The sequence below is a fragment of the Oncorhynchus gorbuscha genome, linkage group LG08 (genome assembly GCF_021184085.1).
Source record: "Oncorhynchus gorbuscha isolate QuinsamMale2020 ecotype Even-year linkage group LG08, OgorEven_v1.0, whole genome shotgun sequence".
Classification (NCBI taxonomy): Eukaryota; Metazoa; Chordata; class Actinopteri; order Salmoniformes; family Salmonidae; genus Oncorhynchus; species Oncorhynchus gorbuscha.
In genome coordinates, this window is record NC_060180.1 from 53,413,710 (window position 1) to 53,530,683 (window position 116,974).

At 42.8% G+C, this 116,974-nt stretch overlaps 3 protein-coding genes and 1 long non-coding RNA gene across 9 annotated transcripts; 1 reads left to right on the forward strand and 3 right to left on the reverse strand.

Annotated features, from left to right (window-relative positions):
- Positions 1-12,252: 12,252 nt before the first annotated feature.
- Positions 12,253-85,605, reverse strand: LOC124041818 (contactin-associated protein-like 2). Its single transcript, XM_046359869.1, has 25 exons — positions 85,353-85,605; positions 66,852-66,962; positions 64,454-64,647; positions 63,058-63,205; positions 61,660-61,863; positions 61,046-61,230; positions 57,997-58,140; positions 56,512-56,770; positions 56,077-56,226; positions 55,441-55,603; positions 48,784-48,890; positions 48,412-48,531; positions 47,913-48,028; positions 47,489-47,573; positions 44,653-44,809; positions 44,331-44,458; positions 44,075-44,245; positions 23,898-24,116; positions 23,366-23,602; positions 22,948-23,178; positions 22,411-22,544; positions 20,861-20,954; positions 16,720-16,950; positions 15,309-15,383; positions 12,253-15,047 (listed from the first exon to the last, which is right to left on the reverse strand). The coding sequence occupies exons 1-25, from the start codon at positions 85,432-85,434 to the stop codon at positions 14,848-14,850; spliced, it is 3,945 nt and encodes a 1,314-aa protein (XP_046215825.1). The 5' UTR covers positions 85,435-85,605; the 3' UTR covers positions 12,253-14,847.
- Positions 85,606-92,158: 6,553 nt separating this feature from the next.
- Positions 92,159-95,741, reverse strand: LOC124040928 (protein transport protein Sec61 subunit gamma-like). Its single transcript, XM_046358044.1, has 4 exons — positions 95,593-95,741; positions 95,064-95,175; positions 93,625-93,727; positions 92,159-92,308 (listed from the first exon to the last, which is right to left on the reverse strand). Exons 2-4 carry the CDS (start codon positions 95,155-95,157, stop codon positions 92,299-92,301), a joined length of 207 nt encoding a protein of 68 aa, XP_046214000.1. The 5' UTR covers positions 95,158-95,175; positions 95,593-95,741; the 3' UTR covers positions 92,159-92,298.
- Positions 95,742-98,943: 3,202 nt separating this feature from the next.
- Positions 98,944-106,742, forward strand: LOC124040930 (probable G-protein coupled receptor 141). Of its 6 annotated transcripts, none has more exons than XM_046358045.1 (5): positions 98,944-98,989; positions 99,283-99,392; positions 104,716-104,886; positions 105,132-105,213; positions 105,317-106,742. In XM_046358045.1, the coding sequence occupies exon 5, from the start codon at positions 105,339-105,341 to the stop codon at positions 106,224-106,226; it is 888 nt and encodes a 295-aa protein (XP_046214001.1). In that variant the 5' UTR covers positions 98,944-98,989; positions 99,283-99,392; positions 104,716-104,886; positions 105,132-105,213; positions 105,317-105,338; the 3' UTR covers positions 106,227-106,742. The 6 variants fall into 6 exon arrangements, with proteins under 6 accessions (XP_046214001.1, XP_046214003.1, XP_046214004.1 ...); XM_046358047.1 differs by having other exon boundaries at positions 104,716-104,816; XM_046358048.1 differs by having other exon boundaries at positions 104,716-104,761.
- Positions 106,743-108,179: 1,437 nt separating this feature from the next.
- On the reverse strand, positions 108,180-111,834 carry LOC124040931. Its single transcript, XR_006839827.1, has 3 exons — positions 111,553-111,834; positions 110,309-110,486; positions 108,180-109,887 (listed from the first exon to the last, which is right to left on the reverse strand). It is a non-coding gene; the product is annotated as an uncharacterized LOC124040931 (long non-coding RNA).
- Between the last annotated feature and the right edge of the window lie 5,140 nt (positions 111,835-116,974).

Sequence of the window (116,974 nt, forward strand, 5' to 3'; positions counted from 1 at the left end):
TTTCCTCTCCCTCTTCTTTCCCTGACCTTCCGAAACCATTTAAATACCTTTCAAAAACAGTTCCATCCTTCTGCATACCCAATTTGAAACTGATTTGAAAAGACCCCATCCAAATTAAATCCCACAGTATCAACACCACTCACCCTTATTCATAACCAGTAAATGGTGTGTGCGTGCTGGTGTATGTGTGTGTTAATAGACCAATTTCCAATCAAAACATTTAATATCTGTTTCACCTTAGATTGTTCCTGTTAACCATTCTAAATATAATATGTTTCCTGTTGCAAATGTAGTCAATTTCTCAGCTGAAGAAATCCGTGATATTTGATCCTAGGCATCAAATAAAAAGTTGTTTTAGACATGGTCACCTATGTCTCCCTTAATTAACATACACACTGTATTGGACACCCATTTTTCCTGGAAGCAAGAATTCTATTCAAGACCCATTAGAGAATAGAGTTTTTCATTAAGTGGAATTGACCCCATTTTAAAATAAACAATCCCAGAGCCCCTTTCCAGTAATCCTATCAGTTTAACCTGTTGCATTAGTTTAGTAAAATACAAAACTGTTGTGTAACAGAATCAACCTGCTTTTCTGTTAAAAAAAAGGCTCTGTGAGGGCGAAACATTTCCTAGCGACAACAGTCCTTGCAGTGCTTCTGCTGTGAATTCTTGGAGACCCAAAAACTTATCGGTTGCAGATATAATTATGTCCAGCTTCTTGGGCTTCTTAGACCCTTGTGCTGTACAATAAATCACTGTGGCTGTAAATGCCCCAAAATCCACTTTCTTCAGATTGAGTGTATCCAGATCTCTCGATTGACTTAAAACACTAGCAACTGGTTACAATGCATCCACTGCCATATCCTCAACACTGTTGCCTTTTGCCCCTTCAACATAGGAGATCTGCTGCACAGCCCTGATCCTTGACACCTTGACCTTCACCCTAACTAGGCACTCAAGGAAGTCCGTAGTATGATCCCCACCACAGTTGCAACAATTTCAATTGACAGATTCTTCAATACTATACTTCTCCCTTCTGCAAACATTTGACACGTGACCATATCCTTCACAATTCCAACACTGTAATGGTTTGGACACAGATGTTCTCACGGCATACCTCACATATCCAAACTTCACGTATTCAGGTAGTCTCCTCAAACAACAATAATATCACGGATCAGGCGATGTGCACTGACCACTCTTGGGATTTTCTGAGTACAGTACCAGTCAAAAGTTTGGACACACCTACTCATTCAAGGGTTTTTCTTTATTTTCCTATTTTCTACATTGTAGAATAATAGTAAAGACATCAACACTATGAAATAACACATATGGAATCATGTGGTAACCAGAAAAGTGTTAAACAAATCCAAATATATTTGATATGTGAGATTCTTCAAAGTAGCCACCCTTTGCCTTGATGACAGTCATCATAATAAGAGGTATGAGAAACTTTCTTTGACAGTTTTGGATTATTGTTGCTTGGTTTTATAGTTAGGTAACTCCAGTGAATTTGAGCAGGAAGCTAATGTATTATAAAATGATAATGTGTTTCCATTATGTGGAGTAGTGTCCGGTAATACAAGCAGAATGAAATAAGTATTGCCTGCCAAGCTTATAAGACAGCACCAACTTTTTGAAGGTTCTACATTTGTTAAGTAATGTTTAAAATATATATATATTTTAAAAATGTACCCCCATTTTTGCTCATCTCCCAGACAATCACTGGTATGGTTGATTAGCTGTCCTAAGTCAAATATTGAGAAAAGTGCATTTAAGTGGGACCATCCTACTACTCTTCAAACCATCCCATCCTACTACTATTCTCAAATCACCATATTTTCCTACTCTCATCACCAATGGGAACCATCAACACGGCTGGCAAACCACTTCCAAGGAGCATCTTCCAGAGTGAACAACAGTAAGAAGATGGGAAAGGGGGGACCCCTTTTGGACAATCAGAGCCTTACAAGCCTGCTGCTGAAAGGCCAACCCAACACTCTTCCTAAAGAAGGCTTGTTCCGACAGAGATAAACAGCACTCACACATAAATACATTCATGATTTCTTACTTCAAACGGGCGGCTGTTCATGTGCAAAGTATATGATTACTGTGAGAATAGTTCTAAAGATGTATCAACAATGTATCTCTCTCTACCCCACCCATCTTCATTTTCTGTGTAACAAGCCGCCATATGTTGTCAGTCCGTTTGAGACATTTTTCTCATGTATTAAGTGTGTATGTTATCCTGTTTTGACCTGGCGAAGATTTGTTTTGGATTGAAAAGTTGTCTTGTTTTATGCTGTTTTATTATTTTGTTAACTAGTGTCATGACGTTGGCCTGGCGGGTAGGTTTATGACCGTCATAAATACCGCTTCCCCCCTGTTTCCTCTCTCTACCCTACTTATGTGACATTTGAAAACCCCTTGGTTAACATAGAGATTCTGGGAACATCAGAAGGTGGGGGGAAATGAACTATATTCTGGTAATCCGACCAACTGAACATATGTGGTGGTACTTAATGAATATGATATCAGTTCGGTTGTCATCTGAGACATTCTCATCAATGATAAGATAACATAAACTCTACAGTGGAAAGTCTGCACATTGTAGTTATCGGATTCACATGGAATTGTTATTCAATTTAAATGTTTGAATATAAAATGATTGGTGAAGAGATTAAATGTAATTTTAGCTTCCAAAAGAGAGATTTGGGTTTTCATAAGATTAGGACTCTGCTCAATCAGTGGCCCGCCCCTGTGAAGGGACATGGGTTATGCAACTTTTGAAACACACCCTCCTCTCCTTTCCTATATAAAGCCTTGACGACAATATAACCTCCGGTTCCAAGTACGTGAGGTCTGCAGCCTCTGCGTTAAAAGGACTAACATGTCAACTACAGAACTAAGCCAACCTCAGCGTGAACTTTGGTTGCGAATGATATGAACGTTGAACTCTTATTCACTACAGAAGTGATACCTCCTAGCCGTTGAGTTAGCAACAGGAACAGGCTAGGAAAGAACAGACAGAGTATCCCGTCTACCACTCAACGACGTTACTACAACGTTTCCAATTGACCACCAGAGACATTCTTCAAAGGACTCGGTTTGGCAACACAGACTTCCATCTACCACCAACCTACCGAAGCGCAGCTCAGAGTAAATATTTATTGCATTTTCCTTTTCCAAATGGGCGGTAATTCAGAATGCATACGATACTGTATTTACGATAGCACAGCTTCTCCCTTTTTCCCACAGACTTCCCGCTCTTTCACTCAAACCCAGCCCCTTTTCTTTTGTGTAACCAGCTGTCATATCAGTTAGGACGTTTTCCTTTATGACGTAATTTGTAATCAAGGTATGATTTATTCTTTGTATATGTAATTCTGTGTGATTAGTTAGGTATTAAGTAAATAAATAATTAAAGCCAATTTTGCATTGCTGATTCAACTTGTTAGCCAGGGTTCGTGAAGATAACCAAGAATTTATAACTTTCAGATGAGACTGAATTAAGGTGACGATTAATATGGACTGCTATTGATGTAAAATATTACTAGGTCTTTAAGAGTTTATTCGGAAGATAACAGCTGTATAAATATTCTCTCGTGGTGCCTCGACTCTCTAGTTAATTACATTTACATGATTAGCTCAATCAGGTAATAATAATTACGGAGAAAGGATTTTATAGAATAGCATGTCATATCACTTAATCCGGCGTAGCCAAAGACACGACACTAGTAAAGAAATAATTAAAACAATTTGTGTAGTACTGAATCATAAGTGAGGCTGGGGTTTTTGCAGATGCATGAGTTTACGACTATTCAGAATGATGATATGATGAGGTTATGATTTAATACGTTGACTGTTTTATGGATGTGATAAGTAAAGGAGATGGTAACTCTTCAAACAACCGCTCTCGTGGTGCCCCAAATTCCTAATGAGTTCATTGTTACATGATTCATTTAAATCGGGTAACAATTAAACATATTTAGTTGATTCGATAAATAACAATCATAAAATTAATGAAAGTAAAGTCACGATAAAAGGTATCAGTGCTCAATGAGTACATTGGCCATGCTATCAAATCAGAATAACTTCTGCCGAGTTCAAAACAACTGGAAACTCGGCAGTGGGAAATCTCAACTGGGAACTCTGAAAACAATAAGCTCCAACAGGTAAAATACATTTTGAACGGTCATCTAACTAGGAATTCCAAGCCGGGAACTCAGGCCTCTTTCTAGAGCTCTGCCCGAAGATCGCTGACGTCATGATTCAACCTGTTTTTTTCCCCACAGAGTTCCCAGTTGCCTTGAAAGCAAAATTTGCTCACAGGAAGGACGGCGGAGCCACCTTCCTGTTCAAGTGAGCACAACACAACAATGGTGAATCCAAAAATGTATTGTATGCTGCTGTATAAATTATCTCATGTAATTAGCTCGGTAACCATGTTTGCTAGTGGCAGTCTCTTCCCATTAAAATATTTGTTTTTAGCAAAAAGTTCAGTAATAGACCCATGTAATTCCAGGTGATATTGCGAGGGTTGTTTTGTTTGCGCAAGCGCTGTCTGTGCGTCGGTATATTGTCTATAAAAGTGGATCCTCGTGATTGTATTTTCCTTCCTTTTTAGACCATATTGGCATAAAAAATACTTGAAATGGTAGGCTAACCATGTCTCTCTCGATCGGAGTCTGAATGTCTGTTGTTGTCCATTTTGAAAGTTCTGAACGAATAGGCCTACCTCATCACAGCTCGTTTCCTTGCACTTACTTATACTTAGAGCTATGTGTTAACTTCTTCGAGATAGGGGGCGCTCTTTTAATTTTTGGATAAAAACATTCCCGTTTTAAACAAGATATTTTGTCACAAAAAGATGCTCGACTATGCATGTAATTGACAGCTTTTGAAAGAAAAACCTCTGACGTTTCCAAAACTGCAAAGATATTATCTGTGAGTTCCACAGAACTCATGCTACAGGTGAAACCAAGATGAAATTTCATACAGGAAATGCCCCAGATTCTGAAGGCGCTGTGTTCCAATGTCTCCTTATATGGCTGTGAATGCGCCAGGAATGAGCCTGCACTTTCTGCCGTTTCCCCAAGGTGTCTGCAGCATTGTGACGTATTTGTAGGCATATCATTGGAAGATTGACCATAAGAGACTACATTTACCAGGTGTCCGCCCGGTGTCCTGCGTCAAAATTATTGCGTAATCTCTAGGTCCATGCGCGTTCCATTTCTTCAGAGGAGAAACTAAACTGCCAATAATGATTTATCATCGATAGATATGTGAAAAACACCTTGAGGATTGATTCTAAATAATGTTTGCCATGTTTCTGTCGATATTATGGAGTTAATTTGGAAAAAAGTTTGCGTTGTAATGACTTAATTTTCGGGGTTTTTCTTACCTAAACGTGATGAACAAAACGGAGCGATTTGTCTACACAAATAATATTTTTGGAAAAACTGAACATTTGCTATCTAACTGAGAGTCTCCTCATTGAAAACATCTGAAGTTCTTCAAAGGTAAATTATTTTATTTGAATGCTTTTCTTGTTTTTGTGAAAATGTTGCATGCTGAATGCCAGGCTTAATGCTATGCTAGGCTATCAATACTCTTACACAAATGCTTGTTTAGCTATGGTTCAAAAGCACATTTTGAATATCTGAGATGACAGTGTTGTTAACAAAAGGCTAAGCTTGAGAGCTAATATATTTATTTCATTTCATTTGCGATTTTCATGAATAGTTAACGTTGCGTTATGCTAATCATCTTGCGGAGAGAATTACACTCCTGGATACAGGTTTTTTTCGTAGCCAAACGTGATGAACAAAACGGAGCAATTTGACCTACACAAATAATATTTTTGGAAAAACTGAACATTTGCTATCTAACTGAGAGTCTCCTCATTGAAAACATCTGAAGTTCTTCAAAGGTAAATTATTTTATTTGAATGCTTTTCTTGTTTTTGTGAAAATGTTGCATGCTGAATGCCAGGCTTAATGCTATGCTAGGCTATCAATACTGTTACACAAATGCTTGTTTAGCTATGGTTCAAAAGCATATTTTGAAAATCTGAGATGACAGTGTTGTTAACAAAAGGCTAAGCTTAAGAGCTAATATATTTATTTTATTTCATTTGCGATTTTCATGAATAGTTAACGTTGCGTTATGCTAATGAGCTTGAGGCTGTATTCACGATCCCGGATCCGGGATGGCTAGAATCAAGAGGTTAATGATATAAGAACAAACATTATGAATTTACTGAACATAAATGTAATAATGTTTGTGTATGGTTCAAAAGTCAAAACTTATATTGGCTTTTGTTATTATTGAAGGACAATGAGGTTCTTATCGACTTACACAAATCCACAAGGAGTCAGTAGAAACCACATTTGTTTAAGCAAGTCAGCCATATCCGCTATGGTTTTCAGTAAATGAGGCTGAATGAAGTATTTCACTGCCAGATGAGGCTCCGCTGATAGACAGTTGTAGTGGTGGTAAGAATACACTCCATGGTGCTGAAGGAAAGCTCCACTGTTAGGACAGCTTTATGTAGGCCCTAACCGTTTGTGGGCACCATTTGTCACCGTTATAGTGCAATTAATGTATTGTTTTGTCGTGGCTTTGCTGGCATGCATAAAACTAAAATTGGGAGTTTGCCCCACCAAAATTTACATGCTAAAATAGCCACTGTTTAGAATAGTGCCAAAGTTGTATTTCAACTGTAAAGGTTTAGCACAACAGAACCAGTTACTTCAGTTGTATCTGTTCATCAATGAACTCGAGAAAAAGTCATCAAGAGCAGGGCAGGCCAGGGCCCAGGATTGGGGCAGCCTATCCATTGCCGCGTGTAATACAGTGTAGCCTAGTTTACACCATCCCAGCAGCGCAAAAACACGGGAAGGAAGTATATTTTCTTAGAACTATAACTTTGCCCTGTGCTTCTCCAAGCATGGTCTTCATATAGGCTATGGATCATTGGATTGAGACCACACTAGGCACACTTGATATTGCTCACCCAGCAGAGAATAAGGGATGAGGGGCAGCTACAGGTTCCCAGAGATATAATAAGCAACTAATTCTCAAACACTGAGCAATATGACATTAAATCTATTACAGATTACATGACCCTCCTCTGGACTAAAATTTTTTTAAACCCTCCCCCTGACTGAAATTGAAAAAGCATGACCCACCCCCATTTCCTCCAGGGTAGCAATTGTATACATTTCTACCGCCCCCTGACTGAAATTGAAAAAGCATGACCCACCCCCATTTCCTCCGGGGTAGCAATTGTATACATTTCTACCGCTCCCTAATCATATCACTTAATAATTTTGTTTCCAAAAGAGGGGTTTCATATTTTGCCTTAACACTGAGCTTGGATGTCAATATGGTAAAACATATTTAAACAAAAGCACTGGTTTAATTCAAACCCAGACAGAGAAGCCCATACCTCTTGCCAAATGCAGTGTCTGGCAGGGGTCTACATAAGGATTTGGTGATAATGACATACAGGTGTGTGAACAGCTAGAATTCAGGTGATTGGGATCTGGAGAGTGAGCTGCTGCATTCAGGGGATCTACGTGTTTTAGGGTGTGAGTTGGAAGCAGACGTTACATTACCCCTCCCTCTACGAGTGGCTCTTGACGGCCTAGGAAGCTGAGCAGGGGACCTCCCCCGGGGACGTGGAGCTGGGCAGTCAGGACGGTTACGGTGGAAAGCCAGAATCATGTCTGGGTCGAGGAAGTCCTAGGCGGGGATCCAGGACCGTTCTTCGGGTCCGTACCCTTCCCAATCCACCAGGTAGTGGATGCAACCACCCAGGCGCTTGGAGTCAAGGAAGGCTCAGACGGAATAAGACATTGCACCGCTGACGTCAAACGGAGGGGGTGCGCCGAGGTGTGCCACAGGAGGATGGAGAGTGTTGCACCTCATAGTCTTGAGAAGGGACACATGGAAGGATGAGGAGATCCGGTAATGGTGGGGCAACTGGAGATGGTAGGTGACAGGATTGATGTGGTGTGTTATTTTGAAGGGACCAATGAACCGGGACTGAACCTTTTGCAGGGGTCAAGAAGCTGGATGTCCCAACTAGAGAGCCACACACATTGCCCAGGGTGGAAGAGTGGAGTAGATCAGCGACACCGGTCAGCGAACCGTTTTTGGGAGAGGGAAGCTTGATGGAGGTGCCGATGTGCGGTCTCCCAAACCTGCGCGCTCCGTCGAAACCACTCATCGACGGCAGGCACAGTTCCGGGCTCTGTCTCCCATGGGAACACAGGGGTTGGTATCTGAGCACACACTGAAAAGGAGCAAAGGAGCACCAGAGAGTTCTGTGTGTATTCAGCCCAGGCTAGATAGCGAATCCACTCGTGTGGTTGGTGGGTGCAGTGTTGGCGAAGGTACTTCCCTATTTCCTGATTCAGGCGTTCCGTATGCCCGTTGGTTTAGGGATGGTATCCGCAGGATAGGCTGATGGAGACCTCCAGTCGGTCACAGAAGGCTTGCCACACCCTGGAGACGAACTGGGGTCCCCGATCTGAAACGATGTCTTCCGGGATCCCATACAGACGAAACACCTGTTGAAACATGCACTCTGCCATTTCCATAGCATTAGGTAGATGCGGAAGGGGGATAAGTTGGAACATCTTGGAGAACCGATCCACCACAACTAAAATAGTCATGAAGCCTGAAGGGTCCAGCAGATCCTTGAGGAAATCCATGGCGTTGTGGGACCATGGTCTGTGTGGTGTAGGTAAAGGCTCAAGCTTACTAGTAGGTAGTTGGAAAGGGCTCTCTGTCCAAGCACAAACAGGACAGGAAAGAATGTAATCTCGGACATCGGCTGTTAGGGATGACTACCAGAACTTTCGTGTCAGTAGCTCCATGGTCCGGGGGATTCTGGGATGGCTAGAACTCAGCGAGGTATGGCACCACTGCATTAGTTGGTGTCTGACGGACAGTCTTGCCTGCAGGGGTTTCGGAGGTGCTGGTTTGTGGCGTAGGGCCTCTTGGACAGCTGCTTGGATTTTCCGCTGTATGGGTCCCATGACACAAGACGGAGGCAGGGTGGCCTCGGGAGCTGGGTTAGAGGAAGGGGCATCAAATAGACGTGATAAGGAATCAGCCTTCACATTTTTCTTGCCGGGAAGATAGGTGACAGTGAAGTTGAATCTGGTGAAGAAGAGTGCCCAGCGATCATGTCTGGGGTTGAGCCTCTTAGCACTTATTAAGTACTCCAAATTGCGGTGGTCGAAAAGGACACGGAATGGGTGATGAGCTCCCTCTAACCAGTGGCACCACTCTTTGACAGCCAGTTTAATGGCGAGGCGCTTTCAGTTCCCGACGTCATAGTTCCTCTCAGCGGGTGACAGTTTCTTGGAAAAGAAGCCACATGAGTGTAATTTGGAAGGTGTCCCGACACACTGAGAGAGAACTGCTCCCACACCGAACCTCGGATGCATCCACCTCCAGAACAAAAGGAAGGGTAAGATCTGGCTACCTAAGGATGGTGCGGATGTGAAGAGGCGCTTCAAGGTCTCAGAAGCAGTAAGGGCGGTGTCGGTCCATTGGAGGGTACAGGTATTTTGACTGGTGAGAGCTGAGAGAGGAGCGGTTGTGCTGCTGCAGTTTCAGATGAACGGGCGGAAGTAGTTGGAGAATCCTAAGAAATGTTCCTTTACGGTGGTAGGTTTGGGCCAGTTAAGCACGGCCATGACATTGCCTTCATCCATGTTTTTTAAATGTGTGTATTTTTTTTTACCCAATTTCGTGGTATACAATTGTTAGTAGTTACTGTCTCATTGCTACAACTCCCGTATGGACTCGGGAGAGGCGAAGGCCGATAGCCACGCGTCCCCCGAAATACAACCGAACCTAGCTGCACTGCTTCTTAACACAGCACGCATCCAACCCGGAAGCCAGCCGCGCCAATGTGTCGGAGGAAACACTGTACACCTTGCAACCTGATCAGCGCGCACTGCGCCCAGCCCGCCACAAGAGTCGCTAGTGCGCGATGAGACAAGGATTTCCCTGCCGGCCAAACCCTCCCTAACCCAGATGACGCTAGGCCAATTGTGCACCGCCCCATGGGCCTCCCGGTCACGGCCGGCTGCGACAGAGCCTGGGCTCGAACTCAGACTCTCTGGTGGCACAGCTAGCACGCAGATCACTGCGCCACGTGGGAGGCCCGCCTTCATCCATGTTGACCCTTGCTGGTGTCAGCACGAACCCTAGGAAGGTTACCATAGTAACGTGAAAGGCGCTCTTCTCAGCCTTGACAAAAAGAGGTTGGTCCTGTAGCTGTTGGAGGACCTGTTGCACATGCTGTACGTGTTCTGCAAGGGAGTGAGAGTAGATCAAGATATCGTCAATATACACAATGAGATCATGATCATGTCCTGGAAAACTTCATTCGTGAAGGACTGGAAGACTGCGGGAGCATTGGTGAGACCGTAGGGCATAACCAGGTATTTGTAGTGACCCCTAGCGGTGATGAATGCCGTCTTCCACTCATCCCCACTTCAAATACGGACCGGGTTGTAAGCACTACGTAGGTCCAGTTTGGAGTAGATGGTAGACTGTCCAACTTGTTCTATTTTCCCCCAAAATTAAACTGGATCCAGCCAAAGACGTGGATGGATGGATGAATCCCATGTCGAGAGCCTCTTCTATATAGGTGTCCATAGCCTCATTCTCTGGGATGGACAAGGGGTAGATCCGACCCTTAGGGGGCGATAGCCCAGGAAAGAGGTCGATTGCGCAGTCCTCCAGGCGATGAGGGGGCAGAATGGATGCCTTTTTCTTGCTGAAGACACTCAGGAACTAGGCATATACAGTTGGGATGTGGGTTGGAATGGCAGACTCTGATCCTTCTATAGAGGTGGCTCAACATGGTAGACTGAAGCAGTGCTTAAACAGACGGGAGACCATGACAGCAGCCCCCCTTGCCACCAGGAGATGGCAGGGTCATGAAGGCTTAGCCAGGGGTGACCGAAGATGATGGGGTCTTTAGGTGAAGACAACACCATTAACTGAATGACCACAGAGTGAAGGAGGCCAATCAGAAGGGTGATACTTTCGGGTCATGTGTCACACCCTTGTCAAAGTATTTTGTGTTTATCTTCATTTTTTTGGTCAGGCCAGGGTGTGGCATGGGTTTTTGTATGCGGTGTGTATGTATTGGGATTGTAGCTTAGTGGGGTGTTCTAGTTAAGTCTATGGCTGTCTGAAGTGGTTCTCAATCAGAGGCAGGTGTTTATCGTTGTCTCTGATTGGGAACCATATTTAGGCAGCCATATTCTTTGTGTGTTTCGTGGGTGATTGTCCTTAGTGTCCTTGTTCCTATCTGTGGTAGTTTACACAAGTATAGGCTGTTTCAGTTTTCGTTACGTTCATTACGTTCGTTGTTTTGTAGTGTTTATAATTGATTCGTGTTTTACGTTTGTTTATTAAACATGGATCGCAATCTACATGCTGCATTTTGGTCCGACTCTCCTTCTCACCTAGAAAACCGTTACATCATGCTAGTCACAAGACCAGTTCCGAGAGGTTGTCCATTCAGCGCATTCATTCTAAAGGGAGGATTAACAGGGATTAGTTTGACCCTTAACTGTTGTGCCAATTGTTCGTCAATGAAATGTCCTGCAGCCCCCGAGTCCACTAGTCCCTCCACAAACTGAGTGAACTCATTAACAGAAAGAAGTGCTGGGATCCCAAACTGCCTTTTGGTAATGTTCAAAAATATAGAGGTGCTTACCCAGGCGGAAGTGGAGGGGTTGTGGTTAGTCTCTCCACAATATAGGCACAGGTTTTCACGTAACCTCCGGTGTCTCTCGGCAGGCGTGAGGGGAGCGCGGCCGAGTTGCATGGGTTCGGGGCTATTGGACCGTGGTGGATGAGAGAAGGGCGTGGAAGACTCGCAGGCCATGGCCGACTGTATAGGTCTGCGGTCGCCAATGGATATGGACATCCGGTCTGAATACTTATGTAAATAAGGTATTTCTGTTTTTTTATTTTTAATAGATTTACAAACATTTCTAAAAACCTGTTTTTGCTTTGTCATTATGGTGTATTGTGTGTAGATTGACGAGGAAAACATTTATTTAATCCATTTTAGAATAAAGCTGTAACACAAAAAAATCTAGAAAAAGTGAAGGGGTGTGAATACTTTCTGAAAGCACTGTAGGTGTCGGGAGAGGGTGCATGTTCTGATAGGGAGGCAACTGATGAAAAACCAATTACACTCTGTATGGCAAGGCTTGTTTAATGTTTTATATTAAGACAAAATCACATTACATATGCAATCTCAGGCCTGACATACAATACTGAACTAAAATAACACAAAATTAAGTTGTAAAATCTTTCATTTTGGGGAACATGATCTCAAGCCACTGTAAAAGACTTTCAACAATGTATGTTTTTCACACAGAATATCAAAAAGAAAACTGCCATATAATTATAATTGCAATGAAATAAATGTAAATATATTATAAAAAATACTTTTGCACGTCATCCCTCAGATAAGAAATGTACAAAATATTTCCAAAGAATTAATGTAAAATAAATTGCACTGCAATGTGGTACTGTTTTTAGTTTTAATTGTCATGCTGCTAATGAAAAGAAAAACAATAATGGAATTTGAAATCCGATGCCAATCATTCATTTGACAAAAGTGGTAAACCAACATAACAAAAAAAATCTCCATAATATCAATATGCTATATTATGCTTTATTATATCCTATGCTATAATATTATATATTACATTGTGAACTGTGACGTGTTAGATATTCTAATGAAATGTAAGATCATGCTTTCTCATAAAGTGTTGCTCTACAGTAAATGGATGTCCTCTGATCATTTTGGTTTATAGAATATTAAAGTATATTGTGTTTCAGTTGCAACTTGACTATTAGCACACACAGTGATGAACAACCAATGTTTTGCTCCTCTTAATAACAATAAACCAAAATGTACCATTGTGAGATGTAGACAGGGATTTACATGTTGATTGATTCAAAACAATAGCCTACATGACAAAATAGCAACACAAAAAATGTGAAGAAATTACCTAATAATAACAGCTTTGCTTATGTGTTCAGTGGTGCAATTTAAGGGATTTCATCATCCAATTCAGATTGCTGTGGGCATGTGGGATACATTCTGTTTGCAGATGCTGTTACAGCCTTCAACAGTAACAGCTAATCATTTTATGTTCATTTCAGAGGTTTTCACGACAGTCTCTCATGCTGTCTACATTCCCCTTAGCTCTCCTAATCCTCCAGTTCTTCTCTTCAGCACACACTGTGTTGTCTGTGTAATGCTACTCTGAATTAATCACAGCAATTCCCAAACCACATGATGTGAATATGAGAATCTTAACATGGGGAAAGGCTGACATAATCTTGTTGGCACTTGTAACATAAAAACATTTCATATTGTGGGTTATTCTGACTTACTGGGTGACTTACTGGGTGAAAATGGTTATCTTATGAATAAGGAAATAAAATGGTTAGACATAAAACATACAGCCCCACTGTACTCAAATAAACAAATCAAATAACACCCATAGAACACAGGAGGTTGGTGGCACCTTAATAATTGGGGAGGACAGGCTCCTGGTAATGGCTCGAGCGGAATAATTGGAATTGTATCAAATACATGTGTTGCCTCATGCAGCCTCCTGTGCTACAGAACTATACACATTGATACCAACAAAGGCATAGAAGTTCAGGCATTAGTTAAGCGTGTGTATAGTGTATCACTGCCCATGGAGCTGAAGTTAAGCCACGTTCTGTCCTTTTCCTTTTAGCATATAGCCACCATCATAAATACATCCCTATTGGCCATACAGTATTTATTTTGTTCAATATTCAGGGTACAGTCAGTGTACCCAGAAGGAAATAGTCCAAAAATGAAAGCAGAGTGGCTGAATCTTGAAGGCACATTGGATATTGTCATTACTATAAGTAATATGCTGCTTGTTTGTACAATAAACCTTTTCATGACAATATCATAGCACTTCCCTCTCAAAAGTCACAATGTTGCCAAATGTGAACCTGTCATATCATGCCAATTTTTTTTTTTACAAGAAGAGCCATCATCATATGTATCAAGACCGGGGAAACAGATTAAGCATGCTGAATAATTTGGCCCCCCAAAAAAATTATCTGCAAGATAAAAGACACATTTGTGAGGAAATACCAGTGCTACTGTGTGGAATGGTGCAATGAAGGGATGCCATAGTTGTGTAGCATGCCATTGTATTCTACACATAATAAGGACTGCAGTGCAATCAAACCAATACATTACAATGCAATACAATCAAATGTCAGTGACATAAACCTTAATGTGTTTTTCAATCTGTGCAGGGAGAGCATTTTGTCTCTAAGCAACTCACTTGGTACTCATTTGGCAGCAAAGGAACTAGAAGTGTACATTATGTGCTTGACCCATTAAATGCAGGCATAAACATCTCTACAATCAAAGCTAAAAACATTAAGACATCAACAGTAATGAAAAAAATAAATATAAAAAGTGATATTGTTTTTTAAATTTTTAATTCTCAGTCCAGGTGATGCTGTAGTTGTAATAATGGCTCTATGTGAATGACTGATATCATGTTGCCAAAACTCCTCCAACTCCTCACTCAATGTAAATACATTATAGACAAGCCAGCCAATGCACACATCTAGTCCATGGGGAAATCTTCCTATGCCCCATTTACACATTATTCATTCATCATCCTCATCATCATCCTCATCAAAGAAAGCCTTGTCCTCACACAGCGAAGTGTGAAGAGCAATGGGCACACCACTGACCAGTACCAAAATGTGAATGTCTGATTAAATGAACCATTCCTTCTTGCTCTCATCAATGGTTTCTGTAAAGGCTGGGTCATTGACAATGATGGCTGCATCGGCACAATCCGCAGACTCCGCCCCTTTGGCCTCATTGGTGTGGTAGGAGCCCTTGTGACGGAACATATGGCGAATCAGGAACACCAGGGTGCAGAGGATGGTAAAGATGACCACAGCAATGATACCTACAAGTATAAAGGACATTATGAGGTACATGACAATGTGTTATTTTGAAAAATCGATTACTGGATTTGGCCCTTTTCTATTTATTTTCCTTTTTTATATATTGAATACTGCATTGTTGAGGAAGAGCGTGCAAGTAAGCATTTCACTGTACTGTTTGCACCTGCTGTATCCTGTGCACGTGAGAAATACACTTTGATAAGGGCTGTAAGTAACCTCAAAAACCCTGTATAGTAGGTGAGTTGATTACTGCCCCTATTCACCTCCGATAATTGCAGCGTTCCGATCAACTCCATCCCGGCTAACTCTTTCCTCGTTGAATGGGAATACAGCACCAGCTGAAAAAGGAAAAAAAACGGATCAACCACAAAATAACCAAACAATGCTAAAAAAAATGTAAATGCTATGACACATTTTTTACAGAGACAGAATATGTCAATTGTAAACTGGCACACTTTGACATCCGATTATTTAAAAAAACAGGACAAGCCATAAATATAGCATGCAGTATATGCACAGTGTGAGTCATGGGGGGAAGTAGGCGTGGGCTGAGTTAAGAGGGGCTGTCTGCTCTTTTCATCTGACATCTCTGTGGGCACTCTAGTCCATTTGAGTGGATTCTGCAGAATATGTGCAAATCTCTCATCACATATCACCGCCCCCAAAATACACACACACACACACACACACACACACACACACACACACACACACACACACACACACACACACACACACACACACACACACACACACACACACACACACACACACACACACACACACACACACACACACACACACACACACACACACACACACACACACACAGTGGAGCAGGGATCACAGATACCTCTTACAGGGAGCTGATCTGTTTGCCTTTGGAGCACTATGCAAGGCTCAGATCAAATGATACAAAGATTATTCCTCTTATTTTCATGTTTTTCATCCAAAGCTCTCTTAGTAAAAGTCAGAATATCAATAGTGTAACAATCTATAACTAGTCCCATTAGGCCTAGCTGTGGGACAATTGAAATTGTTTATATTAATCCTTACTAAAGCAGTACCACTAAAAAGATTCATCTGATTTATTGAAACCTCATATGCCTCCATAGGTTAAACATACAAATAGTCACTTAGAGTGCCTGAGGGATAACATTTCATACAGAGCAGAGCAGGCATGAGATAGATATTGTGTTCCCAGTAATGGAGAGATTAAGAGAAGAGGGTGAGTGGCTGGGCAGCAATAGATCTCATGTGTCCGGAAAGCTCATTCCTTTGTGTCCAGAGAACACACCCAGGATCAATACACTGACCCAGTGATAACCATCCTGTAGACCTATCCACAGGAGCTAAACAGCACAGCACATGGGTTTAAATGGTTCAATAGCTGAAGAAGAAAAGTACCACTATTAAATATCATGCCTTGAAGTTTTAATTAAATGTCAAATCTCTTTGGAGGACTGAGTGGACTGCTGGTGCTGCTAGTTGACCACCGACAATATATCTACTGTAAAGGACTACTTTTAAAATGCAGTATTCAAGATGATGGTATCGAGATGTAAATAAACACGACAATTCAATAGAATAGAATAAAATCCCATGATAGGAATAAATGGTTCCATTGGTGGGACAATTAAAGGGGATAGATAGAAACACAGTGATTTACTGTACCTGAGTCCAGGTGCCAGGGGTCATTGGCAGCAGCCATGGGTGAGATGGTGAGAGGAGACGCCCCGCAGTTGGACTCCACTAGAATGCCCTGGGTGGTCACTGGGGCGACGATGCCAGACCTCAGTGCTGCCTTCAGAGGGGCGATGTTGTTGAACTGAACTCTGGACAGACAGCCAACGAACCCTGGGGTGTTGTACTTCTCTATGAGGACTGGGTCAATCTGGCCAGTTTCTGATTAAAACAAAGAAAAAAGAAAAACCATCACAGTACTTCTAGATTAGATAGGAGTTCTTCTTGGAGCTGCTGACTGATGCTGCCTGACCACTTAATACTAGTCTACCACCACGATGCACTACTACTCAGCACAACAGCGTAAGCCTCCCCAGTTTGATTTATGTTCACTTGAACCTAGTGTCTGGTTGGTGATACTGTATTCCATGTCCCTAGCTTCCACCAGTCAGGCAACTACTGCAGAGACTCCTACTGCAGATATGTTATACTCCAGGGAAAACAGAGTATCCAATTCTTTTGCAATATTTTATTCTCCAAGGCAGATAAAGAAGAGTAATTTCACGGTTACATGTAAGAAGGATGTTTCATATGCCCCCAAGTTGAAAAGACAAACACATCCTGTTTGGAACATTAGCCAATGCATTATCTCTACTTTTCAGAAAACACATTGCAATATCTACAGAAAAAAGTATTCACCATCTTAGGCTACAGTGACAAGAATTGTTAAAAACAACATAGGCCTACCTTGCATGAAAAGGAAATGACAAAAAATAGAAATATATCTGAAACAAAGAGTTGCAACAACAACACAAGGTCAAGGTTTACCATAAGGGTCCCCAACACCTACAGATTTACAGTTTAGTTACAGGTAGGTTGTTATTGAAAACACTATGCCACCTCAAGTTTGTCAAATACAGAAGAGTATTACCTGGTTGCCCTGTTGTCCTCCCTGAATGAAGTGGCGCTAACTCTGAGTCTGCCCCCACGGCGCAGCCCCTCTATCCAGAGGAAAAGTCCTTGTCTTATACAGTGCTACCACTGCCCACTGTATGCCTGTCTATGAGACATGCTTGTCTGTCTACCTGTATGTTCGTCTGTCTGCCAGGAACATTTAATTCTGTATCTGCCCTACTGCCTTTCTGCCTGCTAGTAGTCTGTTTATCTTCTTGCCAATATGTCTATCAATCTCTCTGTCTGTCTTCCTGTGTGGATTACCTGTCTGTATGCCAACCTGTCTGTGTATCTGCCAGGGTGTCTATGTGCCTGAAGCCTTGGTTAGCCAGCGAGCTCTGAATGTGAATGCACCCTAAATGGTTCAGCCCAGCTCCTTTCCCTTCCTTCTCTTCTCTTCCTTACAGCCAGACCAGGCAGGGAAAACATGATGATGTCATGGATCAGTGAGCTAATACATTCACAAACGGAACGAGGCTCGGAGAAAACCTGGATGTGAGTAAAGGATTACAGGATGGGGATCAGGACCGGGCTTTTGTGCTCCCTCCCTCCCTCAGGATGATGTCAGAGATTGTTGTTAATTTATTAATCGAGTGCAGCAGCAAAGCACTCTGGGAAGTTGTAAGGCTTTACCAGCCAGGCACAATGGGGCATTCTACTGTTCTCAGAATAGGATCAGTGTACTGGTGTCTGACTCCTGCTAACACGGTGCTGCTCCCTCCCTTAGCATAAATCAAACACGCCATGCCATGCGCACATCATTTTATTCTGTTTTCTATTCTACCTTCCTCTATACTGATGAGCTGTGTGCTGCAGTGGTGTGGTTCTTGATGGCCCTATAATCCACACTTTTTTACCCTGAGTTTATCTGAGTGGTGTGGGTGTACTATAGTAGGTGTACTATATCAGTTAGCAGTGGCGATTTTAGCCTGTAAATCTTGGTGGAGCACACTCCATTTTTTTTAGATGCATGACAGCAAAGCCACTACACAACGCTAAACAATACATGAATTGCACTATAACAATGACAAATGGTGCCCACAAACTGTTAGGGCCTACATAAAGCTGTCCCTATACCTGGCTATCAGTGGAGCCTTATTTGGCAGCGGAACAGTTAACTCAGCCTCATTTACTGCCTTTTTATATGGCTGACTTGCTTAAACATGTGGTTTCTACTGACAATTGAGATGTACAAACTATGGCATAAGGGAACGATGAGCGGATAAGAGGAAATCCGTCATTTCGATTAAGATATTAATGAGCGAGCTAAGACAGACGATATGACTATTCAGCACTTTTGAAATGTACAACGACATAATTCAGAACAGTGAGACGTTCTTACAGTATTCTCCCTGTACACCAGATCAGAAAGGTAGGATAAATAAAGGGGGCATGTAAGTAGGCAATGAAAGCTCTTACAATATTTGATGATGACATTTCTCTAAAACAGGCCATAGGCTACATGTGTACCTCCAAGTCAGAACAGTTGGCTAAGGTATTATGGGGAAAGGGACCAAATTATTAGGGTGAGGTTACTAACAGCTTACTACACAAAATAGGGTTAGTATTACTTTGTTAGCTACATATCTCCCTGGCATATTACCTAATTTATGCAGAAGCATACAATACATTTTTGGCCTCTCCGTTGTTGTGCTGTGCTCACTTCAACAGGAGTCCTTCTTGTGAGCAAAATGTGTTATGAAACTTCTCTTGATTTCTGGTGCTTTCAAGACAACTGGGAACTGAAAGAAAAATGGTTGAATCATGACGTCCGTGATTTTCAGGTCGGAGCTCTCAAAAGAGTCCTAATTTCCAGACTTGGAATTTTTTGTTGGATGACCGTTCAAAGCCGTTCAATTTTCCCAGTTGGAGCTCGTTTTATTCAAAGTTCCAAGATTTCACAGTTCGGAGTTTCCAGTTGTTTTGAATGCGGCAGAAGTCATGTTGGATTGTCAGCATGGCCAATTAATTCCCATGGTGTTAGATGGGAATGTTTATCCTTTTAAGCTTGGAAAAGAGACCCTTAAACCCAGACTTGGACCACACACCCTCTCCACCGAATAGCAGGCAGGGGAAGAAAAATAGTGATTGCTTTGCAACGCTTGCAGCTAGCAACTGATTCCTTCCAAACCACTCATTGTTGAATTTGCGATCTCCAACTTGTTGTGTAATGTTTATGTCCAATGGCCAATGATCACAGATACGTTTTATCTATCATTTCTCTTCATATGACAAAGACTGAAAATTGTTTGCCAGTAGATTGGCGACATAATTCATGAAGATGACTGCTTGTCTGGCTTGCTAGCTAGGATTTTGAAAGTATGTTGTTGACATGATCAGTCCAATCAAAGCTACGGTAGATATAACGTAATTTGACATAATTTTATCTGTGGCCAATAACCTTGAGCCTTCTTGAATGGGCACTTCTAATGTAAATCTATGGAAGCACCCAAGGGGGGCTTGAATGTAGTGTCCCCATGAGTGACAGAACACTGAGCCAATCCCGGCAGAACTAGAGAAGATTACCAACCCCTACGCTCTATATTTTCCGCTGGCTGCCCTTCCACCACAGAAAACACTGAGCTAGGCTGAAACACCTGCATTTTGGAGCTGCCTTACTCAAGATAGCAAAAAAGAGACAATGTTCTTATGCAGCTAAATCTTTTTTTTTTTACATTGTTTTTAAACTGATATGTGACACGTATTTATGCCAAAATAACATGCAAAACAGGCACTGCCCCACTTGCCCTGAATGATGGGTCGCCACTGTCAGTCAGACAAAGACAAAGGAAAGGCCTAGACAAGGCCTATTGTAACATTGCTCAATATGGGCACTCAGATGGATGTACATGTCTTTGTATCAACAAAGCAAGATTTTTCTGTCAAGGCAACATCACCATTACCAGATATATTGATGCCCTCTTTCCATATATTAATACACCTGGACTAAACAAGATCAATCACTCAGTCATGGATGGGCAACAAAAAATCTGGTTTAGTGTTTTTTCAGAAACACACAGAACCAGAGTCCTGATTTAATCACTCTTCGACAAATTCAAAGAGATCAATGCAAGTAACTCTGACTTCCGTGTAAATAATACATTGATTCCACGCATGATACACAGCATTCCTTATATTTACACTCCAGTAGGAATACATGGATTATATCTACACTTACCAAAGACTTTGCCCAGGAATATAGTTTTAACCAGGTTGAACTTGGTGTCAGAGCCAGCAGGCAGAGTGTAGCTGACTGGGGGGTAATGGTCCAACTGGAAAAGAACATCACGATATGGTCATCAATCATGTTATATTACAGTCAGTTATAAACCCAACAGCCGGCTTTTTTATTTTTGTTAATTACTACCACCTAGTGGTGTATTTTAAACAGCATATGCCTGGAAATCCAAACTGATGCCAGTGTATCATGCATTATCAAAATCCGATAAACAAACAGAAATAACCTGTGCTAAAAAGCATAATGCACTATAAACCACTTCCACAGGAAAGATGGGTCTAGTGTGTTGCAAAAAGCCTAATGCAGTCTGAGAGGACACAGAACAAATATGTATTTTGGATTTAATGGTATCAGCAAATCCCTCTCACCGAGAAGGGTGTCCTCCCTTCCTGATGGCAGAGCACTAGTGTTCTACCTTTGAACTGCTTTATGAAAAGTGCTATATCTATAGTCTGTGTATCTATCAAACTGAATCAAGGCTGTAACATAACAAAATGTGGAAAAAGTCAAGGGGTCTGAATACTTTCCGAATGCACTGTAGGAGAGGTGCAAGCCAGCAGATGAGGAAATTTGGCCAGGATGGAATAAATTACATAAGAAAACCTCAAAAAGAGCAAATGTAAAGTAGCGGTGAAAAAAGCACTACACTCTTTGAAAAATACTTGCTATTTAAAACCTAAAAGGGTACTTTGGCTAGCCCCATAGGATAACCCTTTGAATAACCCCCTTTGGTGTCATGTTCTGACCATAGTTCTTTTGTGTTTTCTTTGTTTTAGTGTTGGTCAGGACGTGAGCTGAGTGGGCATTCTATGTTGTGTGTCTAGTTTTCCCGTTTCTATGTTTGGCCTGATATGGTTCTCAATCAGAGGCAGGTGTTAGTCATTGTCTCTGATTGGGAACCATATTTAGGTTGGGTTTTTATGGGTGGTTGTCTTCTGTCTTCGTGAGTCTGCACCAGACAGAACTGTTTTTTTTCCTTCACATTTGTTGTTTTGTATTTTGTAGTGTTCACGTTTATCGTCTTTATTAAACATGATGAACACTAACCACACTGCGCTTTGGTACTCTCCTTCGTCCACAGAAGAAAGCCGTTACATTTGGTTCCAAGTAGAACCCTTTTGGGATCCGTGTTGGACCCTTAGCACCCCCACGGGTACGCCAAATAAAAATCTGATTCATATTTTTAAAAGTCTAATTTAGTCTAATTGAGTGGTCTCTCACTGAGAGTGGTCCCAACCTGGGACTCAAGTGGAGCATTAGAGTCCTACCTTTCAACTGCTTGATGATTTTTTTTTAAGCTAAAACTACATCATTGTTAAGATTTTTACCTGCAGCCTAAAGTAGTCAGAGGGAAAATACATTTCAGGACATTGGCAAATCCCACTGTGTGATAGATCACCCTTTGTGGTAGTGGAATACTAGGGTCATCCTGGAGCTGCAGCTGAAAAGTGCTCCATAGATAGATAAAGCAACGTCCTCATTATTATCACCTGCAGCCGTATGTTCCTCTCCTGCCTGGAGATGTTGATGTGGTGGGGCTGCCCGTTGGCCATGTTGCGCTGGTCCAGGTCGATGGTGAACGGCTCCCTCAGGCCTCCCAGGCTGTAGCGGATCTGAAGTGTTCCTGACAGAGGGAGATGGAATGCCCAGTCAGTCCCAATGTGTCTTAATCATATTCTTATAGTTGTCCACCCATTATCTCACAGGCTTTGAAACATGGTTAGAGTGTCAAACTCAAGTGGCAATTGTATTTTAAATTAAGCTCTACATTGCTAAAATACTAAATTGACCATCACTCTCTCTTTCTGCTGTTTCAGTTATTCATGCATCTGCCTAGAACCATGCCCAACCTGTGTGTTGCACTATTTAATTAGCTATTGAGCTAATTCCCTGTACATTCTGTGGTTCTTTGCTGGCTAAAGCATTAACTTCACCTTCCAAGCCTTTCAAACCCTTTAAACGGATGGCCAGTATTGCTCTCACATTCTCTCAAGCATTTTAAACCCTTTGAGCAGTTGCCCTCTCACCATTGTGTCTGAGCACCACAGCCAGGTAGTCCTGGGTCCTGGAGCTGATGTAGACCAGGATGCTGGGGGTGTTGGAGGTGCTGAAGCTGAACACCAGCTCCTCCTGTGTAAGGTTGCCCTCCGTGGGCAGCAGGGGAGACAGGCTCTTCACATCCCTGATGGCTGGAAGGCCCCCCTCGGGAAGGAAGTCGTAACGAACGAGTGTTCCACTCTCGAAGTAGCCACCCACGTCTAATACACACATTAGACACAAGGCAGCAATGCAAAATATCAGCAGACGTTTGAGAAATTGACAAGCGAATTGATATTAGCCTCCCAAAAGTAAAGGGTAAAGTTAGAGTTGTAACATTGTGAAGTTGAAATAAAACGAAAACATTTAGAGTTACCATTCTCTCACATGGCTGTGACTATATTTTACCTTCAGTGCAGAATGGCCCGTCATACGCCGTCAAGGTGCAGTCGCATGAGTAACCGTTGTATTTCTCCATGCACTGGCCACCGTTTCTGCAGTGCTGCCCATAGCTGGTGCAGTGGCCAGAGCAGCCAGGCTTCACCCCCGGGGTGACCTTCGCCCTCTCCTCTAGGTCAAGGGTCACACCGTTCATCTTCAGGGCACGGATACATCCTAGAAAGCCCCTCTGGCCACCCGATGCACCTGAAGGATAACGTTTATGACAAAAAGTCTCATTAGACATTTTGGTTTACAACAACTTTGATACCAAGTACACTTCTGATAAAAAAATTGTAAACTCAAGTTTTTTAAAACTTGTTAGTTGTTGACTTGACATCCTAATAGCTTTTGACATTGTTTCTGTGTGTAAACTGTGTGGGCCTGTATAAGTCGGGTCCAAACACCATGAGCTGAGCACCAGTTGTCTTACAAACATAGACATATAAACCTGATCATCATTACCCTATGTGGTGGGAGGCAGGAAGGAAGGATGTCTTACCGACATAGAGTTGGCTGTAAAGCTCCAGGCGAGTGTGACCCTGTGGGGGTGCAGGGCGAACCTCCTTGAACTGCCCATCCAGCTGCAGCACAGCCTCCTTCACGTTGCGCTCAGCCACCACCCTGTGCCACTGGTCATCATTAAGAGGAGTGGATGACCTCACACTCAGCTCCACCAGACCGTTGCCCACATCAAAGGAAAAGGACACCACCGTGGCAGCTGGGCAGGAGAGGACAGAGCGGAAGGCATCAGAAACGGTTTTGGGTGAGTCTGATAAACAGGCTTTAGATCTTCAGAAGTGGAAAGGTTTAGTCTCTGCCTTATGAGCCAGTGGGGACAAAGGGGATACGTACGCTTTGGGTGAGAAACAGCTGAATTATGAGGTGGAAATCTGTCAAGGAGGTCGTTTATGAAGCAAAGATTAAGCTGGGGCCTATGAGAGACCTTGGTCTGTTTGGGAGTGGTTAAAAACTTAACAAGCATTTTTAGGGAAACTGAACTTCCACTTCAAGGTTATTATAGTTTTGTGTTTTTATATTCGTTTTTATTTCTATTAGTTTTAAGATTTGTATTTGATTTTCAGTTTAGTTTCAGTAAGTTTTCAGATCTACTTGCTAGGTTTTATTTAGTTTAAGTTTTAGAAAAATTAATATTTCATGTTTATATTACCAATATGGAAAAAAACTATATTTCAATATATTTAATGTCACGTAAAATATATTACAAATACATATAGATACATTTGCATGTAATGCCTGACAATACTCCAGAAATGCATTGCTATGACATCTAGTCTACACAGGGTGGCCAAAGTGGTTCCTAATTTGACTTATTTTTTAAATTTTTGACCCCTTTTCCGTGATATCCAATTGGCAGTTACAGTCTTATCCCATCGCTGCAACTCCCCTACGGACTCAGGAGAGGCAAAGGTCAAGAGCCATGTGTCGTCCGAAACACGAAGCCAGCCACCCCAATGTTTCAGAGGACACACCATCCAGTTGGCACCCAGAATCAGCTTGCAGGCACATGGCCCACCACAAAACCATGTATTTCTGTTCTTGTTCCCAAGAAAGCTAAGGTAACTGAACTAAATGACTATCGCCCGTGGCACTCACTTCAGTCATCATGAAGTGCTTTGAGAGACTAGTCAAGGATCATATCACCTCCACCTTACCTGATACCCTAGATCACACCAATCGGTCCACATATGATGCAATCGCCATCACACTGCACACTGACCTATCCCATCTGGGCAATAGAAATACCTATATAAGAATGCTGTTCATTGACTACAGCTCAGCATTCAACACCATAGTACCCTCTCCGAACTCATCATTAACCTTGAGATCCTGGGTCTCGACCCCACCCTGTGCAACTGGGTCCTGGACTTCCTGACGGGCCGCCCCAGGTGGTGAAGGTAGGAAACAACATCTCCACTCCGCTGATTCTCAACATTGGGGCCTCACAAGGGTGCGTGCTCAGCCCCCTCCTGCACTCCCTGTTCACCCATGACTGCGTGGCCATGCATGCCTCCAACTCAATCATCAAATTTGCAGACGACACTACAGTGGTAGGTTTGATTACCAACAATGACGAGAGAGCCTACAGGGAGGAGGTGAGGGCCCTCGGAGTGTGGTGTCAGGAAAATAACCTCTCACTCAATGTCAGCAAAACAAATGAGATGATCATGGACTTCAAGAAACAGCAAAGGGAGCACCCCCTTATCCACATTGACGGGACAGCAGTGGAGAAGCTGGAAAGATTTAAGTTCCTCTGTGTTCATATCACAGACAAACTGAAATGGTCCACGCACACAGACAGTGTGGTGAAGAAGGCGCAACAGTGCCTCATCAACCACAGGAGGGTGAAAAAATGTGGCTTGTCACCAAAAACACTCACTAGCTTTTACAGGTGCACAATTGAGAGCATCCTGTCGGGCTGTATCATCGCCTGGTACGGCAACTGCACCGCCCACAACCGCAGAGCTCTCCAGAGGGTGGTGCGATCTACACAACGCATCACCGGGGGCAAACTACCTGCCCTCCAGGACACCTACAACACCCGATGTCACAGGCAGGCAAAAAAAGAGGACAATAACCACCCGAGCCACTACCTTTTCACCCCGCTTCGATCCAGAAGGCGAGGTCAGTACAGACGCATCAAAGCTGGGACAGAGATTGAAAAACAGCTTTTATCTCAAGGCCATCAGATTTTTCAACAGCCACCACTTGCACAGAAAGGTGGCAGGCTACCTACAGACCTGATATGATTGACCACTTTAATAAATGGAACACTTGTCACTTTAATAATGCCTCTTTAAGAATGTTTACATATCTCGCATTACTCATTTCATACAGCTGAAGTCAGAAGTTTACATACACCTTAGCCAAATACATTTAAACTCAGTTTTTCACAATTCCTGACATTTAATCCTTGTAGAAATTCCCTGTCTTAGGTCAGTTAGGATCACCACTTTATTTTAAGAATGTGAAATGTTGTCATGTTTTGTCTTATATTGTCTTGTCATTTTGCTTTCCCTTCTGTTCGTTTTCCCCCTGCTGGTCTTATTAGGTTCGTTCCCTTTTTTCTCTCTCACTCCCTCTCTCTCTTCTCTCTATCGTTCCGTCCCTGCTCCCAGCTGTTCCTATTCCCCTACTCAATCATCTAATCTTTTCACACCTGTTCCGTATCTTGCCCTCTGATTAGAGTCCCTATTTCTCCCCTTGTCTTCCGTTTCTGTCCTGTTGGATCCTTGTATATTGTTCGCCGTGCTGTGTCTTTGTCTCGCCCTGTCGTGTCTTGTTTCCCTCAGATGCTGCGTGTGAGCAGGTGTCTGAGTCTGCTACGGTCGGTGCCTTCCCGAGGCAACCTACAGTTTATGGTCGAGTCTCCAGTCTGTCCTCGTCACTACGAGTGGAATTAGTTTTTTATGTTTTGTTTTCTGCTCTGATTTGTCTAGGAGTATTGCCTATTTCCTTTACTGGAATAAAGACTCTGTTTTCGCCAAGTCACTTTTGGGTCCTCATTCACCTGCATAACAAATGTCAGAATAATAGTAGAGAGAATGATTTATTTCAGCTTTTATTTCTTTCATCACATTCCCAGTGGGTCAGAAATGTACATACAGTCAATTGCTATTTGGTAACATTGCCTTTAAATGGTTTTACTTTGTTCAAACGTTTCGGGTAGCCTTCCACAAGCTTCCCATAATAAGTAAGAATTTTGGCCCATTCCTCCTGACAGAGCTGGTGTAACTGAGTCAGGTTCGTAGGCCTCCTTGCTCGCACACGCTTTTTCAGTTCTGCCCACAAATTTTCTATGGGATTGAGGTCAGGATTTTGTGATGGCCACTCCAATACATTGACTTTGTTGTCCTTAAGCCATTTTGCCACAACTTTGGAAGTATGCTTGGGTTCAATGTCCATTTGGAAGACCCATTTGCGACCAAGCTTTAACTTCCTGACTGATGTCTTGAGATTTTGCTTCAATATATCCACATAATTCTCCTCCTCATGATGCCACCTAGTTTGTGAAGTGCACCAGTCCCTCCTGCAGCAAAGCACCCCGACAACATGATGCTGCCACACACGTGCTTCACGGTTGGGATGCTGTTCTTCGGCTTGCAAGCCTCCCCTTTTACTCCAAACACAACGATGGTCATTATGGCCAAACAGTTTCATCAGACCAGAGGACATTTCTCCAAAAGTTCGATCTTTGTACCCATGTACAGTTGCAAACCGTAGTCTGGAGTTTTTATGGTGGTTTTGGAGTAGTGGCTTCTTCCTTGCTGAGCAGCCTTTCAAGTTATGTCGATATAAGAGTCATTTTACTGTGGATATAGATACTTTTGTAACTGTGTCCTCCAGCATCTTCACAAGGTGTTATGCGGGTGAATGAGGACCCAAAAGCGACTTGGCGAAAACAGAGTCTTTATTCCAGTAAAGGAAATAGGCAATACTCCTGGACAATCAGAGCAGAAAACAAAACATAACAAACTTAATTCCACTCGTAGTGACGAGGACAGACTGGAGACTCAACCATTAACTGTAGGTTGCCTCGGGAAGGCACCGACCGTAGCAGACTCAGACACCTGCTCACACGCTGCATCAGAGGGAAACAAGACACGACAGGGCGAGACAGAGACACAGCACGGCGAACATCATACAAGGATCCGACAGGACAGAAGTGGAAAACAAGGGGAGAAATAGGGACTCTAATCAGAAGACAAAATAGGGAACAGGTGTAAAAAGACTAAATGAGTGAGTTAGGAGAATGAGGAACAGCTGGGAGCAGGAACGGAACGATAGAGAGAGGAGAGAGAGGGAGGGGGAGAGAGAGGGATAGAAAAAGGGAACGAACCTAATAAGACCAGCAGGGGGAAACGAACAGAAGGGAAAGCATAATGACAAGACAATATATGACAAAACATGACAGTACCCCCCCACTCACCGAGCGCCTCCTGGCGCACTCGAGGAGGAACACTGGTGGCAACGGAGGAAATCATAGATCACAAACGGTCCAGCACGTCCCGAGAAAGAACCCAACTCCTCTCCTCAGGACCGTAACGGAAAACGATAAAAAGGGAAACTAGGGTACTACTCTAAAAAAAATGAGACACGGGTAGAGAACTGAAAGCTTTAGAGCAAACAGGACCAAACAGGCCAGGAGAGTAACAACTAGGGACAGACTGAGACACAGCAAGGGCAGGAACAAGAACAGGAGAGTGCGGTGGCAGGGAACAGACTGAGACCCAGCAAGACCAGGAGCAGAAGCAGAAAAAAAATTACCAGACTTCTTCTGCGCGCAGTCCGAACACGCAGCCACGAAACGGCGCGTGTCACGCTCCTGAGTAGGCCACCAAAACCGCTGGCGAATAGAAGCAAGCGTACCCCGAACGCCGGGATGACCAGCTAACTTGGCAGAGTGAGCCCACTGAAGAACAGCCAGACGAGTAGAAACAGGAACGAAAAGAAGGTTACTAGGACAAGCGCGCGGCGACGCAGTGTGCGTGAGTGCTTGCTTAACCTGTCTTTCAATTCCCCAGACTGTCAACCCGACAACACGCCCATAAGGAAGAATCCCCTCGGGATCAGTAGAAGCCACAGAAGAACTAAAGAGACGGGATAAGGCATCAGGCTTGGTGTTCTTACTACCCGGACGGTAAGAAATCACAAACTCGAAACGAGCGAAAAACAACGCCCAACGAGCTTGACGTGCATTAAGTCGTTTGGCAGAACGGATGTACTCAAGGTTCCTTTGGTCAGTCCAAACGACAAAAGGAACGGTCGCCCCCTCCAACCACTGTCGCCATTTGCCTAGGGCTAAATGGATGGCGAGCAGTTCACGGTTAGCCACATCATAGTTACGTTCCGACGGTGACAGGCGATGAGAAAAATACGCGCAAGGGTGGACCCCATCGTCAGTATCGGAGCGCTGGGACAGAATGGCTCCCACGCCCACTCCCGACGCGTCAACCTCGACAATAAACTGTTTAGTGACGTCAGGTGCAACACGGATAGGAGCGGATGCAAAACGCTTCTTGAGGAGATCAGAACAACAATCATACGACCGGTGAGGAGGAAGGGAGTTGGTTCTGGACCGACTGAAGACCGTGCGCAGACCATGATATTCCTCCGGCACTCCTGTCAAATCACCAGGTTCCTCCTGTGAAGAGGGAGCAGAACAAACAGGAGGAATAGCAGACATTAAACACTTCACATGACAAGAAACGTGCCAGGAAAAGATAGAATTACTAGACCAATCAAAAGAAGGATTATGACACACTAGCCAGGGATGACCCAAAACAACAGGTGTAAAAGGTGAACGAAAAATCAAAAAAGAAATGGTCTCACTATGGTTACCAGATACAGTGAGGGTTAAAGGTAGTGTTTCACATAATATACTGGGGAGAGGACTACCATCCAAGGCGAACATGACCGTGGGCTCCCCTAACTGTCTGAGAGGAATGTCATGTTCCCGAGCCCAGGCTTCGTCCATAAAACAGCCCTCCGCCCCAGAGTCTATTAATGCACTGCAGGAAGCTGCCGATCCGGTCCAGCGTAGATGGACCGGTAAGGTAGTACAGGTACTTGACGGAGAGGACCGTCTAGTAGCGCTTATCAGTCGCCCTCCGCCTACTGATGAGCTCTGGCCTTTAACTGGACATGAAATGACAAAATGACCAGCGGAACCGCAATAGAGACAGAGGCGGTTGGTGATTCTCCGTTCCCTCTCCTTAGTCGAAATGCGAATACCCCCCAGCTGCATGGGCTCAACGCCAGAGTCAGTGGGGAAAGATGGTAGTGTCGGAGAGAGGGAGACACAGTTAACGCGAGCTCTCTTCTATGAGCTCGGTGACGAAGATCTACCCGTCGTTCAATGCGAATAGCGAGTTCAATCAAAGAATCCACGCTGGATGGAACCTCCCGAGAGAGAATCTCATCCTTAACCTTAGCGTGGAGTCCCTCCAGAAAACGAGCGAGCAACGCCGGCTCGTTCCAGTTACTGGAGGCAGCAAGAGTGCGAAACTCTATAGAGTAATCCGTTATGGATCGATTACCTTGACATAGGGAAGACAGGGACCAGGAAGCTTCTTTCCCAAAAACTGAACGATCAAAAACCCTTATCATCTCCTCTTTAAAGTTCAGATAATTGTTAGTACACTCAGCGCTTGCCTCCCAGATAGTTGTGCCCCACTGCCGAGCCCGACCAGTAAGGAGTGATATGACGTAGGCAATCCGAGCTCTCTCTCTTGAGTATGTGTTGGGTTGGAGAGAGAACACTATATCACACTGGGTGAGAAAGGAGCGGCACTCAGTGGGCTGCCCAGAATAACATGGTGGGTTATTAACCCTAGGTTCCGGAGGCTCGGAAGACCCGGAAGTAGCTGGTGGCACGAGACGAAGACTCTGATACTGTCCTGAGAGGTCGGAGACCTGAGCGGCCAGGGTCTCAACGGCATGCCGAGCAGCAGACAATTCCTGCTCGTGTCTGCCGAGCATCGCTCCCTGGAACTCGAGAGTAGAGTAGAGAGAATCCATAGTCGCTGGGTCCATTCTTGGTCGGATCCTTCTGTTATGCGGGTGAATGAGGACCCAAAAGCGACTTGGCGAAAACAGAGTCTTTATTCCAGTAAAGGAAATAGGCAATACTCCTGGACAATCAGAGCAGAAAACAAAACATAACAAACTTAATTCCACTCGTAGTGACGAGGACAGACTGGAGACTCGACCATTAACTGTAGGTTGCCTCGGGAAGGCACCGACCGTAGCAGACTCAGACACCTGCTCACACGCTGCATCAGAGGGAAACAAGACACGACAGGGCGAGACAGAGACACAGCACGGCGAACATCATACAAGGATCCGACAGGACAGAAGTGGAAAACAAGGGGAGAAATAGGGACTCTAATCAGAAGACAAAATAGGGAACAGGTGTAAAAAAGACTAAATGAGTGAGTTAGGAGAATGAGGAACAGCTGGGAGCAGGAATGGAACGATAGAGAGAGGAGAGAGAGGGAGGGGGGAGAGAGAGGGATAGAAAAAGGGAACGAACCTAATAAGACCAGCAGGGGGAAACGAACAGAAGGGAAAGCATAATGACAAGACAATATATGACAAAACATGACACAAGGTCCTCGCAAGGCTGCAGGCCCAGACGGCATCCCCAGCCGCGCCCTCCGAGCATGCGCAGACCAGCTGGCCGGTGTGTTTACGGACATATTCAATCAATCCCTATACCAGTCTGCTGTTCCCACATGCTTCAAGAGGGCCACCATTGTTCCTGTTCCCAAGAAAGCTAAGGTAACTGAGCTAAACGACTACCGCCCCGTAGCACTCACTTCCGTCATCATGAAGTGCTTTGAGAGACTAGTCAAGGACCATATCACCTCCACCCTACCTGACACCCTAGACCCACTCCAATTTGCTTACCGCCCAAATAGGTCCACAGACGATGCAATCTCAACCACACTGCACACTGCCCTAACCCACCTGGACAAGAGGAATACCTATGTGAGAATGCTGTTCATCGACTACAGCTCGGCATTCAACACCATAGTACCCTCCAAGCTCGTCATCAAGCTCGAGACCCTGGGTCTCGACCCCGCCCTGTGCAACTGGGTACTGGACTTCCTGACGGGCCGCCCCCAGGTGGTGAGGGTAGGCAACAACATCTCCTCCCCGCTGATCCTCAACACGGGGGCCCCACAAGGGTGCGTTCTGAGCCCTCTCCTGTACTCCCTGTTCACCCACGACTGCGTGGCCACGCACGCCTCCAACTCAATCATCAAGTTTGCGGACGACACAACAGTGGTAGGCTTGATTACCAACAACGACGAGACGGCCTACAGGGAGGAGGTGAGGGCCCTTGGAGTGTGGTGTCAGGAAAATAACCTCACACTCAACGTCAACAAAACTAAGGAGATGATTGTGGACTTCAGGAAACAGCAGAGGGAACACCCCCTATCCACATCGATGGAACAGTAGTGGAGAGGGTAGCTAGTTTTAAGTTCCTCGGCATACACATCACAGACAAACTGAATTGGTCCACTCACACTGACAGCGTCGTGAAGAAGGCGCAGCAGCGCCTATTCAACCTCAGGAGGCTGAAGAAATTCGGCTTGTCACCAAAAGCACTCACAAACTTCTACAGATGCACAATCGAGAGCATCCTGGCGGGCTGTATCACCGCCTGGTACGGCAACTGCTCCGCCATCAACCGTAAGGCTCTCCAGAGGGTAGTGAGGACTGCACAACGCATCACCGGGGGCAAACTACCTGCCCTCCAGGACACCTACACCACCCGTTGTTACAGGAAGGCCATAAAGATCATCAAGGACATCAACCACCCGAACCACTGCCTGTTCACCCCGCTATCATCCAGAAGGCGAGGTCAGTACAGGTGCATCAAAGCTGGGACCGAGAGACTGAAAAACAGCTTCTATCTCAAGGCCATCAGACTGTTAAATAGCCACCACTAACATTGAGTGGCTGCTGCCAACACACTGTCATTGACACTGACCCAACTCCAGCCATTTTAATAATGGGAATTGATGGGAAATGATGTAAATATATCACTAGCCACTTTAAACAATGCTACCTTATATAATGTTACTTACCCTACATTATTCATCTCATATGCATATGTATATACTGTACTCTACAACATCGACTGCATCCTTATGTAACACATGTATCACTAGCCACTTTAACTATGCCACTTTGTTTACTTTGTCTACACACTCATCTCATATGTATATACTGTACTCGATACCATCTACTGTATGCTGCTCTGTACCATCACTCATTCATATATCCTTATGTACATGTTCCTTATCCCCTTACACTGTGTATAAGACAGTAGTTTTGGAATTGTTAGTTAGATTACTTGTTGGTTATCACTGCATTGTCGGAACTAGAAGCACAAGCATTTCGCTACACTCGCATTAACATCTGCTAACCATGTGTATGTGACAAATAAAATTTGATTTGATTTGATTTGATGTTGTTCTGGGATTGATTTACACTTTTTGCACCAAAGTACGTTCATCTCTAGGAGACAGACCGCGCCTTCTTCCTGAGCGGTATGACGGCATCGTGGTCCCATGGTGTTTATACTTGCGTACAATTATTTTTTCACCTGTCCTCATTATTGTCTCCAGCCTCTCCAGGTGTCACTTGTTTTCCCCAGTGTATTTATCCCTGTGTTTCCTGTCTCTCTGTGCCAGTTCGTCTTGTATGTTTCCAAGTCTACCAGCGGGTTTTCCCGTTCTCCTTCTGTTTGCATTCACCTTTTTCCTAGTCCTCCCTGTTTTGAACCTCGCCTGTTTCTCGACTTTGTACCCGCCTGCCTGACCATTCTGCCTGCCTTGAACACGAGCTTGTCTGCCACTCAGTACCTCCTGGACTCTGATCTGGTTTTGACCTTTTTGCCTGTCTACGACCATTCTCTTGCCTACCCCTTTGGAGTAATAAACATTGTAAGACTCCAACCATCTGCATCTGGGTCTCGCCTTGTGCCTTGATAGTACGAACTGGCCATGACAGATCTAGCAGACTTGGACCAGCTCTGCCACGCTGTCTCCCTGCACGGAGTCACCATTAGGAGACATGAGGAGTTGGTACAGGTCCTTTTGGAAGGGCTCATTTCCTTGACGGAATTTCCTTGACGGAATGCCATGACCATGGGTTAAAGGCTATTATGAAGCAAATCAGGTAGTTAGCCCAGAGGCTGCCTGCCATCTCTGAAAAACCCCAGTCACACAGTAATTTTTCCCCTATCTGTGGTGAGATTGTACAGCCTATCCCGGCTCCCCGAGAACCCCGCTTACCACCTCCAGAGCGAAATTCGGGGAATCATTTCTGAGTGCTTGCTTGTTTTTGAGCTACAGCCATCTCTGTTTCCTTCAGACAGATGGCGTATATTATTACGCTAATGTCGGGAAGGGGGCTTTCCTGGGCTTCGTGGCAGAAGTGAGAAAGGTATTTGAATCTCTGGTTTCCGGGAGAAAGGCGGCCAGTAAACTGCTCGTCTTACGTCAAAACTCCCGTAGTGTGGCAGACTATGCAGTGGACTTTTGCACGTTGGCCGCTGAGAGTGCCTGGAATCCGGAGTCTCTTTTCGATACTCTTCTGCACGGATTATCTGAGGAGGTTAAGGATGAGCTAGCTTCTAGGGAACTGCCTGTGGACCTCGACTCCCTTATCGCCTTTACCTAAGGGAACACAAGAGTGAGAGGAGGTCTGGTCTCGGGCACACTCATGCACCCGATATGGCGCGTTCATCTATGGAATCCGGAAGTTTCCGAAGGCAGCTCTTCCGTGCTTTTACACCTGCATTGTTTGCTGTTTGGGGTTTTAGGCTGGGTTTCTGTACAGCACTTTGAGATATCAGCTCTTTAAATACATTTGATTTGATTTGAGGAGGTCAATCCGGACCCCTCGCATCAATTTGTGGTGGAAGTGGATGCTTTGGATGTTGGAGTGGGGGCCATCCTGTCCCAGCGATCTGCCCAGGACCAGAAGCTTCATTCATGTGCCTTCCTGTCCCATCGTCTCAATCCTGCTGAAAGGAACTATAATGTTGGCAACCGAGAACTCCTGGCTGTGAAGATGGCATTAGAAGAGTGGAGGCACTGGCTGGAAGGAGCAGAACAGCCATTCTTGGTCTGGACCGACCATACAAACCTGGAAAATCTCCGTACAACCAAGCGCCTCACCTCCAGGCAGGCCCGGTGGGCCTTCCTATTCAACAGATTTAACTTCACCATCTCCTACCGCCCAGGGTCAAAGAATGTGAAGCTTGACGCCCTCTTCCCCCTATACAGTTCCTCTGCCACACCCTCGACCTCTGTAAACATTCTCCCTACCTTATGCCTTGTCGCCACTGTGGATTGGGGTATTGAGAATCTGGTCTGTGAGGCACAACACTCCCAGCCTGGATGTGAAGGAGACCCGGCTAACCGGCCGGTTAGCTGTTTGTCTCTAATCCAGTCCGGTCCCGGGTCCTGGAATGAGCTCATTCCTCCAGGCTGTCCTGTCATCCAGGGTCCGGTTGTACACTATCCTTCCTTCGACAACATTTCTGGTGGCCCACAATGGTCCCTGACGTCTCTTCCTTCGTCACCGCATGCACTGTGTGTGCTCAAAACAAGACTCCACGGCAAGCTCATTCTGGCCTCCTGCAGCCACTACCGGTTTCTCATCGTCCCTGGTCTTATATCTCTGGATTTTGTCACTGGCCCCCCTCCGTCTGATGGCAACACTGTCATTCTGACGGTAGTCGACCGGTTCTCCAAGGCTGCCCATTTCATTCCTCTCCCCAAACTACCTTCTGCCAAGCAGACAGCCCAGCTTATTGTGCAGCATGTCTTCCAGATCCATGGACTCCCGGTAGACATGGTCTCCAATTGGGGTTCTCGTCTCAGTTCTGGAAGGCATTCTGCACCCTTATAGGGTCGTTGGCCAGCCTGTCATCCGGATTCCATCCCCAAACTAACGGTCAGTCGGAGCGAGCAAACCAAGACCTGGAGACCACCTTAACCTCTTCAACCTACGGGGGCGCTATGTCATTATTGGATTAAAAAATGTGCCCGTTTTAAGCGCAATATTTTGTCATGAAAAGATGCTCGACTATGTATATAATTGGCAGCTTTGGAAAGAAAACACTCTGACGTTTTCAAAACTGCAAAGATATTATCTGTGAGTGCCACAGAACTCATGCTACAGGCGAAACCAAGATGAAACCTCAAACAGGAAATGAGCAGAATTTTTGAGGCTCTGTTTCCCATCGTCTCTTTATATGGCTGTGAATGTGCCATGAATGAACCTAAGCTCTCTGCCGTTCGTCCAAGATGTCTGCAGCATTGTGACGTATTTGTAGGCATATCATTGGAAGATTGATCATAAGAGACTACATTTACCAGGGGTCCGCCCGGTGTCCTGTGTCGAAATTATTGCGTAATCTCTAGGTCCATGCGCGTTCCATTTCTTCAGAAGAGAAAGTAAACTGCCACGATGGATTTATCGTCGATAGATATGTGAAAAACACCTTGAGGATTGATTCTAAACATCGGTTTGCCATGTTTCTGTCGATATTATGGAGTTAATTTGGAAAAAAGTTAGCGTATTAATGACCTAATTTTCGTTTTTTTTTTCTTACCCAAACGTGATGGAGAAAACGGAGCGATTTGTCAACACAAATAATATTTTTGTAAAAACTGAACATTTGCAATCTAACTGAGAGAGAGACATACCCCAAGCGACTTACAGCTGTAATCGCAGCAAAAGGTGGCGCTACAAAGTATTAACTTAAGGGGGCTGAATAATTTCGCACGCCCAATTTTTCATTTTTTGATTTGTTAAAAAAGTTTGAAATATCCAATAAATGTTGTTCCACTTCATGATTGTGTCCCACTTGTTGTTGATTGTTCACAAAACAATACAGTTATATCTTTATGTTTGAAGCCTGAAATGTGGCAAAAGGTTGCAAAGTTCAAGGGGGCCGAAATACTTTCGCAAGGCACTGTACCTCTCGTGTCTGAGCCATTGAATTGCGACTCCACTTTGTCTCTGTACTGACGCTTAGCTTGTTTGATTGCCTTGCGGAGGGAATAGCTACACTGTTTGTATTCGGTCATGTTTCCAGTCACCTTGCCCTGATTTAAAGCAGTGGTTCGCGCTTTCAGTTTTGCGTGAATTCTGCCATCAATCCACGGTTTCTGGTTGGGGAATGTTTTAATAGAGGCTGTGGGTACAACATCACCGATGCACTTGTTAATAAACTCGCACACCGAATCAGCGTATTCGTCAATTTTGTTGTTTGCCGCAATGCGGAACATATCCAAGTCCACGTGATCGAAGTAATCTTGAAGCGTGGAATCCGATTGGTCAGACCATCGTTGAACAGACCTAAGCACGGTAGCTTCCTGTTTTAATTTCTGTCTATAGGCAGGGAGCAACAAAATGGAGTCGTGGTCAGCTTTTCCGAAGGGAGGGCGGGGGAGGTCCTTAAATGCGTCGCGGAAGTTAGAATAACAGTGGTCTAGGGTTTTGCCAGCCCTGGTAGCACAATCGATATGCTGATAGAATTTGGGGAGCCTTGTTTTCAGATTAGCCATGTTAAAGTCGCCGGCTACAATAAATGCAGCCTCAGGATATGTGGTTTCCAGTTTACATAGACTGGACATTGGCGAGTAGTATGCTTGGGAGCGGTGCGCAATGTGTCTGTCTAAGGAGCCTGACCAGAACACGCTCCGTCTGCCCCTTCTTCTACGGCGTCGTTGTTTTGGGTCACCGGCTTGGATCTGATCCATTGTCCTGGGTGGTAGGCCAAACAGAGGATCCGCTTTGGGAAAGTCGTATTCCTGGTCGTAATGTTGGTGAGTTGATGTTGCTCTTATATCCAATAGTTCCTCCCTACTGTATGTAATAAAACCTAAGATTACCTGGGGTAACAATGTAAAATATCCTGCATAGTTTCCTGGGAACGCGAAGCGAGGCGGCCATCTCTGTTATTGTCCTGAACTTCTCTCTTACACGGAACCCAAACCGACTGTGTGCGTACGCCATTGTGCATACATATATTTTGTCCCCCTACACCAAATGGGATCACGACACGCAGGTTAAAATATCAAAACAAACTCTGAACCAATGACATTAATTTGGGGACAGGTCGAAAAGCATTAAACATTTATGACAATTTAGCTAGTTAGCTTGCACTTGCTAGCTAATTTGTCCTATTTAGCTAGCTTGCTGTTGCTGGGATATAAACATTAGGTTGTTCTTTTTGTACCTGAAATGCACAAGGTCCTCTACTCTGACAATTAATCCACACATAAAATGGCCAACCGAATCGTTTCTAGTCATCTCTCCTCCTTCCAGGCTTTTTCATCTTTGAAATTATATTGTGATTGGCATTTAAACATTCATAGTAGTACCACGACAACTGGCAACACAGTTCGTCTTTCAATCACCCACGTGTGTATAACCAATTAGGAGATGGCATGTGGGTACCTGCTTCTATAAACCAATGGGGAGATGGGAGAGGCAGGACTTGCAGCGCGATCTGCATCAGAAATAGAAAGGACTTCTATTTTGGCTCTTGGCAACTCAGACGCTCGTTGACACACGCAAGCAATGTTTGTGCAATAATTGAATAACATAGATTTCTAAATGTATTTTGCAAAGCGAGTGATGTAGTCAGGGTATTAGTGTCTGGTGTAAAGCAGACTGAAGCAGGTTTTCCTCTAGGATTTTGCCTGTGCTTAGTTCCATCCCATTTATTTTCACTGTCATTTAGGTCATTATTGAGTCACTACAATGTGGTTGATCCATCCTCAGTTTTCTTCCATCACAGCCATTGAACTCTGTAGCTGTTTTAAAATCCCCAATGGTCTCATGGTGACATTATTAAGCAGTTTCCCTCCTGCCCTGCAGCTCAGTTCAGAAGGATGACTGCATCTTTGATGTGTCTGGGTGTTTTAATACATCATCCACAACATAATTATTAACTTGACCATGGTTAAAGATATATTCACTGTCTCATTTGTTATTGTTACCCATCTACCAATCACTGCCCTTCTTTGAGGCTTTCAAAAGGCTCCCTGGTCTTTATTGAATCTGTGCTTGAAATTCAATACTTGACTCGGGGACCTTACAGATGTATGTATGGGAGACAGAGGAAAGGTGGTCAATCAAAAATCATGTCAACCCCTATTATTTGACACAGAGTGAGTGATTTCTTAAGCCAAATTTGACTTCTGAACTAATTTAGGCTTGCCTAAACAAAGGGGGTGAATAGTTATGCGATGACTATATTTTATACTGAACAAAAATATAAACGCAACATGTAAAGTGTTGGTCCCATGTTTCATGAGCTGAAATAAAATATACATTTTCCATAATAATAAAACACTTTTTTCTCTTACATTTTTGTGCACAAATTTGTTTACAAACCTGTTAGTGAACATTTCTCCTTTGCCAAGATAATCCATCCACCTGACAGGTGTGGCATATCAAGAAGCTGATTATACAGCATGATCATTACACAGGTGCACCTTGTACTGGGGACAGTTTTGTCACACAACACAATACCACACTGCCCTAGCAAGCAAAAAGTCAATAACTGCTCATAGCATGGAACTGAGAAAAATTGCTTTTATTTACCTTGGTTTCACAGTTACATTATGCAGTTACTGCTAACATGACCCCAATTTTCTCTAAAACACAATGCAATAGAGGCAGGATACTTGTCCACATGATTAAACAAGTATTTAAGGTTACTAACCACCGGTCCTGGGATTCATCATTACGCACACCTAGCACTCATCATTACGTGTACCTGTGAATCATTATGCACACCTGGACTCCATTACCTTCATAATTTCCTCCCCTTTATATGGCACTCTCCAGTTGATATTGTTTTTGTGTATCGGCGGTCTGCCTTATGTTAGTGTCATGTTCTTGGTTTTGTTGTTTTATTAAAACGTTGCACCTGCTTCCGACTCACCGCCCCATCATTACAGATTATCACCTCACCTATGGGAAGCATCAGGGAGTGTTTTTTTCTTTTGTGTGTCAGTGTAAATGACTTCAGTCCGAGAGGCGCACAGGCTTTCATGCCTCCGCCGGCTCGCCAGGCTCTCATGCATCAGCCGGTCTGTCAGATTCCCGCGCCCCAGCCGGATCGACAGGTTCCCGCACCCCAGTCGGCTCGACACGTTCCCACGCCCCCAGGCGGCTCGACAGGTTCCCGTGCCCCAGCCGGCTTGACAGGTTCCCGCGCCCCAGCCTGGCTCGACAGGTTCCCGCGCTTCAGCAAGGGTGACTGGTCCGCTCTTGATCCCGGGTTCGTCCCCTTTGTTGGCATCCTGCGGCTGGAGCTGCACGTCAGGGAGGGGGTACTGCCACGTATACTCCCTCTCTGGGCTCTAGGTCATCAGGCTGCTGATTATCCTACACACCTGTCACCATCATCAAGAGCACCAGCGCCTCATGACACTCACCTGGAATCCATCACCTCCTTGATTATCTTCCCTATATCTGTCACTCCCCTTGGTTCTTTCCTCAGGTGTTATTGACTCTGTTTCATGTTGGTGCATTGTGTTTCGTGTTAATTGTTTTGTTTATTTATTAAAACAGCTTCTCCCTGTACTTGCTTCCCGACTCTCAGTGCACTTGTTACACAGTAACTAATTTTTGACCAAATGAGCAGTTACTGCCTTTTTGCTTGGTACGACAGCACAGATGTCTCAAGTTTCGAGGGAGTGTGCAATTTGCATGCTGACTGCAGAAATGTCCACCAGAGCTTTTTCCAGAGAATTTAATGCAGAGTGACACATATCCTTCACATAGAGGCTGTTGATTGTGGCCTGTGGAATGTTGTCCCACTTCTCTTAAATGGCTGTGCCAAGTTGCTAGATATTGTCGGGAACTGGAACACGCTGTCGCCAGCATAGATCCAGAGCATCCCAAACATTCTCAATGGATGACATGTTTGAGTATGCAGGCAATGGAAGAACGGGGACATTTTCAGCTTCCAGGAATTGTGTACATATTATTGCGATATGGGGCCATGCACTATCATGCTGAAACACGAGGTAATAGCAGCGGATGAATGGCACGACAATGGACCTTATGATCTCGTCACGGAATTTCTGTGCATTCAAATTGCCATCGATAAAATGAAATAGTGTTCGTTGTCCATAGCTTATGCCTGCCCACACCAAAAACCCCTCGACACCATGGGGCACTCTGTTTACAATGTTGACATCAGCAAACCCCTCGCCCACACGATGCCATACACGCTGTCTGCCATCTGCCCGGTACAGTTGAAACCAGGATTAATCTGTGAAGAGAACAGCGTACCTGTGGCCAACGAAGGTGAGCATTTGCCCACCGAAGTCAGTTACGACGCCTAACTGCAGTCAGGTCAAGACCTTGGCGAGGACGATGAGCATGCAGATGAGCTTCCGTGAGACGGATTCTGACAGATTCTGCAAAAATTCTTCAGTTGTGCAAGCCCACAGTTTCATCAGCTGTCTGTGTTGCTGGTCTGAGACGATCCCGCAGGTGAAGAAGCCAGATTTGGAGGTCCTGGGCTGGCGTGGTTACATGTGGTCTGCAGTTGTGAGGCTGGTTGGGACGTACTGCCAAATTGTCTAAAACGATGTTGGAGGTGGCATATGGTAACGATTAAATTAATATTTAAATGATCTGGCAACAGCTCTGGTGGACATTCCTGCAGTCAGCATGCCAATTGCACGAACCTTAAAAACTTGAGACAAACTTGAGACATCTGTTGCATTGTTGTATTTTGTTGTGTGACAAAACTGCAAATTCTAGAGTGGCCTTTTATTGTCCACAGCACAAGGTGCACCTGTCTAATGACCATGCTGTTTAATCAGATTCTTGATATGCCACACCTATTAGGTGGATAGATTATCTTGGTAAATGAGAATGCTCACTAACAGGGATATAAACACATTTCTGCAGAGAAATACGCTTTAAGTGCGTATGGAACATTTCTGGGATCTTTTATTTAATCTCATGAAACACAGGACCAACACTTTACATGTTGTGTTCATATTTTTGGTCAGTATAAAACGAAACATAATTCATGATGGTTTTTATTTGATTTTATTTCGTTTTGGAGTCAAAGATAATAGTTTCAGCATAGTTTTAGTTTTTCAAACAGGTTTGTTCATTACAGTATTTGATTTTGGTTTACTATATTGGTTATGATTATAGGTTTTCATTTTTAGTTTCAGTTTTTGTTTACTATAATAACCTTGGTCTGCTTACATAACAGTATTGACTTTTCAATGAATGTGAAGTAAGCTGGCATTCAATTTACACTTTGAAATGTCGGAGGCCTTGAAATATTGTTGCTGGTATCATGATGATTTGAAACATGAAAGACTGACAATATTGCATTTATAGCTCTGAAAAATGTAAAATTTTCTAGATGGGTTTTTGACAAGTACCTATCAGACCATGACACCTAGAAATGCGTAAGGCAGACAAATACTCCAGTAGTGAGATAGATCTCTTCACAGCGGCACAGTTTGCTCATTTTCCCCTCTGTCAATAGTCATTTACTTCATTGAAACACTGCTGACAAGTGTCATCATACCCCCTGTTGAGTCCAATTCCACCGAGACAAACGTCACATACCGACAACCTGTCTGTAATCAGTCAACATCCTTTCTGATTGTTTAATCCACATCAATCACAGAGATCCAGGTTACCATCGAGTAATGAGATTTCACAGGGATTGTAATTGAGCGCTTTCCACTAACCAGGGGTCTCACCCTTGACCACCTTTCATTGGGAGAATCATTCTTTGATTTGATTTCCCAACCGACTCAATAGATCTATATTGAAGGGAGCTGTCTGATTACATTTGTTCTCCATTCAGAGCATGTACTGAAGCTGTGGAGATGACATAGGGGAGCCCTGTCAATCATAGATCCACCTGTTCAGAGCAGATGCTCGGCCTGCAGGACTGGCAGAGAACCTCCTGAAGCTCAGAGAAGAATTTTGGAGGGGGGCCAAGTCTCATTAAAACAACTGCCATTGCCAAGCTCTAAAGAGAAATTCTAATGCATAACGGTACTCTAGAGTTTTGAGTGAAAAAGTATTTAAAATACAACAGCTTACAAGGGGCTTAGTAAATCCATTTCTCTTGGCAGACTAATACTGTACCTTGTGAATATTCAAATGGGGGGAAACTATTAAATATGAAATGTTTTTTACAGAATATTTTCTGTCAGTGTCTCTAACGAAAGACACTGTTTCTTCAGAGCAACTGAATCACTGTAATAATACTGCTCAAATACTGTCAACTCATGGCACCAAAAAATGGCGTCAGTAAAGCTTGAAATCTGCCAGAGAAAAAGGGTCAGAAACAATAACAAATGGGGCCTGAGGCGATGGAAGCAGCTCAAAGATATTTCTGACCATTGATCTTTCCCAGCGGAAGGAAACTGCTCCCCACCAGCTCAAAAATCATGCTTAAATGTCACTGGAAACCAATTTGATCTAACAATACCATTTCCAAACAGGGATCCCACTGTGCTGGTGAACTTTAAGTTAATACTGACTTCCAGCCATTTCTAAAGCGCTAAAGTTTAATATCTGATGACAAAATGAAAGAAGTACGGCCTGCAATCGATGAGATCAATGGCAGCCTTTATGGAGAGCCCTAGGGTTGGTCTTCTAACATGTTCTCCGACTCTACAGTACACACACACTGGTGCCCCAAAATTCAATCTACTATCTTGTTACAGTCCCCAAGAGCTGACCCTGGAGATTTATTAAGAACTGAATGTTGTTTTACAGTAGCTCTCATGGAACATGACACTTGCTTAGTGGCTGGTGGTTTGTTTTTTAGTAGGAACAAGAGATTCTTGTTTTGTGGCTGCAAGATAGACATGATCCTTTTTGACTTAGAGGAAAGTCTTAGTGGAATGTCTAGGTCGATATCTACTGTGAATAAGCCTCACTAACACTGTCCAAAACCACTGAATTTATACTGTATCTATACATTATATATTGTAATGGTAAGTTTTTTTTCAGATGTGGAGGTAGAGCTTTGATACTGAACTGCACACACATCCATAATACAGGTCTACAGGTAGTGTATATCGACCTGTTACTGAGTAGTAGTACACTCACCTTTTAGCTCCAGGCGGATGAAGTCAGCATTGCCAAGGTTCTCCAGAAAGACGCCATAAGAGGAGGAAGTCTTGAAATAGAAAGAGATGTCAGCACTGGTCTCCCCTTGGAAGGTAGGGAAGTGCAGGTATGATGCAGGCGTGTTGAAGGATGCTGCGTTCCAGTAGTTACCTGGGAAACAGACAGGAAACAAGAATAACTGCCTGTGTACATTACTGATAAGCATTCTAAGTTGTGGAAATGATAACAAACTCACCATCTCCTTGACAACGCAGTGGACCCACAGTCAGCTTAGCCTCAGAGCCAGCACGGTTAGTGTCACCAACTACCACCTGACTCACAGGCAGATGGTCTTTATACACCAGGAGACCAGCGTCCTCTCTCCTAAAAAAAATACATCACAAAACTATATGAAATACAGAGTAGAATTTTCACTACAAAAGGCACAACAGTAAGATTGTAGCACAAAGACAATGTTACAATGTATTACTTGATACATTTCAGGATAACTAGATCTAGCTTAAGTTTCCATACGGTAGCATTTCATCTCTAGTGTTGTTCAGAGTGGAGTCACTCACCACCGCGTTTGGTCAGCGTCACAGTTGCAGTAGTACTTGGGGTCGGTGCAGTTCCTTTCGATTCCACAGGCACACTTCTGGATCCCTGGTCCTGAACCACCCCAGTAATAATGCCTCTCATTGGCCCTGCCAACCCACCATGTGAATGGGGACCCAGCTGCAAAATAACAGCATGAATCAGCACAGAATATACCAAAACAACAAAATACTCAATACATAAGCATGATGCTACATTATTTGTGTATATCTAAACAAATGACCATAGTCTAAGCTGTTTCATTTACTCTTCTACTGGCATACAAATAACACATTGCTACCTTTGTTGATGTCAATCTTTCATGACAAAATAGCATTAAAGTTGAGATGGGTCTATTGATGCATATTGTATGAATAGGTCAGATGCCATAAAACGGCTACGTACAAGCCTACAGTATTTATAGATCCTTATGTACAGTACAAGCGTTACCAGATGATCCGTTTCCCTCACTCCGTTTGACACTTTACTTTTTATTGATTGAGAGAAGCTATGTGGTCTATTAATCAGCTATTCACCCCGTTTCACCCCCGCACCAACAGCAGCACAGACAGATAGTCTTATTCAGCAACCCAGGTAATAAAAAATGACTCGCTCTAGGGAATGGGAAAATAACTGGTGTGAGGAATCACATCAAGTGGAAATGTCTGTTCTATAGATGGACAAACAAGATCATTTATCAAGGCAAACACTCCCCAGGGCGTTTGTTCTTCTTCAACATCTCCACCATCCTTGTGTTGTGTCCTGACTCCTGCATCATCTCTAGAAACTTTTAAAAGCACTCTTGTGTTTTGCTGTTTACAATGTGAATTATGCGCTTGAAATATTTTCATATTTTTCTGAATAATCAGACAATGGTCATGTCTGCCATAACAATAAGCAGTGGGAAAACATAAAAAAAATGTTAAAACAATGTTTACAGTAATTTTCAAAAGACAAGAAAGTGTTATTTAATTACAGCCAAACGATTAGGCACTTTCCATCTTGTCATTGTTACTTATCAGCAGCACCTGGCAAAAATTGCCCTCCAGTGAATGACAAATAATAATTGAATGAAAAATAATAATAGGTTTGTAGTACATTATCAAAGGGGACGGTGAAACATTTATGCAGTGTTTACATCAATGGGGAAATAATATTGGAAGGATAATGCGTCTGCGGTTTATAGCAGCTGGGGTGGTCTGTTCATCACACACGCCTTCCTAGATATCTCCCAAAATTGTTTCAGTAATAGCCAGGGGGACACATAGTGAGGTGGTGAGGCTCCAGGGAAAGAACAAAGGCTGTTACACTGGTTGTTTCCTGCGAGGTACCTATGTTCCACACAGGTCCCCACATGCATGGGAGAGAGTGGGATATGGAGAGAGAGAGGAAGGACACACACACAGAGAAAGGGGGTTGGATGGAGAGAGGAGGCTGGATAGAGAGAGTGGAGCAAGATTGGGGGAGCAGTGTGGACTCCCTGGATATTTATTTTACCATTATTTAACTAGGCAAGTCAGTTAAGAACAAATTCTTATTTTCAATGACGGCCTAGGAACAGTGGGTTAACTGCCTGTTCAGGGGCAAAACGACAGATTTGTACCTTGTCAGCTTGGGGGTTTGAACTTGCAACCTTCCGGTTACTAGTCCAACGCTCTAACCACTAGGCTACCCTGCTGCCCCAAGCGTCCCCCCGTTGAGTGAGAGGGGAGAGGCACACCAGCAAGGGGATAATGTCAGGTAGAGTAGGCTTCTATTCCTCAATACTGGTTGAATGTGCACCACTGGGGCCAACACAATAAGACTACTAAATGAGGGAGAAATAGTACAGCCAGGCAGGCTTCTGACCAGTAATGTGTGACTCCTCATCTCTTTCAGCGCACTGATGCTGCCAACCAACACGCTCCCTTTCACCATGCTAAACAGCTGTCGAGCTGCGAGGTGTACAGAGCTCACCAGAACACGAATGATGTGTGGGTTTTATCTGTCAACATCTCTAGTCAGTCCGACCATTGTCTCAGATCCTAACACATCCAAAGGATTTGATGAAAACTTGTTATGCTGGTCATACAGTTCACGGTATCGCAATTCCAGTGGGTCAGAAGTTTACATACACTAAGTTGATTGTGCCTTTAAACAGCTTGAAAAATTCCAGAAAATGATGTCATGCTTCTGATAACCTCAGAACTCTATAGACCCTCAGGGGGAACGGCTGTCACTTGATAGCACCAGATGAGATGGAACCAAGGTTAAAAAAAGCAAACAAAACAACACTAGATTGTTGGAAGACACTGAAGAGCCTTTGGGTTTCTGTGGGTGTCATGGAATTTCAGTTGTAATATTTCCTGTAGTTGGCTTGAGGGAATGAAACAGTTCCAGTTGCCACAGATAGTATTCCTCTTTTCCATGAGATGGGAAGAGAGCCACTGCAATAAGCGCTTGGCTCTCTTCTGTGAGTAATGACAAAGGGATGACAACTACTGTGACGCTATCTAATGTACGCCTGCTTGCCTTCTCATCAAGTGAAACACTTGCCAAATAAAATAGATAAGAATATTCTAGATTTGTCGCCCAAATGCTAATAACCATCTGCTATACAATCTGACAACACTTAAATGAACATTCATCAAAAACAAACACTGGGAAGGGAAAAGAGAAGACGGCATATTCTTGGCATATTATTTCTGCAAATGCATAAATTAGTGTGTCTTTGTTGGAAATAATAGTATTTCCCTTTAGAAACAGATCCTTTTCTCAGATATACATATGAGCACACAAAAACACATACAAACACCAAAAAACACACAAAGTCCTCTTTACCTGGGTTATTGAGCAGTCGAGACATTCGACAGGCGTAGGCTACATGCTGTTCACAGTACTCTGCACTGCTCGTGATGGCTGTCACCTGTCACAGGGAGAGAAAACAGGGCTTGAGCAAAGCAGAATGCATAACATTTAGTAATTGAGGGATCGTAGCAGAGCTGAGTGAAAATACACTGAGAGAACATCTTTAATAAACAATGTAGCTAGCTAGTGCCTTCGACAGTAACTTTTAAAATACACATAGGGCTGGTATCTCAACACAAAAAAATAACCATGGAGTTTCTCCATTGAGCATGGTTCTGTCCAAAACTAGACTTTGTGTCCGTTAAACCTGCCCATAAAATCCATGTTTCTTTTCCATTGAGCTGGTTCCATCATGAATGGGTGATGATGTCATAGGGTCATAAGGTAGTAAGGTCACCTGCTCTGTGGACATGTTGTAGTTGAGCTGCAGCAAAGCCTTCCTCTCCAAGTCTGAGCCACTCACTGAGGTCTGGGGAGACAGGTTGTTTCTCACTGTAGTCCACACCTTGTCCTCTGCAACATAGTCAACAACACCATCAAAAACCAGTCAGCGTGACCAATATTTACAGGAGAGGAACAAAATGTAGGTCAGCTATCCCAGTGGTCAAAACTGGTTGCCATGACGTTACTACAACCAGAAGAAGAACAATACTTTATTGATCCATTTTCCTTGCAGTCCACAGAAAATTGAAGTCCTCCGGTTGCTGGCCCGCCTCTCTAAGGTCTAGGTTACCTACCACCCCAAATTACAACCAAACACCAGATTTTGTTGTATTCTGGTTATAATGATATAATTTCAACCAGATTTGCCTGCTCGGATGGGACAAAATCATCTGATGCCATAATGGTTAAGTGGATTTTCTGTTTGGTAGGCTTGGGAGGTACTGTGCTCTTACCAGTCATGTTGCAGTTGACTTTGAAGGGGCCTACGGGACCACTCCCATCAGGGTCGATCCAGTACGTGCCAGATGTTTTACCAAGATGTTTGTATTCCTCACAGGACTGTTCATACACGGCTGGAGAAGAAGAATTCACACGCGAGAGAGGAAACCACATGTATTATGGAGTTTACGTTACAGCAGAATTACTTATTCATCATTATAAATCCAGGAGTTTCCCCATGTGGTTTTAATGTCAGTGAGGTGAATGTGCAAAAATGTAACTGATGTTTCAGATGGGTCCCTGAGGGTATGAATAATGAGAGATCATAGATGAAGATGTCCATATACTGTATGAAGATGACTTGATAGGCTGAGGAGGATACTTACAGGTATGGCATGTAGCCCCAGTGTAGCCTGTCCCATTGCAGGAGCACCTGAAACTGTCCCAGGTCTGAGTGCAGCGGCCTCCATGTTCACAGTGGTTAGGGACACATCTGGGGGGGGGGGGGGGGGTAGATCACATGATGAAGTAGCAGAAGTGACCGATAATTGAACTACTTTGACATTTGTGAAACTACAGATGTAGGATCATAATTTGAGCCAGTCTGCTACAGCAGGAAAATAATCCTGCTGCAACAGGAAATGTGAATTCTTATGTGGATTATAATTAATGAACAATTTTGTAGGGGAATTTTCATAAGGGAAAATTAAGTATGAAATTTTAAAAAATAAATGACAAACATCAGAAGCCTTTTTAAACCTCAAATATATTACACATTCTCCGACAACAGAGTGATCAAATTAAGATCCTACATCTGTACAGATTGGACAGAAAAGATTGTAGGGATAATAACTTTCGTAGTGTGCATCCTGCAAATATCATCTACCCTCAAAAACAAATTAATTTGAGGCTGCATACATTTGGTACTTCTTCAAATCATATTCACATGGCGAAGAAGTGCTGTCTAATTGAAATATGCTGACCTTAGTGAGACAACTGGGGTTAAATATCACTGTGGTGTCTCTGTGTTGTGACAGTAATCAGCCAACCCACACAGCTGTGAGGAGGTTTGTGACCTTTTTTTCCATGTACAGTACCAGTCAAAAGTTTGGACACACCTACTCATTCAAGGGTTTTTCTTTATTTTTTACTTTTTTCCACATTGTAGAATAATAGTGAAGACATCAAAACTAAGGAAATGACACATATGGAATCACAAAGTAACCAAAAAAGTGTTAAACAAATCAAAATATTTTTTATATTCTTGATTCTTCACTCTGCGGTCCAACTCATCCCAAACAATCTCAACTGGGTTGAGGTCGGGTGATTGTGGAGGCCAGGTGTCAGGTATGCATAAATAGTTGTAAAGGAGTCAGGTGCAGGAGAGCAGATATGGTGTAGCCAACGGAGCCAATTATTTTAGCGAACCAAAAGCACACGGTAAAGTGAACAGGAAATAACAATACGGGTTAACATAACCCAGTGCAACAGACTAATGTACGCAATACATGAAACAGAATAAATAATACCACACAAAGACATGAGGGAAACAGAGGGTTAAATACACAACACATAATGAGGGAAATGAGAACCAGGTGTGTGGGAAAACAAGACAAGACAAATGGAAAATGAAAAATGGATTGGCGATGGCTAGAAAACCGCATCGACTTTGGCAGAAGTCATGACACTAGGTGTAATGAGTACGATGGGGGACAGAGTGCTGGTTTCAAGCGCAGGGTGCAACAGGTGTTTATTAGTAAAGGACCACAGGAGGAAGCAGGTAGCTGTGTCCAGGGGCAGGCAGAAGGTCATACAAAGGGACTCCAAAAAAGTAACAGTACAGGCAGGGAAAAGGCTAATATCGTAGTCCAGGAGATCAGGCAAGAGGTTGATGATAGGAAAAAGTACAGGTAGGGAATAGGCAAAACGGCTTCGTTAGTGAGGATGGCCAAAAACTATGATACACGTGAGGACTAACACAGAAATAAACAGAGCTTCGAATAGTATATGTACAAAAACAAACAATACCTCACAATGATGGGGTGCAAAGAACTGAACTAAATACTGTATGTAAATGGAATACAGGTGTGTGAACAGGTGATCAGAATTCAGGTGATTGGGATCTGGAGAGTGAGCTGGGTTCAGGGGATCTATGTGTTGGAGAGTGTGAGTTGGAAGCAGACGTTACACCAGGTCATCTGATACAGCACTCCATCACTCTCATTCCAGGTCAAATAGCCGTTCCACAGCCTGGAGGTCTGTTGGGTCATTGTCCTGTTGAAAAACAAATGATAATCCCACTGAGCGCAAACCACATGGGATGGTGTATCGCTGCAGAATGATGTGGTAGCCATGCTGGTTAAATGTGCCTTGAATTCAAAATAAATCACAGACAGCGTCACCAGCAATGCACCCCCACACCATCACACCTCCTCCTCCATGCTTCATGGTGGGAACCACACATGCAGAGATCCTCCGTTCACCTACTCTGCATTTCAAAAAAGCACTGCGGATGGAACAAATTGGACAGATTTCCACCGGTCTAATGTCCATTGCTGATGTTTCTTGGCACAAGCAAGTCTCTTATTCTTATTGGTGTCCTTTACTGGTGTTTTCTTTCGCAAAAATTCGACCCTGAAGGCCTGATTCACAAAGTCTCATCTGAACAGTTCATGTTGAGATCTGTTACTGTCTGTTACTTGAACTCTGTGAAGCATTTATTTGGGCTGAAATCTGAGGTGCTGTTAACTCTAATGAACTCTGGGTCTTCCTTTCCTGTGGCGGTCTTCAAGAGAGCTAGTTTCATCATAGCGCTGGATGGTTCTTGCGACGGCACTTGAAGAAACGTATAGTTCTTGAAATTTTCCATATTGACTGACTTTCATGTCTTAAAAAAATGATGTACTGTCATTTCTCTTTGCTTATTTGAGCTGTTTTTGACATAATATGTACTTGGTCTTTTACCAAATAGAGCTATCTTCTGTATACCACCTCTACCTTGTCACAACACAACTGATAGGCCCAAATGCATTAAGGAAAGCAATTCCACAAATTAACTTCTAATAAGGCACACCTGTTAATTTAAATGCATTCCAGGTGACTAACTCATGAAGCTGGCTGAATACCAAGAATGTGCAAAGCTGTCACCAAGGCAAAGGGTGGCTACTTTGAAAAATTTCAAATATTGTCACACCCTGACCTTAGAGAGCTGTCATATTTGTCAATTTGTTTAGGTCAGGGTGTGATTTGGGGTGGGCATTCTATGTTCTATTTTCTATGTTTGTATTCCTGTGTTTTGGCCGGGTATGGTTCTCAATCAGGGACAGCTGTCTATCGTTGTCTCTGATTGGGAACCATACTTAGGCAGCCCTTTATCCCACCTGTCTTTGTGGGTAGTTGACTTTGTTTGTGGCACTAATGCCCTGTAAGCTTCAGGGTTGTTTTTTCGTTTGTTTTTTGTTGGCGACATTTGGAAATAAAAAGGAAAATGTACGCTCACCACGTTGCACCTTGGTCCACTTCTTTTGACGGCTGTGACAAATATAAAGTGTATTTTTATTTGTTTAACACTTTTTTGGTTACTACATGATTCCATATGTGGGATTTCATAGTTTTGATGTATTCACTATTATTCTACAATGTAGAAAATAGTACACAATACCTGGAATGAGTCGGTGTGTCCAAACCTTTGCCTGGTACTTTATATTTGATACCACAGTGTGGTGAATGGTAGGGTCTATCACTTCATCACTGTACTAGTTCATTTCCAGGTCAGGGACCCCCTACACCTATGTGTCGGTCACAGTGTCTCCCCAGATGCCCAACGTTAAAAGTATTAAACCTGCTGGTGTGATCAAAGGGCTGTAGTAACATGAAGTTCCAATTGACGGTAGTTGAATTCCCCCTGGTAGCATTGTTTGGACTGAGGATATCATCACCACAATTCTGTAAATATGCATTTATTTTTATTTAATACGAGAAAAATTCTGGTGTATCGGATTAGCGTTAACATAATACTGTATGGTTCATCGTTGGGAGAAAGAGAGGAGGACCAAGGTGCAGCGTGGTAAATATTTCATCATGACTTTTAATGAAAACAAATACTCGAACAAAACACGATAAACGAAACAGTCCTGAACGGTGAAATAAAACACAGAACAGAAAATAATCACCCACGAAACACAATACAAAACAGGCTCCCTAAATATGGTTCTCAATCAGGGACAACGATTGACAGCTGCCTCTGATTGAGATCTATTACAGGCCAAACACAGAAATAGCTAATCATAGAAAAACTAACATAGACAACACACCCAACTCACGCCCTGATCATACTAAAACAAAGACATAACAAAAGAACTAAGGTCACAACGTGACAGTACCCCCCACAAAGGTGTGGACTCCGGCCACAAAACCTGAACCTGTAGGGGAGGGTCTGGGTGGGTGTCTGTGCGCGGTGGCGGCTCTGGCGCGGGACATGGACCCCACTCCACCATAGTCCTTGTCCGGCTCTTAGCCCGCCTCCGTGGCCTCTTTAGAGCGGTGACCCTCGCCGCCAACCTCGGACTGGGGACCCTAGCCACGGGTCCCGAATGGACGGGAGACTCCGGCAGCACCGGACAGACGGGAGACTCCGGCAGCACCGGACAGGCGGGAGACTCCGGCAGCACCGGAGAAGGGCGATTCCGGCAGCAACGCCGTGACGGGCGATTCCGGCAGCTCCTGGCTGACGGACGGCCCTGGCAGCTCCTGACTGACGGATGGCTCTGGCAGCTCCTGACTGGTGCGGGGGCTGCCACCGGAGGGCTGGTGCATGGAGGTGGCACCGGATAGACTGGAACGATTATGGTGCACTGGAGCACTCGAGCACCAAGCCTGCCCAACCCTACCTGGCTGAATGCTCCCCGTAGCCAGGCCAGTGCGGCGAGGTGGAATAGCTCGCACTGGGCTGTGCTGGCGAACCAGGGACACCATGCGTAGGGCTGGTGTCATGTACCCCGGAGACGCACTGGAGACCAGATGCGCTGAGCCGGATTCATGGCACCTGGCTCGATGCCCACTCTAGCCCGGCCGATACGAAGCGCTGCTATATACCGCACCGGGCTATGCCTGCGCACCCGGGGACACCGTGCACCTCACGGCATAACACTGTGCCTGCCCGGTCCACCTCTCTCCACGGTAAGCACGGGGAGTTGGCTCAGGTCTCCTACCTGACTTAGCCACACTCCCCGTGTGCCCCCCTCAATACATTTTTGGGGCTGCCTCTCGGGCTTCCTTGACCGCCGTGCCAACTCCATTCTCCGGTATCCCTCCTCACATTGTTCCAGAGAATCCCAGGCGGGCTCCGGCACTCTCCCTGGGTCGACCGGCCACCTCTCTATTTCGTCCCATGTTGTAACCTCCTCCAGATAGCGCTGCTCCTTACCACGCTGCTCGGTCCTTTGGTGGTGGGTGATTCTGTAACGTTCGTCGTTGGGAGAAAGAGAGGAGGACCAAGGTGCAGAGTGGTAAGTATTCATTATGCCTTTTAATGAAAGCGAATACTCGAACAAAACAGCAAAACACGACAAAAAAAACAGTCCTGAACGGTGAAATAAAACACAGAACAGAAAATAATCACCCACGACACACAATAGAAAACAGGCTCCCTAAATATGGTTCTCAATCAGGGAAAACGATTGACAGCTGCCTCTGATTGAGAACCATACCAGGCCAAACACAAAAATAGCAAATCATAGAAAAACTAACATAGACAACCCACCCACCTCACGCCCTGACCATACTAAAACAAAGACATAACAAAATAATTAAGGTCAGAACGTGACAAATACATAAGCCAAATGAACCACACATCAAGAGTATTCAACCATAAATGGATCTATCATACATACATACTACACAAATCTCCCTAGAATAATAATCAAGTTTGATTTGACGTCTGATGGTAAAGCTGAGATCCGCATTAGGCGAAACAGCGTCACATGCTCTTTTATTATTGATTTGTTTTTGTTTTTGAAAAGGAGGATATGAGCATTGAGCAACGTAATATATATATATATATATTCACACTCTGCTGTTCTATTGCATGTGCAGTGATGTGCAATGATTGTCTCAAACAGTGTTTGTTGTTTGAAGTAATGTCTTTGTAATATCGCAAACAGACGTGGCAGTTTCACCGCAACGGATTCCAACTTGAAGATGAAAACAAATCCGCATGACTGTCTTTAACTTTTCTGAAAATGTCTTACTCTGATATTTCAAATGGAGTCGTTAACAATTCCGGAACATAAGGTTGGATTAATGGGATATACAGTTTGACTCCTAATCACTAGCGGAGAATAAGAAACAGAGATAAGATTCCATTTATGAACCAGAACCATGTGTTGGAGTGAACCCACATACTGTGAGAATGAATTTAATTAGTTTATCCGGATAAGAATGTTAGCGCATATCCATATTTTGAGTAACCTTTCAGTGAAATTGCATTTCCATATCTCAGGAGGAGCAGTGCTTTTCCACTTCATGGTTTTAATGAGCTTAGCTTTGGGGATGTGCGCCTGTGTGGCTGTGTGCTTGTGTACGCGTGCATTTACCAGCAGGAACACAGAGATTGCACACTAAGACATCCTATACCAAAGCCTTGTGTGATCCGCTGATCCCCGCCTCTCGCTGTGTCCCTGTGTGAGACCTAAGGGGTCGAAACGTATCAATAAAATCACCTGGGAGCATGAACAGCAGTGTGTGGCATTTTCCTTTTCATTTTCTCTGTGTGAGACGCCTGCTTGGTCTTCATACTTATACCCGATACTCACCTCTCACTGAGAGACAAAGCCTCTCGGTCCACACGATGGTGCAGTTGGTGGGACCCGTGCTGCCTTTTTGAATAGACAGTGCGACGCATGCCCAAGAAGCATGCGTAGCCCCTCAGGTAAGGTTATAGCACGCATTTATACTTTTACTTTCATGATCAACAGCAAAGAAAAAAGTCTGGTTTGAATAAGTCAGCTAAGCAAGGGAATGGTATAAATGGTATACAATATTACCTGTCTATGATGGCACACATATCCAGGCTGACATTCTCAAAGGTTCCCATGTTGCCTTGCTCTACAGCCACCAGGTCAGCGAGCTGGTCGTCCACGTGGATCAGCTGCATACAGCCCTGGAAAGAGCGCTGGGCAGGGGGCGTGTTGGTACGCAGGAAGTAGCCTACAGGAGGACAACAGGAAAAGGGTACAAAAGTTTTTCATATGGTCAAGACTGCGCTTTCTGTTTGAAAAGTAAAGTTTCGAGACACAGTTCAGGTATTAAGCAACATGAATTATATAAGCATTTTGTTTTGGTTTAAATATTATGGAGCTTTCATTCAATATTTAATAGACCCTCTTAAAGGCAACTACAGTACTTCAAAGGCAATCAAAACACAACGACAACAAAAAGGCAACCAATCAAAAGTAACAAAGAGGATTTAATGACAAAGCCTGCCATCAAACACATAAAAAACATGTGCAATCAACAAATCACAATAGTGTTTGTCAGACTGAATTAAGGGAAATGTAATAATGAATAAGTATGTGCCAAAGCCCATAACAAGGGCTTATACATTATACAGCAGAGCCATATACCGGTACAGAGATACATGTACTGTATATGGCTCTGTTATAAGCCATCTCTGTAAGTACCTCCAAAGTAGTATTGTCCCCCTGTTCTGATCTGAATGGGAATGACCGTTCTGACAGTGGATGCCTCGTCACCATCAATGGTCAGCATGGCGTAGTTCTCCAGAGCATGGAGGTAGACGTTGTGCCACTGGCCGTCGTTGAGCCCCGAACCTGAACAGAGACCACAGACAGAACAATATGGCTTTATGAATCAGTCAAGGTGGGTGATGAGCAGACAACAGCAATTACTGAAACATCAGAAAAACAACTTGAAATTCAGAGAAAGACTGAGAACACAGGGCCTAACAGACTGAGCTTCAGCTACGGAAGACCTTCATGGGGAGGGCCTCCCCAAATTGATTGAGAGAATGAATTAATGAAGGGAGGGTCTTTGGTCTAAATGAACACGTCTACTTTAGTGCATTAGCCAGCATGGCCGTACTAACTAGACCATACCTGAGGAGATGTCTATACGTGTGTTTTTCTTCTGGGCGACGTTGATGTAGACAGTGACTTTTCCCTCTGTGAGGCCCACCTCCACCACGCCATCAGCCAGGGCCGTGTAGAAGAGCAGGCCGCTGGGGTTCCACGTCCGGAAGGACAGGCTGACCGACAGGGTGTCGCTGTCCTGCAGCCCCGGGAGACGCAGGAAGCTGGTGGCGTTGAAGAACACAGGGAAGGAGTGCGTCTCACTGCAGGAGAACGTCAGGTTCCTCTGTAAGGGGGATAGAAAGTATGACAGCAAACAGTTATACAACTTAAGGCAGCTTTCCCTCTTGATTTAAACTCACAACATTAGCACAACCATATAAATATAGTTAGCATCAGTGGAGGCTGGCGGGGGGAGCTATAGGAGGACAGGCTCATTGACATGAGCCATTTATTCCATTCCAGCCATTACAAGGAGCCCAACCTCCTATAACTCTTTGCAGCAGCCTCCTCTGGTTAGCATATATTTTGCATAAGAGATACATCAGAAAACCTAAAGTGCTTTTTAGATGTAATTGTTGGGGTTTAATGCATTGGAAAATGCAAGCGCCTGCATTATTTCCAACACAGAAAAACACTCATCATACAGCACTTGACTAAAACCGTTTTCATCTGCTCTCCTCATCAAACGCTGATCTTTCTCCCTCTACTTGTGCTGAAAGCAAAGCATGCAATCCAACACCAAGAAACTTTGTGGATATCCCACAGTTTGGTAAACCCATTTGCTCACAGAAAAAAACAGGGCTAAGAGGCACATAAGAAGTGAAATCAATAACAATGGTTAGATCCATACTTTAGTGCAGTAATGGCTCACACACCATCACACACCATTGACAACAGAGCAGTAATTGTTTTAAACCCTATACTGAGGGCTTCTGAAGCTTGACACATTTATTGGGTTCAATCCCATTGCATGGAATACTCTTTTATTCAGCATATTACTTCTAAGAAATGTATTTGTTTTCCGACATCATCACCACAAGGTAAGAGTTTCTTCACTTCTGCACTCATAGAAAAAAGGGTTCGGCTGTCCCTATAGGATAACCCTTTTTGGTTTCAAGTAGAACCCCTTTGGGTTCCATGTAGAACCCTCTGTGGAAAGGGTTCTTCACGGAACCCAAAAGAGTTCTACCTGGAACCAAAAATGGTTCTTCAAAGGGGTCTCCTATGGGGACAGCCAAAGAACCATTTTAGGTTCTAGATATCACCTTTTTTTTCTAGGAGTGTGATTTATAGATGCACTAAAGCCTGTTTTATTAGCGCCTCAGTGAAAAAGGCAAATTATATTGAATTGTATTGCAGTGAGGTGTTGTGTCACTAGCCTTTCCAAATAGGTAATCACAAATACATGGCTGTTCCTAACGTTTATGTTTTCAAGGTATACTAGTGAATCACAAACCAAGTAGTAAAGATGACACTCAGGTATACAAAAAATGACAGAAATGTTCTTACAAAACTTGAAGTATCAATTTTCTTTCTCTTGACCAGGTTGGTAATGTTATCTCCGTTGTAGGTGATGCCCTCCATGCAACCAACAAAGTTCTCCCTGCCTCCCGAGCTGGGCTTGGCAGAGACAGGCATGCCTCCAAAGCTGATCTGGAGGACACAGGAAGGAGAAGCGGAAATGGGGTCAAGTTTTAGTTGAAGAGGCTCGGCAGCAGGAGCCACATCTCAGAGCCATTTGTCGCTTTGAATCAAATCAATACAGCAGCATATATCCCTTCAGGGAATATATTGGTTTTCACTTGTGCCTGATTGCATTAATCTCCACTTTATAATGAGTGTATGGTGTTGTGTTTTTTCCCTCTCCTTCCTTGCGGAGGCAAAGTAATTTCCTTCAGTATCGCACACTGATAATTACACAGACAAACCTAAAAGTTAAGTTCTGTAATCACAGGGGAGCCGCAGTACAGAGGGCTTGCTCTGACTTAGCATCCGTGAACTAACACATCTTCACACAGACTTCCGAGTAAAATGACTCACCGGAACTCTCATAGAGATAGGGCGGGATGTGAGGAAATGAACCAGGACAATATACAATACATATGTAGGGATGAAGAGAATAAGCAATATACAGTGTGGTCCGAAATTATTGATACCCTTTATGAAGTTTAGCAAAAACGACTGTAAAAAAATCAATTCAAGCTTTAGTTTATGCCAAAGAAATTGCAAAAGTATATTATTTTATACAAATACAATTTCTCAAGAGAAAACCATTTTGTTTAACAAGTAATACTTTTTTCCCTCCAAAAGGTAGGGATCAAAATGACTGACAACCCTGTTTTAATAACTTTCAAAACCGCACCTTACGAGGATAATGGCACTGAGACGTTTTCTAAAATGTTTAACGAGTTGGAAAACACATTGGGAGGGATCTTAGATCATTACGGAGACTGAGATGGCCATTGCAAAATGTTGATTTTGTGGCCAATTAACCACTTCTTTGTGGTTTTTGATGTGTGCTTGGGGCTCTTGTTTGCTGGAAGATCTACTTGTGGCCAAGTTTCAGCCTGGCAGAGGCAACCAGGTTTTTGGCCAAAGAGCTCTATTTTCATGACATCCGACCAAAGCACCAGTTCCAATCCATGCCAATGCCGTTTAGAAAACTCCAGCCGTTTACATTCGTTGGATGACAAGAAAGTAGATTTCTTTAGCCGTGCACACCAGTGGTGGGTTTGGTGTCGAAATTAGAATATATGAGCAGAAAAGAACCCCATATCTACTGTAAAATATGGTGGTGGATCTTTGATGTTACGGGCCTATTTTGCTTCCATCCACAACCCCCCTCTTTGGAGGACAAAAATAACTTGGTTTTTACAGCTTTTTCTTTTTTGGTACATTTACACTACCGGTCACTTAGAAATGTCCTTGTTTTTGAAAGAAAATCACATTTTTGTCCATTAAAATAACATCAAATTGATCAGAAATACAGCGTAGACATTGTTAATTTTTAAATGGAATATCTACATAGGCTTACAGAGGCCCATTATCAGCAACCATCACTCCTGTGTTCCAATGGCATGTGGTGTTAGCTAATCCAAATCAGCACAACAGTTTTCAGCTGTGCTAATATAACTGCAAACGGGTTTTCGAATGATCAATTAGCCGTGTAAAATTATAAACTTGGATTAGCTAACACAATGTGCCATTGGAACACAGGAGTGATTGTTGCTGATAAATGGGCCTCTGTGCGCCTATGTAGGTATTCCATTTTTAAAAATCTGCCGTTTCCAGCTATAATAGTCATTTACAACATTAACAATGTCTACACTGTATTTCTGATCAATTTTATGTTATTTTAATGGACAAAAAAATTACTGTCTTTCAAAAACAAGGACATTTCTAAATGGACCCAAACCTTTGAGTGGTAGTGTACATTCTACATACATTTGACATACATTTCACTTTTTTTTACACAGTAGTTACATAGCAAAAATATATGTATTTGATATATATTACATCTGGATAGATAGTACTTAATCACATCCGGTATATATTATGTACTTAATCACATCCGGCATATATTATGTAAAGTGTCTTCAGTTGTAACTATTATCCTGGGGCCCTTGTTAAGGTCAACAGCATCATGATCTTTACCCAGTACCAGGACATTTAAGCCAAAAAGCTGGTTGCCTCTAATAGGAGGCTGAAACTTGGCCTCAAGTGGATCTTAAAGCAATGTAATAGCCCCAAGCACACATCAAAATCCACAAAGAAATGGTTAATTGGCCATAAAATCAACATTTTGCAATGGCTAATTCAGTCTCCAGACTTGAAACCCTTTGAAAACCTGTGGTTTGAATTGAACAGGGCAGTCCGTAAGCACAAACGAAAGATATCAAGGATCTGGAGGGATTCTGTAAGGAGAAATGGTCCAATATCCCTCCCAATGTGTTCTCCAACTCATAAAACATTTTAGAAAAAGGCTCAATGCCATTATCCTCGCAAGGTGAAGTATTGAAAGGTATTGAAAACAGGGATGTCAATAATTACTTGTTAAACAAAATACCTTCTCTTGAGCAGCTGTATTATTATAAAATAATATACATTTTCAGAGCATACAATATAGCTCAGTATTTGAAGTATTTATTTTATAGTCATTTTTGCATCTTTATCAATGGTGTCAATAATTTTGAGATATACAATACAACTACATAATGTAGGGAGGGATGCGAAGAGAGGAACATAGACAACACATACAACTCTATAGGAAGGGATTAAGAAATGAACTAAGACAATATGTACATTGCAAAATGTATATATTGCAAAATGTATATATAAACCAGGGTTGGGGTCAATTCCATTCCAATTCCAGTCAATTCAGAAAGTAAACCAAATTCCAATTCCACATTTTTCCTCATTGAAAAACATTGAAGAGTACTGGAATTTCTGTGTACTTCCTGATTTGACTGGAATTGAAATTGAAATGACCACAACCCTGATAGGGAGGGATGCGATGGGAGGAATCACTGAGACAATATCCAACATAACTGTAGCCTACCTCGTAGTCCAGGTCAAGATGATCAAATTCCCCGTTGGTGCGGAAGTGCTGTGTGTGGCGATCCAGGGTAAAGTTGACATTCCGTCGGAAACGCTCGATAATTACGGAGTGCCAGTGGTCATCATCCAATAAACTTCCACTTGTCACAGAGGTGTGTCCGAGGATGGAGCCGTACTGATTGCTGCCTGAAGTTTACAAGTCATAAACAGATCAACTTTATTAACAAAATGCTTAAGGGGAAAATGTTCCTATAAACAACAGGCTGACATAGTGAGATAAAAATAGTGCTACTGTGATAAATAATTATCTTGTTGACAACAACCAATATTCAAATCCATCAAAAAGAAATAGAAGTATAATGCATAATGCATAAGGGCCAGTCATATTAGGAAATACTCAGGAATTTTATCAAGTTTTATCAACTGACCTAAGTAGCCACCACAAGAAGCTAAATTATCAGCGATTATATTACACTAGGTGTGCGTCCCAAAAAGCACCCTGTTCCTTATATTGTGCACTGCATTTGGTCAAAAGTAGAGGACTAAATATGGAATAGGGTGCCATTTTGGATGCACACAGCTATCCCATAGACAGGATTGGAAATGGTCCATTACCCAGGTTGATCATGAGCAGTAGCTTGGATCTCTTCAGCTCCAGGCTAATATAGTCTCCTTGCTGTCCTTCCCCGTGCAGGAGCACACCGTTACTGGCTGTGGTCTTAAACTTCAGGGAGATGACATCCTTCAAAATCTTCATCTTCTTCATCTTGAAGCGGTAGGAGATCACACCCTGGCCTTCGAAGTTGATCACATCCGCCCCTGAGGTCACCGAATGGTGATAACGGATACAGAGCTTAATATTCCCTCAATTACTGTACCTCTACTGTCATATGTCAAGGCTATTCACAGGATGTGTTAGAGGGGTGTTAAGAAGAAAAAACAAGTCCTTTAGAGATCACCTACTGCAATCACAAGCGATGTAAAAAAGTGAGGCAGCTTATACGTATTTCTCTGTTTATAATTGGAGGAACAGAACAACTGAGGGAGAAATGACTCAAATGCTCTAAGACATATAACCCTGGCTGCAAAGACTATTCTGTCTGTTGAGATGTGCCAGCTTACGTGCCTAGACAGCAGCATGGCGGCATTGTGATATCACCCTGCGGCAACTCTCTCCTTTCAAAGGTGCTTTCATCTTTTTACCCTGATTTAAGCGGTCAGGGGGCTCAGAACACTGACAGTCCTGTAAGCCAGCCCTATCGGCGAGGTGGCAGGAGAGGGCCCTGATCGGTTACATCTATTTGCTGTTCAATCTTAGGGTTGTGGATGGAGTATATGCAGTAAGTAAGGACAAGTGCCACGGGGAACTGGACTGGTCAAGGACGAGGGCAAACAAGTTTCTCACGGTCAGCTTTTCCTGTCTATCAGATTCAACAGCGTGTAATACAGAATAAGATGGATACAGCAAAGGGCTGTGTGGCTGGGGACTTTTTAAAGCGTGGCATGCGCACGCTTTGAAGGAGGGAATTGATCAGTCAAGCTTGTTTTTCTGTGGTACATGGTAACAACAGAAACCAGCCAAGGTAAACTAGCTGTTCTCTATCTCCTACTCTATCAAAAACCTGTAGCTGTGAATTTGGCTGTTGGCATGGAGAGCAGTAATCTAATTATTTCAACTCAATTCATGTATTTTACTGATCATATTAATACGCTCCCCTGACAAATATGACATATGATACCAAGATAATGAAACCTTCAGTCTTACATATTAAATAAACCCATTTTGGCCAACACCTGATTATTCTAATATTTTCATCATACAGAAATGATCCGAACTGCACGCATTAAAGTCAGTTTTCAAAGAGATTCCTTGTTCCATGCTCCTTGTTCAGAGATTCCTTTATCCATGCTCCTTGTTCAGAGATTCCATGTTCCATTTCGCTGGTTAATAAAGGATTGCAATAAACTAATACAGTAGCATGAGATTGTGCATGGATGTTGCTATTCACTCACAGTAAGAACAGCCATAGACCTCCACTCGCAGGCCAATCCTCCCCTCTTCGCTCCACTCCAGTGGGATGATGCGCACGTAGCGTGTTATGACTGCATGCTGCAGATCATGGCGGACCACACTCTCACTGTTGGAGTTGCCAGAAAATGCCTGGACAAGCAAACAAAAACAGGATATTTAGGTTCCATATCCTGAAGCCTAGCTTTTCATTTTTTATTGAGTAGGTACACTACATGGCCAACAGTATGTGGACTTGCTTCAATTCAGCCACAAGAGCATTAGTGAGGTTGCGGACTGATGTTGGGCGATTAGGCCTGGCTTGCACTCTGCGTTTCAATTCATCCCAAAGGTGTTTGATGGAGTTGAGATCAGGGCTCTGTGCAGGCCAGTCAAGTTCTTCCACACCGATCTCGAAAAACAATTTCCAAATGGACCTTGCTTTGTGCACAGGGGCATTGTCGTGCTGAAACAGAAAAGGGCCTTACCCAAACTGTTGCCACAAAGTTGGACGCACAGAATCGTCTAGAATGTCATTGTACGCTATAGATTTAGGGAGGGGGGCCTAGCCCGAACCATGAAAAACAGACCCAGACTATTATTCCTCTGCCACCAAACCTTACGGTTGGCAATATGCAGTTTGCTTTCTCCTAGCATCTACCAAACCCAGATTTGTCCTTCGGACTGCCAGATGGTGAAGCGTGATTCATCACTCCAGAGGATGCGTTTCCACTCCTCCAGAGTTCAATGGCAGTGAGCTTTACACCACTCCAGCCGGAGCTTGGCATTGCGCATAGTGATCTTAGGCTGCTCGGCCATGGAAACCCATTTCATGAAGCTCCCGATGACCAGTTATTGTGCTGATGTTACTTCCAGAGGCAGTTTGGAACTCGGTAGTGAGTGTTGCAACCAAGGACAGACGATTCTTACACGCTACGCGCTTCAGCACTTGGAGGTCCCGTTCTGTGATATTGTGCGGCTTACCGTGGCTGAGCCGTTGTTGCTCCAAGACATTTTCACTTCACAAGAATAGCACTTACAGTTGACCAGGGCAGCTCTAGCAGGGCAGAAACTTGACGAACGGATCTGTTAGAAAGGTGGCATTCTATGACGGTGCCACGTTGAAAGTCACTGAGCTTTTCCGTAAGGCCATTCTACTACCAATGTTTGACTATGGGAATTGCATGGATGTGTGCTCGGTTTTATTCACCTGTCAGCAGCAGGTGTGGCTGAAATAGCCAAATCCACTCATTTGAAGGGGTGTCCACACACTTTTGGCCATGTAGTGTACCTCTTTGATACATCATCAATGTCTAATGGACTCATTTGAAAGGACAGATGCGACTCTCTCTTTAAAATAAAAACTTTGTTATTTCACTTTGGTTCAAATCATTAACTCACCCATATGTTGCCATCTTGCAGATATGGTCTCCAGTTCCTTCCTGTGTCACTGTACAGGAGTCTGTATTGCATTGTCCAATCAGAGCTGCTGTACCTGCCCTGTGTGGCGATGGAGGTGACCTGCTTCCTGGTTCCCAGGTCCACCTGCAGCCACTGGTAATGATCAGTGTCCACAGGAGACCAGCCTCCAGCACCTAGGGTTGAGAGAGACAATTAAACCAGCTCCATAACCTTGTATAGCCAACTCTAACCTACTTGCAAATAATTTTATTTGCATGTGTCTTCCACACACAAATCTTAAACTATTTAACATAAACTCAGCAAAAAAAGAAATGTCCCTTTTTCAGGACCCTATCTTTCAAAGATAATTCGTAAAAATCCAAATAATTTCACATATCTTCATTGTAAAGGGTCCCATGCTTGGTCAATGAACCATAAACAACTAATGTGGAACGGTCATTAAGACACTAACAGCTTACAGACGGTAGGCAATTAAGGTCACAGTTATGAAAACTTAGGACACTAAATCAAATTAAATCAAATTTGATTTGTCACATACACATGGTTAGCAGATGTTAATAGGAGTGTAGTGGAATGCCTGTGCTTCTAGTTCCAACCATGCAGTAATATCTAACAAGTAATCTAACAATTTCACAACAACTACATTATACACACAAGTGTAAAGGAACGAATAAGAATATGTACGTGAAAATATATGGATGAGCGATGGCCGAACGGCATAGGGAAGATGCAGTAGATGGTATAGAGTACAGTATATACATATGAGATGAGTAATGTAGGGTATGTAAACATTAAATAAAGTGGCATTGTTTAAAGTAGCTAGTGATACATTTATTACATCCAATTTTTAATAATTAAAGTGGCTAGAGATTTGAGTCAGTATGTTGGCAGCAGCCACTCAATGTTAGTGACGGCTGTTTAACAGTCTGATGGCCTTGAGATAGAAGCTGTTCTTCAGTCTTTAGGTCCCAGTTTTGATGCACCTGTACTGACCTCGCCCTCTGGATGACAGCGCGGTGAACGGCCTCCTATATTATACCAAGATAAGGCCTTTCTACTGACTCTGAAAAACACCAAAAGAAAGATGCCCAGGGTCCCTGCTCATCTGCGTGAACGTGCCTTAGGCATGCTGAAAGGAGGCATGAGGACTGCAGATGTGGCCAGGTCTATAAATTGCAATGTCGGTACTGTGAGACGCCGAAGACAGCCCTACAGGGAGACAGGACGGACAGCTGATTGTCCTCGCAGTGGCAGACCACGTGTAACAACATGCTGCACAGGATCGGTACATCTGAACCACACACCTGCGGGACAGGTACAGGATGGCAACAACAACTGCCCGAGTTACACCAGGAATGCACAGTCCCTCCATCAGTGCTCAGACGGTCCGCAATCGGCAGGTCCTCACCAGACATCACCGGCAACAACGTTGCCTGTAGGCACAAACCCACCGTCACTGGACCAGACAGGACTAGCAAAAAGTGCTCTTCACTGACGAGTTGCGGTTTTGTCTCACCAGGGGTGATGGTCTGATTTAGGTTTAGCATCGAAGGAATGAGCGTTACACCGAGGCCTCTGGAGTGGGATCGATTTGGAGGTGGAGGGTCCGTCATGGTCTGGGGCGGTTTGTCACAGCATCATCGGACTGAGCTTGTTGTCATTGCAGGCAATCTCAATGCTGTGCGTTACAGGGAAGACATCCTCCTCCCTCATGTGGTACTCTTCCTGCAGGCTTATCCTGACATGACCCTCCAGCATCACAATGCCACCAGCCATACTGCTCGTTCTGTGCGTGATTTCCTGCAAGACAGGAATGTCAGTGTTCTGCCATGGCCAGCGAAGAGCCCGGATCTCAATCCCATTGAGCACGTCTGGGACCTGTTGGATCGGAGGGTGAGGGCTAGGGCCATTCCCCCCAGAAATGTCCGGGAACTTACAGGTGCATCGGTGGAAGAGTAGGGTAACAGCTCACAGCAAGAACTGGCAAATATGGTGCAGTCCATGAGGAGGAGATGCACTGGAGTACTTAATGCAGCTGGTGGCCACACCAGTTAGTGACTGTTACTTTTGATTCTGACCCCCCTTTGTTCAGGGACACATTATTCAATTTCTGTTAGCCACATGTCTGTGGAACTTGTTCAGTTTACGTCTCAGTTATTGAATCTTATTATGTTCATACAAATATTTACACGTAAGTTTGCTGAAAATAAATGCAGTTGACAGTGAGAGGACGTTTCTTTTTTCGCTGAGTTTAGAAACATCAGTATCCTCTGCTCCTATATGGCAAACAATATGTGAGTGAAGTGAATGAGACTGCGGCTTAAAATAATCACCAGAGATGATCAGAATAAAAGCTTAGGGTTTCAGTTGTTAATACCTCCTCTCCTGTTGAGCTTTGCGTATCCAGCCCCATATCCACTGGAATACACAGAAGAGCTGGTAAAAGCTGTGTGAGAGAGTGGCGTGGCCAACGCTTCATCACATTTCCCTGGAGGGAAACACAAAACACAAGACACAGACAAGGGGAGAACGAGTCATCGTCTCATAAAATGACACTTCAGCATGTTGTAACAACTTATTTGAGTCAGTGTTATTTTCTTCCTTATAATTGTATTTTATATTACTTCATATACTGCTCAAACATAGACAGAGAGCATTATATGTATTGGAGAGACATTATGAGAAACGTCCATGAGACGTCTTCCCATTCACACCCTTTTCAATAGCAGTTCCTTGGTGGTGATGATTGGAAGTCAAATGCCATTCAATATAAGTACAATATGTCTGTCCAATGAATATGGCAAGGCCATTTTCTGTCTGGTTTCCTGACCATTTTGGTTATTATTGAACACATCAATAGCAATACATGAATAGCTTAGCATCTTCAGCCTGTTATGTTCCTGGTAGACACTTTTGATCTTGACTGATAGACACACTCAGTCTTAATGAATAACTTTCCATAGACTCCAACAGACTCTTATCGCAATTTGTGCTGATGACTCAGTCTTACTTTGCTACAGAGGTCAAGGGTTAGAATTTGGGGCTGCATTTCAGAACTCTCTTCACACTCTCTACAATCTAATTAACTAGAGGCCTCCAAATCAACACGCACCACTCATGTTTAAATGGAGCTGAGGAGGTCAACATCATTTCCAAAAGTCAATTAGCACTCTTGAATCTGTAGCCATAAGCCAGATACATTTTATAGACTTCAAAAACAACTGTATGGACTTCAGGAAAGGTTACACAGCGCCCTCACTACCTTTAATGATGTAGCTACCTCCTACCTGCTAACTTGATCTAGAAGAACTAGCTGTATAACTCCTCTCTGTATAACAATTCCTGAGGTTTCCCTATATATCCAATCCTGCTTGATAAATAACATGCAGGAATTGTGTCAATATTTCCCTGTGAAATCACAGACTATGAAATGACCAGTAAACATTGGACCAAAGTTATTGTGGGGAACTGAATCACCTGCATTATTAATGTTGCTGGACAGCTGAGTACCTATTGAGTTACATAGATTGTTTGTTACTATCCCTTCATTTGCCTCGAATAACATTTAACAGAAAATTGCTTCTATCAACGTGTCTGCCCTGACTGACAAAGAATGAACACTTGCTATTTGATGGAAACATGAAAGAACAAACAAACAAGTAATTTGCTCTTTGTATTTTGACAGGTGAAGAGGGAATGTAGCGCCTCACAACAGAAAATAAGGTATCAACGCAACAAACACTTTCTAAGACCCAAGAAATCAGGCAATTCTTGGCGTATGAAAACTTTGGTCTCCAAGGGAGTTGAAAAACATTGCCAGAAAATAACCCCCTACTTTCCAAGACACATTTTGTCAACAACTTTTTGAGAGAAGCACTTGAAAGTGCAAAGAGAATGTTAATCACGATACTGTAGCTGTGGCATTAGGATGTTTTCTTCACGTCAGATTTGTCATCTGCTGAGTATTGATGGAGTTTTACTCATCATCTGTGTGCAAATATTGTGCTGTGTGCTAACACTCACACTCTCGCTCACACACGGTGCGGTAGGCCTGATCACCAGTGATGATGAGACAGCCTACAGGGAGGAGGTCAGTGACCTGGCAGTGTGGAGCCGGAGCAACAAACTCTCCCTCAACGTCAGTAAGACCAAGAAAGGGGGTGGGGGGCGAGCACACCCAAAACCACATCGACATGGCTGTAGTGGAGCGGGTCGAGAGCTTCAAGTTCCTTTGATTCCAAATCACTAAACATATGAAATGGTCCATGCACATACAGTCGTGAAGAAGGCATGGCAGCGCCTCTTCCCACTCAGGAGCTTATAATTGTTTGGCATGGGCCCTCAGATCCTCAAAAAGTTCTACAACTGCACAATTTAGAACATCTTCACTGTGCATCACTGCTTGCTATGGCAATAGCACCAACCTCGATCGCATGGTGCTACAGAGGATGGGTGAGGACATCCCAGTACACGACTGGGGTCGAGCTCCCTGCCATCCAGGACCTCTATATCAGGCGGTGTGAAAGGAAGTTCCAGAAAATCATTAAAACTCCAACCGCCCAAGCCATAGACTGTTCTCTCTGCTTCCGCACGGCAAGTGGTACCGGTGCATCAAGTCTGACACCAACAGGCTCTTGAACAGCTTCTATCCCCATGCAATACAATTCCTAAATAGCTATAAAAAATGGCTACAGGGACTATATGAGTTGAGCTTTGTATTTTACTCTTAATTTTGACTGTCTCTATGCACACTCATAGTGCCCTACACACTACGCGCACTGGTACTCCAACACACATACAAACACTCACTCTATCATTTGCTAACAAACATAATATGCACATATATTTATACTGACTCTACAAACACCCACTCACATACAATCATCATATACGCTGCTGCTACTCTTTTTATCATGTATCCTGTGGCCTAGTTACCTTAACCCTATACATATCTACCTCTATCTGTCATGTTTTGTCATTGATTATCATGTCTTGTCCCTGTGCTTCCCCTTCTATTCGTTTCCCTCTGCTGGTCTTATTAGGTTCTTTCCCTCTTTCTATCCCTCTCTCTCCCCCTCCCTCTCTCACTCTCTCGCTCTCTCTTCTCTCTATCGTTCCGTTCCTGCTCCCAGCTGTTCCTATTCCCCTAATCAATCATTTAGTCTTCCCACACCTGTTCCCGATCCTTTTCCCTGATTAGAGTCCCTATTTCTCTCCTTGTTTTCCGTTCCTGCCCTGTCGGATCCTTGTCTATATTCACCGTGCTGTGTCTATGTATTGCCCTGTCGTGTCGTGTTTCCCTCAGATGCTGCGTGGTGAGCAGGTGTCTGAGTCTGCTAGGTTCAAGTGCCTTCCCGAGGCAACCTGCAGTTCTTGATCAAGTCTCCAGTCTGTTCTCGTCTTTACGAGTAGTATTATGCCTTTTGTTTTGTAAAGTATCTTTACTGGATTAAAAAACTCTGTTTTCGCCAAGTCGCTTTTGGGTCCTCATTCACCTGCATAACAGAAGGATCCGACCAAGGAATGGACCCAGCGACTACAGATGCTCGTAACACTGCCGTCGAGATCCAAGGAGCCATGCTCGGCAGACACGAGCAGGAATTGTCTGCTGCTCGCCATGCCGTGGAGAACCTGGCCGCTCAGGTTTCCGACCTCTCTGGACAGTTCCAGAGTCTTCGTCTCGTGCCACCTGTTACTTCCTGGCCTGCCGAGTCTCCGGAACCTAGGGTTAATAACCCACCTTGCTACTCCGGGCAGCCCACGGAGTGCCGCTCCTTTCTCACCCAGTGTGATATTGTGTTCTCTCTCCAACCCAACACATACTCTAGCGAGAGAGCTCGGGTTGCTTACGTCATTTCACTCCTTACTGGCCGGGCTCGAGAGTGGGGCACAGCTATCTGGGAGGCAAGGGCTGATTGTTCTAACAATTACCAGAACTTTAAAGAGGAGATGATTCGGGTTTTTGACCGTTCAGTTTTTGGTGGGGAGGCTTCTAGGGCCCTGGCTTCCCTATGCCAAGGTGATCGATCCATAACGGATTACTCTATAGAGTTTCGCACTCTTGCTGCCTCTAGTGACTGGAACGAGCCGGCGCTGCTCGCTCGTTTTCTGGAGGGACTCCACGCAGTGGTCAAAGATGAGATTCTCTCTCGGGAGGTTCCTTCCAGTGTGGACTCTTTGATTGCTCTCGCCATCCGCATAGAACGACGGGTAGATCTTCGTCACCAAGCTTGTGGAAGAGAGCTCGCGTCAACGGTGTTTCCCTGCTCCGCATCGCAACCATCTCCCTCCTCTGGCTCAGAGACTGAGCCCATGCAGCTGGGAGGTATTCGCATCTCGACCAAGGAGAGGGAACGGAGGATCACCAACCGCCTGTGCCTCTATTGCGGATTTGATGGACATTTTGTCAATTCATGTCCAGTAAAGGCCAGAGCTCATCAGTAAGCGGAGGGCTACTGGTGAGCGCTACTACTCAGGTCTCTTCATCTAGATCCTGTACTACTATGTCGGTCCATCTATGCTGGACCGGTTCGGGTGCTACATGCAGTGCCTTGATTGACTCTGGGGCTGAGGGTTGTTTCATGGACGAAGCATGGGCTCGGAAACATGACATTCCTTTCAGACAGTTAGACAAGCCTACGCCCATGTTTGCCTTAGATGGTAGTCATCTTCCCAGTATCAGATTTGAGACACTACCTTTAACTCTCACAGTATCTGGTAACCACAGTGAGACTATTTCTTTTTTGATTTTTCGTTCACCTTTTACACCTGTTGTTTTGGGTCATCCCTGGCTAGTATGTCATAATCCTTCTATTAATTTGTCTAGTAATTCTATCCTATCCTGGAACGTTTCTTGTCATGTGAAGTGTTTAATGTCTGCCATCCCTCCCATTTCTTCTGTCCCCACTTCTCAGGAGGAACCTGGCGATTTGACAGGAGTGCCGGAGGAATATCATGATCTGCGCACGGTCTTCAGTCGGTCCCGAGCCAACTCCCTTCCTCCTCACCGGTCGTATGATTGTAGTATTGATCTCCTTCCGGGGACCACTCCTCCTCGGGGTAGACTATACTCTCTGTCGGCTCCCGAACGTAAGGCTCTCGAGGATTATTTATCTGTGTCTCTTGACGCCGGTACCATAGTGCCTTCTTCCTCTCCGGCCGGGGCGGGGTTCTTTTTGTTAAGAAGAAGGACGGTACTCTGCGCCCCTGCGTGGATTATCGAGGGCTGAATGACATAACGGTTAAGAATCGTTATCCGCTTCCCCTTATGTCATCAGCCTTCGAGATTCTGCAGGGAGCCAGGTGCTTTACTAAGTTGGACCTTCGTAACGCTTACCATCTCGTGCGCATCAGAGAGGGGGACGAGTGGAAAACGGCGTTTAACACTCCGTTAGGGCATTTTGAGTACCGGGTTCTGCCGTTTGGTCTCGCCAATGCGCCAGCTGTTTTTCAGGCATTAGTTAATGATGTTCTGAGAGACATGCTGAACATCTTTGTTTTTGTCTATCTTGACGATATCCTGATTTTTTCACCGTCACTCGAGATTCATGTTCAGCACGTTCGACGTGTTCTACAGCGCCTTTTAGAGAATTGTCTCTACGTAAAGGCTGAGAAGTGCTCTTTTCATGTCTCCTCCGTTACTTTTCTCGGTTCCGTTATTTCCGCTGAAGGCATTCAGATGGATTCCGCTAAGGTCCAAGCTGTCAGTGATTGGCCCGTTCCAAGGTCACGTGTCGAGTTGCAGCGCTTTTTAGGTTTCGCTAATTTCTATCGGCGTTTCATTCGTAATTTCGGTCAAGTTGCTGCCCCTCTCACAGCTCTTACTTCTGTCAAGACGTGTTTTAAGTGGTCCGGTTCCGCCCAGGGAGCTTTTGATCTTCTAAAAGAACGTTTTACGTCCGCTCCTATCCTCGTTACTCCTGACGTCACTAGACAATTCATTGTCGAGGTTGACGCTTCAGAGGTAGGCGTGGGAGCCATTCTATCCCAGCGCTTCCAGTCTGACGATAAGGTTCATCCTTGCGCTTATTTTTCTCATCGCCTGTCGCCATCTGAGCGCAACTATGATGTGGGTAACCGTGAACTGCTCGCCATCCGCTTAGCCCTAGGCGAATGGCGACAGTGGTTGGAGGGGGCGACCGTTCCTTTTGTCATTTGGACAGACCATAAGAACCTTGAGTACATCCGTTCTGCCAAACGACTTAATGCCCGTCAAGCTCGTTGGGCGTTGTTTTTCGCTCGTTTCGAGTTTGTGATTTCTTACCGTCCGGGTAGCAAAAACACCAAGCCTGATGCCTTATCCCGTCTGTTTAGTTCTTCTGTGGCTTCTACTGATCCCGAGGGGATTCTTCCTTATGGGCGTGTTGTCGGGTTGACAGTCTGGGGAATTGAAAGACAGGTTAAGCAAGCACTCACGCACACTGCGTCGCCGCGCGCTTGTCCTAGTAACCTCCTTTTCGTTCCTGTTTCCACTCGTCTGGCTGTTCTTCAGTGGGCTCACTCTGCCAAGTTAGCTGGTCATCCCGGTGTTCGAGGCACTCTTGCGTCTATTCGCCAGCGCTTTTGGTGGCCGACTCAGGAGCGTGACACGCGCCGTTTCGTGGCTGCTTGTTCGGACTGCGCGCAGACTAAGTCGGGTAACTCTCCTCCTGCCGGTCGTCTCAGACCGCTCCCCATTCCTTCTCGACCATGGTCTCACATCGCCCTAGACTTCATTACCGGTCTGCCTTTGTCTGCGGGGAAGACTGTGATTCTTACGGTTGTCGATAGGTTCTCTAAGGCGGCACATTTCATTCCCCTCGCTAAACTTCCTTCCGCTAAGGAGACGGCACAAATCATCATCGAGAATGTGTTCAGAATTCATGGCCTCCCGTTAGACGCCGTTTCAGACAGAGGCCCGCAATTCACGTCACAGTTTTGGAGGGAGTTCTGTCGTTTGATTGGTGCGTCCGTCAGTCTCTCTTCCGGGTTTCATCCCCAGTCTAACGGTCAAGCAGAGAGGGCCAATCAGACGATTGGTCGCATACTACGCAGCCTTTCTTTCAGAAACCCTGCGTCTTGGGCAGAACAGCTCCCCTGGGCAGAATAAGCTCACAACTCGCTTCCTTCGTCTGCTACCGGGTTATCTCCGTTTCAGAGTAGTCTGGGTTACCAGCCTCCTCTGTTCTCATCCCAGCTTGCCGAGTCCAGCGTTCCCTCCGCTCAAGCGTTTGTCCAACGTTGTGAGCGCACCTGGAGGAGGGTGAGGTCTGCACTTTGCCGTTACAGGGCACAGACTGTGAGAGCCGCCAATAAACGCAGGATTAAGAGTCCAAGGTATTGTTGCGGCCAGAGAGTGTGGCTTTCCACTCGCAACCTTCCTCTTACGACAGCTTCTCGTAAGTTGACTCCGCGGTTCATTGGTCCGTTCCGTGTCTCCCAGGTCGTCAATCCTGTCGCTGTGCGACTGCTTCTTCCGCGACATCTTCGTCGCGTCCATCCTGTCTTCCATGTCTCCTGTGTCAAGCCCTTTCTTCGCACCCCCGTTCGTCTTCCCTCCCCCCCTCCCGTCCTTGTCGAGAGCGCACCTATTTACAAGGTACGTAAGATCATGGACATGCGTTCTCGGGGACGGGGTCACCAATACTTAGTGGATTGGGAGGGTTACGGTCCTGAGGAGAGGAGTTGGGTTCCGTCTCGGGACGTGCTGGACCGTTCACTTATTGATGATTTCCTCCGTTGCCGCCAGGGTTCCTCCTCGAGTGCGCCAGGAGGCGCTCGGTGAGTGGGGGGGTACTGTCATGTTTTGTCATTGATTATCATGTCTTGTCCCTGTGCTTCCCCTTCTATTCGTTTCCCTCTGCTGGTCTTATTAGGTTCTTTCCCTCTTTCTATCCCTCTCTCTCCCCCTCCCTCTCTCACTCTCTCGCTCTCTCTTCTCTCTATCGTTCCGTTCCTGCTCCCAGCTGTTCCTATTCCCCTAATCAATCATTTAGTCTTCCCACACCTGTTCCCGATCCTTTTCCCTGATTAGAGTCCCTATTTCTCTCCTTGTTTTCCGTTCCTGCCCTGTCGGATCCTTGTCTATATTCACCGTGCTGTGTCTATGTATTGCCCTGTCGTGTCGTGTTTCCCTCAGATGCTGCGTGGTGAGCAGGTGTCTGAGTCTGCTAGGTTCAAGTGCCTTCCCGAGGCAACCTGCAGTTCTTGATCAAGTCTCCAGTCTGTTCTCGTCTTTACGAGTAGTATTATGCCTTTTGTTTTGTAAAGTATCTTTACTGGATTAAAAAACTCTGTTTTCGCCAAGTCGCTTTTGGGTCCTCATTCACCTGCATAACACTATCGATACAGTATCCTTACACATTGTAAAAATGGTTCTGGTACTGACCTTGTATACAGTACCAGTCAAACGTTTGGACAAACCTACTCATTCCAGGGTTTTTCTTTATTTTTACTTTTTTTTAAACATTGTAGTATAATAGTGAAGACATCAAAACTATTAAATAACACATATGGAATCATATAGTAACCAAAAAAAGAGTTTAAAAAAATAAAAAAATATTTTATATTTGAGATTCTCAAAGTAGCCACCCTTTGCCATGATGACAGCTTTGCACAATCTTGGCATTCTCTCAACCAGCTTCATGAGGTTGTTACCTGGAATGCATTTAAATGAACAGGTGTGTCTTGTTAAAAGTTAATGCAGTCGTGTTGTGGCAAGTCATGTTGTGACAAGGTAGGGGTAGTATACAGAAGATAGCCCTATTTGGTAAAAGACCAAGTCCATATTACGGCAAGAACAGCTCAAATAAGCAAATAGAAATGACAGTCTATCATTAATTAAGACATGAAGGCAGTCAAGTTAAAGTTTCTTCAAGTGCAGTTTCAAAAACCATCAAGCGCTGTGATGAAACTGGCTCTCATGAGGACCGCCACAAGAAAGGAAGACACAGAGTTACCTCTCCTGCAGAGGATAAGTTCATTAGAGTTATCAGCCTCAGAAATTGCAGCCCAAATAAATGCTTCACAGAGTTCAAGTAACCTGTTAAGCTTACCCCCTACTTTTTCGAACATTCTGTTAAAAATCTCGCAACATTTCAGCGCCCTGCTACTCATGCCAGGAATATAGTATATGCATATGATTAGTATGTGTGGATAGAAAACACTCAGACGTTTATAAAACTGGTTAAATCACGTCTGTGGCTTTAACATAACGTGTGTTTCATTGAAAAGTGCAGGAAAATCTGATCACTGAAAGTGGAAAAATATATCCATCCGCCGCTTCAACCCATTGTTATGGGCGAAAGACATTAAATATGGCTGAGGTTGCAGTACCTACAGCTTCCACACGATGTCAACAGTCTTGTCATTTGCCTAGGATTTGTTTCTTGGTCAAACGAACAAGAGACAACCCATTTCTTCCGGTCTCCGACCGGATATTTTGGTTGAGAAATAGACGGACAGTATTTCAAGATGGATCCCTATAGAAAACACTTAGTCTCGTGATTAATTTGATCGCTTATTAACGTTTACTAATACCTAAAGTTGCATAACAAAAGTATTTCGAAGTGTTTTGTGAAAGTTTATCATCTACTTTTTAAATTTTAAAAAATGACGTTATGTTATGAAACGCTATTTTTTTCATTTATCACACAGTCTACATAGAACGATATCTAGGCTATATATGGACCGATTTAATCGAAAAAAAGACCCAATAGTGATTATGGGACATCTAGGAGTGCCAACAAAGAAGATGGTCAAAGGTAATGAATGTTTTATATTTTATTGTGCGGTTTGTGTAGCGCCAAATATGCTAATTATTTTGTTTACGTCCCCTGCGGGTCTTTTGTGGTGTTACATGCTATCAGATAATAGCTTCTCATGCTTTCACCGAAAAGCATTTTAAAAATCTGACTTGTTGCCTGGATTCACAACGAGTGTAGCTTTAATTCAATACCCTGCATGTGTATTTTAATGAACGTTTGAGTTTTAACTAATACTATTAGCATTTAGCGTAGCGCATTTTCATTTCCAGAGCTCTAGGTGGGACGCCTGCGTGCCAGGTAGAAGCAAGAGGGTAACAGACACATCTCAACATCAACTCTTCTGAGGAGACTGCATGAATCAGGTCTTCATAGTTGAATTGCCCAGGCTGGGTATTATTCTACAATAAAGAAAATAGTAAAAATAAAGAAAAACACTGGAATGATTAGATGTGTCCAAACTTTTGACTGGTACTGTATATGCTTACTTACTTTATGGTGTTCTTCATTTCTTAGTTCTTATTTTTATATCTTGTGTGTTTTTGTTCTATCTTGTTATTTTTTGTATTCCATTGTTATTGATTGCTGTATTGTTGGGGTTAGAGCTTGCAAGAAAGGCATTTCACTGTACTTGTGCATGTGACATTAACACACACACACCTGCCGTGTCGAGCTTTGCATCATGATCGTTTATTGTAGTGAGATTGTCCCTGATGGTTAAAAACATACATTAAGTGAACCAGATGAATTCCTCAGTGCATAAAGGCATGGCTTAGAAAAGCTGACAACTCATTTCTCACTGCTGTGTATCTACTGTAGCTGTGGGATGAGCCTAGAACTCCTGATGTTATTGATTTGGCAATAGCGCCTGAGTGCTGTCTCCTGTGATAGCCTCATTTCCGCTAAGAGCACGAAACCTTTCGATATCATCAGCTACAGCAAGGTCCACTCATCTCATGTCTGGGACTGGCCCTACACATTTTCCTTAAATGCAGTGACAATCATTCCAGGAGCCTTGAGGCTTACGCAGCACAACATCAACAAACATTGGAGTTACACCAAAACAAATTAATTGAGCGCAATGACTAGAGGGGAGCTAATGTTGGAAAATGGTAGCTGGTTATTCTGTACATCGGCACCTTTTCCTAATTGCTAATTTCTTGTCTAACAGTACATGAGCTGCTGAGTTGTGTTTTAGCAAAGAATACCGGTAGGCAGTTTGTTATAGTTACATGACTTGGAACTAGGCCTATAATACCATATCTATTTACACAGAACGTTAGTGGGTGGCAAAGCGCTACCTCATTGAGCAGTGGTAATGTGGTTACTGGTGACTACCGCCACACGCCTACTAGCTGTCATCGAGTTAGGCCTGAGGCCTACAGCCAGACATGTCATTTTTTCATTTTATAAAGCAATTTAGAACTGGAAGCCTCCTAAATAGGCAACACAATGTTGATGGGGATAGGCTAATGAATTTGGTCCACCATGCTCCTTTAATTTGCTGCGCTTAAGGTCAGTGACACAATGGCAGAGTTGCTACTACACTGAGAAGTGTGGCATGTTAATCAGCCTGCTCGCTGGCCTCACACCGGAACACACAAATAATGGGTTAGATTCAATCTGCCACTGTGGAGATTCTGGCTTTCTGGGACTTATTAGCACAGCCTGAGCCTTGGCTGAAGCCAAGCTGTTATTGGAGCATGACCGGAGCTTAAACTAATGGAATGGCATGTTTTGTCACCTCCAATGTTAGAGACAGGAGTGAGAGAGTGAGCGAGACAGAGAGACAGGAGTGAGAGAGAGAGTGAGAGAGACAGAGAGAGAGAGAGAGAGAGAGAGAGAGAGAGAGAGAGAGAGAGAGAGAGAGAGAGAGAGAGAGAGAGACAGAGAGGGAGACAGAGAGAGACAGAGAGGAGAGAGAGAGAGACAGAGAGAGACAGAGAGAGAGAGAGAGAGAGAGAGAGAGAGAGAGGGAGAGACAGAGAGAGAGAGACAGAGAGAGAGAGAGAGAGAGAGAGAGAGAGAGAGAGAGAGACAGAGAGAGAGAGAGAGAGAGAGAGAGAGAGAGAGAGAGAGAGAGAGAGAGAGAGAGAGAGAGAGAGAGAGAGAGAGAGAGAGAGAGAGAGAGAGAGAGAGAGAGAGAGAGAGAGAGAGAGAGAGAGAGAGAGAGAGAGAGAGAGAGAGAGAGAGAGAGAGAGAGAGAGAGAGAGAGAGAGAGAGAGAGAGAGAGAGAGAGAGAGAGAGAGAGAGAGAGAGAGAGAGAGAGTGAGAGAGAGAGAGAGAGAGAGAGAGAGAGAGAGAGAGAGAGAGAGAGAGAGAGAGAGAGAGAGAGAGAGAGAGAGAGAGAGAGAGAGAGAGAAAATTGGAAGAACTTTGAAATTTGATGTCTTTTGGCTTCCATCCTTCTCTTCTCCTGTTATTCTTAGAACACTAATAAGTGAATGTCTCTATGACACCACACGTGCCGACAATACTAAACAGTATGTCCCTGAAAAGTCAAGGCCACTTGCTCACAGGATTCATCTAATAGTAGAAAAATAAAGTGTTAGTCAGAACAGTTTTACTTCACAATATCAGCAAATGAAGCTCTAAGAATAATTATTCTCATTCCGACCATTACTGTACTTTCATTCTGCTGTGACAATGAATTGCCCACTTCTCATTGAGCACCAAGTCTGATCCCTCTGAGTGGAAAATTAAAGAAGCCAAATCATTTACTCCGCTAGGAAGTTTGATAGAGTGATGTTTGAATGTTGAACTGTATTGTAGAACACATTAAAACATCAGAGAACAAGGAGAAAAATTGTGTGATGTGGTAGCAAATCAGAATTTGACTAATTCTTATCCACGGAGAAGCAATTCTGCTTCAAATGACATGTTTTACATGCCAGTCAAATTGACTTATAAATATTTTTTTTACATTTCCTTGCCTCTAGATTAGTATTAACAAAAGCAACAAGCTCTTAGAAGCCTTCCCTGTGAGATTTGCGAAGAGAGTAGCCAAGCATAAAATTAAACACGCTCGCTCCACCTCCTCCTGTCCTTCATTGCAAATGGATATTTGAGGCTTTTTGAGTGTTTAAATAACTCTCATGAAGCTGCCTCTTACTACCACACTGCTAGAAGCACATACAGCACTTGATCATTGCCAATTCAGACACAGGACATCGTTTGTCCATTTGTTACATCTGTAACTGCTATATAGTTATTTATCCCTGCCTACAGTCTTTGGTGTGGCATCCTTACGATAATTTGATGAGGCAATCTCTTCATCCAAATCACATATGATATTCTGCCAGAGAAAGGTGTGACATTGATCAATAATAAATGCCATCTAAGAACTGGAATAACCAGGGAAATAATTATATTATAATTGCCGACATAAACTGCATGGGTATAAACCTAATATGAACTCCTCATTGCACGTAATGCCGGGGGAGATATCAGTGATATCAGTGAACATGAGTCTGAATGAATACGGGGAGAGGTTCATCAAAAAGCTCATTCGAATAGAGGAACATGACATGGTTCACACCAAGTAGTCATCTTTTTATGTAGTAAGAATCTTAAATCCCGGGAATGCTTGTTATTGCCTCTGAAAGCTGCAGTACAGTCTGAAGTCTCCTCAGGGATATGTCTTACAAGCTCAATTAAAAATGTTTTGTTTTAAAATGTTTTTAAAATCCCCCCCCTCCCATACTAGATCTGAACTCTGAAATGAATTCAAACTCTTAACGCCTTCTTCTCATACAATTATCTGTATGCATCATTTAACAATCACACATTATACCACCATACTGCCGCTATATCTATGAAAAACATTCTGTTTAAATGTGCAATAAAAAGGGGACAAGGATTAATTAATAAGACAGGTTCTTTAACAGTAAACCAGAGCAGATGCTTTAAACAGAGTTATGTGCCTAAAGATCTGTGTCAGAGACAGGGTTAGTCCCATACGGACCTCCTTAATTTAGAGGCAATGGGGCCAAACTCAAACACACTCAACTATCCCCACATAGAATAAACACCATGTTTCAAACAGGATCCAGTTTAATACAGAACGAAGCTCAAAATACAATATGGGACTACATAAATCCAATATGGGACTACATCATTGTGCATGCTTTATTTAATAATAGATTTCATACAAAGCCATGTTTTTGGATCACTCCATTCACAAGAGCAGCAGGCTTTAAGTTAAGCCCCTGAAGCTTTTGTGATAAACAAAGCTATTCGATTTCCAATATTTAGCTAACTCAACTTCAGCTAATAACAATGAACAGGAAAAAATGTAGCCTCCTAAAATGATGACGTTGTTAAAATGTTATATGATTTTAATCTCTGATTCCAGGGTTGGGAGTAATCTTGAGAGTCGGACTGACTGACACTCCAAATGTTGTGATTACTTTTGTTGTGAACGCTGTCAATTATGCCTCTCAAACCCATCCCCATTCAAGTGGTAATGACTGAGCTAGGCTTTGAATGGCTCCCTCCTCAGCTCCCTCTCTTTGTTCGACCCAATCAGACTGAACACAGCATCTGCCCGCGGCGCTCACAAATGAATACTGATTTTGAATGAGAACATGTTCTGTCAAAAGCTAGTGATCCACGGGGGAGGTCTGCTGCCTGAAAGCGAGTGCACGAGTGCTTCCTTTATAATCTGCTCTTTCTGGGACTCAGAAACCCCAGTGATTCCCCTCACAATCACACGCAGAGAGTTATGACCGGCAATCAGCCATGGCAAGACATTGGGACTGGGAGTGTTTCCTATTATTTTCACCTCACATCCCAATTCAACTGCAAACAACATGGGATAAATGCACAATCACTTCAGATACGCATGTATAGGAGCCAAGCTGTCACCATATGTGCAACACCAGTGAATGTGGCAAAAAAACAGCCCAACATTTTATCGGAGATATGGTGTGGTTGTGTTTTTGATATTCTGGGGTCTGATTTTGGGCAGGTCTTTGTTCTGGAGGTGTCCATCAGGAGTGGACAAAAGGAGGAGCCTGTAGAATAGGGGGAGGGTCACGGTAAGTGCATCACATGGTTTGACAAATCAGGATGGCAGGTGTCCCGAATCTTAATGAGCTTTCTCATTTGCCTAACAAAAAAACACCAATCTAGAGGTTCATTCTCAAACAGGGGGATATGCAGCAAGATTACTATCTGGAGACGCAATCATTATTTCCCTACTTACATGACCCTGGCAGCAGCTTCAGTTCAATATTATTGGAAACATTTTGTTGTTTCGAGTCACCAGAGAAGAGTTGAAAATCAGTACAGCATTTGTAAGGAGTAGTCTCTCTTTCACACATAGTAATAGTCCTCTTTCTATTGTGCCAAATGTTTATATTACAGTGCATTATGCTCCAAATGTGCACGATGAGTCTGTTATTAAAGTTAGTTTGGTGAACTACAGAGAGACCTGATTTGTTTTTGGTCTATTCCCTATGGCTTCTCCATGCAGTTCTCTGAGCTACTTTAGTGAGGATTGACTGGGTTCATTTTTCAAATGTATTTCCTTTTAGTGGGCCAAATTGCATTACTCAGAGTTTGATTTATCTAAATCCTTTAGCCAGGGAAAGTCAATTGAGTCTCATGAATTAAGTGATTAATTCTAAGCTTTAATTTCACGTGATCTTTAAAATGTTTATACAATATATTGCCTGTTATCTTTAAGCAACAAGGCCCGAGGGGGTGTGGTACATGGCCTATATACTGTATCACAGCTAAGGGCTGTTCTTATGCATGACACAAAGCGGAGTACCTGGATACAACCCTTAGCCGTGGTATATTGGCCATATACCACAAACCCTCAAGTTGCCTTATTGCTATTATAAACTGTTCACCAACATAATTAGAGCAGTAAAAATAAATATTTTGTCTTACCCGTGGTATACAGTCTGATATACCACGGCTGTCAGCCAGTCAGCATTCAGTGCTCTAACCACCCAGTTTATAATGATCAATAACTTTGACACTTTTTTTTACACTGTATAAAATCATTGAGGCACAAATGTGGCACAAAGCCACTTGACCACAATGAGTCTGTCTTTATGTCCCAGAGGTACCTATAGATCACAAAGGTCAACACAGAGACATCAACAGAAGTCAAGGCTGATGGGTCCCTGGCTTCCCTCGTCATTGACACAAGGCACGATTCTGGTTTTAATTTATAATCCTTTATAATTTATAATCCTTTATTTAACCAGGTAAGTCACATACATAACTTGATAACCGGTCAGGGAAACCGCGACAATAATAATAATATTTCTATAGTAGTTCAACATTTGGCTAACACACAGTATAAATATGTAGATAAGGTAACCAAGAGGTTTACAGCTTAATCTGATCTGAGACATTCAGAAAGCTGAAATAAAACCCCATTAAACCTGAATCTAAATCTTTGCCTCTCCACTCATACAAGTAGTGAAAGGTCAGTGCAGGCTGGAGGAAAACAATTCAATAATGTGTTCAGTAGATATGTTAAATACAAACCTCTGACACAAAAGCACAAACTTTCCTTCTGCCTCTCTCTCCCCATGTATCTCTCACTCATAGTTTCCCCACAGTGTTAGCATGAGTGTGTTAGTATGTCACTCATCCTCAGTGAGCACAACGTGTAGTCAAGTCTGCCTGTGAAGGCCAGTCAAAATGGTCATTGGTCAGGCTGTGCTCACTGAGTCTTGGCGTAGTCCACATTTTTCTCAATTTTCCACTTCCACTTACAATTATCAGATAGTTTGCCACTATGTATTGTCTGTTAAAAATAGTTGAATAGACAAATATAATGACAAATAGTCCCGATTCTGTGTGAATTATCTCCTTTTTTTGTTTTATTTCAGTTTGTTGTTTATTTACTTCTGTCCTGGGACTCATCTCAAGGCATTTCGGGGTATCGCAATGTCTCTCTTGCACACATACATGTACAGGTGAATGACACGTATACACACAATATACAGTACTAGTCAAAAGTTTGGACACACCTGGAATGCTTTTCCAACAGTCTTGAAGGAGTTCCCACATATGCTGAGCACTTGTTGGCTGCTTTTCCTTCACTTTGCTGTCCAACTCATCCCAAAAAATCTCAATTGGGTTGAGTTCGGGCGATTGTGGTGGCCAGGTCATCTGATGCAGCACTCCATCACTCTCCTTTTTGGTCAAATATCCCATATACAACCAGGAGGTGTGTTATAGGTCATTGTCCTGTTGAAAAACAAATGATATTCCCACTAAGCGCAAACCAGATGGGATGGCGTATCGCTGCAGAATTATGTGGTAGCCATGCTGGTTAAGTGTGCCTTGAATTCTAAATAAATCACTGACAGTGTCACCAGCAAAGCACCCCCACACCATCACACATCCTCCATTCTTCACTGTGGGAACCACACATGCAGAGATCATCCGTTCACCTACTCTGCGTCTCACAAAGACACAGCCGTTGGAACCAAAAACCAAATGGTCTCATCAGACCAAAGGACAGATTTCCACCAGTCTAATGTACAATGCTCGTGTTTCTTGGCCCAAGCAAGTCTCTTCTTCTTATTGGTGTCCTTTAGTAGTGTTTTTTATTTATTGTTGCAGCAATTCAACCATGAAGGCCTGATTCACAAAGTCTCCTGTGAACAGTTGATGTTGAGATGTATCTGTTACTTGAACTCTGTGAAACATTTATTTGGGCTGCAATCTGAGGTGCAGTTAACTTTAATGAACTTATCCTCTGCAGTAGAGGTAACTCTGGGTCTTCCTTTCCTGTGGCAGTCCTCATGAGAGCCAGTTTCACCACAGCACTTGATGGTTTTTGAGACTGAACTTGAAGAAACGTTGAAAGTTCTTGACATTTTCCACATTGACTGACCTTCATGTCTTAAAGTAATGATGGACTGTCATTTCTTTTTGCTTATTTGAGCTGTACTTGCCATAATATGGACTTGGTCTTTTACCAAATAGGACTATCTTCTGTATACCGCTTCTACATTGTCACAACACAACTGATTGTCTCAAACGCATTAAGGAAAGAAATTTCACAAATTAACTTTTAACAAGGCACACCTGTTCATTTAAATGCATTCCAGGTGACTACCTCATGAAGCTGGTTGAGAGAATGCCAAGAGTGTGCAAAGCTGTCATCAAGGCAAAGGGTGGCAACTTAGAAAAATCTCAAATCTCAAATATATTTACATTTGTTTAACACTTATTTGGTTACTACATGATTCCATATGTGTTATTTCATAGTTGTGATGTCTTCACTATTATTCTACAATGTAGAAAATAGTACAAATTAAGAAAAACCCTGGAATGGGTAGGTGTGTCCAAACTTTTGAGTGGTACTGTATATATTTATTAAATGATGGCTTTGCTTGCAGGTCAACAGGTCTTAATGTTTAACAGGGACATCTAAAGTGCCTGTCACATGAGACCAGTACTCTCTTCCAGCCATCACTACATCTGTTTCAGTCCTGTGTTTAACAGGGTAGCATAAAGAGCAAAGCATAAACACCTACTTCCTAAAACATGTATGATGATAATATCAATCATAGCCTATTGATGTTTTTGTGCATTCAATCTTATTCATGTACACTCAAGCTTATTCATGTACACTCATCAATTATATAAGAACACAGTAGGCGTCCTAATCTAGCCTGTTATAATTACATTTTTAATTAAACTTTTCGGAGACTCGAATTTGTCTTAATTTAAAAAAAGAAACTATCCTGCAGTGCGTCGTAATAAGAACCGCACTCCACAGAAACAAAGTGGCAGAAACATCTATCAATGATAAATAATTTTGACACCAAACGTAGCCTATAGCCTACCGTAGCCTGCTATTCAGCATCATCTAGGATCTCTAGGCTATGAGCGAAACAAGGAGGCATAGGTAGCTTATAAGCAGCATAGCGCCCCCCCCCCTTAATAAATACAATAACATACGATTCTATACTACTGAAAATAAACACCGGTAATAATTATACTGCCATGTCTTCGAAGCGGGTCTGATGCCGAAGTGGTAAACACTTTGACGCATAACACTTAGTCTGCAATGCCCTGGTCCTGAACAAGAAGAGCACAAAGCAACGTAGCAAAGCGCATACCATACAGGCTACAGTGTGTGTTAATAGCCTACTTACGGGATGCTGAAGATGCCGCGCTGAGGCTGCTGAAGCGACTGAAGATCCAGAGCAGTAACGTTAGCTCCTTTCCCGGAAGCATATTTAAATAAAGCTTGAAACAAAGCAAATTTTGGCAAGTTGTGTTTTCCGTTGCCTATGGATGTTTCATTACCCGCCTCTACAGGCGGAAGCAAGCTGAAGACAGCTATCCAGATAATGGTTTATTAGCTATATAGAAAGTGGCTGCTACCAAGCGGCTAGTTACATGCCTGTGCGCAATATTCGCTACCTCTCGTGTCACCGAGCAAAACAGTTTTTTTGTTCGCACTGCCCCATTACATCTAACGGTATTGTCGGATACTATCTTTATAATTATGATTGGACATACAGAAGAATCGCTGCCAGGTGCTGAATTGGAAATTGCCTTGCCGTTCCCCTATATTTCTGTGATGATGGTATGGTCCACAAAACATTTATTTATATACTGTATAAAAAAAAAAAAAAAATTTTGCAGCAATAATAACAATAACACACATCAATACAGCGACACTCCTGTGAATAAAATGTAATAATAGAACACCAGGCGACCCCCCCCCCCCCAACAAAAGATTCATTCAGGACATCAATAATATGTGGCAAGGCAATCAGACATTAACAGACATTCAGAGACATGACTTCTCATAATTTTTCCAACTTTTTAAGTTTCACAAGTTTGAGAGACTAATAAAATTGTAACAGTTCAATGAAAAAAATACAAAGTAAGATATTTTTCCACCTCATTTACATTTGTGAATATAATATTTGGCCAGGAGAATAATAATGTTAATAAAATAGTTATGATCGGAATTACAAGGATAAGCATAATGCCATTTAACATCAGCAAAGATAAACATACAGTTTTGGGTCACTTATAAATGTCTCAATGTCAACATTTCAATCACGGCCTAGGAACAGTTGGTTAACTGCCTTATTCAGGGACAGAACGACAGATTTTTACCTTGTCAGCTCAGGGATTCGATCTTGCAACCTTCTCGTTACTAGTCCAACACTCTAACCACTAGGTTAGCTGCCGCCCCAAAGAACTATTCGTCCCTATCTCAAAGAAGGAGGTAAGATAGCATTAGCAATACCCTCTTTGTGGACCAAAAGCAATAACTCTCTAATATCAGGCCAAAAATGTCGATAGAATTCAGGAGTCAGGCCATCCAGTCCAGGAGATATATCTATAGGCATTTGTTTAATGGCTCGGTCCAACTCAGTATTATCTATATCAGAATCACAAAGTTGAATAAACCTTTCTCCTAAAACAGAGTTATTAACTGAATCAAAAAAGGAATCCAAACCGCCTTCTGAAAGATGAGATTGATATAGTGAACTGTAGAATCGTCCACTAAACATACACAAGGGGACACACTTCAGTGACGTGAAATTACAGAGTTTTTTTTTCTATACCCCTTTACCGTCACGCACACTTCCTTTCCATAACAACACAGCCAGATCTGAATCATATGGCTCTACCTGTACAGAGCACATGTCCCTTTGCCATTCCAGTCGCCAAAGTGCCCTTATGGGTGGTGGTGTCAGGTTGAACATCTGCCTCCTGAAAGGTCTGTGCATGGCCCTGCCCGGAATGATTATGTTGAGTTGTTGGCGCTCAATATATATATATAATATATATATATTTTTATATCTGTGTTATTTCACTGAATAATTCTGAACATAGCCTACATAGCCTACTATTTGATACACTGACAATTTTGCAGGTTTTCCTACTTACAAAGCATGTAGAGGTCTGTCATTTTTATCATGGGTACACTTAAACTGTGGGAGACGAAATCTAAAACAAAAATCCAGAAAATCACATTGTATGATTAAGTAATTAATTTGCATTTTATTGCATGACATAAGTATTTGATACATCAGAAAAGCAGAACTTAATATTTGGTACAGAAACCATTGTTTGCAATTACAGAGATCATACGTTTCCTGTAGTTCCTGACCAGGTTTGCACACACTGCAGCAGGGATTTTGGCCCACTCCTCCATACAGACCTTCTCCAGATCCTTCAGGTTCCGGGGCTGTCGCTGAGCAATACGGACTTTCAGCTCCCTCCAAAGATTTTCTATTGGGTTCAGGTCTGGAGACGCTTCTTACGGAGCCACTCCTTAGTTGCCCTGCCTGTGTGTTTCGGGTCGATGTCATGCTGGAAGACCCAGCCACGACCCATCTTCAATGTTCTTACTGAGGGAAGGAGGTTGTTGGCCAAGATCTCGCGATACATGGACCCATCCATCCTCCCCTCAATACGCTGCAGTCGTCTTGTCCCCTTTCCAGAAAAGCATCCCCAAAGAATGACGTTTCCACCTCCATGCTTCACGGCTGGGATGGTGTTCTTGGGGTTGTACTCATCCTTCTTCCTCCTCCAAACATAGCGAGTGAAGTTTAGACCAAAACGCTCTATTTTTGTCTCATCAGACCACATGACCTTCTCCTCCTCTAGATCATCCAGATGGTCATTGGTAAACGTCAGACGGGCCTGGACATGCGCTGGCTTGAGGAAGGGGACCTTGCGTGCGCTGCAGGATTTTAATCCATGACGGCGTAGTGTGTTACTAATGTTTTTCTTTGAGACTGTGGTCCCAGCTCTCTTCAGGTCATTGACAGGTCCTGCCGTGTAGTTCTGGGCTGATCCCTCACCTTCCTCATGATCATTGATGCCCCACGAGGTGCAATCTTGCATGGAGCCTCAGACCGAGGGTGATTGACCGTTATCTTGGACTTCTTCCATTTTCTAATAATTGCTCCAACAGTTGTTGCCTTCTCACCAAGCCGCTTGCTTATTGTCCTGTAGCCCATCCCAGCCTTGTGCAGGTCTACAATTTTATCCCTGATGTCCTTACACAGCTCTCTGGTCTTGGCCATTGTGGAGAGGTTGGAGTATGTTTGATTTTGTGTGTGGACAGGTGTCTTTTATACAGGTAATGAGTTCAAACAGGTGCAGTTAATACAGGTAATGAGTGGAGAACAGGAGGACTTCTTAAAGAAAAACTAACAGATCTGTGAGAGACAGAATTCTTACTGGTTGGTAGGTGATCAAATTCATATGTCATGCAATAAAATGCTAATTAATTACTTAAAAACCATACAATGTGATTTTCTGGATTTTTGTTTTAGATTCCGTCTCTCACAGTTGAAGTGTACCTATGATAAAAATTACAGACCTCCACCCAGCCTAAAACTCCAAACAGCAAGCAATGCAGGTGTAGTCTGAGGGAAGGCCGTCATGCACCCCACAAAAATCTGAAAGGGCTTAAAGTATGTGAACATGGCTGGGGGGTGGAGAATTAGCATTTTTCAAACCTGAAACAGCCTTTTCCTGCTATCTAAAGCGATATCATTAGGCTTCATTCTATGTCAAAAGTATGTCTATTTTCTAAAGTCTACAAACCTTGCCAGCAGGCATACCAGCTAAAATAGTTAGACAATCTAGCTACTCTAACTTGATAGCCTAAAGTTCTCAAAGAAGAATAGCAAGAATCGTGTAAACTAACAGGCAGACCACAAACAGGCAAATAACGGCGCAGTATAACAGTGTTGTGCAGAACGGCATTTTCGGAAGGCACAACTCGTTGGTCCTTGTCACGGATGGGCTATTGCAGCATAGGGTGGTGCAATCTGCACAAAGCATCACCAGGGGCAAACTACCTGCCCCACCAGGACACCTACAGACCTGATGTCACAGGAAGGCCAAAAAGATCATCGAGGACAACCACCCGAGCCACTGCATGTTCACCCCGCTACCATCCAGAAGGTGAGGTCAGTACAGGTGCATCAAAGCTGGGATGAGAGACTGAAAAACAAGGTTCTATCTCATGGCCATGAGACTTTTAATTTAAACAGCCATCACAAACCCAGAGAGGCTGCTGCCTACTTAGACTTGAAATCATTGGCCACTTTAATAAATGGATCACTCGTCATTATAATAATGTCACTTTAATAATGTTTACATACCTTGCAATACTCATCATATATATATATATATATATATATATACCGTATTTTATACCATCTATTGCATCTTGCCTATGCCGCTCTGTCATTGCTCATCCATATATTTATATATATATATATATATATATATATATATATATATATATATATATATATATATTCTTATTCCAATCCTTTACTTAGATGTGTGTTTATTAGGTAATTGTTTTGTAATTGTTAGATTACATGTTAGATATAGCTGCACTGTCGGAACTAGAAGCACAAGCATTTTGCAACACTCACAATAACATCTGCTAACCATGTGTATGTGACCAATAAAATGTGAAAAAAAGAAAAAGCAGACAACCGTACCGGGTTCCACGGGATCACCAACACTGGACAATTGAGGAGTGGAAAAATATTGGGTTAGGGTTAGGGTTAGGGTTAGGGAATCTTGGTTCCTGTTGCGTCATGCTGATGGCAGAGTTAGGATTAGGAGCAAACAGCATTAATACATGTCCCCATCCTGCCTGGTGTCAACGGTAGAGGCTGGTGGCGGTGGTGTAATGGTGTGGGGAATGCTTTCCTGGCATACGTTAGGTCCCTTGATACCAAGTGAGCAACATTTCCATGCCAAGAAGAATTCAGGCTGTTCTGGAGGCAAAGGGACTAGATGGGTATACCTAATAAACTGGCCACAGTGTATATACATATATTTTAAAGACATATCTAAGGGGGCACAGGGACATGACGCCTCTGGTCTGAGGGCTACAGCAGTCTGCCTACAAAAAGGGGGAATGTTGAAAAGTGTTAGGAATAACAGTCTCGCCTCATACAACATAAAATATTCATCCAGAGCTACAGACTAATCACTAACTTGAAGGAGAATTCTAATTTGAATGTTTAATTTGTTTTTGCCTCAGGAGGTTTTCATCCATTATCCATATGAGTAATATGTGTAATTTAGTCAAACAGTGGATGGACACACTTGAAAGAAAACTACAGTAGCCCTACTCAATCTTCTGACTTGAAGGTTGCTGGATCAAATCCCCGAGCTGACAAGGTAAAAATCTGTCGTTCTGCCCCTGAGCAAGGCAGTTAACCCACTGTTCACCAGGTGCCGAAGACATGGATGTCGATTAAGGCAGCCCCCCACACCTCTCTGATTCAGAAGGGTTGGGTTAAATGTGGAAGACACACTTCAGTTGAATATATTCAGTTGGACAACTGACTAGGTATCCCCCTTTCCCTTAATTTTTTACCTCAGATCATTAAACTTGACCAGGCCTAATTATCTAGGCCTACCTATATTACGCAAACATAAACAAGCCCTTTTGTGTTTAAAGGTAAGACCTACAACCGGCACTTTTATTTTCTTATCAGTCTCACTGGAGAAGACTTACACCATATGTGAAGTACACCTACTGTGAATGTTGTGAATGCTCATCTTTGTGAATTGTGTGATCAACTCTTCCCTGTGCCTCTCAGCTTGTATGACCTATTATCAATAGAATAGGTCAATGGTATTTTATTTTCTGGGGATATTATACCTCATTGATTGGTCTTTTCCACACCATTGCTCGAAACAAACACCACAGTCGGCAATGTTGCAGCAACCTCAGCATCAATGATTCATACAGTACTTGGATATGATTTTTATTACATGAAGCTTACAATTTTACTCACCTCTTCAAAATGTCATCCATACAGATATCCCCTTCTGGCCCTAAAATCCATAAGCCTGAATAGAACATTCACTCACTCTGGGCTTTGAACCTTTCACAGTGTTTCAAATTCAGTTTCTTCAGCTCTACTTGTTTTCCTTGTGTGTGTAGCAATATTTACAGCAATAAAAGGTTAGTAGGAGGGGAGGAGAATCCAAGTCATATAATATGGAACACACAGGCTCACATAATTAGAATTCCCTAGAGATCCTCTCCGATTCTCAAGATTTTGCAGTGTACAAAGAGGTCATGTTTGCTACTAGCCTTATAAGGGAACAAGGACTACACAAGAGAACATAGTAAATAGAAAAAGTTTGTGTAGCAGCAGCTCTGCAAGCTCATCTTATCTGACTATGATGTGAAGTTGTGCAAAACAAACTGAGCCGGAAATAACTCTTAGATTGATGTTAGAATTAAATGAAAAACAGAAGATAATGAACTTGATTTAATCAATCCATTCAGGGTGTACTGTCATCATATCAGTAATGGAAGACAGCATTAGTCCTTCCTTAGAGGAAACATAACATCGTCCCCAAGCTGTATCACAACCGGCCGTGATTGGTCCCATAGGGGGGTGCACAATTGGCCCAGCATCGTCCGGGTTTGGCTGGTGTAGGCCGTAATTGTAAATAAGAATTTGTTCTTAACTGACTTGCCTAGTTAAATATAGGTAAAAAAATACATTTTAAAAAAAAGAGCACAGCGCAAATAAGCCTGGAACACCAAGGATTCAAAGTTAGCCTTAGTGGGAGTGAACATTGAATTCTATGGGTGTGACCTTACTGAGTAAATTATTTTTCATTTCATTTTAGCCAATCATATGACTGCAAGGCATAAATCTAAAACACATATTGGTGGGGGGGGTTGTGGGAGAAAATTGGTTGGTAGATTAAGCCAAATAAGTTTCTCCCGATCTGTATTGGCTAACTAAGGCCAAGTTTGATGCGTTGGCTCACCAGACTCTTCGCGCATTTGGGGCGGAAGTGTCTGGGAACGAGATTAGAGGAAATATAACCAATAACGTGTTCATCAAAACAATATGGTGAATTCCAAAACTCTTGATCAGTATTCATATTTTCAGTTATTTAGAGGAAATTAACAACAGAGATGTGAATTCTTACTAAGCCAGATTTATTTACAGAGCAAACAAATATGAACTGAAGATAATAATATACAAAGAAGAAAAAAAACACTTCTCGGCATTTGAACCCATGTCTTGTTGCAGCTAGTCAGTCAGTCCGGAGAGATATTCAACCACCACTGCAAGACAAAATTGCAATTAATTAATTCATATAAAAGAGATAAGAATGTTTTAAAATATGAAAAAGCAATTGCCATGAAGGAACAGTGCCATCTATCATCATTGTGCAGAAATGGATTTACAGAAGGGCTATTCAACTGCTGGCCCACAGTCCAGATCGGGCCCTTTCTCAGTCACACTGGATCCCTGATCAGTTCTGGAATATTATTTTCAAAATCTGGGGAGGAAATTCCATGCAAAAATCTTATGTTTATTGCCAAAATGACAAATGCTACTAGGCCCTTTAGTGTAGTTTCACGCGTTAGATGGGATTATTATTTTATTTTTATGAATTTTGCTTTAGCGTTAGAATGGTTTGGACTATAGCATCCACTATGACCCCATTCCTGAAAGCTAAGACTCAAGAACGTGTACCTTCCGTTTCCCCTCGATGATGCTCACAAGGTGTGCAAGACTCGTTAGGAAAAAAAAGACTGACAATGGGCTGTGATGATACCATTGTCACAATATTTTTTTCCAAGGAAAAAAATCAAACAGACCAAACTATTTGGTCCTTTAAAAACCTGCTGTATGTAAAATATTGACTTCTATAGCTTGAAAAATAATTAGGGCTGGGACGATACCAGTATCATGATACTCGTTAGTATTGTGGCAAGAAAAGAAAACACAAAGCGGCTTTAACTTTGAGGAAAAACAGCCCTATTTTTCAAAACAAACATAATGTTGTCATCCAGAGTAACATTTATTTATTTCCCAAGCTATAGCACACACAATTTTACATACAGCATGTTTTTAAAGGACCAAATAGTTTGGCTGCTATATGTTTTAATTTTTGCCATGGAAAATAATCGTCCCGGCCCTACTAATGTCTGGAGAAAATGAATTCAAAGCACACTTCCTTTAGACTGAAATGTTGAACAAGGCGACCGAATTGCTATATCTTCATGTGTGATTTATAACCTTTATTGAGATAATGGCAATAGGGCCAGAGTCAAGAGTTTTTCTTAAATACATTGGTACACATTTGTTTTCTAATATAGAGCATCACATAGCCTGCTGGTCCATCTTATCACTGTGTGTTGAGGCAATAAAGACAAAATACTTTGTTTTCAGATGGGAAAGAATGACCCCATTACTTTCAGCAACATTTAAGTGCATTATATGGTGTGCGTGCATATATATATATATATATATATATCTCTCTTCTGGAGAATAATTGCATGTCGAAAAATGTTCAGCCCCCCTGCAACCATAAAAGTATAGTTGAATAGCCCTGATTTACAGTAATACTAAGCCGCTGTTGATTAATACTTACACAATGATGTTGTTGATGGGGATGTGGATGAGTTTGACAAAGAAACCAATGAAACCCATGATAGCAAAACCTATTGCTGTGGCCATTGCAATCTTTGAGAATTCTGAAATTAAAAATAAAAGTTTAATCAGATTTTGCATGGCCAAATTCTGTTGGCTGCTACATTACACAGTTTGGTTGACCTGAGGCTAACACATCATTAAATCATGTACAGTATTGTAAAACAATGTAGTTTGCTACCCTCTGTTAGTGGATCGCAATTAACCAAAATGTTGGATAAAAATATGTGAATTCCATTTTGTTTGTTTTATTTCGATGTGCTTAACACTCACATTGAGCAGTTTCTCTAGAGATGACACGTTCCCGGGCTAGATGTGATTTATGTCCCGGGCTAGATGTGATTTATGTAGTAGTTTCCCGGGCTAGATGTGATTTATGTAGTAGTTTCCAACAGGCCAATATTCTACATAGTTTATTGAATACAATATGGCAATTAACTACAATGACCATAATGCATTGCGTGCCTTGTCCGGTCTGTGTGTTTCTTTGCCTGCTAAGTTAGGTTAGTGTGGGGAAGACATGGAGAGTGAGACGAGAGAAGAATGCGCGAACGAGAGGGAGAGTGTCGTTGCTTCACGAGGTATCTCTACCAGAAAATACATGAACTAAGTGATGGATGGTTGGTATTCAACAGTCATAAAAGTGCGCCTTATTTACTAATAAAATTGTTATTTTGAGAGACAGCATAGGCAGCAGCTTTATACAGATGCGATAATGACTTGGAATTAAATAATAAATTCATCAAATGTTATATACACACACAACTGAAATATTTTATTAAAGTAATGTGAATAAATGTTGGTTAATAAGTGATAAACAGTATTGGGCAGTCACTACCACCATGGGACTTATTAATTGTTTTATTTTGTGTCGTTACAGCATTCAACCCACAATGCATTATTATTTTATTTTATACATCAAAACTGAAAACATTGTTTTTTATAAATAATCGAACCGAAATTACCTCAAAAAGCACGAATCGCTCAGCACTACCTTTTGTATGCTACCTTAGGAAGTTAGATCAACCAAAAGCTAACAAATCATTAAATCAATTCAATAGAAGAAATGTGCGGTATTGTTATTGTAAAAAAAATAATGTATGGATTTGGATAGTCAACTGATAAAAGCATAAAATAAAAGACAGTGACAGAAAGGAAAGATCTATAATACAAATAAATATGCCCAATCAGTTCTACGCATATATGATGACATCATGCTAGGAAGGGAGGCTTGCGAGAATTCCTCAAAAAAAAAAGCTCAAAACTACATTTCGTTTTATTTACAGCATAAGGGTACCGTGTTGTCTAAGAAACGTCGACCATTCACAACAGCCAGCCATTCATGATAAGGATAAATAACTATGATACAAAATAGATTACCTTTTCTGTCTGGCTTGGTACACCTCTTCACCAGCCTTATTGAGTCCTTCACAAACTGCCGGCTGGGCTCCACAAATTGCATTACTTGGTCCATGTTGGAAAGGTTTTGATCCTAATGGGGGAACAATACATACAATTTATAAGTTCATGTATAGGCCTACTCACCAGCATATATACATCTAATACAGTGTAAGCTTTTAGGTTAGTGTCATTTTGCTGTAGCTCAGTAGCCTATACACCAGTGTAACCCTCTAATACCATTAACTTCAGGCTTGGGTAGCCTTCATATTTCAACACACTGGTTTGTGCAATGTTTAACATTTCGTGAAGACATTGAAATAGTTAGTTACACTGTAGCCGATACTGCAGCTCAGCCAATGTAAGATAGCTATATTGTAACGACTGTTCTTCTGAAAACAACATATTGTTAAAGCTCTTACACTGCGTTGCTTGATGAAACTTCTAAACTATTAACAACACGAAAATAGATCTGTAAATTAATGTGATAGGGTAATTCTAGTAGACTTACCGGAGTTCTCTTCTGAAGACTTATTTATGTGACTGCTCTATGTAAAGGCCACGTATGTTCTAAAAGCCGACGTCGACATCCGGTAAATACGCATGCGCTCAAGGGTAACTCTGAGGTGAAGGATGACGCCAACTCTGACGCACGCGAAATAGGAAAAGTAGCGACATTCTTCGGGGGTGTAAACCGAGCTTTCGTGTCCTGAGTAAATCTAGTAAATGCACTTACTTATGAATCAAATAATGCCTAATGGAATAGCTAAACTACATGCTCTCCCGAGAACCTCTATATGGATGTTGTAAACCACCGTGCCCATGATAATTCCGAAACTAATGTACTTCTGTGAACATAACGCTAAGAAAGAAAGGGAGTGCCTGTTAACCTTAAAATACATGGTATTGGTATAGGCAGCTTGTATGAATACAATTAAATCCCTTCCTGCCCCGATAGGAATATTTTTTACTAACATGTGCATGGCTAAAAAGGACTGTCCTCATGCACACACGCTTAAATCAAATGTAAATCCACCTATTCCTCTACAATGTATGGAAACCATTTCTAGAGGCAGTCATTCAGGCATGGACTTTGAAGCTGTGCAAGATTGAATGCAGTCACTCACTAGATGGTAGTAAGGTGCCATGTACTGCATATGGCTGTCTTTCAGAAAACAGTGGTAGCAGTTTCAGCAAACGCCTTGTTCAAGATCTTGAGTCATTGTTCCTACCCTTAAAAATTGACCTTGGTACTACTATGGTACTTTCATTCATACCATGGTATAGTTTGAATCATGGAAATGTACTGTGGTTTTAACTTTGAAGTATGATGTTACTGCCATGCACTTAAATAATACTATGGTATTGCCTCATTTCTACCATGGTATAGATGTGGATCATGGAAATACCATGGTAATACACAATAATGATAAATGGTAGCAAAAAATGATCATATGGTACAATCTTTATTAATTGTGCGTTACCATAGTACAATGGCAGTATAATGCATTAAATAAATAAACTCCCCAAGGTCAAAAGAGTTTGGTTGGCATTATATTGGTGAATTTATTCACCAGTATGGGCAAGTTTCTGATAAAGTCAGAGACAGGCTACCATTGTTGGTCCTAGTTTGACTGTAACATTAAAGATAAAGGGAAATAGCTGCTGTGAAAAAGGAGAAATACTTTCTGTATAGTGTTGTTTTTTTGCTCATGTTTGGGTTCCCTGTGTTGCCAACCTGAAATGTGGGAGAATGTGAGATATATGGCAGCCTAATCTTTGGCATTTGGTAATCATTTACAGTAAAGTTTTTTTTTGCCGCTCTAGTGGTTGCTTCACGTGCTCTTACTCTACATTGGCTCTGCCTAGTCAGCCTGCCTGCCTAGTCAGTTGAATGGGGGAGCCGAGTTCATTAAAAACTGAAGAGGGAAGCACCAGATAAAATATATATTTTAAACGTTATCATCACGGTGAGCGAGTTATAGAGCACATGATATGAAACACAAAGTTAAGCAGAGTGTGATGATATAATTGTTGTTATTTCCTGATGATGTTTTGATAGTTTAGTTAATTTATAAAAGTCTGTTAGCATAGAAGCTGACGTCAGTTAAAGTTAGCTTTAGTCAAGCTAATGACAGGATCAACGAACGTTGTTAACAAAGAGAAACATTGTAACTTGCTGTTTTTAGGTATAGGTTGAGATTTACATGATTAAACTGTATCTAGGCGATAAGATGATAATAACTTTTTTGAATTGTTTTATGTTGGCTATTTAGAATTGTATAAGAGTCAGTTGAATGACTGAGAGCCAACGGAAAACTGTATTGAAGAGAGAATCAAATCAAAATCAAATGTATTTATATAGCCCTTCTTACATCAGCTGATATCTCAAAGTTCTGTACAGAAACCCAGCCTAAAACCCCAAACAGCAAGCAATGCAGGTGTAGAAGCACGGTGGCTAGGAAAAACTCCCTAGAAAGGCCAAAACCTAGGAAGAAACCTAGAGAGGAACCAGGCTATGAGGGGTGGCCAGTCCTCTTCTGGCTGTGCCGGGTGGAGATGATATCAGAACATGGCCAAGATGTTCAAATGTTCATAAATGACCAGCATGGTCGAATAATAATAATCACAGTAGTTGTCGAGGGTGCAACAAGTCAGCACCTCAGGAAGACCCAGAAGCACTGGATAAACTATTTTAAATCTTCAAGGTTTCAGACTCCCTTCATTCTTCTCACCATACCCTATTCAGGTCCCAAGGTTTAAGAGGGTACACTACACTACCATGTGTGTTGTGGGTTTTCACTATGAGGTAAAGGGGTAACGTTACTAAGCCCATGCTTTGCCATTCCAGAGCTAGTAGTGAATGTTGCATTATTTGAGTACCATAAATTACTACGTTTTGGTGACTTTACCTGAAAAACGGTGGGACACAGACCATCATAATACATTGTAAACAACTTCCATGCTTTCATCTTTCACTACATGCTGCTAGTACAAAAACATGATTTTTTTCATTGTACTACCTTGATGCATGTTTTTTGGTCACTACCATGGCAGGAAAATGCAATGGTATTTCCACCAGTACCATGGTATTTTCCTGCCATGGTAGTGACTAAATATGCATGATAGTACCATGGTAGTTTTTTCATTGTACTACCATGGTATATTTCTGTAAGGTTATACATGTCCAGTACAAAAGTGCTGTATTATGGCTTGCACAATTACCATATAACTGAGTAACCAACAGTTATGGATGAGGACAGTCTGTGAAGCTCAAATAAATGCTTCACAGAGTTCAAGTAACAGACAGTAACAGATCTCAACATCAACTGTTCAGAGGAGCCTGAGTGAATCAGGTCTTCATGGTCAAATTTCTGCAAAGAAACCAATACTAAAGGACACCAATAAGAAGAAGAGACTTGCTTGGGCCAAGAAACACAAGCAATGGACATTAGACTGGTGGAAATCTTTCTTTGGTCTGATGAGTCCAAATTTGAGATTTTTGGTTCCAATTGCTGTGTCTTTGTGAGACGCAGAGTAGGGGGATGGATGATCTCTGCATGTCTGGTTCCCACCGTGATGCATGGAGGAGGAGGTGTGATGGCGCTTTGCTGGTGACACTGTCAGTGATTTATTTAGAATTCAAGGCACACTTGACCAGCATGGCTACCACAGCATTCTGTATTGATACGCCATCGCATCTGGTTTGCGCTTATTGGGACTATCATTTGTTTTTCAACAGGACAATGACCCAAAACACACCTCCAGACTGTGTAAGGGCTATTTGACCAAGAAGGGGAGTGCTGCATCAGATGACTTGGCCTCCACAATCACCCAACTTCAACCTAATTGAGATGAGTTGGACCACAGAGTGAAGGAAAAGCAGCCAACAAGTGCTCAGAATCCAGGTGTGTCCAAACTTTTGGCTTGTACTGTATATATTTGTTTGCTATTTGAACGGTTTGTACGGAGACGGTTATTACGGTCATTTGGCTGCCCAATTATCGCAATCCAAAAATACCATGACTGTCACAGCCCTATTCTGTATACAGCATTCATACGCATAGTAGGCCTTATAGGCTACTGAACAATATGCATGTGGAAGCATTCAAGCCAATCTCTTGACATTTTTTTCAGACAATTGACATATCATATTTATATGAATATTCGAAGGATAATGTTCAGTCCCATGTTTTCCCAGGCATTTGGCACCTGAGTTCCCATAATTTCTGAGCCATCTTGTCATCCCTGGCAGCCCTTGTACAGCTGGAGGATTTACAGTCACTGTTTGAACAATACAAATTAAATCCAGTAAGTAAACTTGGAGTCACCCAATTATATGGTGTGTAGTCCTCCCACTATGACTCGGGAAACCATGCAGTTTATTAGGCTACAGATTAAAGTTATAATGAACTTCACAGGGTGGTGAAGATCTTGATGCTCCTTTCAATAAATGATGAGGGTCTTATTCTGGTGACATGATGATTGATTCTTGACCGCCATTTAACAATAATAATAATTTTATTATATAGAATAGCCTACCCACACTGTATCTGTGAGCAGTTGGCGAAGATGAGAAGAAGGAACTGAGGTCAACGTTGATAGCTACTATAATTGATTTGATCAAAAACAATATGTTTCTTGCACATGATGTATTTATCTGTGTTATTGACCTCATAATAAGCCAGTAATTCCAGTAGACATAATTAATTTAAACTGTCTTAATTTTAATTAGACTTTACTAACAAGAGGGTTATGTTGAAGCCTATTTCTTCATATTCTTCCTGTTTGGCAGATGAAATTAGGCTATAGGCTGCTATATTCATAGATTTGTCAGTCATTTGTCTGAGTTTTTTATCCTAAAAAACTCCCCTAGTCCTTGCCGATGACAAGCATACCCATAACATGATGCAACCACCACCATGCTTGAAAATATGAAGAGAAGTACTCATAGTGATGTGTTGTGTTGGATTTGCCCCCAACATAACGCTTTGTATTTTTTTTTGCAGCATTACTTTAGTGCAGTGGTTCTTAACCTTGTTGGAGGTACTGAACCCCACCAGTTTCATATGCGCATTCACCAAACCCTTCTTAATTGGAAAAATAAAATCTGTTTTCAAATTCAAAACATAGTTTACTGGTGCACGAAATGAACCGTGCATCAACGTCACTGTGTTCAAAGAACAAAATCATCAAAACATGATTTTAACACGAAAACATAATAATGAATATTTGCTGCAAATCAATGTAACTTCTGCTGTTGCCTTTCAGAGACCAGTACAGAAATGCGCGGCTTCACCTTGGCAAATGCCAATCTCATGTCATTTTCGCAACAAAGTATGTTCCTTTTCTTCATTTTTAAGTCCAGCATCCTCAAAAAGGATTGCTCGCAAAGATATGTTGCAACAAACGGTGTGAAAATCTCCAGAGCTTTCTTAGCAATAACAGGGTACGTTACCATTTGTTGACACCAAAACGTTGAAAGCATTGTTGTTCTGAAGAGTTGCTGTTGAACCTGGTTCTGCTGAATTTCAATAATTTCATCGAGGTATTCATCATCGACATCTGTTGTCTCAACACTAAATGTGAACGGCTGTCTCACCCATGCTGGATATGACTCTCTTGTAGGGAAGTATCCGTCGAGAGACTTTGCAAGCTCATCTAAGTGCGTGGCAATTGCTTGCTTCAGTTCCGAAGGTACAGAAATGTCTCCGATTCCAGATACATCTTTGATCTTACTTACACAGTCGTCCAGCAGGGGAAAGTTTGCGAAGTTATCGTTCTCTGTTCGTCGTTTCCATAACGGCAGCTTTTTTTACAAAAGCCTTCAGGTTTTCCTCCGCTTCAATGATGTTGACTCCACCGCCCTGCATCTTTTGATTGAGATGATTGAGAGCTGCGAAGATATCAGCCATGTATGCTAAAATGAGAATGAACTCAGAATTTTTGAAGCAATCTGCATGACAATGTTGGTGCTCTTGCAAAAAAAGGGCTAATTCCACACGCACGACAAAATCACGATTCAGCACCTGTCCCCGGGATAACCACCAAACGTTAGAATGGTACAGAAGTACCTCGAATTCAGAGCCCATTTCTTTACACAGCGCACTGAAAATGCGGTGCCTCAGAGCACTAGTTCGCACATAGTTCACGCATTCCGCTACAATTTTTAATACTTTTGACAGTTTTGGAGGCAAGATTTTTGTTGCCAACGCATGCCTGTGCAGAAGACAATGCGTAACAATGATGTGTGGTGCATCGGCTTTGACTAGCGCACCAAAACCAGACTTTCTTCCCAGCATGACTGGAGCTCCGTCCGAACAAACTGCAGAAACCATATCTCATGAAAGATTGTTGTCTTTGAAGATGTCATCCACAAGTTTCTTCACATCAGCTGCCTTAGTTGTTGTTGTAAGAGGCTTACAAAATAAAAAATCTTCCTTTATCACGTCGTCTTTCACATAGCGCACGAATACAGCAAGCTGGCTTAGATTGGAAACGTCTGTGGTCTCATCGAGTTGAAGGCTGAATTTTGCCGGGCTTGAAATCAGATCTGCAACTACTTGAGCCAAGATGTCTTTGCTCATGTCCTCTATTCTGTCGCTGATGGTGTCATTTAAAAGAGGAATTTGGGATAACTTAACTTCAGCCTCTTTTCCCAGCATGATATTCGCCATCTTCAACACAGCTGGTTTTACGAGTGTTTCACCAATGGTGTGTGGTTTGCCCTGTTTTGCGATCAGGTAAGCAACTTTGTGCGATGCTGTGAGGATCGGTTTGTTGATGGGTACAAAGCCGAGAACAGGCATCGAATCTGGCTCTCTTCACCTTGAATTGAGCTAGCGTTGTGTTCTTGTATTTTCCATCTCCACGCAGCTTAAGGAAGTGTTCTCTTAGTTTTGCCGGTGCTAGACTAGAATTGCTCAACTTAGCATTGCAAATCATGCAGTTAGGACGCTGACTCCCATCACATTCCGTTATACATGTGAATCCATATTGTACATATTCATCCGACCACTTTCTTTTTTTGCTCGACATAGTAAGTATGAAGGGATTAAAATATTAAGAAAGAAATCACAAGGCGTACCATCACGACAGTCACAAGTCGACTACTGCACGCACCAAATTCCCTGCAGCACAGATAGGCCAAGCGATGTAGCGTGATCACCTGCAGCCAATGATGGCCAAGCGGGGCGTGTCATCACGAATCATATGAGTCGGATGTGTGTCTTGACCTCCGCCGAACCCCTGAGACTGACTCACCGAACCCCTGGGATTCGATCGAACCCAGGTTAAGAACCACTGCTTTAGTGCCTTATTGCAAACAGGATGCATGTTTTGGCATATTTTTATTCTGTATAGGCTTCCTTCTTTTCACTCTGTCATTTATGTTAGTATTGCGGAGTAACTACAATGTTGTTGATCCATCCTCAGTTATCACCTATCACAGCCATTCAACTCGGTTTTAAAATCACCATTGGCCATTGGCCTCATCAGGCCAAAATCACAATTTGCCTCATCAGGCTAATTTCTACCAGCATGTTAAATGTGCAACCAGAGGGAGAAAAAAACTCTAGACCACCTTTACTCCACACACAGAGACTCGTACAAAGCTCTCTCTCGCCCTCCATTTGGCAAATCTGACCATAATTCTATCCTGATTCCTGCTTACAAGCAAAAATTAAGGCAGGAAGCACCAGTGACCCGGTCAATAAAAAAAGTGGTCAGATGAAGCAGATGCTAAACTACAGGACTGTTTTGCTAGCACAGACTGGAATATGTTCCGGGATTCTTCCGATGGCATTGAGGAGTATACCACATCAGTCACTGGCTTCATAAATAAGTGTATGGATGACATCGTCCCCACAGTGACTATACGTACATACCCCAACAAGCCATGGATTATAGGCCATATCCGCACTGAGCTAATGGATAGAGATGCCACTTCAAGGAGCGGGACTCAAACCCGGAAGCTATGCCCTCCGATGAACCATCGAACAGGCAAAGCGTCAATACAGGACTAAGATCGAATCGTACACCGGCTTCGACGCTCGTCGAATGTGGCAGGGCTTGCAAACTATAATAGACTACAAAGGGAAGCACAGCCGAGAACTGCCCAGTGACATGAGCCTACCAGACGAGCTAAATTACTTCTATGCTTTCTTCTAGGCAAGTAACACTTGGACTCCCGAGTGGCGCAGCGGTCTAAGGCACTGCATCTCAGTGCAAGAGGCGTCACTATAGTACCTGGTTTGAATCCAGGCTGTATCACATCCGGCCGTGACTGAGAGTCGCAGAGGATGGCGCACAATTGGCCCAGCGTCGTCCGGACACCGTGCACCTGGTGACCTTGGTTAGCGCGCCAATTGTGCGTCGCCCACGGACGTCTCAGCCGGCTGCGACAGAGCCTCTGGTGGCACAGCTATCACTGCAATGCAGTGCCCTAGACCACTGCGCCACCCAACATGTTTCAAGCAGACCACCATAATCCCTTTGCCCAAGGGTGGGGTATGTGCAGTCGTTTAAAAGTAATGTTAAACACTATTATTCCACACAGAGTCAGTCCATGCATCTTATTATGTGATGTGTTTAGTACATCTTTACTTCTGAATTCATTTAGGCTTGCCATACAAAAGGTTTTAATACTTAATTAATTTGTAAACATTTCTAAAAACATAATTCCACTTTGACATAATTGGGTATTGTATGTAGATCATTGACACAAAATGTCAATTTAGTACATTTTAAATTCAGGCCGTAATACAGCAGAATGTGGAAAACGTCAAGGGGTGTGAATACTTTCTGAAGGCACTGTACATAGCTACTTCAATTACCTCGTTCCCCGCACATCGACTCGGTACTGGTTCTCACTGTATATAACCATGTTCTTTTTTCTCGTTATTGTTATTCATTATTCATTGTGTATTTATTCCTCATGTCACTTTTTATATTGTATTTTTGTATCTTTAACTCTGTATTGTTTGTCTACCTATGTTTACAGAGCATGTGACAAGAAAATGTGATTTAATTTTAATCTAGGGTTAGGGTTGTGGTTAAAGCTAGGGTTAGCGTGAACTGGAGTGTGGTCATAAAGCTAGGATTAGGGTTGTGGTTGAATTGTGAAAATAATGATTCCTCTTAGATTATTGGTGATACTAAGGAATCAGGAAGTGTTTGGTGCTTCCCCAAGCCTGACAATGTAGAAATGTGACTTCCTTGTGTTAGTAATCTATTTCACATCAATAAAGGGTTGTGACATACGTCTCCTATAATTCAGACGGTTTATCAGTGTCATGAGTTACAAGGCAGGTTGAGCACCTTCTCAGAAGTTGTTCTACATTCAGATTCTGCGTCCTCCACCTCTCAATTACAGGTACATTACTGTAGCATTGACATTAAATAAACTAAAAAGGAATGACTGTAAACCCTATATTTGGTATTCAGACAATATTTACTTTGACGTCTCACCTGTCAATAATAGGACATATTTGGTTATATTTCTGTAGATAATGATGTACTTCAATAGAAATTTGATATCAAACAAAGATATGGGATCTCCACACATACGGTAGTATTGGCCACAAACAGAAAAACCATTCTGAGTTAATAATTATCCAACTGTTCCACCTGACAGGTCGTATCTGCATACCAATGGCTCTGCTGGAGAGGTCAGTTCTAAGGTGTGTGTGCAGCCAGTGAATACTCTGAAACGGACAACCTTATGTTAGGTCAACGGTATGACTGTTTTTCTCTCATTTCTTGCTTCAGAAGAGGGTCAGGTGAATTTGTGGTTTTATTTAATCAGGTATTTTCTGTTTTATTCATTTCCATGTATTCCCGTAGCCAGTTTATTTTAGTGAGATTTTCAGATGACTGAGATCATGACTATTAATCACGTTTGTCAGTGCTGCTTAGCTATGTACATATTCTATGAGTATTGTATATATATATATATATATATATATATATATATATATATATATAGTCCATTTTCCATACAGTTGCCTACTATTTCCATACTGTACTATTGACACACTTTTACTCCCACAGCCCCATATCTTCTATATTTAATTTAGGTCATTTAGCTGACACTCTTATCCAGAGGAACATACAGTTGGTGCATTAAACTAAGGTAAGACGACATGGGCCCCCTAACCTAACATTACATTTATAAGAATACTGTATGTATCTAAATAATGTTACATGTCTTACTTCAAATTCTCCTTATTTCACAGTTCATGACACCAAGAGGAGAGGATGGGGAATGGGACAAATGTCGACAATGCCATACCTAAATCATACAGAGATGCATTGCTGTCAATATACACTATTGTGCTCATTGGAGGGACCATCAGCATGTCCCTCATGATCAACATCATCAAGTCCAACGTCCGCTCGGTGACCACTACAGCCGTTCTGAACCTGATCGTGGTCCACTTCGTCTTCCTCCTGACTGTGCCCTTCCGCCTTTATTTCTATGCGTCTGGCGAGTGGCATCTTGGTCCTAACTTCTGCAAGGTGGTCAGTGCCATGATCCACGCCCACATGTACTTAGCCTTCGTCTTCTATGTGATCATTCTGGTGATCCGCTACCTGAGTTTCTTCAGGAGGTTCAATCAGATGGAGTTCTACAGGAGGCTGCACGCCCTGGGGGCTAGTGCTGCTGTCTGGGGCCTCATGCTCATTGTGGTGGTCCCTTTGACTGCTGTGAAGTATGGATCATCTACACATAATAATACAACAACCAATGACAACCAGTGCTTCAATTTCGGAAGGATCTTTGACGAGAAACATACTGTGGCTGTGCTGAATTACATCATCTGTGCTCTCATCATCGTGGTTACATTGGCCCTGGCCTGTTGCCAAGTGTGGATTTTGGGCTGTGTGTACAGAACTCACAGGGCGATGATCTTCTCTCAACAGGAGTTTTGGGCTCAGATCAAAAGTCTTTGCTTTATGCTGGTCATTATAGTATGCTTTGTTCCATACAATATATTCAGGATTTACTATGTGAGTAATTATAATGTCAGTCTCCAAATGAAGAATGAGTTTGCCCTTGCTATCACAACTTTCAGCTGCTTTGACATGTTGACTTTTATAGGGAGGGGGTCGTTCAGACCCTGTGATACATGTTGTGTATCATAAGAATAACATGAGAATGTACTTTTTCTTATATGTGATGTAAAGAATGTAACATGAGAATAGAACTCTATTTGCACCTTAATTAATACCAAATTATAAAACTGTACAGACTCTTTGATATACTTACTTCACAGCAAACAATATCAGAAGTAACAGTTACTTCAGTATATACCTCTTTCTAGCAGTTCCCTAAGTGGGATACGTCCTTCAGGTTAAATCAGAAAAGACATGAAAACAAATAGTGGAGCGGTGTTTATTGTTCTTGTTGTGCAGTTCTGGAACATGATACAAAGTATTTACATACTCCCACCACATGGATGGGTTTCTACAAATTAGCTAAACTGATTCTGATTTAACAGTCACCTACAATTTGGCATACTGTAACACATTAGCATAACAAACATACATCAAACATTTTGTGAATTATCAAATTTTGATAAACCATGCATTCTTTATCATCTTTTTTACAACTACATTTCAAGTGAATTATATGTTTCATTAAAATTTACTCTGCTTGTTCAGTGTTTCACATTTGCCTTCCTTTTGGGAAAACATTTCCATATTAATTAGGAAGGAATAATATAGTAACAATTGATCTACATAAACTCAGCAAAAAAAAGAACTGTCCTCTCACTGTCAACAGCGTTTATTTTCAGCAAACTTAACGTGTGAATATTTATATGAACATAACAAGATTCAACAACTGATACATAAACTGAACAAGTTCCACAGACATGTGACTGACAGAAATGTAATAATGTGTCACTGAACAAGGGAGAGGGGGGGGGGGGGTCAAAATCAAAAGTAACAGTATCTGGTGTGGCCACCAGCTGCATTAAGTACTGCAGTGCAATCTCCTCCTCATGAACTGCACCAGATTTGCCAGTTCTTGCTGTGAGATGCCCCCCTCTTCCACCAAGGCACCTGCAAGTTCCTGGCATTTCTGGGGGGAATGGCCCTAGCCCTCACCCTCCGATTCAACAGGTCCCTGAAGTGCTCAATGGGATTGAGATCCGATGTCTTCGTTGGCCATGGCAGAACACTGACATTCCTGTCTTGCAGGAAATCACGCACAGAACGAGCATTATGGCTGGTGGAATTGTCATGTTGGAGGGTCATGTCAGGATGAGCCAGCAGGAAGGGTACTACATGAGGGAGGAGGATGTCTTCCCTGTAACACACAGCGTTGAGATTGACTCCAATGTCAACAAGCTCAGTCCGATGATGCTGTGACACACCGCCCCAGACCATGACGGCCCCTTCACCTCCAAATCATTCCAGCACCAGAGTACAGGCCTCAGTGTAACGCGCATTCCTTCAACGATAAATACGATTCCGACCATCACTCCTGGTGAGACAAAACCGCAACTCGTCAGTGGAGAGCACTTCTTCCAGTCCTCTCTTGTCCAGCGACGGTGGGTTTGTGCCCACAGGCGATGTTGTTGCCGGTGATGTCTGGTGAGGACCTGCCTTACAACAGGCCTACAAGCCCCCAGTCCAACCTATTGAGGACAGTCTGAGCACTGATGGAGGGATTGTGCGTTCCTGGTGTAACTCGGGCATTTGTTGTTGCATTCCTGTACCTGTCCCGCAGGTGTGATGTTCGGATGTACCGATCCTGTGCAGGTGTTGTTACACGTGGTCTGCCACTGCGAGGATGATCAGCTGTCCGTCTTGTTTCCGCTGTCTTAGGCGTCTCACAGTACGGACATTGCATTTATTGCTTTGGCCCCATCTGCAGTCCTCATGCCTCCTTACAGCATGTTCACGCAGATGAGCAGGGATCCTGGGCATCTTTCTTTTGGTGTTTTTCAGAGCCAGTAAAAAGGCCTCTTTAGTGTCCTAAGTTTTCATAACTGTGACCTTAATTTCCTACCGTCTGTAAGCTGTTAGTGTCTTAACGACCGCTCCACAGGTGCATGTTCATTAATTGTTTATGGTTCATTGAACAAGCATGGGAAACAGTGTTTAAACCCTTTACAATGAAGATCTGTGAAGTTATTTCGATTTTTACAAATTATCTTTGAAAGACAGGGTCCTGAAAAAGGGACGTTTCTTTTTTTTGCTGAGTTTAGTATGACTGCATCAGTGAAATTGCCCATCAGCGACTTTTTAAAGCATGTTACATAGAAAGTATAGGCATACACAATGCGTAACAGGGTTGGGGTCAATTCCAGACAATTTAGGAAGTACACTGAAATTCCAAATCTGTACGATACTTTTCAATTAGGAACATTTGGGCTTGGAATTGGAATTTGAGGGGCCTCCTGGGTGGTGCAGTGGTCTAAGACACTGCCTTGCAGTGTTAGCTGTGCCACTTGAAATTCTGGGTTCGAGTCCAGGCTCTGTCGTAGCCGGCCATGACCAGGAGACCCATGGGACGGCGCGCAATTGGCCCAGCATCGTCCGGGTTATGGGAGGGTTTGGCCAGCAGGGATGTCCTTGTCCCATCACGCACTAGCAACTCCTGTGGCTGGCCGGGCGTAGTACGCGCTGACACGGTTGCCAAGTGTACGGTGTTTCCTCCAACACATTGGTGCTGCTGGCTTCCGTTTTAGGTGGGCATTGTGTCAAGAAGCACTGTAGCTTCTTGACACAAGGACGCACGGCTCTCGACCTTCGCCTCTGCCGAGTCCATACGGGTGTTGCAGCGATGAGACAATTGGATACCATGAAATTAGGGAGAATTTTTTTTTTTTTTAAACGATTGGAATTTGATTTCAGTCTGAATAGATTGAAATGGAATTGGCGTTATGCACCAGGGTTGGGGTCATCATATCATTTGGTAAGCATTTATTACACATACACACCCACTTTAGTGGTGCTTGGCTTCAACAACAGCACTGCAAAATGTTAAACTAACTTGGAATTTAAAAAGTGTATCTTAAAGTACTGGTTGCTACATCTGTGGTCGGCATCAATAGTGATACAGTCTCAGGTGTAAACTACAACTCCAAACAAAGCATACAAAAAGTATAAAATAGTGTACGTGCATTTTTAAAGAAATACTGCGCAAATTAAGATGTTGACAGACCTAGTGTAATCTATTCTGTAAATAATGCCGATATCCAAGGTAGTGGTGTTGTTTAATAAAAACCTGTGATCAATGACGTATACTGTATAACATATACAATATAAAAAATGGGGCGGTGTCTGGATGATGTTTCTGAAGGAAGTATGAGATCAAAATGCTCAAATCCTTTCAGTCACCACAGCAACCACAAACTGTAGTACACCTGTAGTTTCTACTACCTGGAAACCCACTGTCAACCAGCACCATTATAACCGATCTTTATATGCTCTTTGCAGTTCCTTGCATCCTCTAGTAAGTTAGATGGATTCTGAAATATTACTTAAATCACTATTTGCCAACCTCAGTCTGGCTTTAGCCCTAATCCATTGTTAAATACGGGGATGTTTGGCCCAATCTCCATATTAAAAACAGGTGTCTCACCCAGCCAAGGGCGTGGAACTCTACACAGTAATGATTTCCCGTTTACAGTTTTTCTTTCAAAACTAACTACACCGTTTGTGTGACTTTGGGAGACTGTGTGGTGAGTGCAGGCTCAACTCAGTGTTTAGGCCTGAAAGTTTCCCCGATTCTTCTGCCCTGACTGTGGCAGAGCGTTTGTGGACGATTCCTGACTTTCTTCCATGTCAGCTCCTGTTCCAATATAAAGAATATGGAAAATGTAAAGAATATGTTATCTTCATGCTGCAACACAGTGACAGCTACAGTAAATACAATAATGATAGCTCTTAGTATTGAAACATCATGGCTATCTCAAATGGCATCCCATTCCCTATATAGTGCACTATGAAAATGTAAAGAATATGTTATCTTCATGCTGCAACACAGTGACAGCTACAGTAAATACAATAATGATAGCTCTTAGTATTGAAACATCATGGCTACGTCTCAAATGGCATCCCATTCCCTATATAGTGCACTATGTTCGACCAAGGGCCATACTGCATCTGGGTCAGAAGTAGTGCACTATATGGAATCAGGTAGGCCCTGTTCAAAACAAAAACACTATAATAACGCAGACCATGAAACAAGATCATTTGAATGAAGATCTCACCAGTTGGATTGATGTTGAGTTGAGATAGGCTCAGGGGGAGATCTCTGGCGTTTGGGTCAGTGGGGCTTTGGAGGATATCATGCAGGGCATTCCTTCGTCCAGTTCTACCGGAGGCTATGAAGTCTGCATACGTCACTTCAACTTCGGTCATCGCTGACACATGTGCACATAGCCACTCCTGAAACAAGTGTCATTCACAACACTGAAGAAATAATAGTCAAAATGACCTGAATATCATTACAATCAACAATATATATTTCATTATAATAGCTTCAAAGATGTATATGTTGCTTGGCCTTCACCAATCATAGCGGGATCATTGGGATGGAGTTCAGAAAGTTTGCATGAGTTTTATTGATTGGACTGAAAACCTTTGCTGTGTAAATAAAGGTGTCACTCATTTTGTGATGATCTGTGGGTGAATTTTACAATTGAAAATAGACAATTAAATCAAAATTAGATCACTATAATTATTTTCAGTCAACCATATAGGATGCACTCAATGCACACATTATTCGGCCTGTATAGCAGATCATACACATCTTTTGTCCATCATTGTTCCTCAAAGGATGGCTCCAAACAGCAGCCCTGAACCTGGTTTCCCAAAAGCATCTTAAGGCCAATTTCACCATTAGATTGGGTAAATTCATTGTTAGACCCATAGGATCCTAAGGTTCTAAGATGTTTTTTATAGCGATTTTGGAATGTAAATCTTGGTTGGGCAAACTCCCCTCCCCCCCCCATGTTTTGATACTTGCCACCAAAGCAGCTACATAACACAACACTAAAGAATACATTAATTGCACTATAATGGTGACAAACGTTGCCCACAAACAGTTAGGGCCTACAAAAAGCCATCCTAACAGCAGAGCTTTTATCCTAACCACTACGCTCTGTATTTTCCGCTGGCTGCCCCACCACCAAAGAAAGAACTGAGCTAGTCTGAAACACTTGCATTGTGGTGATTCCTTAAAAAAGCAAAAAAGAGACCATGTTTTGCATGCGGCTTTATTAACTCCATTTTTTTTACATTGTTGCAAACTGATGTGTGACACATTGATGCCAAAATAAATAAATACAAATTAGGGTCTCTGCCCCACCTGCCCTGAATGACCAGTCGCCAATGAAATATGCTTTTGGGAAACCGGGCCCTGATCAGCATATCTAATGCCCATAATTTCCTTGAAAAACAGTGCAATACATGCGGTGACATGCTCGTTGTTAGTCCGATATCAGGATCTTACCTTGAGTAATCTGTCATCCTACGACTGTAAAATCTGTGCCACATTTTTGAGCGAGTGACAAAGGGAATCTAGTCTAGTGGGCCTACAAAGGAATCAAATTGACCGTACACGACGCGGATCATCTACAAAACCCCACAGGATTATTTACGCTCTAGGTAAATATCTGGATTTAGATAGCCTACTCACATCGGTTTATAGCCTATTGCCTTTACATACGATGTACGGTTAGCCCCAGCATGTTGCCTTACATTCCTTGATTGACAGGTTTTCTGCTGCTCTGACCAATAAACACCATCCTAACGCACATCCACAAGATCATTGGATAGGGCGAACAAAAGGGATGAGATTTTGGAGCATCACAGCCGAATCAAAAACAAACAATGTTCTGCCTCCTATATTTAATTCAAAGGGCTTTATTGGCATGGGAAACATATGTTAACAATGCCAAAGCAAGTGAAGTAGATAATTTTGGATGATTTAACTTTTGTATATTAACAGTAAACATTACACTCCAGGTGAATAAAGACATTACAAATGCAACGATGTGCAAACGGTTAAAGTACAAAATGGAAAATAAATCAACATAAATATGGGTTGTATTTACAATGGTGTTTGTTCTTCACTGGTTACCCTTTTCTTGAGGAAACAGGTCACAAATATTGCTGCTGTGATGGCACACTGGTATTTCACCCAGTAGATATGGGAGTTTATCAAAATCGGGTTTGTTTTCGAATTATTTGTGGATCTGTGTAATCTAAGGGAAATATGGGTCTCTGATATGGTCATACAGTTGAAGTCAGAAATGTACATACACTTAGGTTGGAGTCATTAAAACTAGTTTTACAACCACTCCACAAATTTCTTGTTAACAAACTATAGTTTGTGCATGACACAAGTAACTTTTCCAACAATTGTTTACAGACAGATTATTTCACTTATAATTCACTGCATCACAATTCCAGTGGGTCAGAAGTTTACATACACTAAATTGACTGTGCCTTTAAACAGCTTTGAAAATTCCAGAAAAGGATGTCATTGCGTTAGAAGCTTCTGATAGGCTAATTGACATAATTTGAGTCAATTAGAGGTGTACCTGTGGATGTATTTCAAGGCCTACCTTCAATCTCAGTGCCTCTTTGCTTGACATCATTGGAAAATCAAAAAGAAATCAGCCAAGACCTCAGAAAAATAATTGTAGACCTCCAGAAGTCTGGTTCATCCTTGGGAGCAATTTCCAAACATCTGAAGGTACCATGTTCATCTGTACAAACAATAGTACACAAGTATAAACATCATGGGACCACGCAGCTGTCATACCGCTCAGGAAGGAGACGCGTTCTGTCTCCTAGAGATTAACGTACTTTGGTGCGAAAAGTGCAAATCAAACCCGGAACAACAGCAAAGGACCTTGTGAAGATGCTGGAGGAAACAGGTACAAAAGTATCTATATCCACAGTCGAACAAGTCCTATATCAACATAACTTGAAAGGCCAATCAGCAAGGAAGAAGCCACTTCTCCAAAACTGCCATGAAAAAAGACAGACTATGGTTTGCAACTGCACATGGGGACAAATATCGTACTTTTTGGAGAAATGTAATCTGGTCTGATGAAACAAAAATAGAACTGTTTGGCTATAATGATTGTTATGTTTGGAGGAAAAAGGGGAAGGCTTGCAAGCTGAAGAACACCATCCCAACCGTGAAGCACGGGGGTGGCAGCATCATGTTGTGGGGGTGCTTTACTGCAGGAGGGACTGGTGCACTTCACAAAATAGATGGCATCTTGAGGAAAACAAAGTATGTGGCTATATTGAAGCAACATCTCAAGACATCAGTCAGGAAGTTAAAGCTTGGTCACAAATGTGTCTTCCAAATGGACAATGACCCCAAGCATACTTCCAAAGTTGGGGGAAAATGGCCTCAATCCCACTGAAAAAGCATGTGCGAGCAAGGAGGCCTTACAAACCTGACTCAGTTACACCAGCTCTGTCATGTCAGGAGGAATGCGCCAAAATTCACCCAACTTATTGTGGGAAGTTTGTGGAAGGTTACCTGAAACATTTGACCCAAGTTAAATAATTTAAAGGCAATGCTACCAAATACTAATTGAGTGCGGGGAAACTTCTGACGCACTGGGAATGTGATGAAAAAAATAAAAGCTGAAATAAATAATTCTCTCTACTATTATTCTGACATTTCACATTCTTTAAATAAAGTGGTGATCCTAACGGACCTAAAGTAGGGAATTATTACTAGGATTAAATGTCAGGAATGGTGAAAAACTGAGTTTAAATGTATTTGGAAAAGGTACATGTAAACTCCCGACTTCAACTGTACATTTGGCAGGAGGTTAGGAAGTACAGCTCGGTTTCCACCTCATTTTTTGGGCAGTGTGCACATAGCCTATCTTCTCTTGAGAGCCAGGTCTGCCGACAGCAGCCTTTCTCAATAGCAAGGCTATGCTCACTGAGTCTGTACATAGTCAAAACTTTCCTTAAGTTTGGGTCAGTCACAGTGGTCAGGTATTCTACCAGTGTACTCTCCTGTTTATGGCCAAATACCATTTTAGTTTGCTCTGTTTTTTTTGTTAATTACTTGACAGATTGGAAATAAATATATTTTTGTTTTCTCATGGTTGGGTCTAAATCGTGTTGCTGTCCTGGGGCTCTGTGGGGTCTGTTTGTGAACAGAGCCCCAGGACCAGATTGCTTAGGGGACTCCTCCCCAGGTTAATCTCTCTGTAGGTGATGGCTTTGTTATGGAAGGTTTGTGAATCGCTTCCTTTTAGGTGGTTGTAGAATTTAATGGCTCTTTTCTGGATTTGGATAATTAACGGATATCGGCCTAAATCGGCTCCTCATGCATTATTTGGTGCTTTACGTTGTACACTAAGGATATATTTTTGCAGAATTCTGCATGCAGAGTCTCAATTTGGTGTTTGTCTCATTTTGTGAATTCTTGGTTGGTGAGCGGACCCCAGACCTCACAACCATAAAGGGAATGGGTTCGATAACTGATTCAAGTATTTTTAGCCAGATCCAAATCGGTATGTCGAATTTGATGTTCCTTTTGAGGGCATAGAATGCCCTTCTTGCCTGGTCTCTCAGATCGTTATCAGGATCCGCTGCTCCTGTATCAGACTTACAGTGGGGCAAAAAAGTATTTAGTCAGCCACCAAGTTCTCCCACTTAAAAAGATGAGGGAGGCCTGTAATTTTCATCATAGGTACACTTCATCTATGACAGACAAAATGAGAAAAAAAATCCAGAAAATCACATTGTAGGATTTTTAATGAATTTATTTGCAAATTATGGTGGAAAATAAGTATTTGGTCAATAACAAAAGTTTATCTCAATACCCTTTGATGGCAATGACAGAGGTCAAACGTTTTCTGTAAGTCTTCACAAGGTTTTCACACACTGTTGCTGGTATTTTAGCCCATTCTTCCATGCAGATCTCCTCTAGAGCAGTAATGTTTTGGGGCTATTGCTGAGCAATTCGGACTTTCAACTCCCTCCAAAGATTTTCTATGGGGTTGAGATCTGGAGACTGGCTAGGCCACACCAGGACCTTGAAATGCTTCTTATGAAGCCACTCCTTCGTTGCCCGGGCGGTGTGTTTGGGATCATTGTCATGCTGAAAGACCCAGCCACGTTTCATCTTCAATGCCCTTGCTGATGGAAGGAGGTTTTCACTCAAAATCTCACATACATGGCCCCATCCATTCTTTCCTTTACACGGATCAGTCATCCAGGTCCCTTTGCAGAAAACCAGCCCCAAAGCTTGATGTTTCCACCCCCATGCTTCACAGTAGGTATGGTGTTCTTTGAATGCAACTCAGCATTCTTTGTCCTCCAAACACGACGAGTTGAGTTTTTACCAAAAAGTTATATTTTGGTTTCATCTGACCATGACATTCTCCCAATCTTCTTCTGGATCATCCAAATGTTCTCTAGCAAACTTCAGATGGGCCTGGACACGTCTGGCACTGCAGGATTTGAGTCCCTGGCGGCCTAGTGCGTTACTGATGGTAGGCTTTGTTACTTTGGTCCCAGCTCTCTGCAGGTCATTCACTAGGTCCCCCCGTGTGGTTCTGGGATTTTTGCTCACCGTTCTTGTGATCATTTTGACCCAACGGGGTGAGATCTTGCATGGAGCCCCAGATCGAGGGAGATTATCAGTGGTCTTGTATGTCTTCCATTTCGTAATAATTGCTCCCACAGTTGATTTCTTCAAACCAAGCTGCTTACCTATTGCAGATTCAGTATTCCCAGCCTGGTGCAGGTCTACAATTTTGTTTCTGGTGTCCTTTGACAGCTCTTTGGTCTTGGCCATAGTGAAGTTTGGAGTGTGACTGTTTGAGGTTGTGGACAGGTGTCTTTTATACAGAGGAGCCTCTTAAAGAAGAAGTTACAGGTCTGTGAGAGCCAGAAATGTTGCTTGTTTGTAGGTGACCAAATACTCATTTTCCACCATAATTTGCAAATGCGTGTGTGTGTGTATATATATATATATATATATATATATATATATATACACACACACACACACACACACACACACACACACACACACACACACACACACACACACACACACACACACACACACACACACACACACACACACACACACACACACACACACACACACACACACACACACACACACACACACACACACACACACACACACACACACACACATACATGGTGAGATAATCAGTCATCCTTGCAGTAATCAATGAGCCCACTAGATGGTGGCATATTGTCCATGCAGCTTTTCAGTACAGCACATTATGACCAAGGTAGGGTTTTATTATAGCTTTTCATCACATTACTGCCAAGCTGGGCACTGGGGAAACCCAGAGATGGGAAACTTAAGTTTAGCACTCTATACAATAGCAGCGCTCCACTGTAAAATACCAATAACCACCTCCGGTGTCCATCTTTTATTTACAGCACACCTTTTTGAGGCTATACATTTGTCAGAATGTTTGAAAACATGCTTTTGTTTTTATTTCTCTGAATGTGACTCAAGCTGCCTATGTAAAAGGATGAGCTACAATGCAATAAAGCAGTGGTGCCTCTCTCTCTCTCTCGTTCATAGATTTAGTAAGATTGTGTTTGGGTTGGGGGGGGTGTGCATTGGGGGCTAAATCCCTGGCATTTCATCCTATAATCTTCTCTTCAAGGTCACGTGAATGAGTTTTCTATATCCACCAGAAAGTGGACATTGATCCAAAACGGAAGCACTTGGGCTCAGACTTTGCTATCCTCTTGGTGGGAAGGCCTCCGAGCCGGGGAGACTGGCTCAGCTGGGGATTACAGCCTGGTTTCATCTACCAGGTCTGCGTCCAAAATGGCACCCTATTACCTATGTAGTGTATGACTTTTTCTACCGGAACCCTATAGTCCCTGGT

What these genes read in the sequence shown, in the direction of transcription:
- LOC124040928 (XM_046358044.1), bottom strand. Translation starts at nt 95,157, where the DNA reads ATGGACCAAGTAATGCAATTTGTGGAGCCCAGCCGGCAGTTTGTGAAG. An exon ending in TACCAAGCCAGACAGAAAAG is followed by an intron (nt 93,728 to 95,063) that starts GTAATCTATTTT and finishes TTTTAATTTCAG; the next exon opens with AATTCTCAAAGATTGCAATG.
- LOC124041818 (XM_046359869.1), bottom strand. Translation starts at nt 85,434, where the DNA reads ATGCTTCCGGGAAAGGAGCTAACGTTACTGCTCTGGATCTTCAGTCGC. An exon ending in CGCGGCATCTTCAGCATCCC is followed by an intron (nt 66,963 to 85,352) that starts GTAAGTAGGCTA and finishes GTTTCCCTCCAG; the next exon opens with GGAAATGTGATGAAGCGTTG. An exon ending in GGGACAATACTACTTTGGAG is followed by an intron (nt 55,604 to 56,076) that starts GTACTTACAGAG and finishes GTCCTCCTGTAG; the next exon opens with GCTACTTCCTGCGTACCAAC.
- LOC124040930 (XM_046358045.1), top strand. Translation starts at nt 105,339, where the DNA reads ATGGGGAATGGGACAAATGTCGACAATGCCATACCTAAATCATACAGA.